Source organism: Cyclopterus lumpus, chromosome 1 (genome assembly GCF_009769545.1).
Source record: "Cyclopterus lumpus isolate fCycLum1 chromosome 1, fCycLum1.pri, whole genome shotgun sequence".
In the NCBI taxonomy this organism is placed as follows: Eukaryota; Metazoa; Chordata; class Actinopteri; order Perciformes; family Cyclopteridae; genus Cyclopterus; species Cyclopterus lumpus.
The window spans coordinates 14,490,245-14,597,520 of record NC_046966.1 but is presented as its reverse complement, the minus strand read 5'-3'; the positions used below and the strand labels follow the sequence as shown (position 1 = coordinate 14,597,520).

Genomic DNA, 107,276 nt, shown 5'->3' with positions numbered 1-107,276 from the left:
TAATGCAAGTATATTGAACATGATTTGATACTGTGGTGTCACGGAGCAAGGAATAAATGGATTGAAACAAGTTCTCCCACAGTGGCTTTAGTATTTAAATTGGTTAATTGTTATAGTCAATACAGTTATATTTGGGCTATATTTGATTTTGAATTTCCACAAGGGAGACAGAAAAGCAGATACTTCTCATGCACAACCATTGATTTTCACAAAGAACATTGTGGATTTTCTCAATGGAGCGTGCACAATTAAAATTGGGGAATACAATAATAAACATAAAATAATCACTTAAAACAAGTGGAGAGTCAAAGATAGGAATGGGAGTCAAATAAAGACTACAACAAGAAAAGACAGATACAATAACATGTAACATACTCATCAAAATAATAAAAAATGAGATGTGAGACATAGTTTATTGGCACTTTTATTGGCTACAACTTGAAGTCATGATTAAAGTGCATACCGTTTAAGTGAGTCTCTTTCCATTTCCTAATTGGGTATAACATTTTACCAAGTAGCCTAGTATTCTAGGTCTTTTTCCACTGCACACCTTTTAACTCATAGTAGGAAAAGCACAGATATTACTGATAATATTAACAATTATAATGGCTCTGTTTAATTCAAGGATCATGACCATGACCGTGGGCAGATAATTGGAATTTAGCCATCATTAATGTAGTTATTTACATTTGTGCATTTCCTACTGTGACATGCATTTCGTTAAGGCATATTAACTGACATGTGTTTTTTTAATTAAGCTGTAATTTATCTATGTAGAAGAGAATACCAGTGCTTTCTAAAACATGTGAAAAGTGCTATTATGAGAGACGATCAGGTCCTTGCATTAACCCAATCCAGAGCTTCATCACAAAAGAACACGAGTAAAGAAATTACAACATTTTGTTCTAAAACTCAGCAACACGGTATAATCTTAAAGTTAGTCCCTTTCACTTTAGGGAGACAGGAGAGTATACGGTGAATTAAATACAGTGTTGTCGATTCTTAATAAACTGTATTGAGGGCCACCCATGGATGTTGATCACTCCTGCCTTCATACATTATGTACCAAATATGGCAGGCGAAACATAATTCTACCGCCAGTATCAGGGTTCTTCACGCTACACCCCCCTCTGTCCATATTTGGTAGAGTCGACACCCCCCTCTGTCCAAATTTGGTAGAGTCCAGGGACGTGACGTTTGTCTCAAACACGGAAGAAGAAGTGAACGATGCGGAATGATGGAGTGAGCCATGTGAACGACAGTTTACTGGACCGCAAATCAAACTTTATTTTGTTTTGGGTATTTCTGGCCTTAACAGACAAGCAGGTGAGGAGAGATAATACCTGGGCGGGACTAACGCAGCTTTGTGCGCGAGCCAGCATTCCCCGCTGTGCAGGTGGCTGTTAAAAAGTTAGTGTTTTGCTTTAATAACTTCTGACTGGATGGTCACATCTACATCATGCTAGTATTTCCATCAGAATAAACAACTAACTAATGACGATCAAATAAAATGGCCTTCGCAAACCTGTTCTCGGGACTATCTGCTGTCGAAGAAGGTGTCAAGAGCCCTGGTCAACCCGCCTTTACGCACAGGTAATGGTATTTAACTATATTTAGCCATTAGCTTTAATGTGTATGTTATGGCTATGGCCTTATTCTTTAGTTAAATACTTATTTTGTTTTACAGGAACGACACTGAGAGTGGTCAAAGAGGCAATGCCAGAAAGAGGAAAATCCAGGTTGAGCAGACTGGCCCTTATAAAAAGGTGAGATGAACATTTAAGCTCATGTTAATGCAGTTTAATACAACAGCCTTGCAATAGACCTGACCTTCGTGAAGGTTGTAATGCTGTAAAATGTCAGTGTTGGTTAATGCACACCTGGTAGACAGATACACAGGTAAATAACATCATGCAATAGATAGAATGGAATTATTGCACACTGGCGGCACATTTTACGTGAGATACGTTTCTGTAATGTATGTTTGCACCTTTGTGTAATTCATCATTAAGTTATATGGGGTTTGTGCTGCTTGTCTGCACAACATGTATTTGTACTTGTCAAACTTGAAAAGGATGTCTTACAATATTAACAGGCATGTCCTTGACATTTAATTTCTTTGCATTTTCTTTCCACAGAAGCTACGTTACGAATCCCAAACAACCAGAAGTTATAATGCTACATCCTTCAGGGAAGATGACTCCAATGCCACACACTACCATATGCATAACACTAATAGCCAACATTCAAGAGTTGGCTTCACCAAAGAAGTGATGCATAATCAAAATTACAAAGCTGGTCACAATAAAAAAGGTCAGAATTACACGACTAAAAATAACCCTCATGTGAACAAGCAGCAGCAGAAAAAGAAGCCGGAGGGGCAGAAAAATCACCATCAACAGAAAGATGGATGGAAACCTGCCAATAAAGGGGGAAGCCATCAGATGCAACCTTGGGGAAAAGGTGGAAGATACAGACAAAATAAAAATGACAAGCAGGTAAGCAAGAGCATCAGCCTGTAATATGTTGTATCTTGAATGAAAAAAAAGAAATGCTTCCTTGTAAATGTCTTTTCATGTATTAATCAAAACATTTGTAAATTTCTTTGTTATGCTCATCTTTTCTCTCAGGACGTCCAAGAAAAACATAAAAGGTCCATGTCCCAGGAGTTCAAGGACCAGAATGCCGTGTTGGTGGATGGGCGCTTAATTTGTCGTCATTTCCTTTGGGGAAGGTGCATCAAGGCAGGTTATATTATTTATATATATATATATATATATATATATATATATATATATATATATATATATATATATATATATATATATATATACATATATATATATAACGTGATATACCAAAGTTGACCTGTCTAAATATCTTGTAGGATAGAAAGAAAATCTCATTATTCTGATTTTATTGAGTGTGATTATAACTGCACACAGGATGACGACTGCCAACTGGAACATGTTAAGGGACACAACAATCTCGTCAAAGAAGTGTGCAAGTTCTACGTTCAAGGACTTTGCACAAAGGGGGAGAGCTGCCCCTACATGCATGATATCCTTTGGTTGAACAGCAATGATGTGTACATTTTTTTTAATGAACCCATTGCAGTAATAAATAGTGTACCATTTGTCAGAAATTGAGGGTTGTTTAATATCTATTATTTCCTTTACTAAGCTGCACAGTCCTTTCCTTGCAAGTTCTTCCACAGAAAAGGAAAATGTTTTCAAGGAGCAGATTGCAGGTTTTCCCACGAGCCACTTAATGACCTCACAAAACAACTGTTGCATGAGGTGTGTATGTAAAAAGCCACTCGTGAAAATGTTCTTACTATGTTTTATAGGCATTGCTGGGTGCTGAAAACAATTGTATGTCTTCCCTTCTTCTCACTGCAGATATTAAAACGTGATGATGACCTCTATGAACTTTCAAAAAAAAAAGCTGAACAGGAGCCGCCAGGACAGCCAGAGAACACAGATGAGTCAGAAGTTACAGAAGCAAGTGGGACTTGCACTGATATACTCCTGCAACCACGCAGGTATGCACATACACACCTTAACTTGTCATTGTGATTCTGTAAATGCATCAATCAATTCTTGCGTAGGAATTCAGCTAGTAATCAATCATTCATACCAGTTATGATATGAGTAAGTAGCATGCTGATTTTCTTTATTCTTTAGGCCTAACTTTTACAACAGCGGAGAAACAAATGCTGAGAAGGAAACCTTGTTATATCAGACTGAAAAGCTGGCTGATGTCATGGAGGAAGCTGATCCGCCAAGTGCATCAGATGCTGCCCAACCGTACACCCCCCCGTCAAGTAACCTTAAACACGAGGAGCCAGTTTGTTATTCAGTTGCAGCAGTGCTTGGACCTCAATTATTCAAACCTTTCCCTTGTTTCTTTACAACTCCAGAAAGTCAAGAATCTGGCAGTTCAGTCTCTGCAAACCCAAGCGAAGTTCCCTACTCTGTGGATGCTGTTCTCAGGTCTTGTAAATCAGTGGAAAATTCTACCTTTAGACGCACACCTGCCCCCCCTACTGCACAAAATGTGTTCTATACCCCAATAACTGACTTTGAACAGATCACTGTTCCTATGCTGAGCTCAGAAACCCAAGATGCGAAGTTCTTGCATTCGGTAAATGCTAGAAAGGAAGTGAACAATTCCCAGGAAAAAGTATTCAAGAGCCTGTCATCCCTCCAAGTGCACACCAGTCTGCTTTCAAAGAACTGCCCTAGTCCTAGTCTGGCCTCCAGGGATAACGAGACACAAGGTGGCAAAATGCCAGAATCAATTAAACCTGCTCAAAGAACTACTTATAAGGTCAAGTTGGAGTTGCTGCATTCTCCTGCCACTGGAGTAGATAAGTATGTGTTATCCAAAGGAGATATGAAAGGATGCATGCACGTACCTTTGGATATGACATGCTCTGACACCTGTAAAAGTGAAGGTGTTCTTCCTTTTGTACGCACTAGGCGCAAACACATTTTTTCAAGTCCAACATCTACTTCCAAAAATCCTACACAGTTGAGGCTCCATCTCCCTGTTCTGACATCTGACTCGGAAGCTTCAAAAAAGCCTTTTTCTCCTATTTTACATTTCACAGACTTTAAAGGTGGAGCTGCTGTTCCTGTTGAACCTGTCACCCGCTCCTTTAAGACAAGTGATTCTGCAAACTCTGCCAGTTGTCATTTTGTAGAAAAACAACCAACTAAGATCCACCTGCACTCCAAAAAGACACAATCTGGCCTCAACCATGACACACAACAACCGAATTCAACTGAAATCCCAGCCGAGTGCAGCAGTAAAACAGCACACGATTTGGCAGTCGGATGTAAAAAGACCCGTAAAACACCCTTTAATAACCTTTTCGCAAGTCCCATTACTGACACTCTGCAGCCCGTAGACAATTCTGTACCAAGTTCTTCTTGTCCTCGAGGCTTCATTCAATCTTCCTGTCCTGCTCCACAGCCTGCAGGTTGCAGGAGTAATTGTGTTAAAAGGGCAGTTGAACCTGACAAAGCCCCTGACAGGTCCTTCCTCAGCTTTTTTGCTGCCGCTCTCAGTGCTCCTCCTCTCCAAAGCATCCAAACTCAACCAGATTATTCAAGGACTTCCTCCTGCTCTCAACAGTCAAAGCAGTCCGTTGATAATGCATCTCATTTATCAAACTCCAAACCAAGTACTTCTGATTTAGAGACACCTCTTCAACACCAGGTTAATACGGTCAAAGAAATATATTGTGCGACAAGATCCGCCTGTTTCTCTCCTAATCCTAAAATAGAAAATTATGACAGCTCAACGGAGCACATAAAAAAACCTACAAAGCAGATGCTGAATCCCGTCTGTAGCCTTGATTCTCTCGGTGAGACATCTACCAGTCCAACTCCTTGTGGTAACAGTCCTTCTACAACCGGTGCTCATCAGCAGCTGCCATACATCGCATCCGACAAAGGTAAGGACATGCTCCCCACTGCTTATAAATACTAGTGGGAAATTCTGACTTGCACTGCTGAAATATGTTAATGCCTCATTTTGTTTGATCTACAGAAGCAGACACTGTAAACAATTCAGTTCTGAAGACACTCTTCCTGTGCCTGGGCCCGTACCACCAGGATGGAGAGCAACAGGGCAGTATTCAGATCAGTGTCACTTCAGGTATGCTGTTGACTCATTCCTGTTGAAGAGTTTTATATTAATGAGGGCCGGGCCCTTTGAAAACGTGCCTGTTCAGAACAGGCCGAATGCTTGGCCTGTGGTGTTATGCTCAGTTTTCTTGAGAGCTGCTCTTACAAACAACGTCACACTTAGAACTGTGCTCTCCTACTCACGGTCAGTGAAATACACTGACTCAGGGAAAAACACCATGGGCAGACTTAACCGTTAGGCAAGGTAGGCAACTCCCAACAGATATGAAAATATTGAACTATGTTATTATTGGAAGTCAAAGTACCCTGAAATCAATTACAAAAGGCTCCTAATCCACCTAAAAAATATGTAACTCAACTTTTCACAATTTACTGTGTAATTCAACTTGAGAGGAAAATATTGTAGGACTAAATTTACCTGAAAGAAATGTTACGTTGCAGATACAGATTTGACTTTAATTATAACAATAATAATAATATGATGCATTATTAGCATTATATTATAATTGAAAGATCTACCTTGAAAGTGACATTAAGTACATGTGAGTACATTGGGCTGATAATGCATCTCTCTCACTCTTCACTTCAAATGCACAGTATTAATATCTTTACTATTATAGTTTTACTTCAGAAAAACTGTTTTTAGTAGCCTCCTTCTACCACTCCCAATACCAACATTCCCACTTCGAGAAAGGGTTGAAAGTAAAGCAAAAGCACAGGGTTTACATACATTGCATACATACATGCATACATACATACATACATACAGTACATACACACATACACATGACTGTTCTTCTGGGTCAGACCTAAGTATGTGTGGTGAAAGAGCTCTGTCCATTCAATTGAATTATTCCAAGTATCTGTTCAATAAATGCTTAAAGACATTGAAGTGTTTCACATCACATTTGTTTTCTCTAAAGGAGATTGAAAAGGTTAATTTCCACACCATTTGTAATCTGCAGACTCAAGACTGCAAGTCCAACCGTCCCCTGATAATACAGCTGCACACTCAACGGAGCACCAGCCGTCTCTTCAGACTCCTCAAATCCCCTTTGAAGGAACAGCTGGATCTATCTTCAGCAGTCCAGGAACAACTGAACTTCAGGTAATAAACTCTGGCACATGCAATATGCTGGGCCAACCAGTGGCGGCGCTGAAGCAGCATCACACCCGATCAAGACAGAAGAAGCAAGCTGGGGATGTGGCGGTCAAACCGCTAAAGGACCTTTTTCAAGTTTTCCACTTTGGACATTAACGTTGGATTTACTTTTATGTTAAATCTTGTAAATTAGGTTTTTATTAATTTTGCCTGCATGAGTGAACCATGTTATGACAGTGCACATATTTATTTAAAATATACAGTCTTCTTTGTATTTACTTTTTTTTTTGGTGCAGTTTTAAGACTTAATTATTGTTATATCCAAAATGTAATAATTAAACATTAAAAATATTTTATGTGTATATTACATTTTACTTGTGCACTCGAAATATAATATTTCTGTTATGGTGCTGCAAAAATAAACTTAATTTGTCTTCTAAAGTTTGCAGTTGCACAACAAATTGGTAAGGCGCTCTTATTTGTTTTCAATGTTCATAATTTAGTTTAAATCAAATAGAAGAATTCCCCAGGTATATAGTTTTGATTGAATACACATAAATAAATCAGGCAGATATAGATATGAACTTTAGGATTTCTCGCAACTTAAAAAAGATTTTCCATTTGATATCAAGTATTGTTTTGCAGTACAGAGGTTACATGTTGAACAATAACAAATAAATGCATTTAATTCATAATATACTACAACATGTATATGCTCTGCATGTGTATATGGCTGTTTGTGACAAACGTCCGTGAAAAGAAAATATCTTTACTTTATCTCTTACAAAGTTGTCTTGTGTGTTTTATTTATTTAAAACTGGACATCATAGAATGAAGCATGACAAACCAAAGATAATCATTTAATACAATATTCAAGCTCTCACAGACACGATTGGATCGTTGAGGATTTTTATTGATTGCCCAAACAAGATAATCTAAGGAATAAGATAAAAAATATATACTGTACAGACAACAATGGAAGGCTAAACAATTTAAACTCAAAGTTGATCAAACTGCACGCGTTAACACAAAAGCTGATCTCAAAGAAGTACAATCTTGCTGGCAAATTATGACAATTGTTAATTTTACTTACCACTGTATTCACTCAAATGATCTAAAAGTTATACATTATAAGAAGCAATCAGCTATAATACAAGTAGAACTCACATTTGCTCAATAAATACTGTGCTTGTGTACAGTTACAGTGTATTAAAAAGGAGGGCGGATTGAGAGGTTCCGGGCTGATGTAAAACAGATGCCTAGTTCAGCCATTTTCAACACATTAAATGTCCATTTTTATACATTTCGTTCAAAACGTCAATTGATCTGTGAACGGAGGGAAGATTGTAATCCTTGTCTCTGTAAAAAGTCTGTGGCATCTGATGGGAATGACCTTTCTCCCTCCTTCACCTGAACCCTGGTCAATGACCTTGATGTTTTACCAGTCGATGCTGCATGACCACGTTCACAGACAGCTGATATTTCTGGTGTTCATTCAGTTGTTCGTTCAGCGTCCTGGCAGTTTTACACATTATTGTTTTACACGTTATTGCATGAAATGAAATAAGGGTTTTGATCTCCCACTGATACCAGACCAGTAGTTACCACGTGACTAAAGTTTCATACTTAGCCACCTTACTTATAACTGAACAAACACTACTTGCTAAGGAAGACTGAGATGCAGTTGTCAGCACCGGAGAAAGCTAATACTCTCCTGGCTCCAGTTCAATATTGGACGGACATGAAAGGTATCAATGTTCTTATCTAGCTATCAGCAAGAAAGCCAAACATTTTCATATTTTTGCAGGCCATACCAGAAGTTAGCATCGCAGTGGTTCCCTCAACCAAAAGAGAATAGCCAACACAAGCTACACTTCCACATTTTGTTCTGCAAGAAACTCGTCACAAGTGAACATTGTTATGATGTTTTTAAGCATGGATGCAATCGGCAGAATAAAAAAGCTGACGGCAGGCTAAAAATGAGCTGCACCATGCTCTCATTACTTCATGCCACCACCACTAAGCTGGTGTTTGGTGTGATGACGTTTAGTCGTCGGATTTAGCCCCTTGTTAGCAACCAGCCTTTTTTAAAACACATGAAAATTAAAGAGTGGGATATTTAGTTACATATTTTGTGCCAAAGAACAAAACGTTAAAGAGCTTGTGTTGATAACAAACCTCATGAAAGGTATCAATCAAGTTCTGCAGCACTCTAAGGATCTCCTGTGCATGCTGCATGCATTATAGTTCAGTCCGCCAACTCATGCAGTTCCTCCTCTGTATCAGCTGTCGTGGAATTGCTTTTTGCCTCACCATCATCAAGAAGGGAGATTTCCTCTGTAGGTTTGTCATGTTGGCCGTTAGTCTCTGATTGGCTGACTAGCCCACTGGTGGGGGCCGATGTGGGCTGTGTCGCGCTGCCAGGCTGTAGAGCAGCGCCGTCCTCCTGCTCTTGATAATACTCCATCGTTCTCCTCTTAAAGCAGCCCAACTTAGGACAGAGACGAGAATATCATTAGACTAAACGCCACAGACACATTTACAGCAGAAATGTGTGATTTATATGCTTTTGGATCAGTTCTTAAGATTCAGCTGGAAGTGTGTCTGGGATAGACGGTTTTCTTGTATTGTGGTTTGGAATTAAAATAGAACGTCAACTCTCACCTTAAACATGATGACGGTGATTATGATCAGAAACAACAGTCCCAGTCCAACTCCAGTTAACATGATCAGGCGTTGATCCGGGAGGATTATGAACTCAACCTGAACTTCAGTCTGTCGGCAGAGAAAATACAAGTGTTCAAAGTGGGGCCTCTATGCATTTGAATGAGGATCTAAAATGTCTTGTCGATAAAATAGTGTTGGCTGCTAATGTGTAGACTGAATGTACCCATTTCATTGTTGGTTCGGACTTCTCCTGCGTAAAACCATATTTATTTGGTTATTGTATACAATAATTTATCCTTAAAAAGCAATATCTTTGAAATGGCACAACTGTGGTTTAACGTGAACATACCTGTTGTTTATGAGAGTCCAGCACATATCGTTGCTTGTCATAGTTGACATGTATAAAGCTTTTAAATTTAACCTCTCCGCCATCTCCAGTATATCGTTTAAGAAAGGCAATATTCTGCAAAGTAAGAGTATGTTAATTCATGATGTATTCACCACTTTCAATGGTATATGTGGTATGTATTCTGTCTGTGTTTGCTGCTACGTACCGCTGCATGCTGTTTGAGATCCCTGAATTGTACGTCTCCTGACAATGTAAATTCAGTGGGTGATTCTTTCTCCAGGATGAAACTGTCACACACTATGATTTTACAATATTTTTCTGGCGAACAGTACTGTAACACAGTAACATTTTATTTTATTAGGGGATTTTAATTCCACAACATGTTCAGTTAGAATATGTTGACACTAAATATGTTTTACTTACTTCAGATTGTGTATCAGTAATGCCTGTGCAGTGAGTTTTGTTCTTTAAAAAAATAAGGAGAAAAAAGGTAATTAAGGACGCATTAAGGATTTGCATTTCCAAACAAAGCAGCAGTATAATCACGTAAAAGTAGCGTTCTGTCAGTCGCCGAGTTACCTGCTGAACAAAGACGTGATAGTTTGTCATTTCAAAGTTTTGTTCCAGTTTAGTTGGGAAGACCAGGGACACGTTGACAGGAAAGTCCTTGAAACCAAGATTTTCTATCTGCAAGGAGAGAGAGAGAGTTGCAAAAAAATAGTTTTTTTTAATACATTTTGGGAATTACACCCTCTTGCTGTGAAACAACAGTGCACCACCATGCAGCCCTCAAGTAGCATGTTATGTCTCATTAGTTTAGTCCATACAAACCCTGTACTGCATTGCAACCCAGCTGCTCACCACTAAACACCACACAGTTAGCGGCTAGCTGGTGAACATTGAACATCTAATTCACCTTGGAGTTGGGAAAATCCAAACTAGGCAAAGTGTTGAAAAAAAATTGAAACACAACTTTAAATGAATGCTACTTTTGCTTTGTTTCGGCTGGATGTGTAAATAGGCAAATGTGTGCTACGGCAACAAGTTCCCCAAAACATCTTTACGGTGATGATGTGTCAGTGTTGCATTCGATATTTGTTCCGCTCTTCTCCTGAAGCCAAACGATCAACATTGGCAGACCTAAAATTGCAGCTTGATCAGTGAGCTACTTAATGATTAGTTAATATTAGCTTTGATTGGCCATAATTTACTGCCTCACCTTGTATGTAGCAACTATTTTTTTAGGCCCAGTATCCTCTGTTGTGAAGTTCAGATAGTTGATAGAGTCTTCTTTCCTGAAAAATGTATAATCACAACATGCAGGTGGCTGGAGGACAAGAGGACCACTGACTGGATTTAAAATGTAAAAATTAAAATTATAAAAATGACTTGGCATATATAAGAACAGTTCCAAAATGTGAATAGGTACACTTACACCATTACTGCCATTTTAATTTTAAATTGCACTTTGATGCTTTTGGTCAGGAAAGCAATCCTGGTGGAGTTTGTATTATCACTGAGGATGTAAAAAGCATTTCTTGTGAATATTAAACACTAAATATGTACTGATAGTAATCAATAATAGTTTAGTAATAGATATACAATGTTTGGCTTATGTCTGTGTGTTGGATTGTATTAGAAGGCCGCTACCTTTCACCAGTAATGTTCATCGTAATTGTGTCGTCCCACTCATACTCATTCATGATGTGGAAAGAAGTCATGAATGTTGCCTTCACAGAAAAAAAGACAATGATGTTTGATGTGAGTGAAAGAGAAAATATCCAAATGAGAGAAGTTGCAAAGGTTGTAAATGTCACAGGTTCAGGCAGTTGGTCACAGTTCTTGATTTCTGAAACTTCTTTCCAGGTGCGATATGACTCACTGCTGATCTGCTGCGAAACACAGGACGGCTGATGCCACATATGGTTTTGTCAAGTACTCCCTCGAGATCTTGGCAGCTGTGGATTGTTGGTCTTGTTGCCTGTTTTAGGAAAACACGTGAACTGAGACAATCTGGAATTCAATGCTGTGACATTTGTATGGACATGAGTAGGTGTGTTTTAGTTTGAGCTTTCAGGCAAGTCTAAAGATTTCAAACATTTGTTCTCACAGATTTTGTGATCAGTAACACTTCTAACAACCCACCCAGGATGTGTTTCAATTATTGTACTACTACTAGGTCCATATAATATAAGATTACAGTTACTAGTCATAAAAGCCTACTATAACCAACTCTAGGGCAATAATATACCAAATTCAACCAAACTGCTAAAACGGCTGGTCGAAATAACGCGGCTATTTTATAATCCTCTCGTGTGGTGTGGGCGCTACACTAACTCACTAGCGCCTCTTGAGGTACAAGTGATATTACAAGACGGGACGGGCCAGGGCTAGCTGCTTTGCATGCTCATTTCTGTAAATAATTGCTGCAACACATAACTACACATTAACATAATGTACAAACTGTACATTTATGTTCACTCTGTTGGTAATATTAGTTATTTAAAAAAAAAAGTTTTAAATGAAAATACTAGCCAAAAAGTTTTAAATGAAAATACTAGCCAGAATGTACACATTGCATCTTTAAACAGAGCTAGGGAGCAGGCCACAGCTCACTTCTTTCTAACTCCACACACCCAGATTGATTTTTATGCAAAGCATTGTTTTCTTCAGCCCCAAGAATGACTCAAGTGACATCACTTGAGGCAGGTGTACAGGTGTATATATAAAAGTTACACTTTTAAGTTACCTTTTTAAAAGTCATCCTAGAAAAGGAGAGGCCTCTGGGATAGTGCATTGTTAGGCTGGTGTTGTAGGAGTCATCACCATGATTGGACAGTTTAACAAGCACTTGGAAGTATTGTTCTTCTGCCACCAATAATGTTGGAGTCCTAACAGAAAGAGAGTACATTTGGTCATATGATAATATTACAGTTGTGTGCTGTGTTAATAATGTATACATACATGAAGTTGAACTCCACGTCAAGTTCGGCAATACAGGTGTCATTTTTTCTACAATGTTTTTCAAAGGGAACCTGTAATAAAAGGTCTGTTAATTTCATTATTGAAAACGGCGAGCAAGACAGGATTCCTTTGGAACACAATAAACAAACAATACCTTGTTACCAGACACATACATTATTAGTCACAGACAATTGTTGTGCCAGTTTTCAGCCATGCCAGGCTTCAATGCTGGCAATGGTAGTTTACCGCTCCACCACCGTGGTCACAACTAAAATAGCTCCACACATTTTGGATGTATTGCCATGAAGTTGTGCACAGATGTTTGAATTAATAAGAGAAGTGAGAAATTGAATGACTACTGGCTCCTGATTATTCATCTGGTGGCACCAGCAGGTTGATAGAGGGAAATGTGTCAACAAAAAATAGTTTTCTCACCAAAGGAATTGTAATAACTTTGAAAAGATTAAGATGGTAAATTATATCCTGGCTGTCAAGTAACAAGCATTGCATGTGTAGCCAAAAGCCTGATACACAGTATAGTAGATATTTGAAAATGTGCATCTTCAGTAGAAACAAATTCCTTGTCAATATAACAACAACAACAAAAGATACAACGGTTTTACATTTTAAGTTTCTACCTAGCCTGGAAAAATACCACTGCTAATTAATGAATGTGACTGCCTGCAGCATTTTGCTGAGGTCACTGTACATACCTCAACATCAGCCTGAGACATTTTGCTGTCCATATTCAGGACGGCACTCGCACTCTCATTGTCAACTTGGAAAAAGTTTAATCTGATGCTGATGGGGGATGATGTGTCTTTCACACATTTCTGCAAAAAATAAAATCAGTCATCTGCATGTTGTTGAAGCACAGGCAAAAAGTCGACAGATAATTTGAGCAAATGTGGTGTCAACATTAGACTAACGGACTGAATAATGAATTTGTGTATTATGAAGCGAATATGTTTTATTTTTATATATCTAACAAGTTTTAATGGAAATCCTCATCAAACAATATTATTATCTGTGAAGACAAAATTGAACACAATTTTGCGGAATTTGTGGCATAAAGAGCCATTAGGACACAGACCCAAAGTATTCATTTTGGGCTCTTAATTACCTTAACTATAAATTTGACAAAACATTTGTGGATTTAAAGTGTGTTGTAACCCACAAAGGTTTTGTGGATGTATCTAGGAATTAACTATATGAGGTATAGATACATTTATGACATTTAGAGCTGCAGAGTTGGTCATAGCTGTATATGTGAAGGTGATTATGATCAATTAATCTCCATACTGGCATGTAGACTGAGTAGTTGAAGCAAGTATCTTCATCCCTCAGCTCGTAGATAGAGGTGAGATTTCTAGATTTCTTGTTGGTTTGACTGAAGAAACCTCGAAATATTGGTCTCATTGGATCCACACAGAGCATGTACGAGATGTTCAGGCCGGAGCTCATTGCCGCTGCAAACATCACACATAGATCAAGGTTAAAATACTGATAGGGTGTGATGTGTCAGCAGCTGCTAATATATTCCAGTCTGGCCGTACCTGGTTTGCTCTTTGTTGTTTCTACCATTTCAAAGCAGGCTGTCAGGGTAACCATTGGTAAAGTTTCATCTGTGTTGCCCAGACAGTCAATGTTGTCAGTACTTATCTTATTCGGTATAAAAGACAGACGGGCATTGACATTAAAGACGGGCCTGGACCTGAAAGACATTCATCAAAAAGATGGCTAATCAGACTTTGTACATGATATTTTCTGGAGGCTGATTGTATACTTATGCGTGAAGGAGGTTTAATAAGATCCCAGTACATGAATTTTAATCGTGGCTTCAGCCATTCAAGATGCTTTTATAGTTGCTGATTGACAGTTTCACATGGATGTTCACAGTGTCCATACCTTAAGACAACAGCAGCGCCCTGTGATCCGACAACAATATCTGGGAGTCCGTCCTCTCCGAGGTCAATGTGCCCATCAATTGCTTGTCCAAAGAATCTCAGCACAGGCTTTATTTTCTGTCCCATGATTCTCTGGAATAACATAACACAACTGAACCCGTGCATGATTTGCACACATATGGAAAGGCATTCATTGGAGAGGGGGTGGCGTCAAATGCTGTGTGTTTAGTTGTTTTAGTCGATGCTCAGTGTGAGAAAGATACAGGTTTTTAAAATCACTGAACAATACCCTGATGACAACTGTATCCTCTACTGAGAAAATAATATGACTGATGTCTTTGTTAGTTTTAATCAAAATCCAGTTTCAGTTTGCAAACACACCAATTTGTCTAACCCTCATGATGTTGATGCACTATTGAATTTGTATTATTATTTTATGGGGCTTTTTAGTTATTCAGAGAAGATAGAGAGGAAACTCCTCTAAGCAGAGTGAACATTCACCAAATGTGTATGTTTTAGAGCCAACTGCCGCTATCCCAGAAATACAATTAAACTAAAAAGATATAGTTTGTCAGTTTTTCTCGGTCTCACCTGGCTGAAAGTGCTGCGTATCCCTCTGTGTCTGTCACCCAGGTAGATGTACACAGTCCCTGTGTTATCATTCTCAAGGGGGGCTCCAACAGCTACGTCTCGTAGTCGATCTCCATTTAAATCTGCAAGACTGGATATGGTGGAGCCAAATCTCCCCATCGATGATGCAGTCACAATCAATTCATGTTTCAGTTGCATCTGTTGGAAATAACATATGCTCATTGATTAAGATAATAATGCATGTATTAGCTCTCAGGAACCGTATTAAAACTAAAACACAGATTCTGAACTGTGACCTCCCCCATTGGTTTGTGCACTACGTTTTTTTGGGGAACAGGAAGTGACACAAGAGGTTGGAGCTTAGTACAACTGAATGCTGAAAAAAAAAAATTCTGTGACCAAAATGTTACAATTAACTTTTATGAACTGAAAGCACACTGTGAAAGGGATAAAGTTGTCAGACCAAAACATGGTGAACTCCCAGATTGTACAACGTCGTAGTAGCGAGCGGTCAAACACATAGTAGCCATTTATCACAGCCCACCTCATCCGTCAGTGTGTAGACGTAGATCTGGCCTTCTTTCTTCTCATGAGGATGGTAAAACAGTGGAGCTCCCACCAGCAAGAAATCGGTGTTACCATCTGAGTTGACATCTACTGAGCACAACTCTGCACCAAAGTAAGAACCAATCTGAAAAGTGAAGTTTATATCATTTAAATTCAAAACAATTATATCCTGTTTTGTTTTTTAAGTACATGTACTGACTGTATAAACGTTTTTTTTTTCTTTTTCACAGTTATTCTTCAAGCAAAACTAGGTGTTGCAAGTGCAAGGAAGTGCTCTGGTTTCCTCTCTGCAACTGCAGAAATAATATGACGTTGCACATTTTCAGAAAGATGCAACATGCAGAATTTTGCATCTTTAAATGCATTTTATCAAACAAATATTCATGTTTCACTTTGCAAAGTAGAACCTGTAGTCCTGACAGTAAATGTTAATGCAAGGGGTTCCAGTTGTCTATAAAGTAATAAATAAACTTTCCTTTTTTGACAGTTCCTTAAATACAAAATAGGTTCATGAGAAATTACCTAAAAATGAAGGACGCTAGCTCCAATGGTATAACAAAAAGAGATGCAGGTAAACATGCTGAGCACAGCACCCTTAAAGCTTACAACTATCTTTGTTAAAAAAGACATTTCAAACATTTCTCAACACAGTTACTAACCTGGTCCCCATTTATTCTCTGGGCTGCCGTCCAGTTCTTCCCATTGAGTCTGAAAAGTACGACCTGTCCAATGTGCTCAAATCTTGGTGCCCCGGAGAAATATAGAGGAGCGCTATTCTTCTCTCCAACAGAAATAGAGTATCCTGCAACAGTGTCAGTCACATATGATCAGAATGCAAACTGATTGAGGTAATTTATTGTGGCATATGTTTTTCAAATAAAATAAAGCATCAACATCTTTAACCAACTATAAACATTTAGTTATTTATAAAGAAGCAGCTAATCTGAAAAGAAAGAAACAACGTTATGTTCAGTACCCATGTAGGAGTCCATCTGCATGTGTGGATCATCAATTTGTGTATCTTTTTGTTCATGACGGTGTTGGAGAGAACCACGCCAGCTGTTTGATCCCACTGAACCCAGAATCAGTGTATCCTGTGAAACAGAAATGTGCAGGTCTAGTCAGCGCATTGGAGAGGAGTGGAGTTACCAACAGTAATTATGTTGGGAGGAGAGAGATAAACTGTGGAAGAAAAGAAATCATTTAACAGACATCAAAAAAAAAATTTGCAAGCATTTGTTAAATAGCTGAGAATCCTTAACTTGTGCCATGGATGAAAAGTAGAAGATAACAGGCCAACCAGGATGTGGCACAGCATGTAACACAACTTAAGTAATATATTATGGGACAATCGTACAAGATGCAGTCACAAATCTTTGCAGGTGTGCAGTTGAGATCAAAATGAAGGCACAATACAACAATGGTCAGATCAAGGGAGGTATGGGTGAATAGGAAATGGGGAAGGGACCAAGCATTGTCCCAAATTGGCATCGCAAGATGATAATTCATGCTTTTTATGAACCAGATAAAATGTTGCTGTTTAAAGATACGGTTTACCTGACCCTGTATGTTTATTTATGGGTAAAAGATGTTGAATCGATCCAGATTTAGTCTTTTTTACTTTACTCACGTTGTAGAAGACAGCACTGAATCCGCTCTGAGACATTTCATTGGTCATATCGCCTGCCCGAGAGACTTTGGAGCCTAAACAGAAACCATGAGCACTTCATGTTGCTAAATCAGAGTTTCACCAGGGAGATAAAAATGATTTGTGTAACATTATTGTAAAACGAGAGGAAAAAAAACTGAATTGAACATCACCTTCCATTTTAAAGATCTTTTTCTGAAAGTTTTCCAGTACTTCTTTCAGTCTGTCATAGTTCTCAATTTTGAAGGCATTTTTGTCTTTTGGATCTGAAGCAATGGCTCTGAATTTTTCCAGTTTTGCATCTTTGACCTGAAACCAGAATGCTTCTTGAAATAATGTAGTATCCCAGAGTCCAATGTCAGCTCGATAAACAATACAAGTTTGTACAATCTTGGACTTAAAACTGGAATCTGTACAAGTTGCACTAGACAAACTATTTGTAAATGTTCTAATGTTGTTTTTTTTAGAAGTATGACATTGAGAAGAAGTGTATTATCTGCATAGTGGTACAGTTGTAAGACTTAATCCCTGAGGCATTACTTGTGTGACTGTTTTAGCTGAATAAATAGATTGTTCAGATAGACAGAGTAATGAGACATCACAGCTTACCCCAATTACAAAGCGAATTATGTTTTTCTCATCATATCTTTTAATAATGCCATTTCTGTCTGAATCGCTGGGATCTCCATCTGTGATTAGTACCACAACTTTAGTTGCATCAGGAGAAGCACCTGACTCTGAGTTGTCCAAGATTTCATCCCTGAAACACATGTAAAAGTAGCATTAAAAATATATCAATGAACATGTATTAATTCAACAAATAACATGCTCATAATCATAAAGTTGTACTGCGCAAGTTCTTTAACAACAGCTGTTATTTAAATGTTATTAAATTAGAAGTTGGGAACTGTGTAATGTAACTAAACTTACAACACGAATTTGAGGGCTTTATGTGTGTTGGTGAGGCTCCTCAATTGTGGTTCTTTTTGAAGTTTATCGCTATCCCTACCAGCTTGGTAGTCGTTGAAGTCAAAAACCTTTCGATATTCGGTGGAGAACTGAACTGCTGCAAACTGAAAAAAGCAGACATGATCATATGGTATTCAACGTTATGTGTATATGATTCAACAAATAAATGCTATGAACGCTTTAATTCAGCAGTAGCACAAGGACCTTGATTGATGAGTTCTTAAGGCTGTTCATTATATCCACGATGAAATCTTTGTTTTTGTTGAACTCGTCCTCGCTCATACTCCGTGATCCGTCAAAAAGAAAGACAAGGTCCACTGTCTTTTTTGTGCATTCTGAAAGAAGTTAAACATTGTAAAGGATATTTAGTCGGCAAAGGCATTGAGAATGTTATTTCAGTATGCGGAGAACAAGTTGTAATAACCACAGAGTTGTAAAAGTTGACACTCTCCAAGAGTCTTTTACCCTGGAAAGCAGTTTTGAAAGAGGAGATTTGCTGAAGTTGATTCGTGATGGTGTAGCACACGCCGTTCACATAGGAGTTCTCATTGCATTCATGGACTACACTTGGACTGCACACCTAGATCAGAACATATGAAGCAGAATACATTGATTTATCATACTGATTTCTTCAGAACTTGTCACAGAGAAAGTGTATTTGCGATTTTATCAAACTATTTGAGCTTTGTGATTTTTCTCACAGTGAATTCGGAGCGTTTGGCATCTTCAGCTATCGACAGGCCAAAGTGCTTGACTGGTATTGTTGTGTCTGTTAGAGAAAGATCTGCGACAGTAGCAGTTGATTTGACATTTCATATTGTTGCATTGTTGGACACAGTAAGTTGGATAACATTCCTTATACAGTATAATATACATTTTATTTATAAATAAGGATTTATGTACCTTCAGGGGTGAAGCACTGGATCTGTTGGTTTTGGTCCGGTTTACACATGCTCCCAGATCCATTTAGCCGCAGCGGTGCAGTTACGATTATCCTGTGAAGCAGTTAACCATATTAGTGGCCGAGCACCACCGCTTAGTAAAGGGAATAAAATGCTTCTGCTGTTGACATTAGAACAATCTCTTTGTAATGCAACAGGAAGGTGAGTCACAGGATGCAATATCAGTCAAGATGATGAACCACAAAGTGCTCAAATGAGCTTCTGATAACAACAGAACCACCAAGCAGAAAATGAAAACTTACCCTTTGTCTGTGCCAGACATGAATTGAAGCACTTTGTATCCAAAGAAATCATTTTGTTCCCCAATATAGACATCTTGAGGTGTCGTATCAATGTTGAAAGTCAAAGAGACAGGGATGGCTGCAAGCGAAAAAGACCACACATTCAAGTTTTGGTAAATGGATTTGTAAATGGCGCTCTTGTCTACCGACCACTCAAAGCACTTTAACACTACATGCCATTCTCCCGTTCCCATCCATTCATAAACTGATGTTAGGGGCGACCATGCAAGGAGCCACCTGCCCATCAGGACTAGCTAACCATTCACAGCCTTTCATACAGTGCAGGCACAGCGTATGGGAGCAATTTGGGGTTCAGGGTCTTGACATGGACAAGCGGGGCCAAGGATCAAACAGCCAATCATCTGATTGGAGAACAACCCACTCTATCTTAATCTAAATAGATGGCAACTCATTTTAAATTCATAAATAATCTGAATTTGAGAAATATGAAATAACATTACTGTTTTAGAAATAATGTTATATTTTAAAGATTGGCTAGTAATCTAACATTGCCAAGCATTCAACAATTTGACGAGAGATTTGTGTGTGAAGTGCAGTAGCAGCTATTTCTCAAGCTGCTGGCCTTAAGGAGACATTAAAAGTGGGCAACAGAGGTCTGGCGAGCTCAGATTTTTTAAATGGTCAATCATGTAGTTTTCAGACACAACCGAGTTTATCAGATGTCACACATCTCCATATTACGAAAATATACTACACCAAAAAATCTAAGCTAGTTTCTTCTCAAAACGTTCTGACATTGTTGTTGACCTTATTTAAAATGAAGGTGTGCTACCCACATTCACGTGCTTAAATGCATTATGCAGATGTGTGGCATTAATTCCGAGGGCACACATAACCAAAGATCTAAAGAAAGCAATGTGCTCTGAATCTGTTGCGTGTGTACATAGCCAGCTTTACAAACAACCTTTCCGTAACACTTTAATATGATTTTTTTGTCAATGTTGTAATTACAGCCTGTTAAAAAATCACTTGCAGTGTGCTCAGCTCTCTTGCTCACGTTATAGGGTTTTTTACAACATATTGTTCAGAGGGTCAGTTAACTTAAATCACAAAACAATTCCTAGTTGTATTGATAGTTTTGATTTGTTTTGTGTGTGAAATATTCACCTCTCGTTTTTTGGGACCACCTTGAGGCAAATAAAATGTTGTGCTGCTCAAAGACATTTTAAAAATTACATTTTAAAATGTCAAAAATAATCTTTTTTCTTTAACACCACGGAGCTTTTAGTTTTGATTTCTTCTGTAAAAAGTAATTTCACCACGATAGATTTCCTGAGCTTTTGCACTCGGCACAATTTTGAGTGTTGAAACTTAAATGATTGAATATGATAAATTAAAGATTAGAAGGGTTTCCAACTTCACAAACAATGCTATATATTTTTATTTTATTTTACCCTCCCGAAAGGAGCTCACACAACATACAATATCTCTCAAGGGTTTGTAGCCTCAAAATCACCTTCAATTGGTTCCAAACACATCAAATATTCCTATATTTCCTTTTTGTAGATAAAAATTGTAGCAAAATGTGAGATCTTACCAACAGCCACCATGTAGGTGAGCAGGAAGATGCGCTGCTCATGCATCTTTTCTTATCACTGAACAGTGCTGCTGCTGCTGCTTGAGACATGTGATACTTCCTGTTCTTCAAATGTGGGTGTTTCCTGAAGCTGCTTCCTTAGCTGCTAATTAAAGGGAGGGGGGAGGGGGGGGGGGGGGGGGGTGTTGCGGCTTCATCACCAACCAACACACACACATACACACACACACACAGACACACAGACAAAGTGGAGTGTGGACTCCTTTGAAAACCTGAACGCATTCCTTGACAACAATGAGCTGGAAAATACAATTATTCCATGTATGAAGGCTCATATCTTAGCCCTGCAAAAGCACTTTCAGAAGTACTTCCTGAGTATTCTGCAAAATATGACTGGATACGAAACACCTTTCAAGCAACTGCACCTGCAGACCTCCCTCAATACCACAGAGGAAGAGCAGTACATTGACATGACATCTGACTCAACAGGGAGACTACAGTACACATCTAGTTCACTGCTGTGTTTTAGGCCAAAGAGCTATGGGCATACTGTTGGCTTTTGCCACATCCTATTTATGGGAAACAGGGTTTTCTGCAGTTGCTGCAATGAAGACCAAATACAGAACAAAGTTGAACATTGAAAATGAACTGAAAGTGTCTATCTCTAACCAGCAACTCCGCTTTGACACAATTTGTAAAACAATGTGTAACAGGTTCTAGGCTGTCACATGCAGGTACTTAAATGAACTTACAATGTATTACAATGGCCATATACATACATGAAATTTGGCATCTGCATTTATCCCATCCTAAGTCTTTAGGAAAGAGCCCGGGGAGCATCGTAGGGTTCAGTGTATCCCTTAATGAAACTTTGACTTTGTAGTGGACATCTACAGAAAGATGAGAATTCAGAGTGTGCCCTCAACTGCGAAGCAATGTCACCACTAACCACTAATGTAAGGATAGTCAAACTCCCAGTTATATTACAAGCTCAATGTGACTTCTTGTGTGTAAACCCTTCCTGCTTATGAGGCATGGTATCATGTCAATAATATATACATTTATGAATAATAAATGTTTTTTTTATTAACACACTTACTTGAAGTAATTATGATTATAACATTAAATTTATTATAAATCAAAGCCATAGACATTTGTTCACAGCTTGAATTGTTAACTAAATAATAACGCTCCCTCTGTGTTAATACTAACACAGTGTCTGAAACCAATACAGCACCTACTGGCACCCTCACCCCTAAAACTGTCCTGTCTGATAGCCAAAGTCTACGCTGATTCAGAATGTGACCTGACTCTGAACTAGCCTTTACTTTACGAGTGAATACCTTATCGATTGACCCACACTTGTTCGTGGAGGTAGATCTTTTCCCCATTTTTATGAACTATTTATGAACAAAGCTAAGAGTCAACATTTAAAGAACAAGTTCAAGTGTAATGCCCAGAACCTATGTTCCTCCAGATCTTAGCACAGACTTAAAGTCAAGTGAGCAAAACTGTGACCTGCAGCCGATCACAGCTGAGAGTATCTTGAGCACCATGATAAGACTTGGCCCTTTGAACCTTGTTGTCATCCAGTCGATGACAATTCATTCATTCCTATGTATAGGTATATGTTTTTACTTTGTTACTGTACCATTCAGTCTGATTTATAGAACATTGTATTCTTAAAAACATGGCGAGTTGTTTTTAATGCTGTTGATAGTATAGGAGTACAACTAAAATGAATCCCAAACTCTCCCTCTTTAAAAACCTTTGACTCTAATATGTCAACATAATTAAACACTCATTTTTAACTTGGCTTTATCCCATTTTTTCCTGGAAATGTATTAAAATTAGCAAACATTTACTGCCTTTTTTGCACATTTAAACAAACACCAACAGCTCACAACATACTTTGAGTAAAGTTATGTTGATCTTTACCTCTGAAACAGAACGTGGGGGTTTTGGTTTCATTTTGGCTGCCTGTGATGTCTGTAGATTATACAAGAATAATCTGGACATATTTTCTGGAAAGAAATGTTGTTGTTTTATTTTTTTTCAATGATGTGAGCACCATTCCCCTCCATTGTGTTTGGGGTGTCAGCAGATGTTAAAACTCAAAACCTGTAAAACTGAAACAAACTTATATGTGTGGCTAGACACTACTATTAGAAAATAATTCTAATAGTGAGAAGAAAAAAGAAAAGAAAAAAGTTTGGTTATAAATTGTAGGTTGCCTGCTAGCCTATAATATCATCTTAATTTCTTTAGTTGTCTTATTATAACGTATGTATACTATTCCTTAATGCAGCTTTGCATATTTTGCTTTTTGAAGAACTGCATGAAATTGTCAATGAGCCTAGACGGCCCTACCAGTGAAGCAATTACAAGCTTGTTTCTATTTTGTTTATTATTATCAAATGACTGATAACACAGTGAGCCAACAGGATGTGAATTGTTTCTCACGCTTTAGAAACAGAAGTTAACTGTAATCGTAGCTATTCTTGGAAATAAACTGAACACACAATCAGAACAATATTTCACACATATTATCATTCAATCAGTGGGCCACTGTGTACATTATTTTTGTGGTGGTCATCATTCTTGCAGGCTTGAGTTAACAACAGGCTTTTGAACCTTGAGTGAAAAGTCCACAACTGGGCATCCCTGTGTTATGCAGCCCAGAGAAATGATGTCCACATGTGGGGATAAATGCGTCGCCAAGTTCTCCGGAGTCACTCCTCCACTGGCCTCGATCAGTAGTGTTGGGAACTCCTCCTTCAGGGCATGAGCTGCAACATGGAGCTCCTATGGTGATAGACATGTGGAGGAGGGATGTATTGTCTCATATAGTGGTTCAGTGGCAGGGTGAGTTCAAACCAGGCAATTAAAAGAAGTGTTATTTTGATATTTTTTACCTGAGGTTGAAAGTTGTCCAGCATAACAATGTCTGCTCCGGCTCCAGCTGCCTCTCTGCCCTCCTCTGCAGAGCGGCACTCCACCTCGATCTTACTGCTGAAGCCAGACACCGACCGGGCAGCTTTCACCGCCTGGAGAACAAACAGGGTGGATTTTTTTGTTGCATGTGTTGTAAACACATCAGACTTTAGGACATATGTCTATCTCTGTCAAACATTGTCTATCTGCAACATAAACCAAACTTCCTAAAAACAGACTTGATTGCAACACAAGACCATAAGTATTCATACATACACTGTATAAAGGAAGCCTATCCATGACTTTTTTTAACCTATTAGTAGTTATTTTGAAGTATTAATAAAAGTATTTAAAAGGAGGACAATTAAAATAACAAAGTCAGGTTGATGGTCTCCAAAGTAAAATATTTGAATGCTTTACATTTGGTGAACATTTTATTTAAAAATCTATAGAAATGGAAAGATTATACTTTTATGAACATAGGAAACCTATCCTATATACAATTTCTAGCTTTCAGATGCACATTTGAATGTGAACAACCTAAATGTAGTTTTTATTATGGTTTTAGTGATGGAAATGTCTGACTGTCTTTTGATCAGTCGGTGGGGTGTTTTTGAGGTACAAAATTGCACATAAAATGTGATTAATTGAACCCAAATACATTTAAATAGATTACTTCAAAAGTAAAATAGTGTAATGCTATAAACAGAGGGTTAATTAATTATCTACTTTTTTAAAGTTTTGTCAACTTTCAATACATTTAGAAATCATGTATTTTGTTGCTTTTCAAATGAAATATAACATCATGACCCCTTTTTGTCTTGTGAACATGCTTAACATGTAGAGGTTTGTGTTATGTTAATTTCTCAATGAGCTGTGAGAACAAACATTGTCCGATCTATGGTGCAGCCGCCCACCTGTGTGATACTTCCTGATGCCCAGACATGGTTGTCCTTCAGCATCACCATTCCACTCAGGTCCTGTCTATGCATGGACACACTGCCAACCAGCATGGCATACTTTTCCACCAGACGGAAGCCCGGGGTGGTTTTGCGTGTGCCCGCTACTTCTCCATGCCAGCCTTTCGCTGTTGCCATTGCCTGGAGCCGAGAACAGCGTGTGGCGATGCCCGAGGCCCGAGCCAGGCAGTTGAGAGCCGGTCTTTCCCCGAGGAGGAGGCACCTGGCTGGGCCTCTCACCACAGCAGTCAGCGTAATAGCATCTGGACCTGTTGGATGAGACAAAGACCATAACCATCACATTCTAGCAGCCACTGGTAACCAATGCAGGGTACGGAGTAACGGTGTAGTGCGGGAGAACTTGGCTAGGTTAAAGACCGCTGCATTCTGGATGAGCAGCAGAGATTAGATGGCACATGCCGCACACCAGCCAGTAGCAAGTACCAGTAATATCGGTGCAAGATGACAAGATCCTGGACCAGAACCTGTGTCACACCATGAGCGGAGAATGGACGTCCTGATGTTGTGGATAATGACAGACAGCTGGTCATCTAGTGTCACACCCAGGTTGCTCACATTTCGAGTCAGGGAAACCACAGAGTTCTCAGTGGCAATAAAGAGGCCATAGAAGGAAAAACAGCTTGGTCTTGTCAAGGTTGATCTTCAGGTAGTGTGCAGACATTCACTGAGAAACATCAGCCAAGAGAGTCATGCTAGAACTTAATGCTAATTGATCTTAAGTAACGTACATTTCCTGAAACCATATATGTGTAAGACGAGGGAGCTAGTCATTGACCTTTGAAAAAGGAGCGAGACGCATCTTGAGTTATTACCAGATGTCGGCAGGTTGAAATCGTTTCTACTGCTCTTACAAATATCTTGGGGTTCATATTAATACGAAATGTAATTTTTTTTGTATTATTGCTTTATAAAAAGGCACAGTTCAGGTTATTTTTCCCCAGGAAACTAAGCTCATTTGAAATGAGTAGGAAGATTTTGTATAGATTTTATGTATTTGAATGTTTTGTATCAGAGCTGAGGGTCTAGTTTCTTGTTTTATGCTGCAGTAAAGATAATAACAACCAATGAAAAGAACAGGATTAAAGGGCACTCCAACTATTTTATGTTGCACTGTCATTAAGTTGGAAGCCCCATAAGAGACACATTTTTAAAAAGAATATTCAAAACTGATGCAGCAGAAACTGAGATATTCTGACCTTTTAGTCAGTACACTGTATAACATTTTGTAATGCAACTCAGTAACATCTTCTGTTAAATTCTCTGTGCCCCCTGATGACAGAAGTTTCATTTCCTCAGACTCTAAACCGCTCTGACAGCAAACAGTTTTCCCTGGCTGAGTTAATGTTGCCGTTGTAAACACTCTCCTGCTGTACCAGTGAACATCTAGGGAATGGACATTGAGATGGTGAGATCTTACAGGTACCTGGGTACCTGAACAATAAATTGGACTGCACAGGCAACACAAATGCACAATACAAAAAGGGACAGCGCGGACTCTATCTGCTGACTCAGGTCTTTTGGAGTACAGGTAGCACTCCTGAGAACCTTTTTTCGACTGGTGGCAGACATCTTTTATGGAACGGTCTGCTGGGGCAGCAGCATCACGACTGCCGACAAGAAGAGACTGAACCGACTAGTCAAGACGGCCAGCTGTGTCCTTCTAGATCCAGTGGAAGTTCAGTCCGATTATATCATGTTTTTTTCTGTCTCTTGTTCATTTGAACTTTCCACACTGCTGCTGTAATCTTGCAAATGTCCCGCTGTAGGAATAAAAAAGGATGATCTTATTTGATGTACTTGTACTCTTTACGTAATCTTTAGGATTTTTTAAAGATGTATTGGCTACTTTACTGGTTTAATTTTCAGAAGCATCACTTATATTTTGATTTTAATTTAATGGCTCGGTGGGCTCCTGAGCTACATTGATGTCCTCGTGGAATATGTGCTAGTTTGTCATTTATTGTTAGTGGCGGTGTGGCTTTGATATGTGGACTGTTGGTGCTGTCTGACTGGTGCATCTTTTGTCCAAACGACCAAACTAGTTTCCTCTCTCGGGATCTATAAATGTATCTAATCTAATATCGTGGTGCTTTGGAAGACAATGTGTAATACCAACCAATCTCAGCTCCCTCTTGATGAATCCAGTCCACGGTGCAGCCAACCTCAGTGAACACTGCTGTGAAGAAGGGGCTCCCTGCCAGGATGCTGTTTGGTGTTTTACACAGCAACTGTGCCTCGACTTCCTTTGACCCCACGCACACTCCTGCCAGGTCAAAGTTTGGTGTGTCCTCTGCCAGCCACTCTCGTGCCAGCCGAGTCAGAGTGTAAGGTGGGACGGAGTGCACTGCTTTGTGTGAGGGCCGAGACATTCTGAAACATGTGTAGATGCAGGAAACTAGTAACTTGTTGTTCCATATGAAAGACATGTAACATGTAAGAGGAAGCTGCTAATCAGATAATGAAGTGAAATACCTCTCAATGGGCTTTCTTATTTCACAATAACTGAATTTCAGAATATCCTGGGCTATGTGCTGTAGAGGACACTTTCAAAGTTTAATGATACCTTTGTATTGTTTCTCTCACTCTGTTTCCATAAGAGAATGACAGTGGAGGGTTGTAGCAAAGTAACAACTGTAGGGAACACTAAAGCAGATATTACACTCTGACAGACTTAAGTGGCAGCAACGAAAAACATCATAGAAGTTATTTATTATAGTCTCATATGCATTTGTAAAAATAACAAGAAGCCTATATGTTGAAACTACATTCAACAGATCAGTTTTTCAACACCCAACCCACCAAGTTCCTCTTTTATGTTAAACTATACTAACTATTAGAGGGAAAACCTAAATAAGGTGGAGAAACATAACACATGAGGCCTCCATATAGGGCCCAAATGATGGGAATCATAGGCTATGGCCTTCACAGTCACCATGCAACCCAATGGAACACCCATGGGAGATTTTGGAGCGACTTGTTAGACAAAGCTCTCCACCACCATCAAAACAAGTGAGGGAAAATCTTCAGGATACAGTATATTCTGTCACACGTGCACTAGTTCATAGTTTTCACCGGTCCAAGATTGGAACGGCACAAATAAATGCAAATGAGGTATTTACTTACTTCCAACAATGGCTCTCAGATTTCTGTTGGTCACAGACTGTAGAGTTGAACTGCTGAGCACAGAGAGCCACAGGAAAAAATTGACATGGAATTTGACCCTGTGTTCATGTTGGAATGTTTACAAGCTATCGAAGAGTTAGCGCTTGACATTGATTGTTTAAATCAACACTGGTACACAGGTCAGAATGCATATTTGGACAAATTAATGGAGGTAAATTCAAGTTGTAAGTCAATGCAGCTGAGCAACATATGTGCATAACCTGTTGTTGGCCTGCTTACCTATGGAAATCTACAATATACAACTCTTTTGTATTAGGGATATGTGATAAATTTGATATATTATGCAGAACTTTTTTTTGTCTGGTGCACTTTGCATACAAATCTTTACCTGCCTCTCTTCACCAGTGATTATTTTAGGGCCATTACCAACCACATTATAGAGCAAAAAAACAAGTCATCCTGTAGCACAGATTAACAGCGACCTTGCTTTTAATGAGACAGACTGCTTATTTTTAAATCCCTATGGTGGCTTTATGAATGCTGGTTATCCCAGCCTCAGGCTAGTTGTAGACAGTCAATGAGGATGGAGACATGACTCGCTTACTACCTTAAGGCAAAAGGTTGCATATTTCAACTGCTAACTCAATTATGTACAGGTTATGCGGTTTATGTATTCTCAATAAATGGCCCTGCTGTCTCCATATGGGGAAGCAGGCAGGAGGAACTTGCTCAATATCCTCAAAGCTTAAGGCTTCCCATCAGACAGTAAGATCCTTCAGTAGTTCAGTCCCACTTTCTATAGGGCACCATTTATGAAGCGGAACAAAGTTGAAGGAGTGGCTCCTATTGTCTTGTTATTTATTCACTTTGGATACTCTTATTGTGGATTTTATTTCAAGATAAAACTAAACCGAGTCTGACAAGAATCACAATGTCACGAAGTGTTTTGCTAACTGTGTGTGCACACTTCCCAGACATGGAGCTTTACCGCATTTCCCCTCTGCCTTATATACAGGTCCAATGGTCTATTCACAGACCATATAGTCTAATTCATCCTAAAATCATTATGTGCTCTACTATTTCATATCCAATCTATGGTCTACTCCTTATATCGCTCTGCTGTCTACTCAATACACAGTGTGCTGAAGAACAGTGGCGGTGACGTCAGACAGACGACATGCCTGAGCAGCTTTGCGCGCTCCCGACCCCAACGAACACGAGCCGAGGCTTCCTCCACATCCAGAGCTAGAGAGCAAGAACCAGGAAGTATACACATGGAGGGTGTGTCGGTCCCTGCCAGTGAATGTTTTATTTTTAAAAACACAGTCCTCCTCCTCGGATAAATAATGGGGGACTCGGCGAGGACCAAGCGGCGGGAGCAGCTGAAGCGCTGGGCCGGCTCATGCACCAACAAAGCGTCGGCCGTGCCCAGGCGGAGGTGGCGGGGCGATGCCGAGAACGGAGCAGGGGAGCCGGAGGCCCAGTTTAGCGACCCGCCTCGGGACCAGCCAGTGTGTGTAGGCACAGATGAAATCAGTCCCCTCCTCAAACGACGGTGAGAAAACGTCTCGTCGAAACGTTTTACAATAATGGCCGGCTAACACCCAGCTAGCTTAGCTTAACATCTGAATACCTGCTAAATCAGGAATGTTGTGCTTGGACAAAATAACACGAGCTATATGTCTTTGAGTACATTATTCTAGCCCCCTTCAGCTAAAAACATTTACACAACTGTCAGTGGCCATAGTGTGTAGTGTTTGTGTTAGCTAACTAGCTAGCCATTCTTAAGAGTCAGTCCTGGTGAGGGTCTGCTTGTCTAGCACCGTGTTGCTTATTCACTTTTCACAAATTGTCATTTTTGGGACTGACATTAGAAGACCTCAATTGTTAGGGTCACTGTTGCATTGGGTGACATGGCCCTTCAATAACATAAAATAGGCTACTATAGTTTACTTTGAATCGATTACACATAAACTGACCTGCAGCTTTAAATATTCACTAGTTCACCAAAATCCACAATTGGGAAAAGTCCCCAAGAAATACATATTTTACTTTTGTTTGACTGTTTTTTGAAAAAGACTGTCCCGCTGTTTTGGGGAATTATTTAGCCCTTTTAAAAATAGACGTTGTATATATGTCATCATTTGGACTGCAAAGATCCACTGATAGTCGGGATTTCTGAAAATATTAAGAGATGGGGAAAATGCATTGTTGGCTTCAATATTTTCATTGGATTTGTTGGCAGGAACAAAGCCATAGCAAACAAATCCATAGCATATTCCCATCCTCAACCTGTAATTAAACCTCTTTATGCTACTGCAACTGTGTTGTAAGGTGTTTCTTTTTTGTCTCTGCATGAAAGTCACTCGTGCTAGATGACATGTTTCTTCTTTATATTGGCAAAACTGCTAACGAGAGGTCATCTAGCTCACTGTATCCTCTGTTTAGGAAAAACGTGAGGTTTGACAGGGCTGCAGAGTTCCTGGCTGCCTGTGCCAGCGGCGACACAGAAGAGGCCCAGTTGATGCTGAAGGAGGCTAAAGAAACCAAAACAAGGAAGGGGGAGGATGCGGTAGAAATTATCAACTGTTCCAATGCCGATGGAATAACTGCTCTCCACCAGGTGAGGCAGTTTCTCCTCTTGGGTTTAATCAATATTATTGGTTGATGCTAAGATGAATTAGAAATATTTATTATTTTTCACTTTTTGTTTTTCTCTCTTCTACACAGTCCTGCATAGATGGCAGCATGGAGATAGTGTCCTTCCTTTTGGATCATGGTGCCAACGTGAACCAGGTTGACAGTGAGGGATGGACGTCTCTGCATGTTGCTGCCTCCTGCGGTTACCATGACATTGCAGAGTGAGTAATATATGTATCTACAGTTAGCGGACTACAATAGTGTAACAGCTGTGTAATTCAGTACTCTTTGACACTTTGGAGACGTCAGAATGCAGCGTGGGTGCCAGAGTATTTGTGTATTCGACAATACTAACATTGTGTTCCTGTTTGGCAGTCAGCTGAAGCACAAGTGGGCTGGCCTGGCACATTTAAGCTGGCATCATTTGAGCATGCAGCTCAAATAATTTAGCAGTTGATGCACCATTTGCTCTTGTTCTCTGAATAATGCCTTTTAGGTAATGTGATAGAATTAGTTGTGTCTATCTAGAATGGGTTGTCCTTGTGTATACTTTACACGTTTCTGCAGTTAAATGGTTTCTCACTCTGTCCATGTTTGTTCTGACAGTTTTCTTTTGCAGCAAGGTGCGTCTGTCTCTGCTGTGAACTGTGATGGTGACGTTCCACTGGACATTGCTCTGGATGAGACCACTGAGTTGCTCCTTCAGGGTTACACTCTGAGACAGGGTGAGTGCTGTCCTTTGACAGCTACGCACCCATTTTTAAAAGTCCACTTCATTATTTGTTTGTGCTTAATCTATTTTATGATGCCTGCTAGACTGCCCCATTAATACAGGTGGGTTTCTTTCTTTGTCAGAAACTACAAACCAGCACAGGTTTTATTTTTTCTGTTTGTGCCAGAGAGAGAGAGAGAGAGAGAGAGAGAGAGAGAGAGAGAGAGAGAGAGAGAGAGAGAGAGAGAGAGAGAGAGAGAGAGAGAGAGAGAGAGAGAGAGAGAGAGAGAGAGAGAGAGAGAGAGAGAGAGAGAGAGAGAGAGAGAGAGAGAGAGAGAGAGAGAGAGAGAGAGAGAGAGAGAGAGAGAGAGAGAGAGGAGAGAGAGAGAGAGAGAGAGAGAGAGAGAGAGAGAGAGAGAGAGAGAGAGAGAGAGAGAGAGAGAGAGAATTATGATTGATTCATCCCTAATAATTTCCCAAATAGAATGCCTCATAGTGTAAACAAAGATAAAAGAAGAGACACATTTGACATTTTCTGTCTGTGTCCAGGTGTGGACTTGGATGCAGCCAAGCGGCTGGAGGAGGAACAGATAATGACAGACGCCCGGACCTGGCTGACTGAGGGCCCACCTGCTGATGTAAAACACCACAGGACCGGGGCCACCCCACTGCATGTGGCTGCAGCCAAAGGCTATCTAGAGGCTCTCAAGTAAGCATCTCCTAATTTTTTCAGAATGGATATATATAAAATTTTAACTTAAAATGTGAATTTCTTCTTCAGGAAGTCTATATTTTGTCATATAGTGTATCATACAGTTATGCTGTTGTTTAGGATACTGTGTCAGTGTGGGCTGGATGTGTCAGCTATGGACTTTGATGGCTGGACGCCTCTCCATGCCGCAGCACACTGGGGTCAGGGGGAGGCCTGTCGCATCCTTGCTGAACAGCTGTGTAATATGGAGGCTCGCAGTAATGCGGTATGTCCCAAAATATTTACGAAAGCTTTTCCTATTGCATCATTCTTCTATCTTTGGTGTTCTTTCATTTACCATTACATTTAGATCATTTGTAGAGGAACTTTGTCCTGTAAATCTAACATGCGTTTTTTTTTTGTCATGTCATGTTGTTTCTTACTTTGTAGGGTCAGACACCATTTGATGTCGCTGATGAAAGCATTGAGGAGCTCCTGGAGGAGTTATCACAGAAACAAGCAAATGTAAGAGAGTTTGTCTTTACCTGGTATTACATTACATTACATGTCATTTAGCTGACGCTTTTATCCAAAGCGACTTACAATCATGTTACATTCATACACTGTAGACACAGGGAACAACTCAGGGTTAAGTGTCTTGCTCAAGGACACATCGACTAGGGCGGGGATTGAACCGCCAACCCCCTGATTGAAAGACGGACCTGCTAACCACTGACCCACAGTCGTCCCACCTGGCATTACATGCATTTACTCTGTGATAAAAAGAAAAGCACTAACTGCTGTCTCTCTCTCTCTCTTTCTCCACAGTCCATATTGGACAGGCAGCAAAACCAACCAGGCTCCCCCCCTGCAAGTGCACCAAACAAACGGCGGAGGTTAGTGTCCAACTGTAACTTGTCATAAATTAAATGTTTCTCAATTAAAAACGTTTTCATTGTTTCTACCTGTGAACACACAAGGCAGGTTTCCCTGACCGGTATTAAGCGTAAACTTAAAACAAATACACATGCCAGTCATAGCTACATATATTATTTAATTACATAAAGATAATACAGATTGTTATAATACCTACTTGCAGTGACCCAATAAGGTCCCTCTGTGCCAACATCTGTCCTCATTGTATGTCTTCAAGGAGCTCAGTGTGCAGGATGAGTAGTAAAGACAAGATGAATGTGCAGGACCAGTCTAAAGAGAGGGGTGTTTCGGGAAGTCTGGAGCTGAGTGAGGAGAAAGAGAGCAGCCCTGGTAAGCCTGTTGCTGTGTTGATAAAAGTACCAAATACTCTGTAAATGCCTGTGATTGTGCTACTTCCAAAAGATGCTTGTTCTCTTTTCAAAGAAAGCTCCACCGTGTCCAGTCCTGAGAGTTTGACCCCATCTACAGTTAGCCTTGCCGACAAGGTACAAATCACGGTGCACATCAGCCAAGTGTTTTATATAAAGTACACCATGAAAAAGACTAAATGTGATAACACATTGCAAAATTGTTTTTAGTTTTTTCAATCGCCCTTTTCTGCTCTTGTCCTTAATATTCACAACACATTCTCTGCACAGCAGAAAAATTGTAAATAATAAAGTTGTGTTCTAAAAAACAACTGCTATTTTAAAAAGGCCATTTAAATTTGCTCCATCCCAGTTTATGTCATTACAACTCATTAAAAGAAAATCCTGGCAGTTTGATGATAAAATAGTTGTTGTTTGGATTGGGATTTTGCCTCAGTTTTACGCTGAATATTGACTGACTTTTGTTCAATTTCCTTCAGTAGTTTTCTTTCTTTCAATCATTTTATTTTACATGTATACAAGTTCCACATTATCTCAAACCAGACAAGTAAAAACAGAAAATAAATAATAATATTAATAATAAATAATGCACAAGAGCAACCAACAGTAGTGTTCTATAAAATGAAATCATTGTGTAAAGAACAAATAATGACCAAGAACAATATTATGAATATTATGAAATCGGAAAAAAAGCCATAATGTGGTATGTCAAATATATTGAATTGAGGACATTTAATTACATTTCAGCCAATATCCTTTTTTCTTGTCTTGCATGGTTCAGACACCAGAGGAGAAAAGTGAGGAGGAGCATGAGCAGGACAAGGCAAACCGCACTGCCAGAGTCCAACCAACCCCACAGACGAGGGGTGCCGCAGCTGAGAGCCCCAACACCCCCAACACTGACAGGCGCAAGTAAGAAACAACTCAGTGGTTTGAACAGGAACACAAAACCTTTTGTATTTAAGGAAAACAATATTTCAAAGCTGTCCCCAAACAGATCTTTTATTTATAAAAAAAACAAAAACAAGATACAGATACATGTTACATAATCATGGTTAAAATGTATGAAATAGTTTGTTACATGTAATTTGTTTTTGTTGCTTCGTTTAGGTTCCAGGCTCCAGTCAGAGACGAAGAGTCTGAGTCTCAGAGGAAAGCTCGCTCTCGGCTTATGCGACGTTCTCGTCGCTCCACACAGGTACTTCTTCACATCAGTTTTATTATGTGCAAAAAACATGTGTTACAGGTAATTTATTTGTATTTCAATCTAAAAAAATATAGTTTCTAGAGTTGCAAGAGAAGTACATTTTAATAATATAGGTTGAATAATATATTGCTGCAAACAAATCTTGAAGCTAATATATATATATATATATTCCTTTCTATGTCCATGTTCAGTACATTTTCGGCTCACTCTTCTGTAGTATAAGTTTACCTGTTTTATTGAAGAATAGCAGCTGACAGAACTACTCTAATTTTGGTGATAAACACATTTCATGTTCAAAAACATCTTTTATAATAAAAGGCAACACAATCTGTAATCGTTGGGTTTTCATCAACATTAACGTAACACAACTCAGACAGCCTGTCTTAGCTTTTCTTCAGCCCCGGTTTTCCTCCTCTGGCTCAGGACGGGAAGATGATGCAAAACAGAGACTCCCTACAGACTTGACAGTTAATGCGACCCAGCAAGATCGGATCGGATAAACAAAAAGTTTAATTGAAAAGACAATGCTGTGGTTAATTTGATTATTCCAGGACTTGTGTGACTGTAACTGCAGCATCATGCCGTAAACCTTTTGAGTTACAGATGATGCATTGCATCAATACTTTAATTCTTGAGACCTCTGAGTGATTTGTTTTGCTCTGTGCTGGCAGGGTGTGACTCTGACAGACCTGAAAGAAGCAGAGAAGACTGTGCCTAAAGCCGCAGATGCACCGCCGCGCAACATCCAGCCTGTCAGCCCAATTGTTACTGTCACACCTGCTGAAAGGGGTGAGTGAGGATGACACCCTAGAGTCACTTCAATTTACTGTAACACTAGCCAAATATAAACATGTTGTATATTATGGGTGGAGTGCTCTTCTGGATAGTTTTGAAAGGTGGGGTTTATCTGTCAGGGTGCATCCGGAAAGTATTCACAGCGCTTCACTTTTTCCACATTTTGTTATGTTACAGCCTTATTCCAAAATGGATTAAATTCATTATTTTCCTCAACATTCTACACACAACAACCCATAATGACAAGTGAAAACTGTTTTTTGCAAATTTATTAAAAATAAAGAACGAAAACATAACATGTACATAAGTATTCACAGCCTTTGCTCAATACTTTGAAGCACCTTTGGCAGCAATTACAGCCTCAAGTCTTCTTGGGTATGATTCCACAAGCTTGGCACACCTATTTCTGGGCAGTTTCTCCCATTCTTCTTTGCAGAACCTCTCAAGTTCCATTAGGTTGGATGGGGAGCGTCGGTGCACAGCCATTTTCAGATCTCTCCAGAGATGTTCAATCGGGTTCAAGTCAGGGCTCTGGCTGGGCCACTCAAGGACATTCTCAGAGTTGTCCCGAAGCCACTCCTTTGTTATCTTGGCTGTGTGCTTCAGGTCGTTGTCCTGTTGGAAGATGAACCGTCGCCCAAGTCTGAGGTCCAGAGCGCTCTGGAGCATGTTTTCATCCAGGATGTCTCTGTACATTGCTGCATTCATCTTTCCCTCAACCCTGACTAGTCTCCCAGTTCCTCCTGCTGAAAAACATCCCCACAGCATGATGCTGCCACCACCATGCTTCACTGTAGGGATGGTATTGGCCAGGTGATGAGCAGTGCCTGGTTTCCTCCAAACATGACGCTTGGCATTCAGGCCAAAGAGTTCAATCTTTGATTCATCAGACCAGAGAATTTTGTTTCTCATGGTCTGAGAGTCCTTCAGGTGCCTTTTTGCAAACTCCAGGCAAGCTGTCATGTGCTTTTTACTGAGGAGTGGCTTCCGTCTGGCCACTCTACCAAACAGGCCTGATTTGTGGAGTGCTGCAGAGATGGTTGTCCTTCTGGAAGGTTCTCCTCTCTTCATAGAACAACACTGGAGCTCTGTCAGAGTGACCATCGGGTTCCTGGTCACCTCCCTGACTAAGGCCCTTCTCCCCCGATCGCTCAGTCTGGCTGGGCGTCCAACTCTAGGAAGAGTCCTGGTGGTTCCAAACTTCTTCCATTTCCAGATGATGGAGGCCACTGTGCTCATTGGGACTTTCAATGCTGCAGAAATTTTTCTGTACCCTTCGCCAGATCTGTGCCTCAATATATATATATATATATATATATATATATATATATATATATATATATATATATATTGGAGGTCTACAGATAATTCCTTGGACTTCATGGCTTGGTTTATGCTTTGATATGCAGTGTCAACTGTGGTACCTTTATATAGACAGGTGTGTGTGCCTTTCTAAATCGTGTCCAATCAACTGAATTTAGCACAAGTGGACTCCAATCAAGTTGTAGAAACATCTCAAGGATGATCAGTGGAAACAGGATGCACCTGAGCTCAATTTTGAGTGTCATGACAAAGGCTGTGAATACTTATGTACATGTTATGTTTTCGTTCTTTATTTTTAATAGATTTGCAAAAAACTGTTTTCACTTTGTCATTATGGGTTGTTGTGTGTAGAATGTTGAGGAACATAATGAATTTAATCCATTTTGGAATAAGGCTGTAACATAACAAAATGTGGAAAAAGTCAAGCGCTGTGAATACTTTCCGGATGCACTGTATATTCATATTGTCGTGGGTAGTGGACGTCTTCTTTATGTTTTGACACCATGTTCACATGAATCAATCAGCCTGTTACATCAGTAAAATACATCAGAGCCGTTTTTTTTTTTTTTTTTTTTTAAAGATAACCCGGTGAAACATTTGCTCTCTAAGCCAAACAGAGCATTTCGGTGTTTGTTCATGTCAATTGAGCTCACTACTTTCAACTTGCAGAGATCTGAAGTAGAAACGGAGGTCAAAGATGATACAACTTCCGGTTTTATTGAAAGTTAAATTTGGAAACCAATCTAACCGATTGAATAGGTGCTTAGATTAATCCTTAACTGAGCTCCAGTGACCCATCTGTCAAGCAAATTGTGTTCTATCCATGTTTCTTATTCTTATTTTTGCCAACCTCCATGTGTTTCAGATACAGACCTGGTGAGCCAAGGGGAGCCGGAGGGAGAGAAGCGTCTAGGAGTGAAGGACAGGAGGAGAGGAAGGAGGGAGAGACGCTCCACTGGCATCGTTCAGCCAGGTGGAGAGGTAAGAAAGAAACCAACCTTACATCATCTCAAGCATGGCAGAGAGCTCACCACAGTCTTGGTAATTAATGGGAAACACTATTCTACGATGCTATTCTACCCCGACAGAGTATCATAATGAACTTGAATACTTTTGAAAATCTTCAATGGGTTGGCTGGCTGGCGCATTTCCTCCGCAGCGATGCGCAGTCACCGGCTCTAGTTTAGCTCGGAAAAAGTAAAGTGCAAGTGGCTCGTAGCTTCGGCCATGCCAGCTTTACAGCACCCATCGCTCGGACTTCGCTGCCTCCCAGGGTAGTGCTCTCTGTGCCGCATTGTAAAAGTAAAAAAGTATTGAAATTTTTCAAATATTATATTTATGGTAGGCCTATATCAGTGGATTATTAATTATTGATGAATATTTGTGTTCATCCCCTTTTCATGTTGGTGAAGGTGGAGCCTATTTGAGATCCTTTATATACTGTTATACAATATGGTTTATTAGTGTTATGTTGTACAAGTACCTCAAAATTGTACAGTACTGGAGTAAATGTACATAGTTACCATTCACCAATGCTAAATCAAGCACACAATTGTTTTCGCTCTTAATTTTGCTCTCAAAGTGCACAAGATTGATGTATTTAACTTTACACAGGAAATATTATTAAGCACAACTTATTTTAGATTTCTTTTCTTTTTTTACACTATTATTCATAAAAATTGCCTCACCAGAAGGTACAGGTTGGCTCACTTTTGCCTGTAAAGGGCTGTGTAACTGTATCTCTCTCATAATGGATGCTTAGGTGCGCCTACAAAAACACACATACAGAGGAGAAGTGAAAGAACTTCCTCCTTTTACAAGCGGAAAATGCTTCTCATCTTTCACTCAGTCAGAGGAACAGATCTCAGGCCGATGTACAGCTGTGGGAACGTTTTGTCAGCCTGTGCATTGGGGGATGGGGGAGACAAAAACACAAGATGTCATGCTTTCATCAAACTTGCGGTCATTATATACTTATGCTAGACTGCAAGGGTTTTGTTTGAAGAAAGAAAAAAAGACCACCAAATGTGCAATAATCTCATAGAATAAATTACAGCGACATAAAAACTGTCACCAACATATAGGCCTAAAATATAATATCTGTCTATTTATCTTCTCCACTACATTTCAGCAGCCGATACAGCACATACACTCTCCCTCTACACACAACAGAGCGGTATGCATCAGGGAATAACTCATAAGTAAGAGGTAATAGACAACAAGCTGGGCATTATTGCGGGATGAACTATGACGGAGGGAGCAGGAGTCTGACGCAAGGCAGCACAAAAATAACCCACATGCAATCGAATAATGATTTGGACGTGAATTACCATGGCAACAGTCTAAGCTGTTGATGTATTTGGGTCAGCCTTTTGCTGTATCAATGATTAGCAACAACTTTGATGTTGTGCTCCATAATACACAGCAGTGCTCCAGAATAGAGCAGCAATAACCCAAGTGGAAAGCTGTAAAATAGCATGTATTTGCCCCGAGGCGAGAAAAAATGGCTCAATCTGGTGGAAACTGGTCAAACTACTTCTTTGCGTCTCAAGCTCTAGATTAAAGGTTTCAGATAATAGACTGTAATTGCCGTGGGATCAAAAACTGGTGGACATTTTTATTTAATTTGTTATCGGGTTGAACCTAATTGTATGCATATGCATTAAACACAAATGCTGTCACAAGCTAAAACATATTGTACTGTAGACGAATGAGGTGATTTTTAACAACTTTAAGGTAATTAAACTTGAGAAACAAAATGTCAGTCTTTGAATATCAGATATGGAATTTAAGTGATCTTCCCTGTTGTGTGTATTTCAGATTAGACATGCTAGCAAAGTGCTGTTCTCACTGTAGTGTCGTGCAACTGACGATGTGGGCCTTTTTGTTTTTCAGAATGAAAATGAGGATGATCATTTGGATGATAATAACAGTAAGAGTACTTCCAAGTGAGTGTTCTTTCCTCTCTGTGACATTCTATTCAAATTGTACACATTTTAGAGACAAACCAAGATCACAGAGGATATATATATATATATATCTTGTTTTATGCTTCTAGATTTCTTTCCCTTTTTTTAAAAAGAAAAAAAGCTGGATGTTAGTCATGTTATGACCTATGTTCCTTTTCCCCCCATTTTTTTTTAATGATTGCCGCAGGGGAAGATTGTTCAAACTTGTATGACTGTGTGCTCTGTATTTGTTTGTGCACCTGCTGGGTTGCCTGGTAGTCCTTTGTAGTTTTCAGGACATTCTTAGTACATTTTTAGTTTTATCAATGCTTGTGATTGTGTAAAGGATTTTCTATCAGGTGTTTTAAAGTATCTTGTGTGTGTCTGCAGTGAGAGTCAACTGGGGGACTTATCAGCTGACTACAGAACGGTATTTGTCTGACACTTTTCTCACATATTTCTGAAAAACACACCTTAGGGTTGAAAGTGAATTATAGCTGATATCTAGACAAACCAGAACAGGAGTGATATCCAGCAAACGCGAGAGTGAAATGAAAAGAAAAATACCATCACCCTTGCCATTTCCATCTGCTCATATGAAGTTTATCTTCAGATTATTGTCGTCTGAACATATTTGTGTGTGTGTGTGTGTGTGTGTGTGTGTGTGTGTGTGTGTGTGTGTTTCCCTCCAGCTGTACTTAAAAGTGCTGCAGGAGAACCTGGCGCTTAAGGACAAGCTGCAAGAAAAGGAGCTGCTGCTCAGCCAAAACAAAGTGGAGCTTGAGAGACTCCAACAGGTGTGTGTATGTTATATTCTTATACGCATACAGTTTAAAGAACTACACAACTCCCCTAAATTCTCAGTCACCTGAATAAATACTGTTTCTCTCTCTTGCAGAGTCAAGAGTGCAGCACAGACAGACCGGCTCTCCTGGAACTGGAGAGATTTGTAAGTCTGTTTTAATACTATTATATAAACAGAACATATATTTCTGTATCGCAATAAGTAGAAAAGCAAACAAGTTATAGAATAAACGACCAGAGAAAGAATTGCATGTTTACAGCCGTAGAAGTTCAGCAGAGCATGAAGCCAAAAGGTCAAACATAGAAGTGACTTGCTGGAAAGAACCTCAGTTTGTGACGTTCAACCGATTGTTCTCAGGAGAAGTTGACCCTCCAGAGGAAAGCAGTGGAACTGGAGGATGAGCTGAAGGTACTGATCTCCACATCAACACTGATTACTTGCAGTACAGAATTGGCTTTAGTGTAATAATTTGATGCTGTGTTCCCAAAGGATTCTATTGTTTGCAACACTTGCACAAGGAAGCTGTGATACTGATATCAGTGTTAAAGCTAAAAACACCAATGTTTTATTCTGTTTTTCTAGGTTCTGGGGGACCTCAGATCAGACAACCAGAGACTCAAGGATGAGAACGCCGCCCTCATTCGAGTCATCAGCAAACTTTCAAGATGAACCTTCAAAAGAACTTCATGGAAATAAATAGTATTACTGGATTTCTTCTTTTGTCAAACTCCGAAGACACAAATCGGGAATGGAGAAGGCAGCATCAAACACCTGCACAGCACATTCTACAGTAACTGGAACCAGTATAGATTTCAGGGTTATTAGCCTGTGTTTGGGCCTTTATGTTTTGGCAGATCTACTGTATAACAAGCTTGTACTGCACCGCCTGTGGACTGACTGGACATTCCTGTTCACATCCACTTTTATATTAAGTCTTCATTGTTGTATTTTTTTAACTGGAACATTTTAATGTGCTTTGCTCCTCCAAAACTTTGTATAAAATCTGTATCAAGAGACTTTAAGCCATGCACAGTGCTAGATAGCCATCTTGATTGAGAGGGATTTAGCGGGGGGGGGGGGAGGAGAGGCAGTAAGGTGTATAGGGTGGTTACTAGAAAAAGATTTAAAACTAAAAAAAAAATAGACTTACCGTAAATGTGCCAAAAACCAGCCCCAGTTGTGCATGTCCTTTGGAGAAAACTCCAAGTGGTCAGTGTTGTTTCTCAGGACGAGTCTTGGGTGGATGCTTTCGGTTTTGGCTGACTACTAGTGGACCAAATTTGCATGCTCAATTCTCCCTGCTCCTCTGAATGTATATTTAATATGTATATTTATGTACAGGGGCCATTTGTTCTGACAGTGTAAAGGAGTAGTTTTGGTCTCTGTTGTACAAAGGACGGTTCTGGGTGCTTATCATAGAAGTCAGGTGCAGCTCATGTTCAGAGGGATTTTTACAGAAAATGTTTGTTACAAACGTCAGATCTTTCAAGAGCTTGAGGAGAATGCATTCCCTTCTCCCTCTCTCCGTAGTCCTGTAAGTCAGTAGTAATTTTGATTCACCATTTTGACAGGACGTCTCTTAAAGCAGCGACACCTAAACTAAGTATTCACCCTGTGACGGACGGCTGTTAGTATTCAACGGGCAGGCCAGATGGGTCAACATTTAAATGTTTACTCCAATTCTAAAGAAAAAACTTGCATGTCAAATTGTATTTTGATGCTGTGCCTTCCAATATACATTTTTAAGTAATATTTCTATTTTGCTTTGGCAAACGTACACTGTTAAGTATAAAATACAGTATGGGTATAAATTTATTATGGCTCTGTTGTTCTTTTTACAAATTAACCTACATTGTCTCTGACGTTCTCTCAAAGGATAGTATGTTTTTAAAGGTGACAGAAATATTGCAGTTAGCTCTAACCTGGACAATGTATTTGTCGACATTAGCTTATTGCAGATGTATCATTTTGGCAAGTATGTCGGCCAATAATGAGAATTGCATTAATGAAATGTGAAAATCAATCATTTCAAATCTGACCTTTTGTTTTTTCTTTCTATTGTTTATTATTTAAGAAAGGGCGAAAACAAAGATTTTTACAAGGATAATTTGTCTACTTCTTCATCCGTCAAATATTTTCTTCAGGTGTTTTATTTCTCCATACAGTCTAAAGACAAGTTACATGTATTATGTGATAGCAATGAATGTAAATTAAAACTCACCTTGGAGAGGAAAACAAAGTCTTTAGTCCTATTTAGAACATGGTGTAGTGGTAAAAGAATATTTACAGTATGGAAATGTTAAGCTCAGGCAAGATTCTGGCTGTAGATTCCCTAAAGTAGGTCAAGCAAAAAAATATAGCATAAAAAGTCAAAGTTTAATATGCAATGAAGAAATGTCAGTCTATATCAGAAAGGAATGTCAGAAAAACTCAGTATAGTATGGAAGAAAAAACACAGCATCTTTTGTGATGCTTTAAGTGCCTTTCACAATCCATGCAGTTTGTAACAGGCTTTCAGTCATAAGTGTTTAGTGTTAAAAACACTAGAGATTCAGCTGTTTACACTGACAATAGTACTCAAGATGAGTAAACTGAATTTAATGTGTAATGTACTTTCATTAGCACAACGACACAAAGTAAAAAATAAGTAAAAGCAGTACTACTTATTTGCAAAACACCAGTCTGGAGGCCAAGTTGAGCAAAATCTTTATTGGCCGAGAAGAGCAATCACAAATGATAGAATATACACAACACCACCAGCATGCCAGCGTTTTCATAGAAACTGTACAATATGAAGGAATGTATGGAGCGGGAATACATAGTTATCATTATCGGAAGAAACAAAAAAATTGTTTTTACATCCATATGTTCTGGTACAGTACGAGTCGATGTCAATGAAATGTTTCTAGTCAGTTCCTCTCTCATTAGATGTCGAGCATGTTTCGTTGGTAGTGTCACCTGAACCTTGGTTCACCTGCTTTCTTTCCGAGGGCCACTGGGTAAAAAGGGTGGTTAGTGTTCTCTCTTCACTACCAGTGGCGGTCTGTGGGCGAGACAAGACACCGCCGAGGTCTCCAGCAGCAGGCGGTGCCTGGTTCAGCCTCCTCCTCAACACCTGGGCTCTCCTGACTGCAGCTACAAATTATGAAGCAATCTGAACGAGTGTGTGTGTGTGTGTGGGGGGGGGGGGGGGGGGGGCTTTGTTGGGGGAATGATGTACATTAAGGCAAACGGGAACTAAAAAATAATGCTCAACTAGAAAGGATTGTTTTTCTCCACATAATTATAGTTTGTGCTAAGGCCTCATGGCTAAAAGGAACAAGAGAGCCAATATTCTTCAATACTGATTTTCAGTGGGTTTTTTAACATTTCTCCAATTCTTTAACCTTTAGTCCCCTCAAATCACAAGGTCAGTTTATTTTGCAGAACCTGTATCCGAGTATATGTATAAACATTCTCCACTACAACAGGGCTACAGGTGGTTATTGGTTGGTAGCGAGAGTGAGCCCTTGATATACAGACAACCTGATAGCAAGCACCACCTATATCACATTAACAGGTTTAGAAATTAGTCCTTACATAAGGCAGCTTTTGTTTTTTACCTTTATACTTTTTACTTCCTTGTTCACTTTGACCTCAGCCCCCATTTGAAGGAGAGTGGGTGAATACATTGATGGGCGGGAGAGGCGCTGCAGAGCAGCTCTGAATAAGTTGTTTTTACAAGGCAGGTATTGGTAATTATATCAAAAGACAGTAAGCAAAGGAAAGCTGTAGAGAGGGATGGATGATGTGGTGGGCCTGCTATGGACACAACAGCTGATTAACAGTGATATGAATATTGTCACATTACACAACCATTCATACAATTATATAAAAAAAGGCAAACAAAAGTTGATTGTACAGTTGCTTTTCTACATACTTCATAGTGAGAGAGGAAGACACCATTCTGGAGAGGTGGAAGGCGGGGTTAATCTCTTCAAGCAGCAAAATTCCAGAAGAAAAAGAAGAAGAAAAAAAAAACGGCTGGGTGTGAGGAATGAAGGTGCTACATGGAACAGCTCAGTGGGAGAGGAGAGGGAGTGAGGACGGCAGAAGTGGCTTGTGTGCAAGCAATATCAGGCAAATAGGGAGGTGCTGGCTGGGCGGATGTGGTGGCGAGGCGACTGCTGCTATGGATCGTGCTACAGAGGTGGGAAGGATGGCGGGGTGTTAAGACAACGCGGCAGTAACGAATATGGGAAATGCACAACAAAGTAAAAACAAAGTGTGGGGGGCGGGGAGTGGCTTAGTAACGCACAGAACTGGGGGATTTGTGATTCCCCCCGAACACAAAGGCCTCTTTTAGTCTTTCCAGTCTTTCTTTATATTGAGGTTCCACTCCCAGGACAGGTGGTCGTGCTTGTCGTCGTCAGTAAACTTGGATTTGACTTCGTAGTTGCCACGGGCCAACAAGCCTTTAGGAGCTTCCTCCGTTGCCGTCAGGAAGTCATACTCAGCAGAACGAGGCCCGTAGCTCCCCACCATGTAGTCGGATTTATCAACTGTTGACAGATGAGAATGGACATTACGGTGAGATTTTATCCTTATACACGCACACGCTTCATTTCAATTGTCTTCATTTGTATTTTTTGTTCTGCACCCTTGACTGTCAGAATTTTAATTAATATCTTTATATATTTTTTTCTTTTGCAATAGGAATTACAAAAAAGAAAAGGTTGGTAGTTCGTTGAGGTTTGTGGTCAGCACCTTAAATCCTTAAGACACACGTTTTGTTATTTCTGTGAATTAAAAAATGTCACCAGTGGGGAAAAAATATACAGTACAAATCAGGCTTTTGTCTTAATTCCAGACATTACTGGAAACACAGCTAATTGCTTTATAAAAGCTTAGTGTTTAAGAGGAAGAGCTGGTGTTTTTGTGGGACAGGTCAACAGAAATTGTTCACTCACTCTTTATTCCTTTCCTGAATGTCTGCTGCACATACTTCAGTCCTGAAACAATCTCCTTGTTCACCTGAGGAGAGACAAACATTGTTAAAGACCACAACAGGTATGTTCTGTTTGGGAAATCACAGGGATAAGAAATTAACGATTTGAGGCAGGGTGCTCCTGAAACTTTAGAAATCTCATAGGATGGAGGACAAACGTTGAGTATCCCCTTTGGCCTTTTAGCATCTAACCTGTTTCTAAGTGAGATATCAAAAGATAACTCATGAGTGTCACTTTTTGTATTACTACCGCCCTGCTCCAGACACAAGTCTTATAAACATAGCTGGATATAAACCAAATGAATATCCTTTTTTCCATTTAGTATGATACCGTTTTTTAAATGTCTGTTTCAGGCCATAAAGTCCCTTTCTTATTGCCATTTCATAGATCTCACCTTAAAGCTGATCTTTATTTTGTATTCAACGCCCTCCTTCAGAACAATCCCCTGCTTCTTAAAGGATTCCAGGTCTCCTGTTACACAACAAAAAAGAAAAAGAAAAGTACAGGCATCAATATTTTCTTCATAATAAGTACAGTGACTATTTAAGGTGTGAATCTTAACTGCACTCACAATTAAGATTATGATTACAATTCAGCTGTTAAGGATTTAAATGCACAACTATTCTTGATGCTTCTTAATATATCACATCCTCAATTTTCTATATTACTGCACATGGCTACGTTTTTTAGCAATTAATATATTTTATCACCAATATCACTTTTTTATTAAGTAAGTGCTTTCAACATATTAGTTTGTGTAACCCACCTCAGAATATAAACAAAAAAATCAAAACATAAATCCTTGTGCAGTGCATATGTGCTATATTATACAAAAATAAGGTTTTCACATTTTTCTGAGGTCCTATGGCATTCTACACTGCATGAATTAGCCATCAGCTAGCAGACTTCTTCTGACTCGTAGCTCTTCTACTCTTACTTGGTTTAAGTCACTGCGTCTCCGACAGAACCCACGGTTGAATTTCAGCCTGCATGCACGTTTGTTCAGCCCAACATTGTTGAAACAGATCGGCTAATATTGGAGCGAGAGAAACAAGTTAGCAAACTGCAGAGTTGTGTCTCTCTGCTCCACGCACAGTGTGTGTGTGTGTGTGCCCTCGCTAAAAAACAATAATGAAGAAGAGGGGAGAGAAAGAGGAGCGAGGATAAAAAAAACAAGCGTAACAGTAACTGACAGCAAAATGCAATTCAGACGCTACTTTTGCAGAACGCTAACGCGCTCTATGGGCGGAGCCTGCTCACCAGAGACTTCATTGCGAGGGATAGTTGTGACGTTCAAAACAATGCATCAACCGTTTAACAGCCGGAAACCGTAGCGATGGAGTTGTGACTTAATCGCAAGTTTAATTAGAACACGCATGCAGCACAATCTCATGCACACACCCAATACAGACACACAGAGACAGGCTGTAACGAGACACATCTGGAAGGCTGGTATACACGTTATGGATTTTTTGACAGCCCCCCAGCAGTTGTCCCAGAATGCCAGATGGCCAGTGCACCTCTGCTAGTGAGCAAACTCTGGAAAGTAAGTGTTGTAACTAGTGGTGCAACGGAACATAAAACTCACGGTTCGGGTCGGATCACCACTTTTTGTTGTTTGATCATAGCAGCTGATCTACAAGGCTCCAGACTTTTGTTTTTTGTCACCATCCCAAAGATAATTTAAACCTTTTCTGAATTCAGTGTAAACCATAAAGCAAAAACTCAAAATGTTATCCTTTTACTTCGTTAGTCATTGGTAGTGTTTTTTCTTTCTTTATAAAAACACAAAATTAACATAAGGAAATTAAAGATTGTATTTGTATTTATTAAATCAAATCTTGTCATTAGTTGTTTTAGTTATGTATTATACGCTGCTTAGAGTTAGTGTATACAGTTCATAATTCCCTTTCTAATATCTTTTTATGTTATTGTTAAAAACATCTCCTTCCAACAACTGTATTTATTCAAGTTCCTCACCAACACTACATTTTACGAGATTACACGTGAACATATCATGATAAATTGTAATTTACCTTCGCCCAATACTTATTTTCACCGAACAGAACCTGAACACATCACAATGTAACTGAACGAAACCGACGTACGTTGGCCATTAGCTTCAACTGTTACCGTGGCTATAAGACACCGTTACTCGCACTCCTGTCCATTTGAACATGGATTGGTTGTTTAGAAAGACATCGGCGACTAGAAAAACATTAATGTTGATGGGGCTGATGTTAAGGATGACCCAAAGAATCTTTAACACAAAATGGTGATAAAAGGGTCCATGACAACAATTCAGTATTATATAGTTTACTGTCTTTTTTTTTCATGTATAATTGTTTACACTGACACTCAGATTATACTTTTACCCAGACTTTAAAAAGGCAAATGTTTAATTTAACAAGTAAGTAATCTCCGGAATAGGAGCTCACCTTGCAGGTCCAGCACCAGGGGGTTTGGGGCGGTTTCACAGATCAGAGACATCCGGATCACTTGGACATTGGGAACATCGGGATCTGAGACTGAATCAAAGAAACAGGTTGGTTCAATAAAGAAACACATACTTTCCCAGAGGTGACATTTTAGATACTGTAAATTCTATACAGCTCCTTTGACTTTCATACTATGCAGATATTTGTTCAATTCCAAAAAAACAGAAAGATCATAACATCAGAATTTCGAGGAGGACACCCAACGTACAATTTAAGATACTCAATGTAATTTACAGAAAATCCCAAAAATCCAAGATCAGACCGCTCACGCTGGGGTTTGCTCTTGCGCGGATTGAATTTTAAATTGCTGCTGCAATATGTATACACAGCACATGTGGACTCTGGGCTGTGGTTTCTTATATTTATTTAGAGGTTGACTTTTCTGAAACCATCTGGTTTGAGGAGATACATTTGTGATCACACTTGGTAGCAAAGAATCTGATTTATGTGTGCGTCAACCACAAATACATGTCAGTATTTCATTCATAGAAGATATTAGCAATTCTACTGAATGGAAAAATTGCAATTAGATATTATCCTAAACTCTTCAGCACTTAAACAATTTAGATTAAACCAAATGCAATAAATACCTTGAAGCCCAATCTATGGCATTCTATTTGCCAAATAGGTAGCATCCTTCCTGACTCATGAGCAAAGCAAACATGATGTTCAACAGAAAGTTAGATCTGGAATGCATGCATCTATGCTTCTTAAACAATCTAACACTAACACACACACACACACACACACACACACACACACACACACACACACACACACTTACCAGCCTCAGAGTCCCCAGAGCCAAGCAGCGCTTTCTTATATTTGCGTAGGCTCTCATCCTCCTTATCCAGCTCCTGAATCTCTTTCATTGACTTTTGCGCAGGTGGCTTGTAATTCACCGGCTCTGGCTCTTCGTTTTCAGCTGCAATGGCTGTTAGCTGCTCTGGAGTCACCTCATCTTCAGCCATGTCTGTAGACAGGTGTGGGGAAAAGGGGGGGGAGAAAGAAAGATTAACACACAGCCGACAGAGAATTCCTACAGTATTCGGAATGGACACTTGTCTCTTGGGGAAGCGGTTGTAAATCACTGGACAAACAGATGACCACCACGATAATGCAAGTGAGGAATGCTAATAGAAAGTGTCTAGCCTACTTGATCTGCAGCTGCTCTGGTGTGCGACTGTGAGGTTGTGCTGATAAGGCGGCTGCAGCAGCATTTCTCCTTACGCTGCTGCTGCTGCCGATGACCTAACTCTGTTTGCTGAGTGATACCATCTAAACCCATTTCTCTGAAATAACATCACCACTATGAGAGAAATGAATGAGGCATTAGGCATCATATGATACAGATTCATTCCGAGGGAGGGTATGGCCTCTCACAGGCCCAGCCACTAGCTAGATAATATCAAAAGCAGGGATGGCCATTCCCACTCGGCAGGAGCAAGTAAACTATGTGGTCGGACAAGTGAAATGCCTCATGCAGTTGTCTAATTGGGCAAGTGAAAAAACAACGAGATTCTTATTGAAATTTGCAGGAGAGATGGTAAACGTTAGCAGTTACTGTGAGCAACCGGTTGGCAGCACAGTCCTGCTCAGAACTCAGCAAACAGCTAACAATTTATTTTCTTATCAAATGGTGTGTTTCTTGCAAATAACCACTATATGACAATAACAGAGTTAAATGATAACATTTAGAATTCACTTCTTTTTAAAATATGTTGTATTAAATGTGTTTAAATAGGCCTACATTTCCTATTTCAGAAAAGTAAGTAAGTAAAACTCAGGGAAGGCAGTATATTTCTTTTTTCTTCAGCAACATGCAGGATTTGTTTGTCTCCATGGAATATACAATTTGGTGAAGATTAATTCATAGCAAGAAATTAACACTCAAGAGGAAAATATACAAGTTACATTAATGCTTAGCTAATTTTAATTGATTTTGACAGTTAATAGACATGTTTGTTTATTCTTTATTTCCCTGTGGCTGGGTCATTCGATCTTATTTATCTGCTGAAACAATGAATAACAAAAGCAGGAAGAGCTTTGTTCATGCCGAAACATTCCCATTGAGACATAACACCGCATAACTACACTGACCGGGAATACTTTTTTTTTGTATTTAAATCATTATGATTTCTGTCCCATTTGAGGTACATTTGATACTGCTTATCGGTTTGGTTCCTTATCGATTCTTTTTTATTATTATGTGAAAAGTGATAGTTAATAAAATAAAAATAATTGACATGGTTTTATTATTCTTGTATGCCGATGTTATCAGCATACAGGATGACGAACAGTCAAAACTGTATTTCTGTAGATTTATGGTTCGCTTGTTCGTCAAACATTTTGACAAATTGCTGCTATTACCTCATATTAAGGGTTTTATTATTACATTTATCAGCTTCTACTACTCAAGTAAAATGTAGAAAAAACGTGGATCTTTTTGTTCTCTCTGCCGTGATGCGTGACTCACGCTGTACTGGGTCAGAGTCAGTGTGTGTGTCATAGTACAGCACAACTCCGCCCCTCCTGCAAAGACAGCCACAGAGTAAGGAGTAGGGAGGTTTGCGACATTCCTATTTTCCACGGAGATCTCACTCAGTAACCTCTAAAGAACCGCAGGAGCTTATTGATACTCTGGATTTTACTGATTTAGAACTAGTTAACCTTTCGAACCGGGTTTTGTGGGGGAATCCCTAGTACCACTACAGCATACCAATCCAATACCAGTGTTGAATTAATAAGCTGTATGCCTGTGGAAGTGACTGGGATAATGCTTTGTGTCAGGTAACATCAGGCTCGACTTAAAATTGCGTTTGTAAAACACAATGTAACAAATAAATACATTGAAATAAACGTACTAAACTGTCAAGTTATAAAATTATACAGAAGCAACAAAGTAAAACAAATCTTCAAAATGAACAGAAATTTCAATTAAAGTGTAAACCCTTTTAATGCACCAACAAAGTCTTGAAAAAAAAGGTTACGAGATTGGGAGAATGTGTATAGTCTCTAGCCGGCGGCTCACAGCTATGGTGCCAACAATGGGAAAAGTGATGACAGCTAACGGCATTTACCTGAGAGGGAACCAGACTGGCGGGTGCTACACGCTCCGTGACAATGCTGTCAGTTGGGACAACAACATCAGCTGCTAGAGCCGTCTGAGAGCAGCGGTCGGGAGCTAGCCAGTGCGGCATGCTCACACACAAACATCCCATCACTATATCTTCACATATCAAATTGTTTTTTGATGCTATATTGATGTTCAGAATGTTAAATAGTTACAGGAATTCTAATTAAAGTATACACATTGCTATATATATATATATACACACACAGAATGAAATACGTCAGCTCCATTGTTATTGATACCTAATCCAGCTTTTTGAGCCATATTGGCCCAATATTGTGCATCCTTACCGTTTGACCATTTTCCAAACAAAGGTTATTGAGAAACAAATCTGCTGATTATTTGATATTAAAAATAATTGTTAGTTGAAGCTCTAACATGCAACTATTTTGATAATCCATTCATCTTTAAATCATTCTTAAAGAAGTCACTCAAATGTGAGCATTTTTAACTGTTGATTGGGCAAATCAAGCAACAATTATGGCATGGTAAGTTTATTCCCTAATATTTTCACCCCAAAAAAATATAACGGAACTTGACTGTAAGCTAATTTCACCTTCATCTCCCCCAAATAGTTTTAAGCCAGTAATAACGCTTTAAAAAGAACCAGTGTGCGAAATATAGTGGCATCTAGTAGTTTGTTTTACAGATTGCAACCAAGTAAATACCCCTCTCTCTTTCAAAGTGTGTTGGAGAACTACACTGGCCTTCAGGTAGGGAGAGTCCATTTACAAATACAACGTTTCTATATAAAGTCATTAATATCTCACTGGAAACTAATTACAAATGTTAATACAATAATGAACACTTCTGAGTGAAGTTTATAAAGAATGAAAAACACAGACATGCGTCAGTATCAAGTCATTCCTCCAGTCCTCTGTCCTCCTGACAGCTTTGTCTCAGCCAGCAGAAGAAGAAGAAAAGCCTTGTGCATGCTGTGCTTGTACATAGAGCGAGATTTCAATTTAGAGTCCCCTAAATGTTACACACTGTTCCTTTAATAGCTTCCTGACATCAGTTCACATCACACAAAGACAGCAACCACTACAGGATGAAATGCTCTCAGCAGCCACTCTTAACCCCAGTGCTAAGAAAAGTGTGGAAATTATGATAGTAGAGCAGCACAACCAACTGTATAATGCAAATAAAATCTTCATTATTGTTGGACATTGCACCTTTGGAATGAAGAAGCAGAAACAGCTGCCAGGTATTTTATATCTACAGTTATCATAACTTAAACTCACAATGCTCCTGTGAACATCTGTAAAGACAGCAGTGTTTATCACCATACAGATTCCTCCTTCTGGTTTGAAGTGAGAATCTCTGAAGATACCTCTTCCCAAGTCTATCCTCTGACCTGCCCAAACTAGCAGCTGTCAAAAAAAAACGGTAAAGGAATGAAATCTGGTTTTAGTCTGCAATCACAAACGTGCCTGAGCAGGGTAAAAAAAAAAAAACTGCTCGAAAACTTCCATTGCTCGTTCTTACCATTCTATCACTATACAAACAAATCCTGGCACCTGAACCAATATCCAATATCAAGTGAGAACGATTTTCTATGATCAAATCACCTTTTAAATAAGATTGTATTATGTTCTTTTAAAGAACATAATATGGTTTAGTTGAGGCGTGTACCATGTTACCGTTGAATAATAGGAATGCTAGTTAAAATATTTAACTTTTATGGAAACTACTGCGTAGACTCAGTAAAGGATGGGTCATAAAGCAAAAACACTGAAACAAAGTACATCAGGCAATTTTTTACTGAACATTCCTTTGAACTCAAAATGCACCATTTTGTTTGCGTAACTAAATTTGAGATCCACAAGAGACAACATTTGGATCAGGGCTGTTTGTATAGACAGGAGAGGTGCTGGTTGGGGAGTGGCTTCAGAGTGACTGCATTATGTAACTGCTGACATTAAACTCTTGGTATATCTGAGTGAGTAAATCTATTTCAGTATTATTATTGTGTGTGTATATATTATTATTATCATTATTAACAAGAACAAGCTGCAGGGCAACAGCACTACTACCTGTGCAGTCTCCTACAGTCCTGACACAATGAGTACATGTCAAATAATAGACTTAGATGTAAACAAAGGAAATGTTTTCCCTTTGTGCTTTTGTGTTACTTAAGTTTTACATATCATATGTTACATATCACAGCACTTAGAAATCAGTAATATTAATACTACATTAGCATGTCCACCATAGGTGTGTCAAGTCAAGACTGCAATAAAGAGGCTAACCGCACCTTGTGTGTCATGACAGTGGTGATGTTAGCTAGCACTGTCCATCACCGCTTTTCTTTTCACCATCTTCTCATAAAGCCGGCTAAAATACCGCTATTGACAGCACACTGCTCGCTGCAGTAGAGTTAACTAGCATGAGTGATGAAATGGATTTATATTCACTAATGGGGCTCAACTTTTCTTAGCACCGACCCTCTGATACAGGGTGGGACTGAAGAGAGAGAGACTAGTGGCTAGCTGGTTCGCTGGGAACAATCGGGAACAATTCAGCCGAGCTAACATTAGCCGAACAAGTTAGCACCAGGTAACGGAGCGCAGGAGCGATTTCAAAACGGCTCCAGCAGTGTGCGACAGTGTCGTTATTAGTTGCCCTAGAAACGGCCGCGACTTACCTTTATGTAATGCAGTTGTGATTTCAGGTGCCTTTACTGTGGTGCGTCCGTTACTCTGCTCTCCAGAGCAAGTATGGCGAACAAGGGAACGGCACCGCCCAGTGCGCTGCGCACGCAACACGGTTCCGGAACCTTTTGGAACCTTCCAAAAGATGGAAGGGTGATTACGTCACCGGTAGTATTCTACTTTCATTTGAGTGTATTAGAGCATCTTTGTGATCAATTACCAATCAACTATCAAACTGATAATTATATTTAACTTTAGCCAGCTCTCTAGATCATGTTTCCTATTATTGTCAAGAGGTGGCGCTCATCGACATATTTGATATGCTTCTATAAATCTGGGCCTTCATAATGGTACTGGTAAATTAGTTCGTTAAAAAAAATAAGAGACGTCGACAAACATTTGGAGTTGAAGCCGTTTCAATTGGTAGAAATAATCCTTGTGAAAGTATAGAAGAAACTGACAGGGAGATGTGTTGGTGAATAACAACTTCTATAGTTTAATTGCGGTCATGATTTATGTGTGCGGCTAGGTGACTAGCGTGAATATAACGTGCATTCGCTGCAAAGCATTAATTATTAATTCAAGCAAGTTATAATCAGACACATTAACCTGGTTATAATTGCAGTCCGGTCAGCAATAACTTTGGTTATCACTTTGTAAAAGAAATATCATCCAACATCACAATTAGTTTTTTCAGTCAAAGGCGAGTCTTTTGGCACACAATATAGTATATTATCTGGATGGCATTAAACACCAATGCAAGGTTAGAATACTACCAAGATGAGGCAATGATCCATCCTTCTTTCATAGGTCCTTCGGAACAGGGCGTCACACAAGTGACCAAAGGGAAATGCTCTCAAAAATCACGTTTTAATGAAACACTCTGCATATAACTTCACACTCCACCATTAGTTATAAAACAGTATAGTACTAGTGATGTTATAAAGTTCTCCCTTTATTCTTAGTCACTTTGACTTAAGGATCCTTAAGATTATTGGCCACAATAAGTGTGTTAGTAACAAATCAGCACAAGCCAATTGGTTTACAGTGGCCATTACAAGCACACTTAAGAACTGTTTGACATTACTGATCCACTGAGCAAAAATGTCTTGCTTTAAATCTGACATTAGTAAGACACCCTAAACAGCTAAAGTTGCAGTGACCTATGTATTAAGAATAAAACAAAGCATGACAACTCATTTGTTTTTGTTTTTATAAAAAGGCCATCACAGTAAAGAGCAATTCAACTTTGTCCCAGGAAGAGAACTCTCCAAATAAAACACCAGAAAGACAATTCCATATAATTATTTATGTACAAAACCCTTTGAAATATGTTCATATGTCAAGTATACAGTACTAAATGACCGGACTGTGTTACATTGACATTAGTATGGCAAATCACTGAATCATGTTTATGTAAATTCACTGAATCATGTTTATGTAAATTAAGAAAAGAAAAGTCATGTTGCAGGTTTACAGCAATTGTCCATACATGTGGAAAAAAGCACAGGAGCCAGTGGCCCAGGAGGGGAAAAAAAAATAAAAAAAATCCACAAAACCGAATCATGGCTTTAAAAAAAACAGAAATATTAAAAACAGAATATAATGGTCCATACAATAAAACTGTTTTATAAAAAGCAACACAAAAAAATTTAATAAAGTCCGATCAATCATATCCAATTGAGATTGAACAAAAGGGGACCGAAGAATCATCTTTTGAGTGCTTTTAACTGGTGTCCATCTGAAACATAAAGAGAAACACAAATAGAATAAAATATGGTCAAAATATAGAATTATTTCTAGTACACACCTTGGCATTGTAAGCATCCAACTGGGCATCCAGCTCCTCTGCTGAAAGTTGGGGTCTGTTTCCACCTCCTCGTCCACGACCTCTGAAGCCTCCACCACCACCACCTTGCCTCCTATCACCCCTTTCCCCCCTATCACTGCGATCATTCCTTTCAAACTTGGGCTGTCCAAGTCTGCTGCGGTCAAACCCCCTGTTTGAACTGCAAAAAGATCAGTCACTCAGATACAGCCACACATGTATAGTATTTTTTTCTTCTAAATAGCATCCATTTGCAGAGCTCCAGACTAGGGACTATCCATCACCTGCAGCCATGGTGAAAAATGCCTTTACCACACTTCCTTATCAATCCATTCCCTATCAACGTCCATTCGGTGATGGAATGTAACTAGGTAAAAATACTGTGCGTTTATTTTTGAATCAGTACTTTTACTTTTGAGTATTTTTAAACTGTATTTCTACCACCACCACCACATTGAATTACATCCATTAACAACCACCCAAATAACATGTACCAACCATTTGAGTTCGCCATCCTTAGACAGCATTGATAATGCTGTTTAAGTTAGCAAACCATCTAAAAGGTTAGTAACAGTTATTTGCTGCTTAATACCAAACCTTAAAAAGCTACCATCATATCAAATGATAGTTGTATTGTTTTCCTTGGTCTTATGGTGGAGGATGTGTGGCTCATTCAAACTAATGAACGCACAGCACCATCTCCTGACGGTCTTCCAACACGCTCAGGACTGAGATGGGGCCCTAGCTTGGAGTTCTGCAGCCAGAGCCTTCTCTTTAGTAAAGCAACTTAAACAGCATGCCCCTTTTCCAACACAACTTACCTTTGTGTAGACTGTCTACTATCATCATCGATCTCTGAAGTCACTTGCTGGATTTTCATGGGGCGGCCTATACGAAAATTGTGCATTATTCCTGAGCACTTCCAACCAAGCAACCACAGTACGACAATTATATTGTAGAATGTTAGTAATCCTCACCATCAAGTGGGACACCGTTATAGTGCTTCATGGCTTTGAGTGCTTCTGCCTTGGTTTCAAAGTGGACATCTGCAGTTCCTTTACTGCGACCAGACCGGTCGTAGTGCACGGATGCTTTCTGTAATGTCCCAAACTCCGCAAACAATTCCTGGGGATAAAAGTAGAAACATCAGACATGTCCACGACACATTGATGCCAACGTGTGGATTAAGCGGGTTTTTAATAAATTACCTTAATATCCAAGTCAGAGACACCAAATTCCAGATTGGAAACCAGCAGCTTGCCATTACTTTCCACACTTCTTTCCACTGCAGCACTTTGTCTGTGCCCACCAGTATGCTCCTCAAACATGTCATGCTGCCATTTGTCTGGCAACTCTCTGGGCTGTGAAGAGAAACAAATAAATACATTTAGATACGAGAAAAAAAACAATATATATATGTAAATTCCAACAGTGATGAACGGGGCAAATATTAGTGCATTAGGGCTAGCTGATAATTTGTCGTCATATCGTGATAATCGTTTAGAGATATCAGGATACGCAAGGTTACGTGGTCTAAATTAATTCAATACAAAGTCAAATTCAGAAAATTAAATGTTAGATGCTTTATAATTTTCGGTTAAGAAATGGCGACCAGTCACTGATCTTCCCCACATGACATTACAGGAGGCCAACATTTAGGGCACAACCTCAGACACAAAGCAGCCATGTTGCGCAAAGCGCCATCCGCAGCAAGCATGGGGGACGTGTTTTACCGAAGCAAGCCCATTGTTTCCGAACAACGCTGTTAAAAGTTAAAAACTCATTTAGACACACGATGTAACGAAAATCACGCGGGAAACCGACTGCATTTCAGGTAACTAGTAATTGAGGCTAACCAGCTTGTCCATTGAACCTAAACTGCTACCCGTCCAGCCTAACCCCCCCCCCCCCCCCCCCAAAAAAAAAGCAGAAACTGGCATTAAGAACGCATTGTGAAAACACGCGCCACTTTCGTGTAGGCTGGTCGCTCCGTTTCGGCTTCTCTCTCTCATACCCGGGTGTACGGCGTCGATCTGTTGTTTCTCTCGCGGCTGAAGTTATTCTGTCGACTCCGTACCGGCCTCGACGAGCCACCGGCCCGACCTGAACTTCCACCCTGCCCGCCGGACGAGCGTGCTCCGCGGCCGCCTCCCCCTTTCTTGTTGAGCTTGATGATGTCGTCCAGAGACATACTCATTTTGTCAGACATCGTGGTGGCTACGCGTTGAGCTAGTGCCGAAGACAAAGAACTTTCGGTGTCGAGACGCGGTTGTTTATCGGCTGCTTCCTCCGGTGGCGCGGTCTTAGAGCTAGCGGAAGATGCGTCAACACTTTGCGGAAGTGACGAGTTAGCAGAAGTCCCGCCTCTTTTATATATATTTTTTTCAAAAACTTTATTGAAAGATTTGCACCAAGGTAATTAAGTTTGTGAATCTGTGAATTTGTAAAAAAGGGGACAACATTTTTTCAAAATGTTCAGTTCAAGATTTAATTTAATTGTTCAAAAATATGGAAATAATTTTTTCGCAGCAGCAAGGTAGCATAATACAAACACGAAAAAGACATTCAAATTATTTTTCCTATAGAAATCCAATAAAAACTTGCAGTGGGGGATTATAGTGAAGCAAATTGACTCAAGTATTGTACTTAAGTACCATTTTGAGGCAATTGTACATTGCTTACATTTAGGAAGCTAATATTGTACTTTTTATTCCACGAAAATTGCCGATTCAGATTAATAATACAAAATATAAATTAACTAATGAATTAGGATGTATTAATATGGAATACAATTCACGGGAGATTATAAAATGGTACAATTTAACTCCACCCTTAACAGCTATATACGTATGTATGATCTATATAAAAAGGATTATAATCCACTGATATAAAATATTCACACAACAAAATTACTATAAAAGTAAAAGTACTTATACTTGTGGTACTTCAAGTATAGTAAGGTTTCGAATGAAGGATTTTTTACTTGTAATAGAGTAGTACCGTTTTTAAAGTAAAAAAACAACAAAAAACATAAAAAACGAGAGAATAGAGAATGGTTGAGATAAGATAAAGCGCATAGTCAGCCAAGAGGCAGTTTACTATTAAGAACCTATATTTTTTACAAGGATAATAATTCTGCTAAAAAGCATTTTTTCAAGAATTCTACATTTTAAAATCAGAAAGTTTGACTAATTTTTCAGAGGATATGTGATGTATAATGCTAAAATAAAAGAAACCCCATTCTGATTAAAACACTATTTCATAACAATATTTTAATTGTTACCTTTCATTTATTTGCGCTTTACCTAAATTGACCGTGGGGGGCAGCGTTTCACCTCCAAGCACACTGCCGGCTGGAATTTCAGCAGAAGAAGAAGACATTTCGCCCGGGTTCCTAAATTACGAACCTAGCTGCATGTTGTTGACTAGCATCAAACTGGGCACAACATGACTTCTAGAGTGCAAATAAACATATCTACGGATATCTGAAGGAGACGTTGGACGCTGACTAGTCAGTTGGCTGATATACACAGCTAGCTCGCGTGCCATTGAGTGTTTCTGCTGTGCAGGATGAAGGTAAAGATCCGACAGTGGAACGGAGTGGCCTCTTGGTTGTGGGTGGCGAATGATGAAAACTGTGGCATCTGCAGGATGCCTTTCAATGGCTGCTGCCCAGACTGTGAGTAGCCAAGCTAACGCGATGTTGTGCTCTATGTGTCTGGCATTAATAGTAGCTAGATCTTTTTTAGGCTTCTGCTTCACGAAACGTCCAGAACTTCCTGCTATATATATATATATATATATATATATATATATATATATATATATATGAACATAAATGAGATCATGTAAAGTTATGTAGTAATAACAGGTGATGCACATTTTAATCCATTCATCTAAAGATCATATCGTTTTTTTTCATTACAGCTAATGCATTGAGCTGGCATATTCAACTAATGATGCAATAACGAAGGCATAATATGCAGTATATTAAATTCTGAGTGATGGTTAACATTATTGTCTCCCTATTGTAACGGATTACTAATATTCAACCTATTTTACAGGTAAAGTGCCGGGGGATGACTGCCCGCTGGTCTGGGGTCAGTGCTCCCACTGTTTCCACATGCATTGCATCTTGAAATGGCTGAACTCGCAGCAGGTCCAGCAGCAGTGCCCCATGTGCCGACAGGAGTGGAAGTTCAAAGAATGAGCCTGTGGTGCCTGCAGAGACTCAGAGAGAGAACCTCACAGAGACCTGTTCTTGGATTTCATTTTATATAAGCTGTACATAACTGTTTTTATATACCTCATCTGATGTAATGCAAAAGCCATTTGGAACCTGATGTATTCTGTTGACAGATTTAGTAAGTGATTAAATAGAATAAAACCTACTTCACATGCACTGTATGCCTCTTGCTTAGCGGCAGGGTTTCATCAGTATGGTTGATTGCCTCAGAGGCCTCTAGCAGCGGTTATGAAGCAGCCTGAATGTCCGTGTGCCGCTGACTGATTCTGACTTTAATCCCTCTTGATGAGATCAACCAGATTGTTTTTTGTGTTTCCAGTAATATGAGTCAATATACTCTTATAAGTAGTTTATATAAGAGTTCCTTTGAAATGGAATTGGAGATTTTATATAATTATATATAATATTATTTGTTAGATATTCAGACTAACTTTTGTATCTTTAAAACTAAAATGGTTGAATTCTTTGGGCCACTTGGGGGCAGTGGAGCAAGCTGAAAACACAACATTGCTAACAAACTATTTGTTTATTTACTATTTATTTACCCATTGGGCAGATGCAGAACAACATTAACATTAATTTGGAGTAGTTTCTGGCCCCCTGATGAATGGAAGCCCAATATTCATTCAGCTCTGTTTTGGTCTCCAACTGAAAAAACAAAAAACTTAATCTCTTAGACGCCAAATGCTCTACAATGTTCATCAGTTACATTACATTACATTTAGCTGACGCTTTTATCCAAAGTGACTTACAATCATGTTACATTCATACACAGTAGACACAGCTACATGGGGTTGAACCACCACCCCCTGATTGAAAGACGGACCTGCTAACCAATGACCCACAGTCACTTTGGTGCTGGGCAGGTAGTGGTTGATCAGAGCTTTCTCGCAAAATCTAGTTTAGCTGCTGGAAGAGAGGTTGATGAAGTAAACAAGATAAGGTTGTTTCTCTGGGTTTGACATCAAGAGTGACCCAATTCACATTACACATACCCATTAGCTCCATTCTAAAAATACATTTTGAAGTTCCTCATTTCTGCCTTTAAATTACAGCTGGGCCAGTTTAAAAGCATAATTCTGACTGGTATGCATTTTGTTCCGAAGATTCGTTTTCGAGAGCTTTTCGATTGCTCTCAGTGGGTCATGATAAATCCATCCTAAATGTTGTGGAATATTCCACAATTTCAATATATTTGATCAGTGCTTTGACCAGTTTTACTCTGCTGGAACCAAAAGCAAATGGCAGTCATCTTTATTTACAAAAAAGTAGAAAAAGTTATGTACTATACAAACAACTAATACATAAAGTTAAAAGTGATCAGAAGGGAAGCACAAATAAATAAAAAAGTTACAGGCTAATCTCAGTTTTCAGTGAAAGAGTTTCACAAGATTCAGAAGCTACAATTCCAGCAGCATCCCAATTAATTGTTTATTTTATTTTACAGTAATGCACACCAATCAACAGTAAAATTGTAAGTGAGCCAGAGTGGCTAATTTTCATCTGCTGTCCAATCAACAAATCAGATGATTCATTCCCTTCATTTTGGTATTTAAACACAGGACACAGTACATCTGCATTGCTGGAGTTGAAGGGGAAGCCCCTACCAGCAAAAGTTCCCTCCAGTCAGGAGGCAGCCGACGGGCTCCAGCAGCTCTCTTTTCTCCAGACATCCACAGTCTTTGACCTCCAGAGCTGAGGCAGCTCACAAAATCCGGTTGCTAAACTGACGTGGCCTTTTCTGTCCATCCCTGCAGAACAGTCGATTGACTGGGCACTAGGTTTCAGATGAGTTTGGGGCTTGAAAAGCAACATGTTCTCAGTCATTGATTGCCAGCCCAAAAAGCTCCAGCAGCTCCTTGTTGTCCAGGTCAATGAGGTCAGACGCTTTCTCCCCGCAGTCGTTCTCCAGCTCAGGGTCAGCACCCAGCTTGAGAAGGTAGCTGGAAGAAACAAAATATAACCTGCTTACTAAAAGGGCACAAATCTTGCTGCTTCGCCGCATTGGCAAACTCATACTCAAACATAAAGGGTAGGCTTTAAAGTGTGAATACTATAATAATATCTCTCTATATATATATTCATTGCTATATATTCATAATTATATGTATCCATATCTATATATCCATAATTATATATGTATCCATATCTATATAACCATATCTATATCTGTATCCACATCTATATATATCCATATCTTTATCTGTATCCATATCTATAAATATCCATATCTATATATAGATATGGATATAAAAACACTACTGTATATGCTGACCGTGCAATGTGTGGGAAGGCGTCGCTGCAGGCCATGTGCAGTGGGGTCCATCCCTCCTCGTCCCTCTGGTGGACATCTGCTCCGTGGTTGACCAGCAGCATCACACACTCCAGGTTCCCAGACAGGACGGCCTCGTGGATGGCGGCCATGCCTGCAATGAGAGGGCAGTGAAAACTAATCCATCAGTTCAGCATCGAATCATTTTGTGGTTTTAAAACAAGATGTGAAACTTACACAAAGGTTTACTAGATCAGGGTGATGTAAATGTCTCATGGACTCTCACCGGAGTGGTAGATGGTGTCCAGGTTGACTCTTCTGGCTCGTATAAAAAGTCCAATCCTCTCCAGCTCCCCGTGTCGTACATAGTCCAAGAAAACAATGTCATTGGGGAAGTGCACACTGCGGAGTGGCTTCAGAGAAGCAGCGCTTTTGCACCCGACTGGGATGCTACAGTCCGGGGCCTTGATTCCCATAGTCTGGGACATGGGGCACTGGCAATATTTCATCCTGGTTAGAAGTTCAATTTACCGTTGACATTTCTGAAGAATTGCTCAAATCCAGCAACACCCTAACAAATATTAAGTCTGACCTGTCTTTAAGATCTTCTTAAAAGAGCTCAATCACACTCCCACAGAAAGATCAAGTTGTGCTTCTCAGAGTGGCTCACTTGAGGTCCAGTGTCTCCCTGTGTATCAACAAGCCTCCCTGTGTGGGTCTCTTTATACTCTCTGTTGGGCTATTTTAAGACGCAACACCAAACAGATCCTGTGGCGAGATTTGGAAGATGAGTAGCCCTCCGGTCAGACACCTCCTCCTAGCATGTCACAAGCCTCTGATACAACTTGCATCTCCAGACATGACAGCCAGTTACCTCTGTTGTCACCCCCACACACCCAGATGCTGCCCACTTAAAGATAGCCAAGAGTGTCACCACAAGAGATGAGAGGGGGCCTTCTCGTAAACACCAAGCCAGATAAGTGTTTTAGTGCAAGAGTATTTCGGTGCCACGTGTTGGTTGTTGACCATTAACTTCACTGGCAGTCAAGAAAGGCTCCTGTTTTCATAGTCATATTCTCTGTTAATCACTGATGTGACACACAGAATTAGGATATTTCCAAATGACATCATCTTTATCACTGGTGGGAAATGAGTAATGACAAGATAAAATGTAATTGGACTATTGATCGAGAAGAAACTGATTTACAAGTTAACTGAACAATTAAAAATAAGCCCAAATTGCCACAATGAAAACTAAAATGACAAGAATACTTACATCAATTGAGGACTCTGGGACTACGAAGGGTGTTTTATTTGAATTCTACAGCCATGCTAGCAGCTCTGTGAGGCTGTATGTAGGCACAGCAGTGCTAAAGTGTTTAGCATGTATGATATTTAACCATGGTCACTTTCTCATTTTAATGTTTTAGCAAACTAGCACAAAAGACAAAGTACAGCTGAGGACGAGGTATTTGGCCATAAGTCAAAGTAAGTCAGTGAGATTCATCCTCTGGGCACCATGAACATCTCCACAATATTTAATGGCAATCCATCCCAATAGCTGTGGACCAAAATTATTAACAGACATCAACACACCAGCGCCAGGTACCTTGCAAGCATTCTTTGCCTGAGTTGTCTTATACTGAAAACATTTTGGACCATTTATCAACAAAACAAGCCGTTTTGACATATCGCTCACATGTTATGCCAGCGACCTGCTTGCCTATCAATCTCTTCTCTCCTCCTTCTCTGCATCCATCTCTGCAGCCAAAAGTTTGTTCTATCAATCCAGAATTGAATCCTCTTTATCTAACCCTAAAAAGCTCTTCTCAATTTTTTCCAACCTACTTGACCCCCCTGTTCCCCCCCTCCCTCCACCCTTCTACCAAGCCACTTTGTTGACTACTTTACAAAAAAGATAGACGACATACGCTCTTCATTTACTAATCCATCTTCCTCAACTACACCTCCAGTAACTTCACCTTCTTCCCCCTTGTTTTCCTCTTTTATCCCCCTGTCTCCCAATCAAGTTCTTACCTTGGTAACCTCTGCCCGCCCAACCACCTGCCCCCTTGACCCCATCCCTTCTCACCTTCTCCAGTCCATTGCTCCGGACCTTCTTCCCTTTCTCACCCATCTTATTAACACCTCCCTCTCAACCGGCTGTTTCCCTAACTCTCTGAAGGAGGCAAGAGTCAACCCTCTCCTGAAGAAACCCTCTCTCGACCCATCTGAAGTCAACAACTACAGACCTGTCTCTCTCCTTCCCTTCCTCTCCAAAACTCTAGAGCGAGCTATCTTTAACCAAGTCTCCTCCTTTCTTCACTGTAACAACCTTCTAGACCCCCACCAGTCTGGATTCAAGACAGGCCACTCAACAGAGACTGCCCTCCTTGCTGTCTCTGAGCAGCTTCACACTGCTAGAGCAGCCTCTCTCTCCTCTGTCCTCATCCTTCTAGACCTTTCCGCTGCCTTTGACACAGTGAACCACCAGATCCTCTTGTCCTCCCTCCAGGACCTGGGTATCTCTGGCACCGCGCTCTCACTCTTCTCATCCTACCTCACCGACCGCTCTTACCGGGTAACCTGGAGAGGATCTGTGTCTGAGCCTTGTCCTCTGACTACTGGGGTCCCTCAGGGTTCAGTCCTTGGTCCTCTTCTCTTCTCTCTGTACACCAACTCTCTTGGCTCTGTCATTCGCTCGCATGGCTTCACCTACCACAGCTATGCTGACGACACCCAACTGATCCTCTCGTTTCCCCAATCTGAAACAAGGGTAGCAGCACGAATCTCTGCCTGTCTGACCGACATCTCTCAGTGGATGTCCGCACACCACCTGAAAATTAACCCGGACAAGACTGAACTTCTCCTCCTTCCAGGAAAATGCTCTCCCACCCACGACCTAACTATTAACTTCAACAACTCAGTGCTGGTTCCGACTCCGACTGCCAGGAACCTCGGAGTGACGCTCGACAGTCAACTCTCCCTGACTGCCAACATTGCCGCAATAACACGCTCCTGTAGGTACATGCTGTACAACATCAGGAGAATACGACCCCTTCTCACTCAGAAGGCGGCACAGGTTCTGGTCCAGGCTCTGGTCATCTCACAGCTGGACTATTGCAACTCCCTCTTGGCAGGTCTACCTGCTAATGCCATTCGACCTCTACAGCTCATCCAGAATGCAGCTGCTCGACTGGTCTTCAACCGACCGAAATTTACCCACACTACTCCGCTCCTCCGCGACCTTCACTGGTTACCGGTGGCCGCCCGCATCCGCTTCAAAACATTGGTACTTGCGTACCGTACTGCGAACAGATCGGGTCCAGTCTACATCCAGGACATGGTCAAACCGTACACCCCAGCCCGTTCACTTCGCTCGGCTTCTGCCAATCTGCTTGTAGCTCCTTCACTTCGAGCTAAACACTCAACAAAATCACGACTGTTTGCTGTGCTGGCTCCTCATTGGTGGAATGAGCTTCCCATTGACATTAGGACAGCAGAAAGTCTCTACATCTTCCGTCGCAAACTAAAAACACATCTTTTTCGACTATACCTTGAATAGGTAGCACTTAAATGCCGTAGTAGCACTTAAATGTCCCTTACCGATAGCACTTTAGTAGCACTTACGGATAGTACTTTGTAGTTTAACTTTATTGAAGAAATTGTACTTGCTTGATTCTTGTTGTTCTGAGTTTGGACTCACGGTTTAATGCACTTATTGTAAGTCGCTTTGGATAAAAGCGTCAGCTAAATGACATGTAATGTAATGTAATGTTATACACACAAAATAATGCAGTCGTCAATGTCAAGGTGCACTTCAGTAAAAATAAAAACAGAACTGAAGACAATTATATTTTTTCCAATTTTTTTTATTTGTTTATTGGCCACCATTTCCCATTTTCCCACATCAATTTGGATATGATGGAATGCTATATTTAGTTTCCCGCACCACTGTAGCTGTGAAACCCCATCACCTTGCTCTACTCAAGCCTCCCTGCCACACACACACACACTATGAACTAGTCATTCAACTCGCACAATTCCCATACATTTAAACAGCACACTTTTCACACTCGCACTGCTGTGGCAACAAGGGTGTTGGGTAGAGCCAAAGGAGGTACAGGTGAGGAGTGGGGCTGTGCAATTGTTCCCTCCCACTTCAGATATAAAGAGACACTTCTCTCAAACCAACCCGACCAGTAAACTGGACCAATCTCTGTCCGTTTTAGCAACCACAGTGAATCTCTGATTAGGCATGAATGCAGTGCAACCTATCAGAACTGGCTCAAAAAAACATCCCAGGTCTGAGAGTGTGTCCGAGGGTCAACTCTGCACCAACAGGGCCAGCTGGCTACAGCTGGGCACAATGGTACACCATTAAAAACAGTCCTAAATAAAATAAAAAAAGGAAAAACTCAGTGAAAGCAATTAAATAAAATGGGATTTTCCCTAAAAAAGTTAACCTCTGTTCCTTTAGAAAAAGTCAGTAGCCGTGCTTAAATGAGGAGACTGAACTGAGAAATTATTTGGTAATGAAGAAATGAAAACAAAGTAGAGTTCTCCCCACCACAAGAAGGAAAATAATTGGTCTCAGCTACATATGGGGGTGGGTCCTTTGTGCTACACCGGACAAGCTCTGTGGGGTTTATCTTAGTGAAGACATTGAGAAATAAACACATCTATTAGGATGGCCCCATGTCCCCTGAGAGATTAGTCCTTGCCAACAACCACACAAATCCTCTGGATTTTCATCTGAGGGAAAAAAACATTGGCAGCCCCCCCTTACCTAAAAATACAGGTTACAACAGGTTAGCTCATACTGAACAATGACAAGGCTTTTTTTCTCTTTAAGAGGGGAGTAAAGTCAACTGAAATTTTTTTTGAAAACTGTATCTCAATGCCATTTTTACATTTGGTTTAAAATATACAAGGCAAACAGCTGATGTGGAGCTTTGTAGAGAAGGCATTGAGGTCTCCCATAGAGGTGCTGCGCTGTTCCACAGAGTCCCCAAGGTGAGACAAGACAAGTCTGGCCAGAAGTTGCAAGGTTTGGAAATGTGGCTGGCAAAAAGGCCCTGCCACGCCACCGATGGACTGACTGACCAACTGGCGGGCTGGCCAGCAGGCAGGCTGACTGACTGAGAGGCAGTTTAAGGGAAAGTATTAATGTTCACAGGACAGGGAAGGTGACTGGTTGGAAGGGTTGGGGCGGGACTCGACTTGTCTCCTCTCTCTCGCTCACTTCTGCCAGCTCTTACAACTCGTCATGTTCATCGTCCTCACCATCAGAGGCCGTGTCCTGTCCTTCGTCCACATCATCCAAATCCTGGAGAGCAGAGGAGGAGAAGGCCATTGATTAAGAATGAATCTCAAAATATGTCATGCATGCAGGTCTACTTAGTGAATGCACATGAGGGGTTTTACGAAATAGTCAAAATTGTTTGTCGACACTGCATTGTTGTAGACCAGCTCAGACAAACCTGCTGGGTTCAATATAATCGATTGTAAACGGCATCACAGAGACTAGTTGGGTCCCACCTGCATTGGTTTACAGGTTGTATCTGGGACCTTTTTGACGAGAACTGTTAATGGGTGAAAAAAATACGATACATCTCCTCAAATTAAATTGAGAAATTTTTGAGAGTCGTTGATGACTACTAAAAAGGCAGCAGTCATAAATGTGCCAATGCACCTTAAACTAGAAATGCATGCAGCACAATATGTAAAATGTAAACGCCAAACAACCGACTGTAATGACTACATTACAATGTTTTCATGGTAGCATGGAGTTGCTAAACAAATCAAAATCATTCAGCCATCAGCAGAATGTGAACATGATCAACTCACAATGACAGCTCGGCACATAGATGACATCTTCCATTTTGCACAACCATTCCTTTATGTCTAGTCTGAGGACAGGTGGGTAAGGAGATAAGTCGGCTACAAGAAGGCACTGGGCAGCACTGCACGTGCCACCCAGTAAAAAGCTATGACAGCTGCAGAAGGCATCAGTTCACTGCATTCAGCTGGGCTGCAATTAGACTTCTGAGAAAGGGGTGTAGTGGCAATAGTAGAGTGGAAAGCTCCGAGTAAAAAAGCCCCCCCCACCCCAATATGCACTGGATGCAAAAGAGTTGTAGCAGACAGAAAGGTCTGGGAGGAGCATCCTCTCCATCTTTAACAAAGATATGGTGATCTGATAAGTATGTTTGTACCTAGGGTAGGTTTCAGAAAGGTGCCATCACTGGCACATTTTCTAAAAAAAAAACTGTATTATTCAAACCTGAGATCTTATAATGCTTGCTTTAGTTCTGTTATGCCATTTCCCTCTCAAAAAAGGTATGTGGGTCAGTTCTAAAGTGACATCTGGGTACCCCAGTGCACCTGGAACTGATGAAGTAAACTTTTAATCCGTTGATTAATCCTCGACTCCAAATAAGGGCAAAATATGAAAAATAACTATGCCCCAGCCATTAAAATGAGCCCATATTTTAGTTGATACGCAGCAAGTTTTCTGATATATTGTGGGTATATTTTCTGCCCCTATTCTATTTTTTTCTATTAAATATAAAATTCAGGTCAAGATGTTGACCACTGTGCGAGAGACTGCGGGCCAGAAAGAGCAAGACGTATGATTGCAGCTGAATGTGCACTCATACGCAGAGCTACAAGATGGTTGACTGTAGAACGTCATCCAACTTTCTGGATCGGAGTGTGGTCTGAATTAATTAAGTTCTGAGGGCTGGCTTTACAATCCCAAATATAAAGCCTCATTGGCTCAGGAATCCAAATGGGAAAAGGAAGCTCAATGTTAAATCATTTGACATCTTCAAAATCGTACGGTAGTCTGGTCTAATCCAGACCAAGACTGACCACAATAAGGAATTAAGCAGCTAATGCACCGAATGATGAAAGATTAAAATATAACTAGTCAATGTTAGTTGGAAGTCGAAAAAGCTGACGTACCGACGCCAACGCCAGTGATTTAATTTGTAGCGTTTTGTACAGCCTTTGCTAGTTACATAAACAACTAGCCATGTGCTATGCTAAAATAGGTAGGAACCCTGATTATTGTAAACAAACAGGTGCAGCAGTAAACAAAGTAAGTGCAACAGTTTAAGTAATAAAATCATTCATGATTCTAAATCCTCATACTGCAGTTACTCTTTTAATGTGGCAGCTGTTCTTGTTTTAGTCCCGGGCATCTCCAGTTTCTCTCATATATGGCTACCTCCTCAATATGAAAATGTCCCCACTGGTTTTAGTTATCAGTATATAAACTATACCAAGCTTTATGAACATATTTGTCAGAAGTCATTACACAGTACAAATGAGCACGGCATACAAAAGTAGTGTTTTGTTTGAGCAAACTGCTTCTTTTATGTCATTTTCAACGAGCTTGTCATTAAACTAAGGCAGCTTCTTTCAAGAGTCTTTTTTTATAAGGCTACAACTATGCTTTAACTGCACTGCTTTTGCAAAGTGTGTGAATGAATCTCTCAGTTGTGATCTTACCTCTGCGTCCAGATCGTCATCGTCGTCTCCTGCAGGGGCACCGCCCTCCTTACCGCCACTCTCAAGGAACTTGGTGAAGCCTTCAAGTGTTCTCTCCCCGTTATAATCAATCACCTATTGATCAGAGATCAAACATATTTCTGATAAATGTCTAAGATCGCGTCCAAGTAGGGTCATGGGCTAAACCTCAGACTTACTATGAGATGGCCCCAACATATACCACCAATTTAAGATTGCTAAACTTAAAGCTGGCACTTGAAAGCCTGATAATGAGGGGGTGCTTTGGAAGCCGGTTCAGCAATCTAATGAACTATACACCAACATTTTGGTGCAAGCTCAGGTTTCTACACACGGTTAACGCTGCTAAATAAAGAGGCACCAAGGATGCTTGTGAATAATTTGGGATCCAAATAATCACCCGGACCAATACAACTCACAATTGCAAAGTCATGTCATGAATAAGAAAATTAACACAATTATTCCGGGTGGAAAGGTGATAGAAGGATATTCTCTCCCTCTCCCCCCACTTGTGGATCAAATGTAACAAACAAATTTTTGTCGAGACATTTAGTAACACTCACTATGCGCTCATCTCCTGCAGGGAAGAACTTAAGAGTGGGGAAGCTGTGGACTTTGACGGACTCGATCTCATTGGCTGTGGAGTCCATCTTAGCCACGATGATGTCAGCACTGTCCTTATACTTCTCTCCCAGCTTCTCCCAGATGGGCGTCAGCTGTTTGCAGTGTCCACACCAAGGTGCATCTGGAATACCACAAAAAAGTAGTTGGGTTGATAATCATTTCAGACAAAATATCCAGTACATGTGGATTAGCTTGAGCTCATTTTCATATTGAAAGGTGAAGACATTTTAATGCAATATCATGTCATAAAACAAGCTCTGGTCAAAAGGGTGTCTGGAAGCCGATTTCAGGGCTGCATATCCTGCTGCAATGTACAGCTGGATGGAGGCAAACTATGAACATGTGACATGCAGCCTCAGCTTCATGAGCCCAGCTCCCCCCTCCTCACATGTCAGGGAACACAGGCCTACCCTGCAGTGCAATTGTTTAACAGCCAGCGATGGAAAATTCTTCCAAAAATAGTGCAAATTTGGATGTGGATCGCAGTTAAAAGAAAATCCAGCCGCTATATTTAACCAAATCTTTTCAACTCATGTGTCTGGTTACAAATTAATTTGCAGAGAGTGGACTGCGAATAAGCCCCTAAAATTTACTCTTGGTATTTAAAAAAAGGACCTAGCATGGAGTAAAGGAGGAATGGCAAGACGTTGAAGCGCTGCCATTTTTCCCATCTATGAGCAACTGAGCTTGGACTGCGAAAATAATAATGACGAGGATCTTACAGAATTCAATAAAGACATTCTTAGAAGGATGGAAGGCGATCTCCTCAAAGTTCTTGCCGACCAAAATCTTGACAGGGGTATTGTCCCAGTCTTCAGGGATGTCTTGACTCATGAGGTGGGGCTGTGAGAGAAGAAAAAACTCTGTATTAATTCTCACTCTGTATTAATTCTCTCTCTCTCTCTCTCTCTCTCTCTCTCTCTCTCTCTCATTACCTTGAGTTTGCCCTCAATGAACAGTTTGCAGAAACCAATGATGGCCTCTGCTGTGATGGTTTCACTCTCAGGCCTGTACTTGGTCATCTCATCCTCCAGGGTGATGAGGCGGATGGCAGGGCATTCCTCCTTCTTCAGGCCGAAGAACTCCAGGATGCGCTGGTTGTCGTCCACATCACTGTCGATGAAAATGAACAGGATCTGGACACGGGAGATGGAGGTGGTTAATAATTCATACCTTCTTCACTGCTCATTAGAAATATCTTGGCTAAGTGGTGCATTCTGTATACATTACTTACAAATTAAATACAAGTGGGTTGGGACTGTTCACCTACCTGACCCTTGAATCCTTCTGCAGCTTTCTTAAACTGGTCCATTTTGTCCTGGAAGTCTGGAGCAGTTTTGGGCAGAAACATGAGAATGTGGGACTTGATTTCTCCTCCGAAGATTTTAGGGGCGGTCTGCAGACAACAGAAATACAAAAGATTGACACGTGTCATTAAACGTGTTATTGTTATGTACATTAGTGTGCAGTGTGGAAAAGAGATGTAAATGGTCATGTTGATGTCCCCAGTGACTACCTGCTCTGTGAACTCGATAACCAGAGGCAGCTGGTTGGACTTGACAAAAGCAAGAAGGTTTTCTTTGGTCAGCTCTCCATCAAAGGTATTGCGCCCTTCATCAAACTGTAAAGAAAACATGGAAACATTTAGATTGACATAATCAACCCACTTAGTCACCCAACACCAAACAGAGATTTACCAAACAAACCACTTTAATATCCCTTGGTAACCCCCAACTGACAAGAGCCAGGAGCCCAAATAGACTTTTATTAAGTGTTAAAAATAGCAGTGTTACCGCTGTGCCGAGCAACCCTTACTGGCATACAATAGGAAAAGGGACATTTGGCCAGTGGCACGCCGCCAGCCTTGCGGGCACTGGCCGAGGCTATGAAACTTAAGCCTCAAACCCTGTTGCAATAAACAAGTGAAAGACCCCAGCTGTTTATTGTGACTAAGTCCCTGCTTTGGGAGAGTTTGCCTAAATGGAGACAACACCACATGTCAGCGGTGTCTCTTGTCAAGGTAGGGTTACCAACATGGATCAGAGGCCAGACAATGGCAGTGTAAATTCCATTAGGCTACAACATGGGAAGAAGGAAAGATGCTTATTTAGGCTCAACATATAGCACACAGATGTCATTCATTCAGTCTTTGCTCAGAGCCAATGACACAACTTAAACACATAACCCAATACAGCTCTTAATAATAAATTAACCATTGGCTCAACATGCTGAGGTCGAGCAACAGCCCCAAAGGCAGGCGCACATCTAAAATGCTGAGGCACCTTAGACAAGAGATCAGCAATGGAGAGTGGATACTGTGAGGTTGACAGCATCACATTACCGGAGTGTTGATCAAAAACACTGAAGTGTCTCCAGCAGTCTGTAAACACTTTCACATGTGACTGTTTCATAAGCTGATGCAAGGCCACGAATAACCCATTTACAATATAATGTGACCAGAACTGGAGCAGTGGGTGAACACTCAGTAATCACAAGTCAACCAATAAGGAATTTGAAGCTCGAGAAATGTCATGTAACCACAATGTGTTCATATGTTTGTTGATGTCATATTTGTGTTAGTTTTATGCTGGAAGCATCTTTTGTGTCACAAAGAGATCAACAAAATGATCAGGGAACAAAGAAGAAATTAACTTAAGAACATGAAGTCACCTTCTTGAAGAGGATAACGCTGTCCTTGGACACCTCGTACTTGGAGAAAATAGCATCGTCACTGGTAATGGCGAAAGGAATGTCGTCTGTGGTTTCAGCAGCTTTTTCGTAGGCCTTAGCGTCGGCAGAGTTGGCATCCTACAGAAACATAAACAAATTCCCTTAAGACATTGATTTCTCCATTTTTAAAACTTAGAAAAATTTAACCTGCACTATTCTCTTTCCATGTGTTCAAAGCAACAAAAGCATAAAAGGAAAGATTATGTTACAAATATATTTAAATAATGAAGATACTGAATAGTCCAAAATGTTCTAATTTTGCTTTTGATGTGACAAAGCAACAAAGCTAGACGTTGGCAATGCCAAACAATAAACTGAGCAATTCTTTTTGAGTTATCATGCTGTATGCACATGGAAAGGTAGCCGTATTATATCAAGCATTAAAAGATCTGAATAAAAGATATGTATACATCAGGAAAAAAACTACAAGATTTACTTATGTTTAGATGAGAGCTCAGAATATCACCTTAAAGAATCCGATGACTGCCACCTCATTGTCAGCGATCAGAGACTCTGCCTCAGTAACTTCGGCGAGGGTGTCGACGGCCGGGCCAGTGCGCTTCTTCAGCCAGTTGACGATGTCATCTGCCTGTCTGCCAGCTGCAACACAACAGAACACAATAACTTAAGCACTTCTGTATGCAAAGACTTGTTAAAAGCCACAAGTCAAATGCTTAACTTTAATGATTGAAATAAATATGCACGACAATGTAATCAGCTCCATGCTTATCAGGAAAGTAGGATACGGCTTTCTTAGCTGTTGAACAGACCAAAGAGACAGATCTGGATATATCTAACCTCAACTTCAATACTGCAATGCCTCAGGGGTGCAGATGTTTATGTAAACTTACACTGCTTATACTGTGGTCAAACTGAAGATGTGCAGGCACAGAGACACCCTTTTCTAGCATGAAAGTTAATGTGCTTTCGGAAATTGAAAATATGTCAACAGCAAAAACAGACCACTTCTGCATTTCTGAAAACCTCAGATGGCAATACACAACACTGCTCATTTGTTTTCCAAGCACCATGAGTGAATTATAAAAAAAATTTAAATAAGTATGCCAACTTTGTGAGGTTGCCAAAACATGCCTACCTTTCTTTGGCGTAAGACTGTTGCAATTAAACTGGACTTACGATAGACTTGGCTGTCTGACTGAACTGGTGATGCAACATAGTAGCAATTCTACTAAGAAACATGTGGATCAAGTGATACATAACAGTCTTGGAGTGGTACTGTGAGGCTTTGTGCCATTAATTTCCACATATAAAAAACAAGAAAAGACTTCCCAACCTACTCTCCCCTCCTTTCCAAACTTAGCCTGGCCCAGGCCAGCAGAGAACAGGCAACGTGAAGAACTGCACATCTCTAATGGCTCAGTCAGCATGAGGTGAATGTGCAGGGAAGGCCCAACCCACATTCTGTCTCAGTCGTGTTGCTCAAAGCTGATTGGCTAACTTGCCGTTTATGCTTCTGATCATATTACCATGATGGAGAAAGTCAATAGGGCTTGTCTTCAGTTGTAAGAACAGATTATTTATGGCATCTATGAAGCCTCTCATGAGATTACATTCTGAAATAATATTTGCTCACTTTCCTATGACAGGAATTACTCAGGGTTACATCACTTTGTGAAAAAAAACAAAAAAAACCTCCTTTATTAAGGTTACATTAAGTTGCACGGTGTGAAAAAAAATATGTTATTTTATGTAATTGGGGAGAATAAGCACATCATAAGCATCTAACATACAAGTATAGAAAACACCACATCAACACTAACTTTTAGGTAATTAATTGCATGCAAGCGAGTCCATACAAAGACAAATTACAGTAATGCTCACCAGAGTACTCTTTGGGTGACTCCTTCTCTCCACCCTTGAAGAACTTGATGGTGGGGTATCCCCGGACACCGTACTCTTGGGCCAGCTCTGTCTCCTCTGTGGCGTCCACCTTACCCAGGCGGACCGCCGAACCCTCTGCCTTCAGTGTGCCAGCGGCTTTGGCGAACTCTGGACCCAGGGCCTTGCAGTGACCACACCATGGAGCATCTGCAGGTGTGTCAGGAGGTAATTTAGCAGTGTACATATACAAATGTTTGCATTGTTGCTGATAAGTAAACCTGATATATACAGTTAATCATTTTTGGCACACACAATTAAGTGCAGTATTATAATATTGTTGTAAAAAACATCAGGTTTAGATTTTTTTTTATTTTTTAAATGCAACATGGCAAATAAGAAACACCAATGAGTGATTGTCATAAAAAATGATCACCAAATTGAATGATCCTCCATACACAACACGGAATAACTTGAAGCCCAATCTCTCGACCAAGACTTTGTCCTGCTTATACAAAGCAGAATATAGTTGAGGAAATAATTGTTTGTTGTTGATTGGTCAATGGAAATAATTATTAACCAACTGTTTTGATAAATTATTAATAGTTAACTTGCTGCTTTTCTTCATTGCATTCTATTGGAACTTAAAGTCATTAGATTTTGAACTGCTGATCAGGAAAGAAAAAATGTGTTGAGGATGTCAGCTTGGGCCCTGGGAACTTGTGATTGCCATGTTATATTATCTTATGGCATTTGATAACTAAACTTTATACATACACAATATTATTTACAGATTATTTACAGCCCTTTTCCTTATTCTACCTACCTGCCCAGGTAACGCATGCAACAAAATTAAACAGTACATTAATTATACCCATCCTTGTTTTATACAAGGTTCATTTCCTTTGTGCATTGCCCCGGTTAAAACTTTTTTTTTTTTTTTTTTGTCAAAGTTAGTTTGTTACCATTTTTGACAGGAGCAAACCACCATAAAATGAGATATAATTGAATAGCTACGGTGTAAATTGTAAGCCACGGTATCCATTACTGATGCAAAAGCCTGGACACAAATTCCAAACAGATAATCACCTAAATGACACGTCACATAAAATGAACCTGCAGATAATCACCTAAATGACACGTCACATAAAATGAACCTACAGATAATCACCTAAATGACACGTCACATAAAATGAACCTGCATTGCATCACCTTGAATCCTTGACCAACCATAAACACGTCATGGTTCCAATCCAGTCCACTTAAACGCACAAATGAACTTTTGTTAAGTACACGTCAACCTAGCTCCACATCCCACTAAGATCCCGCCCAGTTGACGAATACGTGGGCAAAAAAAGAGGGAAAAAAAAGCCTTCATCCCTCCCATCTTTAGCTCATTGGTGAATCTCCCCACGGCCATCTCTAAATGGCCCGCTGATTTGTCAAATAAAAATGTGAGCAAGTCAACAATCTGACAAAAGTATAGCGGGATGGGCCTGCAGGCTATGAAGAAGTGGTTTAATAAAACATATGCTGTGACACGAAAACGTATCCTATTAGGAGTGAAAATAAGTCGAAAACGGCATGAAAATGACTGAACGAGACCGTCCGGCCTGCACACTAACTGAAGCGTACGATGCGAAACCACAGAAGGCAATCAAAACACCATAGCCCCGCACTTCACTGGTTCACGTAGTTAGCATAACCCCTTCAGCTTCTGGCGTTAATGATTATTTTATTGCAGCTTTATTTAACCCGATGGAAAAAGACGATAAAGCAGTAGGGTGCGCTGCTATGAGCAGCGGTTTCCTATCACACCCTGGCGCTGTAGAAGGTAAAATAAGCATAACGGGTCAACTCAAGCTGCAAAATGTTTAACGTTAGTAGCGAGACGAGTTGGGGGGGGGGGGTTGTGCCCTGTGCCAGGCTTCTTATCCTCGTCAAGATATTTAAGATGTTTAAGATACTCGGTGCTAGTCAACGTTATTCAGATTTACAGGGAAACAGTCCGATAAAGGGAAAACGCAGTCTGATAAACAATGCTCCCCTTTTGCATTTGTACTCGGGTTTGAACAACGGCGAAAATAGCTGGTGGTAAACTAGACGAAGTAGATTCACTCATTCACGCAGAATTCAGCACGATATCAGAAAGTCGGCCACTAACCGCAGCGACTTGTCAGAAGAAGTGTCAAAGTTTGATGCTAACCGGCTGGATTTAGCTAGCTAGCACGAGCCTGCTAAAGACGACCAACGGCCGCCGGAGAGATTCTGTTGCTCCGGTTACTCACAGAATTCCACCAATATGTTGGGATGAGCCTTGAGAGCCTCTTCCAAGTTACTCTTCTTCAGCACCAGGACGTCTTCTTCCTCGGCGACCTCGGCTCTGCTGGCCACAGCCAGTGTGCAGATGAGCAGAAACTTAAACATAGTTGCCGTCAAGTATTCTTCTTGACAGTGGGACGCGAGCTAGAGACACGGTCGGCTACGGGTTGGCAGCGACACTGGTCTTGGTTCTGGTTTTTGTCGTTGTTTAAGGCTGGGCGAGTAGCTGGTATTTCGTGACTACCGCTACTAACGTGGCATCGCACGCAAAAACCGGAGGGGTCAGTCGTAGTGCGCATGCGCATTTATCAGGCCGAAAGCAGTTCGTGTTGAATTGTGACTGGACCGCTGTGGACTGCACCTGGAAGTGAATGAGCGGCGCTCCCTGCTATCTGCTGGCATTACTCTGCACATAGGGATCGTGGAAAACTGTGGGCGAAACACAATTTGGAAGCACTTACGCTATTTAAACGGGCAACGTAATCTATTTGTAAGCACCGTTTTAATCATACTGTGGCTGCATCATGCTATATTTTTTTTATTTATAAAAACGTGTGGTAAACGGGCAACGTAATCTATTTGTAAGCACCGTTTTAATCATACTGTGGTTGCATCATGCTATATTTTTTTTATTTATAAAAACGTGTGGTAAACCATATGTTCCATACATAAAATAAGTACACTTTGTTGTAACTTTGGTCTTTATAATGGTTTTCTGACTGGGCTGCTGTGCATATAACTGTAACTGATGCAACTAGGAGAGTTGTTTGGAAATGTGTTCGCAAAGGGTCAGGCCCAAGTCGGAATGATTCACGCAGTTTGTTGCATGAGGTTTTTCCAAACAACTCTGCTTACACTCGTAAAAAAATCACCCAAAAGGTGTTATGTATAAATGTTGATATTATCCTGTCCTGGTGAGGTTAGGGCAGGTGTCTTTTTGCTTGGAAAAGGGGGCAATTAGGGATGTTAAAAGGACAACGGTACTGGTCAATGTTTTGTTAAGGGGATATTGAGTGACCCAACTCCTCTGTCACCTGTGCACAGGTAAGTCTGGTTTGGGTGGTCTTATCGTCCCTCCTTTCACCAAGAGACTAGTTTACTAATGTATCTGAACAGAGAGAAAAGATAAGACCTTCTCACATACATACAGAAGGGAGAGAACGCTTTGATGTAAGGCCTCTGCATAACGTAGGGAGTCAAAGTCTAAGAACAGAGCCGATGTTCAGAATGGAGTGACACAAAAAGATATTCCACAGCAGTCAGTGAACAGTACTGATGTTTCAGGGAATGTACGACCGAATAGCTTGAAGGCCCCTATTGTCACAGTAATTATACTATTCATTTTGTGTGTACAGTATACAGTATCAAAGTTACACCAGAGACAGTTTAAAAGATAATCATCTAAATAGAAGCAGCAGAGACTTTTAGTCTCTGCATGGCTCAATCAAACGGATTTAAAAACACTTTAGACAACCACCTTGTTTACTGCTGACTTAGTGGAGGACATAGCCTGTACCCAACCAGCTGCTCAGTATTTAGGCATTTTAAGGGTTAAATGCAAAACTGCTATCAGAACAATCAAATCAGGATACAAAAACATAGAAGCCTATACTAACACCCTGTTGAATCCTGCAAGGCAGTCAAATTCAATAAACAAATGAATGAATCCGACAAATGTTTTTCATCAAACCAAGCTTTCAAAAGACCACAGACCATGTGTTGGAGTGAGAATATTAGGGACTCCACAGGCAAACTGCAGCAGCTCTCAGATTTCTTTAATTGCTGATGTTGTACTAAAGGTCCTAACGCTTGACATATATTATATAAGGTATTATATAGTCAATATTGTATATAACATTGTCTCCAGTATTTGGCTCATGTTATCCCACTAAATGATGGAAACTGGCTGACCCTATTATTACTGCACCACAAATTCAGTAGTGCTCCAAGATGATCTCTTTTTTTGATGGAAGATGTTTTTAAAATGTATTTTACATTATAAACCATTGAACTCTGTAACAGCTGTTACACACCAGGTCAAAATTGATCAGATGTCATGCAGATGGGTTGCAAAGTGAGAATGTCGATGAAAAAGTTGGTTCAGTTTCCCCGCAACAAGCCAATGTTAAGGTTAATTAAAATCCATCCTTATTCTACATCTCCATCTTTAGAGCTGCTATAAAATGTGATATGATATGGCGGCCATAGAATTATCTGATAAGTTAAGGTTTACCTCCAGTCTTTGTACGATAGGTGCTCGGGAAATGACTGCGGTACTCTATGGACTGGTGTTTATTCTATTAGATTCTGTCAATATTTCACAGAAGATAACAGGTTTGCTGTGGACTTATGCAGTGATAGTGCTTGTAAAACAAATACTAGTACCTTAATGTCTATGTGACCGCTTCACATTTTCTTTTCAGCAAGGACAGACAGACAAATGACATGCAATGACAATAATCACACGTTGCACTCCTTAGGTTGACAAAGCAGCAAGCTCTGCAAGCCAATTAGCTGTAGCACTTTAACAGTTTGCCACTTTTGTACTTGGTTTGACCACATCCTCCATTCTGTCACTGGAGAGAAACCAAAAGTCTTCATCCCCAAATACTCTGCATACATCATTTATATGATCTAAAGTCGTTGTTAATGTTCTTTTTACTGCACTTAGATTACAGTCTTCCGTTAGTTTTCACTGCGTGTGATCTCCACACACCTCTTTGCAGCTGTACCTTTCATGTTTCACAGTTTCTGCAACTGATAAAGGGAGAGGCCATTGTTTTATTTGATCAAGGGTGTTTTTTAAATGCAAAAATCTCCTTTTTATTATTTGTTCATCTTCTATGAAGCATGCAGGTCAAACCCAAGCAGTCTGCTGTGTATGATAAGAGATGAAGAAGATAAAATAAATACAAATAGAATGATATGTCAGTATAAGGGTTAAACCTCCATAATTAGTTTATAGTATGAAGACCAACCTTATTGTGAGCCGATGAAGGCCACAGCCTAAAGCGACTCAGACTCCCAATAAACTTGTTTTAGTAAGTGTTGAAGGAGGTTTGCTTTGTCATGGCAGTGACCTACAGAGATAATCATAACCCAAATCCAGTAAATGAATACCCTCCAACCCTGCATTCAGCAGAAACAAGCTATGAATACAACACCAACATTGTTATCGCCATTTAGGTTGTTAACTCTGTTTTGATCTCCATCAACTCCTGAGAGAAATATTTGTCTCTAATGCTGAGAAATACTCCACAACAGTATGTCCACCAGCCAGTTGCTAACTGTGTTTGTCTGCTGTTTGGAGCACAGTGAGTTTATTCACTGAAAAAAGCCATCTGCGGCAGAAGACAAAGCTTTAGAGAGCGGTAACAGTGAACCAAATAAGTAAAGTTACAAACTGAAAAGCCAAAATAATGAACTTTATGATGCAATGACTGTCCGTTGAGCTGAGGGGAACTGCAGAGTTTCACATAGTAATCATGAGATCTATCTGATATTAACATATTGTATTGTGTGATTGTAGCCGCTTTCATAAAAAATATAGCAGTCCCACAAGCAAAATATGCTTAACGTATCAAAAGTCAAAGTACTCTCTATGCAGAATTATTATTGGATTATCATTTTGTGATTAATTAACATGTAACCAGCATGTTAACTACTTTATACCACAATAGCAGCTCTGTTAGTTGAGATATTTCAGACTGGACCAAGGTGGTGGACTGACTGACCAACAGACCAAACAACAGACAGAAATTGAGAGCTAAAAGCCATGCTTGTTGGGGCTGAAAAGGCAACACATTATTAATTAACATAATTATATGTTTAGTAGGTAACATCTTATTTTCCGCAAAGTAATCAGAAACTGTTGGCATTTAAAGAAATTCTATAAATAAAGACCACATCTCTGTGAATTCAAAATATTTATCAGCTTTGTTATTTGTTCCTGAACAGAGGATTCTGAGCTGCACTGAACCAGAAGGTCCTAAAAAAAGCTGTCAAAAAGGAAATTGTTCATCAACGACTGCACCAGGAAGTTCCAGAATAAGCAGGATGGATTTAGAGCACAACATGAAATATGAGGACAGGCTGATCCATGTGCACAGCGCTTGAGCTCGTATTTTGACCAAAATGGATGACTTCAGTTCATTAAAGCTTAATGGGAATTTAATAAGGATGCCGGCAGAGTCAGAGCGGAGAGAGAGTGATGGACGTTCACCGCTAAATACATTTATTCAAAAAAAAGTGTAGTTACCATGCCAACACTACCAGTGCAGGCCCCTGGAGTCCTTGAGGCTATTGAAGTCAGGACATTCAATTACTAGGAACTCTGAATATGACGCACGTTTATAAAAAAGCAATACGGACGCTGATGTAGCTGAAATTAGCATCTGCCAGCTTGTTACATTCATAATGTGTACCATGCGATAGGATGCCACTGAAATATATAAGTTGCACGTATGATAAACTATTATATTGTTTGAAAATAAAACATTCGAGGACATTTGTGAATTTGCCTGACAGCACATATATTATGTAGATACGAGTGTAGCCTACTATACTGCATAGTAGACATGCAGTTCCATTAGAGTCACCAAGTCGTTACAAGGACTTTCGGCAGTCATATTGTACATAACTGATACACATCTGTGTGCCTCTTCTGCTTTTTGCTCTACGTTTGCTCAACGGCTTTGCAATAACAGTGTCATAACAGTTAGATCCTCTGTTGGTGTTTTTCTTTTCAAAACTATGCAGTATAATAGATTAACTTAAACTGTATTACAATTGTCATACAGGAAATGTGGCCTCTACATCTATCCCATCCCTAAGCATTAGCAATGTGCTGGGTTCAGGTTAGTCTGGTTCAACTGCTCTAACCTCCGAGCCACAGGCGCACATACGCTTCCCACAGAACAAGGTGCTTATAATTAAGTATTTAACTCATATTCTGAACTTGGATAGCATGTACAGGTGGGATAAGCACATTCTGTTCACGTCCTACTTCAAGGCTGGTGTAACGGATCCCCGTATATGAAGTGGCATGAAACTTACTGCTGGTGAAATTACTCTTTTATTTTCTTCTTTTGGGTCACAATACATTCATTAAACGTGTACACTATCACCACCGTAAGAGCTTTAGCCTCATACGGGTTCATTAAACTATTACACTTTCTTGCAGATTTAAATGCGCATCCGTCCAAACAAAACTGCGTTTCCTTTTAACCTTTTCAAAATAAAAGTCTTATTTACCTATTAGAGAGGAAGTAGCATAAAGCTTCTATAAATTCTTCAAACAATACAATAACTATGCATATGTCAAAGGCAATAAGGCAAATACAATGCAGGCAATAAAAACAAAACAATAAACCTTCCATGGGGTTATTTAAAGCTGGTTTAATACAAATATTGGCAACTCTACGTCACCAGAACAAGCTGAATACACAATACATATATTATCCCTTTTATAACATTATTCAGGTAAATGTGCTGAAAAATAGTTGCCCAAATACACATCAAGCAGACATAGAACATCATAATTAATTTGGCAGCAGCTTTTTGAGTCACAAATGTATCCTCCTTGCTCTTTCGATGCTAAATACTTCACTATCGTCACCAGATCGAATCATTATTTTTCAGGTTTTGTGGGACCTGCAGAACAAGTTAAACCAGGTGCAGCCACAGGGAAGGAACTGAAACAAAGTGAAAAGGGATTTTATTACAGAGCATAGGTTTGATGGGTGCTGGATAGGGGAATTAGCATGACAGATGATGTCCCTGGCGTCAGATTTAAGATGTGGAAATTCTGCATGAGGATGGTCCAGGAATCTGACTGTGCGGCCCCCAGCAGCATTCATCAGGCCTGGATCCTTCCCAAAGTCCACAAGCCACAAAGGAGAGGCAGAATGTCAGATGACCTGGGGAGGTAGAGGAGCTGCAGCAAAAGGAGAAACATGGGAGGTGGGGTGGATCCTGAGAGAGGCCGGAAGTTTTCAGTCGAGGGTTTCATTTTGAAAGGACCAATGAACAATTAACAATGAATGGGCAATGCTTTTGGATTCAACTTTTAGAAAAATATCCTGTAGAGAAGCAACGAACAAGTCCTGAATGTACTTCTCCATAGCCTCATGTTTGGGACAAGAAAGGTTATACCACCGGCTACTGGGAGGAGCTCCAGGCTGGAGGATGGTTGTATGGTTGGTGAGGAGGCAGCAACAAGGCGTGGTTCCTGGGCGAATGATGAAAGGTCTGGAGGTTCTGAGAAGGACTGAGGACCAGAAAACAAGGGCAAGAACAGACTATAAACAGTTTGCATGACAAAGAGCTCCATGATGTTAACTCCTGTGAGCCAGTTAAACTATGGGTTGTGCAACTTTAATTAAGGACCAAGGGAGACAGTGGATTATGTGAAATCTGATCTTTTCTTGGTGGGTACCTGAGGGACAGCTCAGTCAGACCCGTAAGAGTAGCCTTTCGGTCTATGAAACTCTCGTTGGCGAGTCCATGAGAGTGGGCAGGGTAATGGGCTCACTCCCTAGAGTGCCGTCTTATCTGGAGGGAGATGCGCAGGCCATTTGGCTAAGTAGTATATCGCCCACTCCTGCCAAGTCTCCTCTTTTTTTTGGTGGAAAGAAAATGACCAGCCTGGCCACAATACAGACAACTCCTCAACATCATCCGCCGCTGTCTTTCTTCTTGTGAGAGAGGGGGGCCGGCTGAGATGCATTTGTTCTCGTTTTGGAAGAGACTTGGGAGAAGAGGCAGTCAGGAGAGCGGAACGAGGCATGACACATGGTGTAGGGCATGCCCTCTTACCTGCCCTTTCCCTCCAACGGTTGTCAACACGGATGGCTAATGATACAAGTTCATCAAGCCCACTGGGCTCATCACTGGACACCAACCCATCCTTAATGGTCTCATTAACGGCATTTAGGGCCTCCTCATTCCAGCCGCTCTCAGCAGCAAGGATGCGAAATGCAATTGCCATTTTGGCGACACTGCGGGAGCATGACGGAGAGCGAAAAGTCTTCTGGCACAAGCCTCAGCGTAGTCGGGGTGATCAAAGACTTTGTTCATCTCCTCCATGAAGCTGGAATAGTTGAGGCAGGGGAAACCCTGTTTTTCCCACACCGCATACGCCCAGGAAAGCACAGCTCCCCTGAGGCAGCTCATCAGGTAAGAGTTTTGGCATACAAATGGGGCTGTTGCTCAAATACCAACAATTATCTGCAATCTCTGAAGTCACCAGCGTAAGGCACAGGAGCAGGGACAAAGAGCTCTGGGGGCAGAGGAGAGGGGCTGCTGGCTGGCCGCGAAGGGCCAGGAGAAAGTTGGGAGCTCCGGGCTGCGAGTTGTCGCAGACCTTCAACAAGGTCTGTGACAACCCCGTTACCTGAGTTAACAGGCCTTTCAGCATATGACCGTGTTGTCCGAGCATGAGGCCTTGGTCACCGAGGGCTTGGTAGAGGGAATCTAGAGGAGAAGTTGCATCTGCTGGATTCATGTTGGTACGCAGGTCTTATTGTTACATGTGGCTGCAGAACAGGTGAACCCAGGTGCAGATACGTGGGCGACAGGAATAAGGGGAAAAGAGCTTTTCGTGCAGAGCCTGAGGGAGATCAGAGGAGACCGAGTAATGCAAAGTTCTAGGGCAGAGCAGCAGGGCTTGACCAGGCAGGAAACTAGGACCAGTGATCGGTAGTGATGTGTCCTTTCGTGTCGAGGCTTCGAAGCGTGTGTCGAGAAATCCAGGAAGATTTTTGTGAAGCGCGTATCAAGGCGTGTATTGATGACGTATGTGATGACGTTCGAAGCCTCGCGAGCCTGCTGAACTACGTGACTGATTCGGAAAATGGTTTGTATTTGGCGCGCGATTCGAAATATAAGGGGCATCTAAACGCAATGGATTCCCCGATCACATTGTGTGCATTTGGGACATAATTATTATTGCGCATTTGTTTGCAAAGTAATCAAACTTCTTTTTTTGCGATGGAACCAGCAAGAAAGAGGAGATGTTCCCCTGTCTGGGAACATTTTGAGCATATCTCTCCTAATAAAGTAAGTTATGCATATAGTAATAATAACTATTGTAATATACTGTAAATGAATGTGACAACACAGTGTATCCCTGGTTCTAATGTATTTCTTCTAATTTCTGGTATTTTAAAAAGGTGAAGTGTCTGTTGTGTTCAAAAGAACTTGGATACAACAATAACACCTCATCTATGCTGAGGCATTATAGAGCCCTGCATGAAAACAAGGAGACCAACCAAGGTGGACCAAGCTCAGGTAAGCGATTTTACAATGCAATGATAAGACAGCAAACATAAAATTGCATGGTTGGTTTTGTATTAGACAACATTCATTTATATTTTAAATGTGATTAATTAATGACATCTTTAATTGAATACTGCATTTGTTTTTGTCATCAGGAAAGAAGACTGATGTGGATGAGGCCTTGGTCAATATGGTGATTGAGGATTCTCAGCCCTTCACTATTGTCGAGGATAAAGGGTTCAGAAAGCTTGTTAAAGCTTTCAACCCTACCTATGTTCTCCCCACTAGGCAGGTGTGTATATGAGCACAAGAAGCATTTACCCTATTTTCCCATATGTGCCATTTTAAGAGTGTTCTCTTCTTTCCTTTAGGCTTTGAAAGCTATGGTGGAGAAAAGATATAAGGAAGCCAAGGAGAAAGCCAAAGCCATTGTGTCGAAGGCATCTGCTGTTAGTCTAACATCAGATATGTGGACCTCTATCAACACTGATGCTTATCTGGCTGTGACATGCCATTTTATAGATGAAAGCACCTCTTTGCATTCTGTTGTTTTAGGGGTGCTGCATTTCCCCGAGGCACATACTGCTACAAATTTGGCAAGAGTCAAAGCAGAACTTATGTCACAGTGGGGCATTGCAAATAAAGTTACTTGCCTTGTGACAGATGGCACAGCAAATATGGGTGCTTGTGCCAAGGAACTTTGTTTGCGTCACACAAATTGTGTGGCGCATACTTTGAATTTATTGATCAGAAAGGCTCTTGATCAAAACACTGTGTTGTCTGACATCCGTGCAAACTCTCAAAAGATAGTGGGCTATTTCAAGAGCAGCACCACTGCAAAGGTGAATTCCTTTATTTCATTGAAATATTCTAAATTACGCTGTTTTGTTTAAATTGCTGCAGACACTTGAATTAATCCAATTTTGTTGGCAAATCTTATAGGAGAGGCTAACACAGATGCAAGAGCAATTGGGCCGGCCAACACTGAAGCTAGTCCAAGCGGTGGATACTCGCTGGAACAGCACCTACCACATGCTCCAACGTATGCATGACCTCAGGGAACCTGTGGGAGCAGCTTTGGCAGGTCTACGGACTGACATTGTGCCACTCTCATCCGAACAGTATGACATTATGGCAGAATGTCTGAAAGTGCTGTCGCCTTTCAATGACGCCACAGTTGAGCTGTCAGAGGAGAAGAGAGTGTCTGGCTCAAAAGTCATTCCTCTTTTATCTATGCTACACCACACACTGGAGGAAGAAATGGGACTTGTCCAAACTGCAGAGACCAAAGCAATGGCTGAGAGTCTGAGGAGACAGTTAAGGGAGAAGCTGTCCACGCTGCAATCAATGAGCGTGATGTCACTGGCGACACTGCTCGATCTCAGGTTTAAAAAGATAGGCTTCTTTAGCCCCAATAAAGCGGCAGATGCCGAGAAGAGGCTCACTTCAGAATGTACTGGTGTAAGAAACAGTGCGTCTTCCTCCTCCTCCTCGTCATCGTCAACAGAACCACAGGTATCAGAAGCTTCTCAGCCTGTGACTCAAGGTAATGGATACTGGATACTTTCGAATTGTGTTATTGTATTTAGTCACTTACAGCCTGTTTGTCTGTCTTGGGAAGCAAACTGTGGCGTCGTTTGGACACCACAGTCCTGCAAACAAGGACCCCAAATGTCAATGCATAGGCAACAGTGGAGGTCCAAGCGTACCTGGGTGAACCAAACATCAGAAGATTGGAGAACCCCCTAGAGTATTGGGAAGGGTGGAAAAACGTGTATCCGAATTTGTATACACTCTTTGTTGCTTTTCTCTCTAACCCAGCTTCATCTGTGCCCTGTGAAAGGGTATTTTCAAAAGCAGGTGAAATTGTCTCTAAAAAAAGAAACCGCCTGAAGCCCAGCACTGTGGAAATGTTGCTATTTTTAAATAAAAATGAATAAAATGTTGTAACATAAGCACAGTCTCCCCAATTTGTTTCCACCACCTCACCATTGTATTATAAAGACAGACGCCATATTAACAAGTTCATAGTTTATGTATTGGGATCACAAACATCATTCGTTCATTTATACAATTCAACGTTTCACACACACACCAAAGTCATAGTGTCGTTATAATCACTCTGCCTGTTTTGCATTTATTGTCCACTTGATGGCGCAGTAGAGCAAATGAAGCATCATGAAGCTTCGGCCCATGTGTGAACCAATTGGATGGAAAGTTTCACAGCTTCAGGAAGCTTCATCTCGCCATCACTAGTGATCGGACTGCAAAATTGGCTATAACTAAACTGGAAGTGCATTGTCTCAAAGCGCCACAACACTGACCAGTAGCAGAGTCTACGATCTCGCAGGGCAGAAGTGGCAGGGTTGAGTATTTGTAGAGGCTTGATTACGAAGATGAGGTGCAGCTGGTGTAGCTCGGCTCTGACTCCAGCACACCTGCAGTCAATCACGTGAACCTGGAGAAAACCATACAGGGAGTGGCAGCAGGATTAAAGGGGCACTGAGTTAGATGGGGGAGGGGGGGCAGATGCAGATGGTGTCCCAGGAGCTGATGTAACAGTACCCACCAGGCCTTTTCTGGTTTAAGGTGTGGAAATGCCAAAACAATACCAGCTAACCACTGTTAATCTTTTTTCTTTTTGTTGCACACGTCACGTGATGTAATTGAGATGTTTCCTGGTCCATACTATTTTTCCTCTAACAATATATACTGTGGTATTCATTTATGTTAATTGCAATCCTTGCCTAATTTTAAATCTTAAGTTCACGTTATATTATGAGAACGGATTTGATCTACCCTGTTGTGGTGAACCACCAACAAACTTTGAAAACAGTGAGGGGGAAGAATTGCTTGCTGAATATTATCGATACAATGGCGCCCCCTAGTGTTAAATACTAGGGAAATCCCACTATACTGTATCTACAATACAGAACTGAAGTACGTTTAACTTTATGATCTTTTACTTAAGCAAAAATAGCAAAACCAGTGTAAAAATAGTACAAAAGTATTACCATCAAAAGTAAATACATTCATGTGTATGCATCACTAATGCTGTGGCTGGTAAAGGAGGGGATCACTTTAGCTATACTCTATACTGATGGGTAACCTAATACATGATTATATGTAATAGTTATATGTAAGGAATTATATGTTGTAATAATAATTGGAATGTGGAAAGTAACTGATAAATGTACTGGAGTAAAACGTGTAATATTGGCTTCAAATATGTATTTTGGGTATCTTCCAACCCAGGCAGTCAAGATGTCAAGATCAGAAAATATGTAATTCAACAAAACAATCAAATTTGTCTCTCCTTCCCATGTTAACTGCAGGCTCATTAGAATATACAGTCCCCAATATGAGAGTCTCCATCCACGTCTTGTAGACTTTGCAAAGGTGCACCAGATTTTTCTGGCATGTTAAGATAAGATCTTTAGTCATCCCCACGGGGAAATTTCTTGACGCAGCAGCAAACATGTTTACATATATACAAGACAATAAGATACAATAAAATAGCAGGGCAGGACATATTACATTTAAGAATTTAAATAATAATAAAGGAAATGAAAATTTAAAAATTAAAATAAAATTAAAATAAAAGTGTATACAGTGTATCTAAAGTATAAAGTGAAAGTGGTGCAAGGTTTATTGATATTCAATTTGAGGAGGATCTGGCCATAGGTGATTTATTGTACAGACTAATTGCAGTTTGCAGGAATGTTCTCCTGTATCAGGAATGTTCTCCTGTATGTCCTTGTGACAGCGGCTCTGAAGCAGTCTGTTGGAGAACGTGCTCCGCTGTCCCTGCAGTAGGTGGCGGAGAGGATGGTCCGGGTTATCTAATATGGACAATAATTTCTTCAGTTTCCTCCTCTCCAAAACCTGTTCCGGAAAGTCCTGTTTGCAGCCAATGATGGAGCGGGCCTTCCTCACTTGCTAATCAGAGCAGACTGAGTTGACAGGTTTTACAACAAGGTCAATGGATTATTTTAAGTAACCTGGTCAGGTCTTCTGGAAAGAGACATCGCTGTTGAGTATTCTAGATTATACTCAAGAGAAGGCTGACATCTCTACAGCCGATATATACAACTCACACAAAATAATCTAGATTGATAAATGGCACTAAGGTAGGAGGAAAAACATTTATTTTTGATTTTGGGGTGAACAGTCGCTTTAAAGAGACAGCTAAAACAGAGCATTTCAAAAGCAGGCTGAATACAGGTACATTAAGACAGACGGCATGAGAAAAATAATGTGTTTTGAACATTAAGGCATGTAAACATGTCCTAGTAGAAAAACAAAATACAAGTATTGACCTGGAAATTAGCATATCTCCTCTTTAATTGTAATTTACACCCCCCTTCGTCTGCTTGTCTTTTCCACGTTGACATGACTAAGACAGCCAAGCAATAATTCCAGTGAGTTTGAACTCTGTAACAAATGAAAATGGGAAAATAAAATCATTTAAACTATAGTTTAAATGATACTGTGAAAGACACTGAAAAGATGATTCTCATGACATTGATAGCAAAGTTATTTTCTGCTGATCAAATCTCTGTGCAGCTGTAATATCATGGCCCGCTGTCACATGAGAGAAAAAACACACAAACACACACAGTAAGGATTCGTGACTGCTTTTATTGATATACAACAATGTTTATAGCTAATTTAGCAGTCAATTATTTCACAGATTGTATTTAGTAAAGGTGGAAAAAAAGTGTGGATAAGAGATGTGAGTGGAGGCGTTGCGTGAAGAGAAGAAGGCGATAATCCACTAATCCACCGGCACTGGCAGGTCCTGGTGGTTGTTGACCTCTAGACAGTAGCTATTGATCTCAGGTTGTTCACTGCTGAGCTCAGCGTACTCTACTGAACCCTGCTGACACAAAGCAGAGCAATTAAACACCATCACGGCCGATTCATTTATTATCTTGATCCTGATCCTAAAACACGGACACACACACACACACACACACACACACACAACACAAAGCAGTTAAGACTAAAGCACACACCGGTGTGGTCGCTAAGTACTATTTAAAACCTTGGCGTGATATGGTTATAAAATCGCTTTTGTGGCTCCTGGTAATGTGCAAAACAATGGCTCCTGCATGAGTTAAAATCTGATTTTAAACTGTGTTTTCATCCATCTTCCTAACTACCTAAGTGCTAATCCTCATTTTTAATGGAGCAAAACTTAATAACACACTCTCAGAGGATGCTTTGTTTTTTTGTTTTTCCCCATAATACAAACTCCAAAATGTCTACCCAGCGTTAGTTTCCTGTGGAGCAGACAAACCATAATAAGACCACTGTCAGACCAAATCGCATAATCTGCCATCAAGAAGATATACAGATGAAATAATCACCAATTTTTAGATGCTGATGTCACATCCTTAGTGTATTACTCCACATTGCTCTCTTTAGCTGCCTCTAATACCATGTAGGGACAAACAGGGCTGTAAGGAGCAGCGGTGATTAAGGCATGCTGGGGGACAGTTTGCAGGCCGAGATGGGTTCTGAGGTAATTTGACTGGGCCACAGCGCTGATCTGCTCGGGCGATAGGGAAGGAAGCCCCAGCCCAAATGCCTTTGTTCTTGTCTGGAAACTTTGACAGCCGTTTCCCTCTCGCTCTGGCTTATGGGCCTGCGAGGTATCCTTGTGTCCAGGAGGCGGCCAGCGCAGGGACACATGGGTGACTTTAGTCATTTAGGACACCAATTACATACAGTAAGGCTACCGTATAAAAGTCTTTATTTAAGTCATCATTCAAGTTGATGGAGAAGAACAAGTGTGTCTCCACTTAATGTGTATGACTTGAATCAAGCTTTTTTTCAAAAGGCTTCTCATATTACATATAATTTCCTTTGAATACTACAAATCAAAAAGTAAACTTGTGACAATGTATTTATAACTCTGTACCTGTATAGAGTACAAACTCCATTACAATTTTAAGATAGCCACTAGTGTACACTGACTACCTGTAAATAATATTTGTCGTAATGCTTTAAAGCCTAATGCTAAAGTGTTTTAAAACCTCCATTCACTTCCATTACATCTATTCACCCACAAAATTAAAACTATTTTTTATATGAATTACTCACTCAGTGTTTCTTTGAATTCTTTCATAAAACATTCTTGCTTGCCTCTAGGCAATACTGCTCCTTAGACTTAAAAATCATTATATAACTCAAGCATCAGTGTGCACTGTACAATACTAATAAGCATCTTACAATGTGTTTATACTGTATACAGGTGCTGAGTTATAATTACAATGGGACTGAAAGGGCCTCCAAAGACTTAGCAGGAAGAACATGAGTGTGATTGTGCAGATAAAAACTTACATAGTCATGATGCTCAGCAGCACCTAAAAGCAAAAGCATCACAGGTTAAATGTGTGTAACACCTCAGAGTTATGCATGAGTCATTTGACAGTTATGATGACGTGACAGGGCTTGCTGACTCACTTGTTCTTTCTCTGCAAAGGCCTTTGTTTCAGTTCTGTCCCTGTTGTCTGAGTCAATATTTAGAATATGCCCTCTTACTCTTACAGACGCTTCTCTGTTGACCAGGAAACATTAAGACTCTGATGAACTGCTTGATAGACACATCCAGCGTCTGGCTGCTGTTTTAATAGCAGGAAGTTTATGCCAGAAGTAACAGGATATTGTCACGGTTCTGTAGCGGGCGTGGGTAAACTGTCCATTCAAATAACTGGCTTGTTGAGTACCAAATGATCCACTGGGTTCACTCGTTGCTAACTAGTGTACAGTGGGATAATCATCCACACGGCTGATGAGAGGGAACCAAGACTTTAAAAATACGGGGTTAAAAAAAACTAAACAATGAGCTGAAAAAAAGCTAAAACATAATTTGGATTGGTCACTACAAGCAACCCCTTTTGCAACTTCCCATAGTAACCTTGTCCATTGTCAAAATAAAAATAGTCATCAGTGCAACTTTCAAAATGTAAAACTCACCATGTGGAGAGTTTTGGAGCTCGCTGTACACTGTGTCTGTGCCTTTCCTCATGAGGACTGTTGGTAATAAAAAGCAACACATTAGCTTACTTGAACATCAAAGACAAAGTTTAGCAGATAACCGTCTGTTAGATCCATCATGAGCAGAAATCTAAAAGTAGGCGGGTTGTGTCATATTCTGTAACGGCCATCTTCAGCCCGTCGGGACCTTGATCACAGAGAACCATAACGAAGAAGGAGCCAGTACAGAAACCAGCCAGGCAATTAGCTCAACCCTTCCTGTTTATGAGGTCTGCAATGCTTCTGGAAATCCCTGCAGTTACAGCAACTTGGAGATGTATTAATTATGGGTAATTATGCCCCTCCCAGGAAGTGTTGGTCTGTATTATCAGCTGTAAAGGAATGTGGGCAAAGCAGAGAATATTTTTCTACAGGGAGGTTTGTAATGGAGGAGAGACGGTGTGTAGTTTGGTTAAAAAATAGAGGGACAAAAAGTTGTCAAAGGGAGATGGACTCAAACAACATCTTTTCTTTTTTGTTCACCTCTGGCAGGGTCTACTGGCCGGGGATGCACCACCTCAGTGTACTCCACATCAGGCTCATTGGACACCATGCTGCTCTCCTCGTCATTGGCTGTATACAAATACATGAACAAGATTTTCTGTAAAACACACTAAACCCTCTGCATGACTTCATATATGAGTGTTATTTTTTCTCGAGCATGAACAGTTAATTTTTGACCTTGGAAATAAAAGTTTGACAAAACAATCCCAACTCGAGGTCTTTTCCAAAGCTTTCAACCATATGACTACCGTTGTGCTACTGCCCTTTAGTTGTGTTAGTTTTACTTTAGTTGACAAAATCAAGTCTGACTCTCCATGTAGACTCGACGTCCCCAAAAATGCTGATTGGTGTGAAATGTTATTTTTGCTGTTGCTCACAGATGGGAACTGTTATTTAGCAAACTTTGGCTGTTGTCGATTAAAAAAATAAATAAATAGGTACACTAGTGCCACGAGGCATAGCGGCGATACATAGCTATGATGTTGTTGAATAAAACCATTTACAGAGTGAAATTAAACCATCCGTCACTGACTTGGAGCCTGGAGTCCTGAGACCTGGTGACCATCCAGGCAAAAAGCTAAAATATTACTCAAGGTACCAGTAGGAGTTGGGAGGGAAATACCCATGAATCATTGCAGTCTACGAGATCGAAACAAAGTGTTTTGCAAGGTCTGCAGAAAAGTATACTCCATTATTATTACTGTTGGTCAACACTGTATGTAATGTACTGAAAGCTACAGCCACTATGGCTGTGATACAGACGTTACTGAATCAGTTTGCCAACTGCATGACTCTTCTCTACTTTTACACTATACTTTGGCATTTACTATAAGCCCATAATGCCAATTATTGACACAGTGGCTGCTGTTCAGCGAAACTCATATAAGCTTGCTTTAATGACAAATAAGTTAAAGCTGTCTGTGCTCAATTCTCAATAGGTCCAGCAATTTAAAATATACATGCTTTCATGGAACTGTAAGCCATTTTCAGTAAAAGCCTAATATAATGGTAGCCTGCTTAATACAAGCCCAGCTCACCTTCTTCAAGTGGTCGCTCGCTCCACACACTGACTGCAGCTCCGTCCACCCTCACTGTGAAACACAGAAAGACAAACATCAGAGGCGATGCCAAACCCAGACTTTATTTTGTTTTTAGAATTCTGCACTAATAACAAATAAATATAGCTTAATAATTAGCTGTGACACATTGCCAAGCCACATGTATGTCAGCTGACATCTAGGGAAAGTGTGTTTTAGTAATTCTTAAAGTAACTTTTAGGAAACATGCATATTTGCTTTCTTGCTGATAGTTATATGGTACATATTATGCCACTCTTTAGGCTATCTGTTAATTAAATATGAAGCTACTGCCAGCAACCAGTTATCTTAGCTTAGCATAAAGTCTGGAAACAGACCAGTTCTGTCCAAAGGTAAAAAAAGTCTCTGAACCTTTGTGTTTGTTTAACCCATACAAATATGTGTAAAAATGTAACGCTGCGGAGGGTCACTTGTCATTTTTAGAATATCTAAAAAAAAATGTGCACAGAGGGAGTCCAACAGTTTCCCATTCAAGTCTTCCTGCTAACTTTAGCTAAGCTAAGCTAACTGTCTCCTGGCTGTAGCTTCCCACTAAACAGTCGGCCCTAAGAGTGGTGACAGTTTTCTCACTTTACGCTCCACAAGCAAATGAATAAGCAAAAGTAAAATATCAAGATTACATTACCGGTATGTTCTTAAAGCAAAAACGGAGAGATGGGGAGACCCTTTTTTGTGGTACATTTATACAATTTGGGCTTTAGTGGAGGCTTTAATGCTCTTAAAATAAAACTAGTACAAAAGAGCAGATTTCCTCTGGTAAATACAGAAATCCCGCAGCTGCTTTTTGCACAATAGGATTTTAATTCAGCAGCAGCTGCACAATAAGTTCTGGCTAAAACAACTTCCCAATTGGTAATGTAATCTCACACACAGCTCAAGCAAGGCACATGTGATTCATTTCCTTCCCCTGCTGCATGCATTCAAATGTGCCTAGCCTGAAACTAAATAAGCTCCCCAGCACAACCAGTTTTAGTTCAACACTGACCTGTGCCAACAGTCTTTTTGCAGACTCTATTGTTTCAACATTTCAAGGAAGTCTCTGTTGTGCATTCCTTTTTAGGAAATGAATCAACTTCATGTTATGTTGGTATTCTTGTCTTGGATCTGTGCTAAGTATGGTCGCACCATACTGTAATTGGAGATTAATGCAAGCGTGATAATAATAATAATGTTCTCTTGGACTGCAATTTGTGCAGTATAAATATTTTTAGCCTCAGCTAGAGCAAAATGAATGGTACCGACACACTTCTAAATAAAACCAACGTCTTTATTCTACAAGTGTCTCTTCCAACCAGTCAGAGGATCAACCAAAAGTATATACACACATTTCCTGTGATGGTGATAAAATGTATATACAAATCAGAAAAACAGAGCAGTTGCAACAATAAAGGACACAAAATCACTGAGGATACAAAGAATAAAGACAGTAATGTTAAGTATAAAATCAAAGGCCATCTAGATTGCAGGAGGGTAGAGGGAGCAGCAGGTCCTGGTTTATATTGTTTCATAACACGCCCCTCCTTATCACTGAGAAAATGTGTCCACATCCTTCAACACTCATCACAAATATTACTGCCTCTTAATTTCATAGAACTCCCTTTTGCTTTAAAAGTAAAAAAGTCCCGCCCATTTTGGGGCATCTCTACACTGTAGCTGGGATACTGTAGCTGCTCCTGTTGCTGATGTCAACGGGAAGCGACGCCACGCTATCTCGTGCCCCATTGGTCCCTCTCCCCTCCATGCCATCATAGAGTGGCGCTGCGCCTGGAAGAAGATGATAATGGGTGCTCTAAGCAGTTTGCAACAATTGACAATAAATGTCATGTACTTTGATTTAACTACTTAAGCAGCTTCTTCCAGCGTAAACTTGTAGTAAACAGCTTGTGCCTTGGAAAGTTTAGGTCCTACAACAACTATATTCAAACATACTTTTCCTGCCTCTGCAAATACATATTTAAACACGAAAACAGTGGACATGCAAAAATAGTCAGACTGAGATGAAGACAAACACGTTTTGCGTGCACATAAACTTTAACAGGATATCAGGCCATCAAGTGGAAAGCCACATGGATAAACAGAGGTAGCCATGTTCACCACAACATGGGCCTTGCATGCATGTTAGAACATCATTGGATGGAACAGGAAACATGCTATGACTGTTAGGGCCAGAGAAATGACTCATGGCTGTTAAGATGATGACTAATGAGGACAGTCAGTGGTACAAACGGAGAATAGTAAAACCAAGCTACCTGTGGCTGCGTTATAAACCTCTGTGTCGTGGGTTAGATTCACTGTTAATGAGTCATCTGATTTAGGGCTTGAAGGCTTTCTGAGAGATGGTAAAAATAAAGTCAACTCTGCAGCAGTGATGTCAAGAAAAAATCTACTAAATGCTAAAATTATCTAAAGCATGAAAACTATGTGCAATAAAATCTGAACCAAGCTAATAATCCACTTCAATAACCATACTGTTGGCCTTTAAGTTTGGGAGTTTTTGTATTGTTTTATGTTTTCCTGGACTTTTATTTTATTCAATACAGAACGTACCTTTTCCATACATGTACAGATAATTATATTTGAATATTGAAGCACCTCTAACATTATCTTCATGAGTTGCACTTCTATAATGTGCACTAGTACTGGACACTACCATCGTACAGTATATAGAAAAATAGAATGAGCCATTTTTATGTATTGTGTTTAGCTTCTCACCTACTAATTTTCTTTTTAGAGATTTATTGATTGACACTTACAATGCAATTTCCCTTAGGGATTAATAAATTACATTTATTATATAATAATAAACATGCTTATTTGCTTCAGAAGGAGACACGACTCTGTCACAAGGCCATCCAGCACCTATGAATCCCACTAATTATCAAGTTAAGTCTGTGTAAGTTTATTTAATCCTTAGTAATAGGAATACAAAAATAAATAATAATTTGTGGTTTAATGGAGAGTTATGCGACTATTTTCTTGGCCAGGGTCGCAGTACAAACATGGAAAACAACTAGTATGTATTTGTGAAAGCTACAATTAACAGAGACATAACGTGATACACCCTTATCTACACTGTCACTAACTTCTACAATATCTGTCACATTCAGAGGAAGCAAGTAATCGAGCCAACTCACACTGACAATTCAGCAGCTGCTTCTCTTTTACCTACAATAAGAGAGGAGATGTGAGAAGAAAAGCAGGAGGAAGTAGGTGGAGGACGGTTGGTTTTCATACATAGTTAGACATAAAAAGGCTGAGTTGCTGGAGGACTGTAGGTCTCTCTACCTCTCTTGGATCTGAAGCACAGTACACACACAACCACCAACACAGACACCGCCAGAAGACTGAAACCACCGATCACCACCTTTTTCCACAACGCCAGGCGCACTATGTAGAGAGAGAGAGAGAGAGAGAGAGAGAGAGAGAGAGAGAGAGAGAGAGAGAAGAAAAAGTCAGTGACAAACAGAAACCAAAGGGGAAAGAAGGGGAAGATGATACAATTGTAACTAATGGTACAGGTTGTTTCTTGTTTCTGTTAGCTAACAACAAGAGAAAGTTTATGTTCCTATGCTGCTAGCCATATCTGGACTACAGTGAGTTTAGTCAGGAGATCTCCGAGCTGATGGGCTCACAATAAGTTGTGTTTCTCAATGATATGAAGGTTTTTTTCCTGAACCTTTTTTGGTGCAACACTTTAAAACTGTGTCCTGCCCCTATGAGAGCAATCCTTGAAGCAGGCTTCATCTAAATTCAGCTCTTGAACCAAACAATGAAGCTCCCTGAGACATTACCTCGCCCACAAAATCTCATGACCCGACAAGGACTGGCGGGTCTGTCCTCTCTTCCTACGCGCTTGTTTTCATTTTGAGCATTGTGTCGACATTTTTACTTCCATAACAACCAAAGCGTCTCAGCCCGTCTGAAGTTTTCAGTTGGTGAAACACGGTTTGGTGGACACAAGCACTAACTTACTTAAATTAAATGAATAATCAATTCAATAATTAAACAGCAAGGCTTGGGAGAAAGAAACGATTAGATATTTTGGCTTGACTAGATTGAGTGAAATGTTAAAACTATGTTTTCATTGACTAAAACTAAAGTACGGTAGTAGTATAGTTCTCTTTGACAAACACGGTGAGAATGCAAATCAGCCTACTAAGTCTCTGGACCTTAACTATGTTCCTTTACTTTTTGTTTAATTTCCATCTAGAAAGATGTTTTGTTTTTAGTTTTTTGCATGCCCCAGAGGTCAGAGTCAGTCCCTGTGGCCAGTCTGTAGCAGGTGGAGTCCCTGCTGAGCATAAATACGGTCTCACCCTCTATAGTGACAGAGTTACTGCGGACGACATTGTTGGCGTGGTTGACCGCCTCGCAGTAGTAGACGCCGCTGTGCTCTTTGGACAAACTGTGGACCTGGTAGTCCGTGTTGTTCTTGATGGATGTGGTTGTGTACAGCGGATGTTTGTTGCCAACACGATACCACTTAAAGCTGACCGGCGGAGAGCCTTTAACACCACATATGAGGTAGAGATCATCTCCCTCAGATATTTCCGGTGGGTGGGGGATGACGGTAAGAATTGGGTGCGTCAGAGGCACTAAGAGAGGAAAGTGGAGGAAAAGAGAAGACATTGTTTAATAAACTGAGATTTTATTGTATCATTAAAAGGTAACAGCTTAAATCACACATCCTCATTGCCTTAATTACATGTCAAAAATGGATAACCATAATAGTTTTTAATATTTACCTATGACAGTAGCGTTGAGTCTTTTACTGAGCGGGGCTTCCCTTTGCCGATTCTTTGCCTCGCACATGTACTTGCTTATTTCATCAGGCTTGGGGATGTTGACTGTGAAGAGAGCTTGTTGAAAGGGCTGCTTGACAACAATAGTGCTCAGTTGGTCGTACCCCATCAGCAGGGTGTAGTTTATTGGCAAGCTGCCAATGTCCGACTGACAGAGGATCTTGAAGGGCTGTCCTAGGACAGCTCTGCCAACCACCGAGATCTTTGGTGTGGAGACAGAAACTAAAGAGGAGAAAGAGAAAAATAAAACAAATGACTTCCTGTGGGCAAATCCTATAACGCAGAAACTAAAGCCATCTTATGATTTATTTAGTTAGCACAGTTCACAGGCTGATGACTTCCTAATCTTATTTTGCCTTTGAGATTTTAGTTACTGACGATAATGAGTGTGTGGGATACAGTGAACAACCCGTTCTCAGCAACTCCTCTAAGGAATATTCTCCTCAGTCATTATTTAACATTTTTAGACAGTAAATTATTCCGCCTATTAATTATAATGTCAGACACGATTAAAGAATCATAAAAAGTTATCGGTGGACTTAAACCTGTAGTAACAGATTTTTTGCAAACAGTTGCCTACCGACACATCCAGCAGCTTGGAGTTGTGTTTTAGCCGCCAGGTGAATCTAAGTCCAATATTCAGTCTCCTTGTAGCTCAGTTTTTGGTCTCTACCAATTATCTGTCTCTTCAGCTGCTAGGGACTCCACTATGTTCGGCAAGGACAGTGTATCTTTGGAAATGTTCTGCAGAAGGTAGTTGCCTGCTGCCGCCAAAAACAAGGCAATGAGAGCATTGAGAGTAAACCAAAACAATGAGCTGAAAGCTGATAAAACGCTCCTTAGAGCAGAGCGGAGGGGCAGATTCAGGGCATAATTCTTATCACTGAAGTGGTCCCTTTCACATTAAACACAGTCATTTGTTCCATTGCTATTATATAAATACTGACTACAGCCTACAGAGTTGGGATTTAATTATTATTTGCTCACGTGTTGTGTATCAAACGTTTTTTCTGGATATTCAGTCACATGTCCAAGGAATAAGTAAAAATAATAAAAAAATCAGAGATGTGGTTGCAAACGTTTTTTTCCCTGTTGTCTTTGCACTGTGATGAAACACATTGCCCCATCTGATATAAGACAACATAGGATATGCTCTTTGGCAAGTTGTGAATATGAGATGATAAATGAGAGATAACATTTGTCATATTTGAAGGATTAGGTTGACACACAAGGAAATATTCTTGTTTTATTCCCCACAGAGAAAGATTTGATGAGACAATGCTATCGCTCTGACAGTGGTATCAATCACTTGATTTAATTCATGCTCTAGTAGCCTTTACGTTAATCTAATCAGAATTGTACGGAGCACTGAAAGGGACATGGAGGAAAAAAAACTGACGTGTTTACAGCAGAAATGATACTAGGTCCGGCTTAAACGTGACCTGGTATTCAGGAACGAGGCATGATATTACATTATGGGGTGCATGTTTAAAAGGAGTTTAAGTACACTCTTAATCTGTGTATTCAAATGTGTATCTGAGAGATAAGGTAAGCTTACCTTTAGGGCGTACAGTCAGGGTTTCACTTTGCTTCACGATGCCCTTGGCCTGAGCTACACAGGTATAGTTGAAATCATACAGCAGGGCATTGCCAGAAAATATTCCAGGGCCTTTGCGGATCAATGGGCCTCCGGGTGGATCAAGAGTGTAAATCAACTCGTCCCTGTTGAGTCTTTCAGAGGCAGAGCTCTCACTTTTACAGGTTAATTTCAGATATTCCTTTTGAAAGACTGCAGCAGGAGACATGGTGAGAGTGGGCACCGAAAACAGCTCTGCGGACAGATTTTAAAAACACAGCAAGTCATCCTCTGCATTGATATTACCTAATAGTGTAAATGCTGATATGTATAGAGCTTAAAACCAACACAATGTAGTATAAGAGTGTGAGACAAGTGAAAAACAATAAACTAATAATACTGTTAATTAGATTATTAAAATGGAGGTTAAATTGGATTGCAGTTAGTTCACTGTGTCAAAGTTAACTGTATATTTCCAAGTACGTTACACATACAAGGAATTTGACTTCATAAAAGGGAATCAATTTTAGTTAATTAACACATTTTATTCATTGTTGTTTTTTCTATTATATTCTTGACTTTTCTGATAACCTTTGACTATATTTTGTCAGTTTGGGGCTCAATTAAAATATAGGTAATGACTACAATCATCAATCATTTTTAGATGACAAACCAATCAGTAGTTAGAACACAGATTTATATGATATGCTTATACACAGGTCATCTTTCCTCTGTCCACCCACCAGTCACTGAAATCGTCTTTGTGTCGATTTTCACTACATCTCCCATCTCCAACCTGCACTCAAAGTCTCCCGGGTCCTTGGCCAGGGCAACGCTGCTGTGGTTGACTTTGGTGTCTCCCCTGCTGAGAAGCTTGTTCCCCTGGCTCAGGTAGAGATGGATACTCTTAAAGGTGTGCAGAGCGTTTCGGACAGTGCACGAGATGAAGAGTTGGTCTCCTTCATAGATCTTGGGGGACTGGGGCAAGATCTCCAAAACTGCTGCGATGGGAAGCTCTGAAGAGACAAAGCCAATGAAGAAAAGGCCCCGAGACAACTCAAAGTGCTTTGAAAAGTAAAAGACATTTCAAAATGCCACTTACCCTTTACTGACACAGTGACAGTGTTGCTTTCCTCAGACTTAAAGGAGTCTGGCGTTATGAGGACAGTATAGGCACAGTGGAGTTTGTGGACGCCAACGCTGCTCAAGCGTAGCTTGGCCTCTGCCTGGTTAGAGAGGACCTGCTGTTCCTGGATCTCTGTGGAGTCCTCGTAGAAGTAGAAGAAAATGGAGCCTGTCTCGCCGGGCGCCGTGCACTTGGCCGTTATCTCCTCCCCTTCACTGACTACAACCTTGTTAAGGTGGAGAACTGGTTTTGAAAGGCCTGAAAATGTTAGAAATGGGCTCAGATTGGATCCAACAGTGCTTGAAAAAAGTAAACAAATATGAAAGCGCACCACCTCCCGTTGAAGTGATTCTCCCACATCACTCTCATCACTTACATTTTGAGGACGTTTTTTGATATTACACACAAGGGATTTAAATTCATGCCTGAAATAGTTATTTTCTAAAAAGCTAATCGTGTAAAGGCAAACATTCTTGTGTGTCCTGCCAACAGATGTTTTAGTTCACTACACCTTAAAAACATCTCTCTTTAATTACTCACAGTTCGAGCCTTTTAACTGTATCTGACCACATTAACATTAATACAGCAGGTATCCAGAACAAACAACCAACCTGTTACTGTGAGTTTCCTGGCTCCGCTGGTCATTTGTTTCCCCTCAATCTTGACCTTGCACGTGTATTTGCCGGTGTTGAAGACTCGGACCTCGGATAGAGGGTACAGAAGATCCTCCGAGGTGCTGGAGGTCTTGGTGTAGATTGTTTTACTGTCTTTGTATATAATGTACTCACGACTCAGGGCCTCCAGCCCAGAGCTGCTGACAGTGGCCTGGCATCTTAGTGTCACATTGGTGTCCCGGATCACGTCAATACTGGGCTCGATGGACAGGGTGATGTCTCTTATCATGAACACTAGGGAGTAATTGCAGAACAACTCATTAAAATTAATAAACAAGCTAATCTACCGCACTAAAATAGCATTATAACAGTTGTACAATAGTAAAATACATCCATATCGCTTCACTTTCTACTTGTTTTTAAAGTTTTTAAAGTTGTGTATGTTGTATAAGAAACAATGCATCTATGCTTGACTGTACAATTAATTTGTAGTCAGTTAAAACAACAGCAGTGCCAGAAGATAGAAGTGTAAAAGAAAGAGTATCTTCCGACTATATGCAGCTGGATCTGCCGGAAGGAATTTTGATGCTTAGTTGGATCTATTATTAGCAACTTGTTTGCAGATGAGAGGTAAAGAGGGCTTGATGAGTGTCATTGGTAGGCCTCAGGGTTTGGCATCTTACAGCCACCTCACTGAGGGTCGTGACATCGATTGGGCCATTGTGTTCACTGATCTTACAGGCATGAAATGGTTCAGCTGTCAAGGACGAGAAAAGAGAGCCAACCCTGTGGCTTCTCTACAGCCTAGCTTACAGGTACAGAAAGTTTTGTCTTGCTGGTTCTTTTTGTCTTTTAGAAGTACCTTTTAAAAGTGTAAAACCATTTAGTGTTCCCCAGTGTAACCAGACAAAGCATCTCTACACAGACGTCAAGCCTCTCCACCAGATCACCCATCTGGTCGAGTATCAGAGACAACAAGCTGCTGTTGTGGCTCAGACGAGGGTGTTGTGAGGCAGTAAACAAACCTGGAGAACAAGGGGGGGAAATGGGCAGGAAAAGCACTTTGTCAGACAAACGGGCCACCCGGGGGACCGATCACCAATTCAGAGCCTGCTGAATCTGGCCCACACCCAGCATCACTCAGCAGGACCTGGCAGGGCTGATGATGAGAAAACTCAGGCGTGCAGGGCAGTGATTAACTCTGGGCTCTCGATACGCCTTGTGAGTTATGGCAGGTACCTGATGAGCCGGTTGGAGCAAAACTAACAACGTTCATTTACGTTCCTTTAGAACGTTAGTACTGTACTTAGGTACAATTCTGAGGTACTTGTAGTTAACTTGACTATTTCCCTTTTATGCTATTTTATACTTCTACTCCACTACATTTCAGAATGAAGTAATGAGCGTTTAATTCGACTTGTATCAGCTATAGTTACTTTTCTGATTAAGATTTTACATTACAAAATACAACACATTATCAAAATGTAACTCCACACACTGCATAATTTAAAAAAAGATAAATCCCAGAATCGGCCGTGCGAGGTTCAAGGCTGAATTAAGAGCTACATTTTCAATCCAGGAAATGCAGATCTTTATACATTTGATAAGTAATGTCAACATTAACAACAGCATTGATATGTTCAAAGTAAAGTCGTAGTCTTTAGTTTACAGCTCTAAGTGTGCAATTTATCTTTAAACCAGTTATTCCATTACAAAAAAAGAATAATCATTTCTACCAAAGAGAGATATATCCTCTAAACGTCTCAAATGTTTATGTGTGTGTGTATGTATATATATATATATATATATATATATAATAATAATAATAATAATAGTACTTCGAATTTATATCAAATATATATTTTCCCATACATATAGAAAATACATTTTAGGAAAAAGCAAAGATTAGAGACCTATCGAAGAAATTCAAAAACTGATTTGTGTAGCAAACTTTGTTTATTCTTCTATCTTTTTCCATTAATCATCTTACAACCCCTCTGAGTTATCTTTTACTTCAGAAATAATGCAGGACTTTTACTTGCAACAAAGCATATATATATCAGAGATTTGGTACTTTTAATGAAAGGGTGGAGCACTTCTTCCACTAAAATTAAAGATATATACTTCTCTAACTTTTCTTCAGGAAAACACAAACCAATGGAAACGCACGTCTTACTTCAAGTCTGGACCTTGGGCCCGGCTTGGACAATGTCTCCATCTCTCGGGCTGAGTCATGCCTTCAATCACCAACCAACAGAAGGGGACAGGGAGGCGTGTGACACTGCTCACCAACATGTTCCCAACACTTCCTTCTAAAGCTCTAATAACAAACAGGAGTGTTTCCACTGACTGACCATGTGTCTTGAGCCTTTGTGTTTGGGAGTGTTCTTTAGTGGGTGACAGCTGATTGAAAAGTCTTCCAACTCAAAGCCCAATCGCGTTGTCCATACGGAAAACAAAGCAATGATGTTCCATAACCACTGGGCCTTGTTTAAACTTAACTTTCTGCTCCAACTAACAATTCTGTGAAAGATATTCAGTAAACTGTGTCTACGTGAAGTGTAATTTATCTCAGAATATACTTACTTTGTGCGTTCACCACTCTCCATGGATGGAAGTCTTGGAGCAAGATAAGAAAGTAAAGTACCAGGTTAGAGACAAATCTTTCAACCACCTCCACAAAGAGAAGTCCAACGAGTTCCTAAAGAATAAGATAGAAGGTCAGTGGGCTTACAGCTGGACAGGAGCATGGAGGTGAGCAGTAGTAAGAGGCCCATCCTTTCTGAGGAACATGGAGGCTCCCAACGCTGCTGGCTGTCCTGGTGGTCGACAGACTTGTGACAATGCTGGCTGATTGGTGGCGTGTGGGGGGCAGATGTGATTCTGGTGGGCGGGAGCAGACACAAAGGTGGTGCTCTACCTCGGCCACTCAGTGTTCAGCCAGCAGTGGTGGTTATCAACCCGAGCAGCCGTCGGCTTGGCTTAATTTGCCAGGAAGTGAGTGTTGTTTCCTCAGGATGTTCGTGCTGCCCGGCTCTGTGCTGTTGTGGAATGTTCTTCTCTTGTCTCCTTCATGTACAGTATGTGTTTTAAATGGTTTAATGTCGTCACAATAATGTTGTATTGCTTGAGGGGCAATAGCAAAGTCAGGCCTTTGACCTCTGACCTTGGCTGGCTGGGCTGGTGCAGGTAGAGAAACCAACAAGACAGGCAAAACAGTCTTTGTGAAGCGAAGCCCATTTCCTGAAGGAAAGATACTGGTTTAGCTCAGCTAGAGAAAGGATTTCAGACATAACTCTCAGCTGGCTCTTACATACGCAGGTAGGTGGCGCTATTGTTACTGGTACACATTCATCTCTTCATGACTGGTCCAGGAGGAGCCAAGGGGAACTACTTGACTTCTGTGGTTGGTCAATGACTTGATCCAAACCAAGATGTACATCAAATGATCCATTTCTGAACAAGTGTTCATTATCAAATAAATAAACATTACATGAATAAATACAGAATACATTTAGTAATATAGTAATGTTCAATACCACTAAGCCTGGGACAGAATTGTCATCTCGTGTTCTTGATGAGATTTTTGGTCAAGTCTGGAAAAACAAGCTTATCCTCCAGTCACCTCGACGGCCTTGATTTCTGACTACTCGTTTTCATCGTCTTTTGTGGGCTCCTTTTGGCATGGGAGAGCACTAAGCCCTTTAACATTTTATCTGGTCTTAGTCAAAAGAAAGAAAGCAACATTTTGATATCCTAAAATCTACACATAATTAAAATAAACAGTTACATTCTGTATCACTATTTGATATATGTTATATTTAAAGATATTCCACAAAGACAGTCACACTGAGGACGTGGAACTGTGAAAAGGAAACGTCTTTCATTCTCTGTGTGGGTTTCTCACGTCGATTCAACACTCAAATCTCCTCAAAGTTCTCAATTTTGTCAATGTCCATGAACAGGTAAGGCGTCAAGGCTGCACAATATTCAGTGTTGTTAATTCTAAAGAAGAAGAATTCACCTTTTTGCTTTGATACACTAATACAGATATGAACTCAAAAACTGATAGTGATTAAGATGAGTGGACCACTTCACGATAATGTGTAAAATGCCATGAACAGACAAAATCCAGTGTTGTATTTGGTTTATTTTATCTCCTGACTTATAAACCACAGTCAGCAAAGCAGTCACAGAGACGGACCTGATTGTTTTCATGTTTCCTTTACTACTTTGTTAAAGTCTCTTCTTTTTCTCCAGATCTAAAATATTAAAACTCAAAGCAGGATACTTAGAGATGAATGTGATTCTGAGAAAATGGCCCGGTGCCAAAATACATAATTATGGCTGAGCCGGTGAAGCAAGTGAGGCCTGCCAAACCATGCAGAGCGCTAAAGAGCTCTGTTACGGGGTGATGGGGCGGACTAATGTGGTGACAGCAAATGCAGCAGCTTAAATACCGACTGTATGGTGTTTGTTCCCAATTCACAAATCCCTTCCTTCTTTGGGGAAAAGCAAAGCTCTGAACAACTGATGCAGAGGGATTAGGTGGGTATGGCAGGAAAGAAAGGTGGGAGATGAAAGGAGGCATGGCATAAAAGTGTGCAGTGAGTGTGTGTGTGTGTGTGTGTGTGTGTTTCTGTGAGGGTAAGTAAGGCTGTCTCCACTTTTTTCCCTCCACCTCACTGAGGCTAAGGCAAACTAAATGCCAGCAGATTTAAAAACAGAAAATTACAAAACAGAAAAAGAAAAAAAAGATTTAAAAAAAAAAGAAGCTAAATAAGCAAAGCTGCAGCCCCAAGGAAGAGGCACGTCGATGGTGATACTGCACAAAATAAACAAACAAACCCGGAGCTTCCCTTTGAATAAGAGAGGCATCCTT

At 40.3% G+C, this 107,276-nt stretch overlaps 10 protein-coding genes across 20 annotated transcripts; 3 read left to right on the top strand and 7 right to left on the bottom strand.

Annotated features, from left to right (window-relative positions):
- The first annotated feature begins 1,216 nt into the window (after positions 1-1,216).
- LOC117737128 lies at positions 1,217-7,497 on the top strand. Of its 3 annotated transcripts, none has more exons than XM_034542837.1 (11): positions 1,217-1,410; positions 1,554-1,593; positions 1,688-1,766; positions 2,139-2,498; positions 2,631-2,744; positions 2,946-3,060; positions 3,190-3,299; positions 3,402-3,544; positions 3,687-5,464; positions 5,560-5,667; positions 6,623-7,497. In XM_034542837.1, the coding sequence occupies exons 4-11, from the start codon at positions 2,223-2,225 to the stop codon at positions 6,913-6,915; spliced, it is 2,937 nt and encodes a 978-aa protein (XP_034398728.1). In that variant the 5' UTR covers positions 1,217-1,410; positions 1,554-1,593; positions 1,688-1,766; positions 2,139-2,222; the 3' UTR covers positions 6,916-7,497. The 3 variants fall into 3 exon arrangements, with proteins under 3 accessions (XP_034398728.1, XP_034398719.1, XP_034398711.1); XM_034542828.1 differs by having other exon boundaries at positions 1,217-1,593; positions 2,139-2,270; positions 2,358-2,498; XM_034542820.1 differs by having other exon boundaries at positions 1,217-1,593.
- Positions 7,498-7,651: 154 nt separating this feature from the next.
- Positions 7,652-21,359, bottom strand: zmp:0000001082 (integrin alpha-M). Of its 3 annotated transcripts, none has more exons than XM_034532112.1 (31): positions 21,223-21,359; positions 19,626-19,743; positions 19,325-19,416; positions 19,123-19,190; positions 18,887-19,001; positions 18,626-18,756; positions 18,383-18,525; positions 18,062-18,212; positions 17,626-17,761; positions 17,435-17,508; positions 16,781-16,898; positions 16,464-16,606; positions 15,782-15,928; positions 15,238-15,435; positions 14,648-14,778; positions 14,296-14,453; positions 14,042-14,208; positions 13,453-13,572; positions 12,740-12,810; positions 12,525-12,666; positions 11,658-11,756; positions 11,426-11,505; positions 11,211-11,291; positions 10,995-11,070; positions 10,355-10,462; positions 10,199-10,240; positions 9,981-10,106; positions 9,776-9,889; positions 9,650-9,676; positions 9,424-9,534; positions 7,652-9,250 (listed from the first exon to the last, which is right to left on the bottom strand). In XM_034532112.1, exons 1-31 carry the CDS (start codon positions 21,266-21,268, stop codon positions 9,008-9,010), a joined length of 3,576 nt encoding a protein of 1,191 aa, XP_034388003.1. In that variant the 5' UTR covers positions 21,269-21,359; the 3' UTR covers positions 7,652-9,007. The 3 variants fall into 3 exon arrangements, with proteins under 3 accessions (XP_034388003.1, XP_034387994.1, XP_034388012.1); XM_034532103.1 differs by having other exon boundaries at positions 19,123-19,205; positions 21,223-21,358; XM_034532121.1 differs by lacking the exons at positions 19,123-19,190; positions 21,223-21,359 and having other exon boundaries at positions 19,626-19,740.
- A 2,458-nt stretch (positions 21,360-23,817) lies between these two features.
- LOC117736001 (nicotinate-nucleotide pyrophosphorylase [carboxylating]-like) lies at positions 23,818-27,505 on the bottom strand. The gene is made up of 4 exons (XM_034540970.1): positions 27,253-27,505; positions 25,074-25,384; positions 24,138-24,269; positions 23,818-24,027 (listed from the first exon to the last, which is right to left on the bottom strand). Exons 1-4 carry the CDS (start codon positions 27,503-27,505, stop codon positions 23,818-23,820), a joined length of 906 nt encoding a protein of 301 aa, XP_034396861.1.
- A 1,946-nt stretch (positions 27,506-29,451) lies between these two features.
- ppp1r12c (protein phosphatase 1, regulatory subunit 12C) lies at positions 29,452-42,499 on the top strand. The gene is made up of 20 exons (XM_034548612.1): positions 29,452-29,814; positions 30,708-30,882; positions 30,990-31,120; positions 31,506-31,624; positions 32,161-32,320; positions 32,444-32,588; positions 32,753-32,827; positions 33,131-33,198; positions 33,456-33,568; positions 33,662-33,723; positions 34,388-34,518; positions 34,717-34,804; positions 35,485-35,602; positions 37,797-37,912; positions 39,827-39,879; positions 40,270-40,309; positions 40,572-40,676; positions 40,778-40,828; positions 41,042-41,092; positions 41,267-42,499. Exons 1-20 carry the CDS (start codon positions 29,606-29,608, stop codon positions 41,351-41,353), a joined length of 2,097 nt encoding a protein of 698 aa, XP_034404503.1. The 5' UTR covers positions 29,452-29,605; the 3' UTR covers positions 41,354-42,499.
- Positions 42,500-43,378: 879 nt separating this feature from the next.
- On the bottom strand, positions 43,379-54,082 carry LOC117741794 (rho GDP-dissociation inhibitor 1-like). Its single transcript, XM_034549054.1, has 6 exons — positions 53,951-54,082; positions 48,955-49,143; positions 48,111-48,200; positions 46,067-46,143; positions 45,634-45,697; positions 43,379-45,225 (listed from the first exon to the last, which is right to left on the bottom strand). Exons 2-6 carry the CDS (start codon positions 49,139-49,141, stop codon positions 45,026-45,028), a joined length of 618 nt encoding a protein of 205 aa, XP_034404945.1. The 5' UTR covers positions 49,142-49,143; positions 53,951-54,082; the 3' UTR covers positions 43,379-45,025.
- Positions 54,083-55,153: 1,071 nt separating this feature from the next.
- On the bottom strand, positions 55,154-58,125 carry LOC117741699 (THO complex subunit 4-A-like). Its single transcript, XM_034548943.1, has 6 exons — positions 57,800-58,125; positions 56,994-57,146; positions 56,763-56,910; positions 56,607-56,673; positions 55,768-55,966; positions 55,154-55,698 (listed from the first exon to the last, which is right to left on the bottom strand). The coding sequence occupies exons 1-6, from the start codon at positions 57,992-57,994 to the stop codon at positions 55,684-55,686; spliced, it is 777 nt and encodes a 258-aa protein (XP_034404834.1). The 5' UTR covers positions 57,995-58,125; the 3' UTR covers positions 55,154-55,683.
- A 997-nt stretch (positions 58,126-59,122) lies between these two features.
- On the top strand, positions 59,123-60,188 carry anapc11 (APC11 anaphase promoting complex subunit 11 homolog (yeast)). Its single transcript, XM_034549294.1, has 2 exons — positions 59,123-59,464; positions 59,850-60,188. The coding sequence occupies exons 1-2, from the start codon at positions 59,356-59,358 to the stop codon at positions 59,993-59,995; spliced, it is 255 nt and encodes an 84-aa protein (XP_034405185.1). The 5' UTR covers positions 59,123-59,355; the 3' UTR covers positions 59,996-60,188.
- A 1,204-nt stretch (positions 60,189-61,392) lies between these two features.
- On the bottom strand, positions 61,393-64,089 carry ppp1r27b (protein phosphatase 1, regulatory subunit 27b). Its single transcript, XM_034549173.1, has 3 exons — positions 62,590-64,089; positions 62,307-62,457; positions 61,393-61,974 (listed from the first exon to the last, which is right to left on the bottom strand). The coding sequence occupies exons 1-3, from the start codon at positions 62,810-62,812 to the stop codon at positions 61,851-61,853; spliced, it is 498 nt and encodes a 165-aa protein (XP_034405064.1). The 5' UTR covers positions 62,813-64,089; the 3' UTR covers positions 61,393-61,850.
- A 2,080-nt stretch (positions 64,090-66,169) lies between these two features.
- Positions 66,170-77,796, bottom strand: p4hb (prolyl 4-hydroxylase, beta polypeptide). Of its 2 annotated transcripts, XM_034548738.1 has the most exons (11): positions 77,321-77,796; positions 75,036-75,242; positions 73,660-73,793; positions 73,134-73,271; positions 71,980-72,084; positions 71,734-71,859; positions 71,399-71,599; positions 71,186-71,306; positions 70,403-70,584; positions 69,822-69,935; positions 66,170-67,632 (listed from the first exon to the last, which is right to left on the bottom strand). In XM_034548738.1, the coding sequence occupies exons 1-11, from the start codon at positions 77,457-77,459 to the stop codon at positions 67,561-67,563; spliced, it is 1,539 nt and encodes a 512-aa protein (XP_034404629.1). In that variant the 5' UTR covers positions 77,460-77,796; the 3' UTR covers positions 66,170-67,560. The 2 variants fall into 2 exon arrangements, with proteins under 2 accessions (XP_034404629.1, XP_034404708.1); XM_034548817.1 differs by lacking the exons at positions 75,036-75,242; positions 77,321-77,796 and adding an exon at positions 74,488-74,629 and having other exon boundaries at positions 66,217-67,632.
- Positions 77,797-90,252: 12,456 nt separating this feature from the next.
- On the bottom strand, positions 90,253-105,340 carry si:dkey-237i9.8 (platelet endothelial cell adhesion molecule). 6 transcript variants are annotated; one of them, XM_034537447.1, is made up of 16 exons: positions 105,129-105,340; positions 104,981-105,013; positions 102,392-102,688; positions 101,757-102,038; positions 101,398-101,670; positions 100,637-100,909; positions 99,022-99,300; positions 98,593-98,871; positions 97,562-97,663; positions 97,411-97,441; positions 96,526-96,605; positions 94,217-94,270; positions 93,159-93,248; positions 92,616-92,672; positions 91,980-92,002; positions 90,253-90,510 (listed from the first exon to the last, which is right to left on the bottom strand). In XM_034537447.1, the coding sequence occupies exons 1-16, from the start codon at positions 105,169-105,171 to the stop codon at positions 90,409-90,411; spliced, it is 2,298 nt and encodes a 765-aa protein (XP_034393338.1). In that variant the 5' UTR covers positions 105,172-105,340; the 3' UTR covers positions 90,253-90,408. The 6 variants fall into 6 exon arrangements, 5 of the variants coding, with proteins under 5 accessions (XP_034393338.1, XP_034393347.1, XP_034393356.1 ...); XM_034537456.1 differs by lacking the exons at positions 96,526-96,605; positions 97,411-97,441; XR_004609761.1 differs by lacking the exons at positions 90,253-90,510; positions 91,980-92,002; positions 96,526-96,605 and having other exon boundaries at positions 92,656-92,672; positions 105,129-105,338.
- Positions 105,341-107,276: the final 1,936 nt, after the last annotated feature.

What these genes read in the sequence shown, in the direction of transcription:
- LOC117741794 (XM_034549054.1), bottom strand. Translation starts at nt 49,141, where the DNA reads ATGGCTGAAGATGAGGTGACTCCAGAGCAGCTAACAGCCATTGCAGCT. An exon ending in CCTGGTGCTGGACCTGCAAG is followed by an intron (nt 46,144 to 48,110) that starts GTGAGCTCCTAT and finishes GTTGTGTAACAG; the next exon opens with GAGACCTGGAATCCTTTAAG. An exon ending in ATTCAGGAAAGGAATAAAGA is followed by an intron (nt 45,226 to 45,633) that starts GTGAGTGAACAA and finishes ATCTGTCAACAG; the next exon opens with TTGATAAATCCGACTACATG.
- zmp:0000001082 (XM_034532103.1), bottom strand. Translation starts at nt 21,268, where the DNA reads ATGCATGAGCAGCGCATCTTCCTGCTCACCTACATGGTGGCTGTTG. An exon ending in ATCACGTCTTTGTTCAGCAG is followed by an intron (nt 10,241 to 10,354) that starts GTAACTCGGCGA and finishes ATTTTTTTAAAG; the next exon opens with AACAAAACTCACTGCACAGG. An exon ending in TCACCGTCATCATGTTTAAG is followed by an intron (nt 9,251 to 9,423) that starts GTGAGAGTTGAC and finishes CTCTGTCCTAAG; the next exon opens with TTGGGCTGCTTTAAGAGGAG.
- LOC117741699 (XM_034548943.1), bottom strand. Translation starts at nt 57,994, where the DNA reads ATGTCTGACAAAATGAGTATGTCTCTGGACGACATCATCAAGCTCAAC. An exon ending in TAACGGTGTCCCACTTGATG is followed by an intron (nt 56,674 to 56,762) that starts GTGAGGATTACT and finishes ATTTTCGTATAG; the next exon opens with GCCGCCCCATGAAAATCCAG. An exon ending in AGTAGACAGTCTACACAAAG is followed by an intron (nt 55,967 to 56,606) that starts GTAAGTTGTGTT and finishes ATCTTTTTGCAG; the next exon opens with TTCAAACAGGGGGTTTGACC.
- LOC117737128 (XM_034542820.1), top strand. Translation starts at nt 1,511, where the DNA reads ATGGCCTTCGCAAACCTGTTCTCGGGACTATCTGCTGTCGAAGAAGGT. An exon ending in AAAATAAAAATGACAAGCAG is followed by an intron (nt 2,499 to 2,630) that starts GTAAGCAAGAGC and finishes CTTTTCTCTCAG; the next exon opens with GACGTCCAAGAAAAACATAA. An exon ending in TTTGGGGAAGGTGCATCAAG is followed by an intron (nt 2,745 to 2,945) that starts GCAGGTTATATT and finishes AACTGCACACAG; the next exon opens with GATGACGACTGCCAACTGGA.
- si:dkey-237i9.8 (XM_034537447.1), bottom strand. Translation starts at nt 105,171, where the DNA reads ATGGGCCTCTTACTACTGCTCACCTCCATGCTCCTGTCCAGCT. An exon ending in TGTCACTGTGTCAGTAAAGG is followed by an intron (nt 101,671 to 101,756) that starts GTAAGTGGCATT and finishes TTGTCTCTTCAG; the next exon opens with AGCTTCCCATCGCAGCAGTT. An exon ending in ACTCAACGCTACTGTCATAG is followed by an intron (nt 98,872 to 99,021) that starts GTAAATATTAAA and finishes TTCCTCTCTTAG; the next exon opens with TGCCTCTGACGCACCCAATT.
- p4hb (XM_034548738.1), bottom strand. Translation starts at nt 77,459, where the DNA reads ATGTTTAAGTTTCTGCTCATCTGCACACTGGCTGTGGCCAGCAGAGCC. An exon ending in TTATCGAGTTCACAGAGCAG is followed by an intron (nt 71,860 to 71,979) that starts GTAGTCACTGGG and finishes TGTTGTCTGCAG; the next exon opens with ACCGCCCCTAAAATCTTCGG. An exon ending in GAATGTCTTTATTGAATTCT is followed by an intron (nt 70,585 to 71,185) that starts GTAAGATCCTCG and finishes GTGGTATTCCAG; the next exon opens with ATGCACCTTGGTGTGGACAC.
- ppp1r12c (XM_034548612.1), top strand. Translation starts at nt 29,606, where the DNA reads ATGGGGGACTCGGCGAGGACCAAGCGGCGGGAGCAGCTGAAGCGCTGG. An exon ending in CAGTTAGCCTTGCCGACAAG is followed by an intron (nt 33,724 to 34,387) that starts GTACAAATCACG and finishes TGCATGGTTCAG; the next exon opens with ACACCAGAGGAGAAAAGTGA. An exon ending in TCGTTCAGCCAGGTGGAGAG is followed by an intron (nt 37,913 to 39,826) that starts GTAAGAAAGAAA and finishes TTTGTTTTTCAG; the next exon opens with AATGAAAATGAGGATGATCA.
- ppp1r27b (XM_034549173.1), bottom strand. Translation starts at nt 62,812, where the DNA reads ATGAAATATTGCCAGTGCCCCATGTCCCAGACTATGGGAATCAAGGCC. An exon ending in GGACACCATCTACCACTCCG is followed by an intron (nt 62,458 to 62,589) that starts GTGAGAGTCCAT and finishes CTCTCATTGCAG; the next exon opens with GCATGGCCGCCATCCACGAG. An exon ending in GCCTTCCCACACATTGCACG is followed by an intron (nt 61,975 to 62,306) that starts GTCAGCATATAC and finishes TGTTTCTTCCAG; the next exon opens with CTACCTTCTCAAGCTGGGTG.
- anapc11 (XM_034549294.1), top strand. Translation starts at nt 59,356, where the DNA reads ATGAAGGTAAAGATCCGACAGTGGAACGGAGTGGCCTCTTGGTTGTGG. An exon ending in CAATGGCTGCTGCCCAGACT is followed by an intron (nt 59,465 to 59,849) that starts GTGAGTAGCCAA and finishes CCTATTTTACAG; the next exon opens with GTAAAGTGCCGGGGGATGAC.
- LOC117736001 (XM_034540970.1), bottom strand. Translation starts at nt 27,505, where the DNA reads ATGTCTCGGCCCTCACACAAAGCAGTGCACTCCGTCCCACCTTACACT. An exon ending in TCAAGAGGGAGCTGAGATTG is followed by an intron (nt 25,385 to 27,252) that starts GTTGGTATTACA and finishes CTCATCCAACAG; the next exon opens with GTCCAGATGCTATTACGCTG. An exon ending in TGGACAACTTTCAACCTCAG is followed by an intron (nt 24,028 to 24,137) that starts GTAAAAAATATC and finishes CTATCACCATAG; the next exon opens with GAGCTCCATGTTGCAGCTCA.